The 139,170-nt window shown below is 54.4% G+C and overlaps 6 protein-coding genes across 11 annotated transcripts; 3 read left to right on the plus strand and 3 right to left on the minus strand.

The window, feature by feature from the left end:
- Positions 1 to 25,675: 25,675 nt before the first annotated feature.
- On the minus strand, positions 25,676 to 34,991 carry TSPAN17 (tetraspanin 17). The gene is made up of 8 exons (XM_079773358.1): positions 34,741 to 34,991; positions 31,400 to 31,450; positions 31,164 to 31,310; positions 30,179 to 30,349; positions 28,162 to 28,287; positions 27,363 to 27,410; positions 26,682 to 26,798; positions 25,676 to 26,581 (listed from the first exon to the last, which is right to left on the minus strand). The coding sequence occupies exons 1-8, from the start codon at positions 34,825 to 34,827 to the stop codon at positions 26,516 to 26,518; spliced, it is 813 nt and encodes a 270-aa protein (XP_079629484.1). The 5' UTR covers positions 34,828 to 34,991; the 3' UTR covers positions 25,676 to 26,515.
- A 1,570-nt stretch (positions 34,992 to 36,561) lies between these two features.
- EIF4E1B (eukaryotic translation initiation factor 4E family member 1B) lies at positions 36,562 to 39,395 on the minus strand (the record flags this gene model as incomplete). Its single annotated transcript, XM_079770265.1, has 6 exons — positions 36,562 to 36,676; positions 37,035 to 37,174; positions 37,319 to 37,432; positions 38,169 to 38,232; positions 38,908 to 39,003; positions 39,286 to 39,395. The coding sequence occupies 6 exons, from the start codon at positions 39,393 to 39,395 to the stop codon at positions 36,562 to 36,564; spliced, it is 639 nt and encodes a 212-aa protein (XP_079626391.1).
- A 9,031-nt stretch (positions 39,396 to 48,426) lies between these two features.
- On the plus strand, positions 48,427 to 57,610 carry SNCB (synuclein beta). The gene is made up of 6 exons (XM_079770222.1): positions 48,427 to 48,638; positions 49,274 to 49,403; positions 52,044 to 52,085; positions 52,302 to 52,420; positions 56,580 to 56,669; positions 57,053 to 57,610. The coding sequence occupies exons 2-6, from the start codon at positions 49,283 to 49,285 to the stop codon at positions 57,083 to 57,085; spliced, it is 405 nt and encodes a 134-aa protein (XP_079626348.1). The 5' UTR covers positions 48,427 to 48,638; positions 49,274 to 49,282; the 3' UTR covers positions 57,086 to 57,610.
- Positions 57,611 to 66,537: 8,927 nt separating this feature from the next.
- GPRIN1 (G protein regulated inducer of neurite outgrowth 1) lies at positions 66,538 to 79,472 on the plus strand. 2 transcript variants are annotated; one of them, XM_079771680.1, is made up of 2 exons: positions 66,538 to 66,606; positions 75,643 to 79,472. In XM_079771680.1, exon 2 carries the CDS (start codon positions 75,809 to 75,811, stop codon positions 78,563 to 78,565), a length of 2,757 nt encoding a protein of 918 aa, XP_079627806.1. In that variant the 5' UTR covers positions 66,538 to 66,606; positions 75,643 to 75,808; the 3' UTR covers positions 78,566 to 79,472. The 2 variants fall into 2 exon arrangements, with proteins under 2 accessions (XP_079627806.1, XP_079627805.1); XM_079771679.1 differs by lacking the exon at positions 66,538 to 66,606 and adding an exon at positions 66,900 to 67,041.
- A 65-nt stretch (positions 79,473 to 79,537) lies between these two features.
- Positions 79,538 to 112,447, minus strand: CDHR2 (cadherin related family member 2). The gene is made up of 32 exons (XM_079770209.1): positions 112,097 to 112,447; positions 106,502 to 106,568; positions 106,154 to 106,225; positions 102,026 to 102,165; positions 101,833 to 101,886; positions 100,251 to 100,340; positions 98,339 to 98,428; positions 97,608 to 97,733; positions 97,381 to 97,527; positions 97,222 to 97,297; positions 97,007 to 97,122; positions 96,654 to 96,887; positions 95,505 to 95,660; positions 95,260 to 95,421; positions 94,905 to 94,966; positions 94,181 to 94,424; positions 91,607 to 91,846; positions 89,261 to 89,330; positions 88,497 to 89,102; positions 87,610 to 87,681; positions 87,154 to 87,203; positions 85,305 to 85,456; positions 85,046 to 85,154; positions 84,868 to 84,956; positions 84,362 to 84,430; positions 84,181 to 84,258; positions 84,025 to 84,085; positions 83,822 to 83,946; positions 83,183 to 83,296; positions 83,021 to 83,101; positions 82,402 to 82,459; positions 79,538 to 79,779 (listed from the first exon to the last, which is right to left on the minus strand). Exons 2-32 carry the CDS (start codon positions 106,551 to 106,553, stop codon positions 79,642 to 79,644), a joined length of 3,933 nt encoding a protein of 1,310 aa, XP_079626335.1. The 5' UTR covers positions 106,554 to 106,568; positions 112,097 to 112,447; the 3' UTR covers positions 79,538 to 79,641.
- A 7,560-nt stretch (positions 112,448 to 120,007) lies between these two features.
- RNF44 (ring finger protein 44) lies at positions 120,008 to 135,164 on the plus strand. 5 transcript variants are annotated; one of them, XM_079770172.1, is made up of 11 exons: positions 120,008 to 120,207; positions 129,760 to 129,911; positions 130,118 to 130,298; positions 130,684 to 130,851; positions 131,226 to 131,399; positions 131,495 to 131,656; positions 131,735 to 131,871; positions 132,108 to 132,195; positions 132,283 to 132,404; positions 132,552 to 132,651; positions 132,787 to 135,164. In XM_079770172.1, the coding sequence occupies exons 2-11, from the start codon at positions 129,805 to 129,807 to the stop codon at positions 132,847 to 132,849; spliced, it is 1,302 nt and encodes a 433-aa protein (XP_079626298.1). In that variant the 5' UTR covers positions 120,008 to 120,207; positions 129,760 to 129,804; the 3' UTR covers positions 132,850 to 135,164. The 5 variants fall into 5 exon arrangements, with proteins under 5 accessions (XP_079626298.1, XP_079626296.1, XP_079626297.1 ...); XM_079770170.1 differs by lacking the exon at positions 120,008 to 120,207 and adding an exon at positions 124,292 to 124,545; XM_079770171.1 differs by lacking the exon at positions 120,008 to 120,207 and adding an exon at positions 125,208 to 125,338.
- Positions 135,165 to 139,170: the final 4,006 nt, after the last annotated feature.

Raw genomic sequence — 139,170 nt, forward strand, 5'->3', positions numbered from 1 at the left:
TGGAATTTCTACAGTGGTAGGAGTGTCCTTGTGATTCGTGGTGGCCTCTTAGATTACACCGGAGAGTTTATGCTAATGAAGTGACTTGGGGTGCGGGTTAGTTCTGCCAGAAAGAGCAGCCATGTGATCAGAGAGTTGGAGCTCTGACCTCTGGGAGGAGAGAGGCCCTGCGCATTGAAGTCAAGCCCATGGTCAGCCATTCGATCAATCCGATCCATCACGCCTGCACAAGGAAACCCGATGAAGCTCTGGACGCCAAAGCTCCAGGGAGTGTCCCTGGTTGGCAATACTCAATGTATTCTCACACATTCCCGTGCTGGGGGGGTCACGCGTCCTCACTCCATGGGCCCTCCACTCCCTTGTCCTTTGCGTCTCTCCCAGGGTCTGGTTCCCATTTGTATCCTTTTGTAATCCTAAGCACAGTACTTTCCTCAGTTCTATGAGTCATTCTAGCAAATTATGGAACCTCAGGGGGAGTGAGACCCCCCCTGACTTGGTAGCCAGCTGGTCAGACGTGAGGGTGGCCGTGGGACACCTGACCTGGCAGCTGGCGTCTGAAGAGAGGGCAGTCCTTGGAGGGCTGAAGCCTTCACTTGGGAAGTTTGACCTCGTTCCAGGCCGTTGGTGTCCCTGAAGGTTGCTAGTCGGCTGGCCTTGAGCTGGGGAGAGTATCCGGGCGTTTCTGCGGGCTCCTCACCAGGGTTCTCACAAGTGGAGAAGGAGGCAGGGACATAGCAGCACAAGAGCGGCTGGGCCCGGCATGGCTGGCTTTAAGGAGGGAGGGAGGGACTGCGAGGCTGGGGGGATGAGGGCAGCCTCCGGGAGCTGGAAAAGGCAAGGACAGGGTTCTCCTGCAGGGGTCTCCCAGTCAGTCCTGCTGGCCCCTTGGTTTTAGCCCAGGTTAGACTTCCAACCTCAAGAACTGTAAGGTGAGGAAAGTGGGTTGTTCCAAACCTCTAAAGTGTGCTCGTTGGTTCCAGCCACCGTGGGAAACTAATACAGGGGCATTACTTAGTGAGGGGGGCGGGGCGGCGAAGGTCTCTCTGAAAAGGTAATGATGACGGTGAAATGTCCTCCTCGTCGAAGCTGGTTTTGTTTGTAGGAACCTAAAGAACGTAAACCTCGCCTCATTTCGATGCACTGAATCACTTACTGGAGACTCAGCAGGGATGAACTCCAGGAATTTTCTCCTCACAGCATTTTTGTTTCACTTATTTTAAAAATACAACAAAATTATTTGTGCATGTGTGTGTATAGCTTATGAATGTTAACACGTGTAGATTTGTGCAGCCATCACAATCAGGACACGGGAGTGTTCTGTCACCCCCATGAAACTCCCGCGTGTTGTCCCGTGATAGTCACACACTTCCCACACCCCGAGCCCCTGACCACCACTGACCCGCTCTCTATCACTACAACGTTGGTTTGATGTTTTCTGTTTTTCTTGTTTTTATTTTGTTCTTTTTAGAGTTTTGTTCTTTTGAGAATGTCACATAAATGGAATCACCTTTTAAGACTGCTTCTTTCATTCAGTGCAATGCCTCTGAAATTCATTCAAGTTGTTGCATGCATCAATACAGCTGACCCTTGAACAACATGGGCTTGAACTGCATGGGTCCACTTATATGTGGGTGTTTTTTTGTTTTTCAATAAATTCCTGTATAGTTTTCAGTCTTAAGTTGGGTGTCTGCAGAGGTGGAGGGCAGTTCTGCACCATGTTATACAGAGGACTTGAGCATTCATGATGATCCCCTGCAGATATCGAAGAACAACTACATTATGCAGATTTTGGACTGCGTGGAGGGTTGGCACCCCTAACCCTCATGCTCTTCAGGAGTCAACTATAGTTTGTTCCTTTTTATTGCAAAATTGTATTCTATTGCCCTAACGGTTTGGCTCAGTGGATAGAGCATCAGCCTGCGGACTGAAGGGTCCCAGGTTCGATTCCAGTCAAGGGCATGTACCTTGGTTGCAGGCACATCCCCAGTAGGCCGATCTACCAATCAAGGCATAGTATGCTAATGATATGCTAAGGCCGCTCAACTGCTCGCTATGATGTACACTGACCACCAGGGGGCAGACGTTCTAACGGGTAGGTTAGCTTGCTGCTAGGGTCCAGCCTATCAGGGACTGAGCAAGACAGGCCGGACACACCCTGGAGTCCTGCCGCGGTCCCTCCCCTGCTGGCCAACCTCTCATAGAAACATCAATGATGAGAGAGAATCATTGATCCACTGCCTCCTGCAAGCCTCCAGTGGGGATCGAGCCCGCAACCCAGGCATATGCCCTTAGACTGGAATCGAACTTGGGACCCTTCAGTCCCCAGGCCGACGCTCTGTCCACTGAGCCAAACTGGTTATGGCTTCCCAGTTGTTTTTTTTAAAGTTGATTTTTAGAGAGAGAGTAAGAGAGAGCGAGAAGAAACATCGATGAGAGAGTGTAACATCGATCAGCTGCCTCCTGCATGCCCCCTACCAGGGATCGAGCCCACTACCCAGGTTTGTGCCCTGATGGGGAATCAAACCAGCAATCTTTTGGTGCATGGGACAATGCCCAACCAACGAAGCCACACTAGCCATCTGAGAATGTCTTTATTTTACCTTCATTCCTAAAGGATATTCCTCTTAAAAATTCTGAGTTGTCGCATTGGCCCGTGTTTCTAAGAGAGCATCAACCTGTGCATCGAAGGGTCTCGGGTTCGATTCCTGTTCAAGGGCACCTACAGGGTCAGGGTGCACAGAAGGCAACTAATCGATGTGTCTCATTCACATTGCTCTCTCTCTCTCTCTCTCTCTCTCTCTCTCTCTCTCTCTCTCTCTCTTCTCTCTCTCTCCCCCCATCCCTCCATTCCCCTCTCTCTAAAAATCAATGAAAAAAATATCCTCAGGTGAGGATTAAACAAACAAAAAAATCCTCAGTTGCGATTGGGAGTTCTTTTTCCCCCCAGCATTTAAAAATGTTGTTTCACTTCCTTCTGGCCTTTGTGGTTTCTGATGAGAAACCCACAGTCATTTGAATCATTGTTCCCCTATAAGTAATATGCTATTTTTCTCTGGTTGCCTTTAAGATTCTTTTCTTTGTCTTTAGTTTTCAGAAGTTTAATTATGATGTGTTGCCGGCCGGTGTGGCTCAGTGGTTGAGCGTCGATCTATGAAACAGGAGGTCACTATTTGAGTCCCAGTCGGGCAGGGCACATGCCCAGGTTGCAGGCTCAATCTCCTGTGTGGGACTTGCAGGAGGCAGCCAGTCAATGATTCTCTCTCATCATTGATATTTTGATCTCTCTCTCTCTCTGCCTCTCCCTTCCTCTTTGAAATCAATAAAAAATATATTTTTAAAAATTATGGTGTGTCTAGGCATAGATTTATTTGTATTTATCCTGTTTTGGATTTACTGAGCTTCTTAAATCTGTATGTTTCTGTTTTTCACCAAATTTGGAAAACTTTATCATTATTTCTTTAAATATGTTTTTCTAGACCCCACTCTTTTTCTTCTATTTCCACAACTCCAAGGCCTTTTGCAATTGTCCCACAATTCCCTGAGACTCCGTTCATTTATTTTTCCACTCTTTTTCTTCTGTTACTCAGATTAGATAACTTCTGTTTGTCTATCTTCAAATTCACTGCCTATTTCTTCTATCATCTCCATTCTGCTCTTGAGCCCATCCAGTGTTTATCATTTGTTATTCGTTTTTTACTTCTGAATTTTCATTTAGTTCTTCTTGATATCTTCTATTTCTGTGCTGAGACTTTCGATCTTTCTATTCATTTCAAGAGCGTTTGCCTTTTTTCTATTGAACCACTTTTATAATAACTGGTGTAAAATCTTCGCTATCTCAGCAAAGTCATCTCAGCATTGGCATCTGTTGACTGTCTTTTCCCAAGTGAGTTGAGATTTTTCTGGTTCTTTCTGACTAGTGCAATTTTGCTATTTTTCTTTCAGCAGGCAATTGACCCAGTTGGGTTCCCACCAACCTCCTGTAGGCTGTGGTTCAAATGTCAGTTCATTTTCAAAGTTTTTGAAGCGCTATTTGGATCTGTCCCATTAATGCACCAGCTCATGGCCAATCTGGGATTTGGACAATGGTCTTTTCCTTCTAGTTCTCAGGTTTCTGTACACTGTTCAGGGTCAAACCTTGTACAGTTTGGGGTGAGCTCAGGATTTCACAAACAACTTTAAGGGGTGCTTTCCCTCCTTCCCCTGTGATCATTCCTGGACTTTCCAGTCCCCTGAGGTTCCCTTTTCCAGTTCTCAGGCCAGAAAGCTGGAGGTGTATTTCCTTCTCCTCGCTGTGTTCCTCCTGTAAGTGCTTGTGTTGAGCCCCAGCAGCTGAGAGAGGGGCTTGCCCACCCTCGTGGACCATGGCTCCTCCCACCGGAGAGGAAGGTTCCCTCCTTCAGAATTGCAGGCTCCTGCCGCCCATGATGCTCCTGCTGCTGCTTCTACTGCTGCCAACACATGATTGCTTTGGGGCTGGGGTGCAAGAGAATGGAAAAGAGGGGAAAGAAAACAGAAGACAAACAGGAGACTTGAAGCAATGGGTGACCCTTTTCTTGGTCCTCAAGCCAGAATGAGAGGGCTTTTCCTGGAGCTCTCTGCATAGATGGCAACACCCACTTCAGAGTTTCAGGCTGCACTGAACTCAGCCCAGGGAATACTGGCGTGGGAAAAAATATTAAACTTACCACGGATCCGGTGTTACTTTTTCTTCCCCAAGACATTTTATTTACTTATTTTTAAAGTATATATATATATATATATACACACACACACACACACACACACACACTAATAAAAGAGAAAGATGCAAATTGACTATACCTTCACAACACCCACCAGCCAATCAGGAGTGTGTATGCAAATTAACCAAACAAAGATGGTGGGTTAATTTGCATACACGGGTGCTGAGTGGCCGGGGCGGGATGCTTGCAACGTCGCAGGTGTTCTGCACCACCCCAGCCACTCCGGGCCTCTGGGCAGCGTGGGAAGGTGGAAAGGCGGCTCCAGTCGGAGCGAAGGCAGTGCTGGCAGCCAGGGGAAGGAAGACCCATTCTTGCACAAATCTTCATGCATCGGGCTTCTAGTATATATATATTGATTTCAGAGAGAAAGGAAGAGAGAGAGAGAGAGGGAGGGAGAGAGAGAGGGAAACATCAATGATGAGAATCACTGATTGACTGCCTCCTGCACGCCCCCTACTGGGGGTCAAGCCTGTAACCCAGGCATGTGCCCTGACCTGGAATTGAACAGGACCTCCTGGTTCATAGGTCGACGCTCAACCCCTGAGCCACGCTGGCCAGACTAAAGTATATTTTTATTGATTTTAGAGATAGAGGAAAAGAGAGGGGAGAGAGGAAGGGAGGGAGAGAAACATCGATGTGACAGAGAAACATTGATTGATTGCCTCCCTTACGAATTCTGACCAGGGCCAGAAACCTGTGGGTCATGGAATTGGCAGGAGCTGACCAAGCACGCTGGTGCCATGTGGAGGGCTAGGCTGGGGCAGGGTGGCTGGGCTGCCAACAGGACAAGAAGGGCTGGGGCAGGGGAGACAGAGAACGGAGTGAGACCCGCGGTGGGGCAGGAGGTGATGGTGCTGCAGGCGACCTCTCACTCCTTCCATTGATTTCCTCCCTTCCTTCCTCTCTCCCTCCCTTCCTCCCTTCCTTCCTTCCTTTCTTCCTTCTCTCCTTCCTTCCTTTTTTCCTTCCTTCCTCTCTTCCTCTTTTTCCCTCTACTTAAGAAAAAACTGTAATGATACAGACAAAAGAACAACAAGATTGATTATGTCATTCTGGCCTTTGAGGGAAGAAGGGGAAAAATATCAAATGATTGGACAGGGCCCTTTTAAAGAACTGTTGCTTTAATTTATTTTCTTATATTTTGTCAATAACTGTTTCTCCCTCTTAAACAAGTGCTGCACTTTATAAATGGACTTTGCTTAGGCAAAGCAAACACAGTCACTTCATACTTTTCCTTCCTTCCTTAAAACACGGTGAGTGGCTACGATGGACGCCCAGGGCCTGACCCACACTCAGAAGGGTGACAGGTGGCCCCAGGTGGTGTGGAGGCAGGAAGGGGGTGGACACAGCAGCAGACCCGTGGCACAAATGGCCACTTCCCAGCCACACAGCCCGAGTCCCAGGCCTATGCATGTCCCCTACCTGGGGCACATTTTAGAAACAGATTGTCACCCCCGTCCCTCGAAGAGTCTGACTCAGTGGGTGTGGAGTGGGGGTCCCAGACTCTAGGTTTTTTAAGTTCAGGTGATTAGATAATAAATCCCAGCTCCTCCACATGGCCTTTGGGCCAGCCTGGGTGACCTCCCCGCCCAGGTGACCTTCCCACACTCACCCCCACCCCACCCCATGCATCCTGGACTCCTCGGGGCCGTAGCCTATGTCCCTCTGCGTCTTTGGCCTGCAATTCAGACTCATCTTTTCAAACAGCATTCAGCCTCATAACCCTGCCCCGGCGTCACCATCCCTTCACTCATTCATCCAGCTGCTCATTGCAAGGGCATTTGTTCAGCACCTTCAGGTGCCAGGCGCCGGGCTGGGCATTACAATGCGTAATGTACAGAGATGCAGAGAGAGGAAGAGTCCTTGCCTTCCAGTACCCCCCAGAACAGCCGAGGGGGGAGGACGGGGCTCGACTTTCTGGCCTCTGCTGTGCTGCACGTTAGCAGGGGTCCCCACCCCAGAGGCCCCAGGGTCACACAGGCCCCTCGGTGAGGGAAGAGGGAGGCAGGGCTCTGGCTAATGCCACCACAGGCCCCTTTCAAATGGGGCTGCAGCCACGCGTGCCTTGGCGAAGGCAGCTCAGTGTTGACGGCCAGTTAGGTTTTCAGAAGCTAGAAACCCAGGTGTTGATGTGAAATCTCTGGATGTTAAATGCAGCTCTGGTTTCCTTTATATCCGCTCGTCCTGGGAGCCTCAAAACCCCTCCAGCCTGGGGGCTGCCTGCAGCTCGATCTTGGCAACGCAAACCCTCTTGGAAGCTGGTGCAGAAGGGCCTGGGGTGGGCGTGGGTGCTACCATGTCCCCACCCTTCAAGGAGCCGCCTGGGTGGTGAGGCCTTCCCGGACAGCCTGAGCTGGCAACGGGCTCACCCCCGGGCCTCGGGCTCAGCTCAGCTGCCTCCCTGGGCACTGGACCCCCAGGACTGCCCACCCCCCCCCAGCCTGTCTCCTCCTGTCGCCCTAGGAGACCCCACCAAGGCCGGTCTCTTTTCTCCATTGCAGCGGTCCCCCAGGCAGCCTGCTTCACCCTGGCCGCTCTGTGGACTTAAATAATAAATTGCGGCCGAGAGAGGGAAATTAAGCGTTGCTGGGCCCGGAGGTGGGGGCTGGAGGCTGAGATGGGAAATCTGATGAGGAGTCAGCGAAGTGAAAAGGGGGGGCGGGCAGGCGGGCGGGCTGCAGAGGCGGCACCGGGTGGGTCCTCCCTGACCATCCCCGGAGCTTGGGCCTGGAGCCGAGCTGCAGTGCAGCCTCCATCTGTGGACACCAGGGATCTAGCTCGGCCTGCGCTTCTCAAAGCAAGAGGAAGCCGCTGCCCGGCCCTCACCCCCTCAGCACCCTCCCACCTTGGACCAGCCTTGCTCACACAGGCTGGGCACCCAGAGCCCCTCAGATTCGCTCCCCTGCCGGTTCATCCTGAGAAGTGGAGGTGCCATCAGCTTCTTCCTTTCACCACTTGCTCCCCCTGCTTCTCCTCTTCCCCCCATTCTCTGAGGACCCCACGGAGTCCAGGGCGGCCTAAGGCAGCGGTCAGCAAACCACGGCCACATGCGGCTCTTTGGCCCCTTGAGTGTGGCTCTTCCACAAAATACCACGTGCGGGCGCGCACGTACAGTGCGATTGAAACTTGGTGGCCCATGCGCAGAAGTCAGTTTTCGGCCTGGGCGAGTCTAATTTGAAGAAGTGGCGTTAGAACACTCAAGGGGCCAAAGAGCCGCATGTGGCTCACGAGCCGCGGTTTGCCGACCACTGGCCTAAGGCAACAAATCCGGGCAGTGTCTGGTCAAAGCAAAATGGGGAGACTCCCCCAAATCCCCCCCACCCCTCTCCCCGCTAGGGAGGGCCCTGGAGTGGGGTGGGAGAGAGGAATTTGGGGTCCCAGGCATCAGGACTGTGCCTCCCTCACCTTGGAGGTGAGACCTTTCGAGGTGAGGCCTGGGGAGCAGCGGGGCCCGCAGAGACCCCACCCAGCAGCCCCAGGAGCAGCTGTAAGAACCCCTTTCAGGGGGCAGGACAGAGAGACTGGGACCCACACCGCTTCCGCCCTCACAGTACAGCCTGCCGCCAGGAGACTGAGGACCGACAGACCAGGGGAAGCGCCACAATCTGAAACCAATGGGTTTGTTTATGTAACAAAAAAATTCAACAAACAAACAAGCAACCGTCTGTTGTTGGAGCCACCCAGTCCACGGTGTTCTGTGATGGCAGCCTGACTGACTGAGACGGACCCACTCCTTCCAGCTCTCCGCTCTGCTTTCCCCTGCGGTAAAGTCCTTCTCAGACAGACCCCTCTCCACAGAGCTGCCCAGCGGCTCACCGCTCCACACCCACTCTCACCGCCCGGGGAAAGCCCACGACGGAGCCAGAAGTAGCCTGTGGGCCCTGCCTGGGTCACCTACTCACCCCTGAAGCCAGAGGCCAGGGCCAGCCCCGCCCAGTCAGAAACGGAAGTTCCCAGTGAGGTGTGCCCACCCTCTGGGGGCGGACCTAAGGGCTCAGAGGGCTGAGGGACTGGCCCAGGGTCCCGAAGCTGCCAAGTCTGCTGAGTCCTCGCCCCAGCCCCGTGGTGTCTCTCCAAGGACGCCTCCCTCCGCCCCCACAGCCCCCTCCAGGCCTCCCCGCTGACTGTCTGGTCCGCCGGCTCCCTTACCCTCCTGCCTCCCTCCTCCTCATCGGCTCCTGTCGGTGTCTCACCAAACAGATCCCTCTGCTCACCTCTCGCTCGGCCCCTTCCCCCCAGCACCTGCTGCTGCCGATGGATGGGTCCTGGGGAGAGAGAGTGGGGACGGCACGTCCAGGTCCAGCCAGCATTCATCGGCAGGTCCCCCGGGGGGGGGGGGGCGGGCAGGGAGAGCCTGCCATGCTGCCTTCGTGACCCCAGGGCAGTCCCAGTCACTGTCCTGAATGAAGCCATGGGTTGTGGGTACGAATAGTCAGACACTACCCCAATGTGCCAAAACCACACTGTGTCTTCCTGCTGCCAGGACTCCCCTCTCTCCTCTCTCCCCTTTCCATTGAACGCCCTGGGGTGACACTGGTCAATAAAATTATACAGGTGTCAGGTGCACAATTCCTCCTCTTTATTTAAAATCCCCGTTTTTCCGCCAGCAGCAGAAAATGAGTCCTGGTTAGCTCAATTAGGGTCAACTCAGTTGGTTCAGGGTCCCCCTCCCCGACCTCCTTGTCCCTGGATTCTAGCGAGTATTAGTGGTGCCAGAACATGGTGGCAGGTGGGTCACAGGTCCTTGTCAACCCTGCGGGCACCCCCGAGACATACACGGGGCTGTCTGGCTCTTGGCTGCCATCTCCCTTCGGCGCTGGCAGCCAGCGAGGTGTCTGTGTCCCCATCTGGTCCTGCTGAGAAGGCCAAGACGGTGTGGTGGTGCTCTTCCCTCGTCACAACCGGGAGGCCCCTCGGGGCCACACTCCCCCCGGGGAACCTGGCTGCTCCCCCTGCTCTGGGGCTGGAGGCTCACCCCACTGTCTAGGGCCCTCGCTTCAAGCACTCTAACCCTTGTCTGCTGTCACAACACCTCATCAGAGCTCAGGGTACCTGGGAGCCTCTCTCAGCCAGGTATCCCCTCAATCAGATGCCCTACTCCCCCGAGGGATAATCCTCCCCAGCCCCAGCCTGGGACCTGCCTCCCCTCCCCCCCCCGCTCCAGTCCCCCCAACACCCAGCAGAGCCCAGCAGGCCCAGCTCACTGCTCTCACTCCCCATACGCCTCTTTCCCAGAAGTTTTAACCTCATCTCTCTGTGGTGAGGGCAAAACACCATGAGGCCGGGAGTGTCCCAGATTTGCTGTTTGTGAAGGGACCTGGGCCTTTGGAAGCTAAAAGGCTACGTTTTAACACCTTTACTTTCTCTCTGCGTCTCTGCCGGGCCTGCACCCCTCGGGCCCGGTCTGGTTGCTGGGGTGGTGGGAGTGTGACAGGCAGGAGGGCACTGCAGGCAGCACCAGCCCGCACTGAACGACCTCAGGATCCCCTGCCCCGGGCTGGCTGGGTGAAGCCACACCCAGGGAGACAAACCGTTCCGATGACCCCGGGCTGAGCCACACCTGGGTGCTGGGGGATGGCGGCAGAGGCAGGTCCCTCCCGCTGGGACAGTCCATCCAGGCATCCAAAAGCCTGGTAGCAGAGGCCCGATAAACGGCTCAGCCTGCCGCACAGAAGCCAAGAGGACTCGTGAATGGAGAGCACAGGCCAGTAGTTGGTGAGCGAGGCCCAGGGGCTGACGCCGGGGCTGGAGGAGCCGCTGCCGGGCCAAACCTCCCAGGTTCCTGTGTTTATGCCTTTGTAAAGTCCCAGCTGAAAATGCACACCCCTCCCCGCCAGAAGGTCACTGCTCACCTGCCCTCGGGAATCTGGCCTGCTGCCCAGGAAGAGGCCAGGGATCCTTGCAGCATGGCTTCTAATTGTGAAAAGCTGGAAGCCACCCAACTGCTCCTCAGGGACATGGGTGGCTAACACACGGGCTTGGGCTGGGAGGGAGACCCACGCAGATCTGCGCACACCGAGTGTGTGCACATTGAGTGCAGAAAGCAAGGAGCCGGATGATACTGTTTAAGAAAGAAAAGAGAAATCCACTAAAGAAGGCCCCTTTTTAAAAATATATTTTTTTATTGATTTCAGAAAGGAAGGGGAAGGGAGAGAGAGAGAGAAACATCAATGATGAGAGAGAATCATTGATTGGCTGCCTCTTGCACACCCCCTACTGGGGATGGAGCCCGCAACCCGGGCATGTGCCCTTGACCGGAATCGAACCCAGGACCCTTCAGTCCGCAGGCTGACACTCTATCCACTGAACCAAACCAGCTAGGGCTAAAGAATGCCTCTTTTGCCCTGGCTGAGTGGTTCCATTGGTTGGAGCATCGTCCTGTACACCAAAAGGTTTGGGTTCCATTCCTGGTCAGGGCACATACCTAGGCTGCAGGGTCAAGCCACAGTTGGGGTACGTAGGGAAAGCAACCAATCGATGTTTCTCTCTCTTCCTCTCTCTCTAAAATCAATAAAAATAAAAACACTATCCTTGGCTGAGGATTTTTTTTTAAAGAGTGCCTCTCTTAAGGTCTATTTATATATTTGTAAAATCAAGGAGAAAAAATGGTAATAGCAGTTACCTCTGGGGAAGGGGAAGAAGGGGTGGCGTTGGGGCTTGTGGTCACAGGGGGCGGCACCTGGAATGTTCTAATTTTTTCAAAAGGAGAACAGATCCTTGTGTGACGTGTAATTTATCATAACTGAAGAAAGGCGGAGAATTCCAACAGCTGGGCCACGTGCCCCCCAGCGCCAGCCTTGCTCCCCGCCCCCCGCCTGTCTCCCCGCCCCGAAGGCCTTCATTCAGCCCCTCTCTCCGCAGGCCCCAGAGCTGGAGCTGTTAGATCTTCCATTTAAAACTCCTCATCCAGGCCTCGCTGGGGAGTTCCTTATTCCCTCCGATGTGACTGTCTGTCACCAATAATAGTCTTTTTCGATTTCATTTCCTTCGGCGCCTGCCAGCCACTCTGAGCGCCTCCTTCCCATCCCTGCTGCACCCCCAGCCCCAAGTCAGGAGTAAAAAAAAAAAAAACACACATTTTTGCCTTTACTATGATGTATGTGATCCCATAAAATAGTGAAACAGATATGAAAGGTTGAGAGAAGGTAGATAAATGGCTCCTATTATTCTACCAATCAAATGAAATACCTCTCCACGTCCTCATTTGAATGATAATAAAACTCAGAGAGGCTGCTGGTTCGCTGTTGTCATCGCTGGCAGCCGCTTCCGCCCAGAGCCACAGGCCAAGGTAACCTTGGGGTGTCCTCCGCAGCTGGCAGGGGCCTGCAGCCCCCATCTCCTCACCTCTCCCCGCTCCCAAGGTTCCCTCTCCTCCCACCCCTTTCCTCCGGTTCCTGCCTGGCCACCCCCACCCCAGCTGACCCACCAGACAGTTCTGTGCCTGCCTACCAGCACCCAGCTCCCTGCAAGACCCTGGGAAAGAGGCAGTGTCCCCAAATCAAAGGCCAGCCCTCTCCCCTGAATGCCCCCCCTCTCTGCCACAGCCTCGCACCCCTCCTCAGCCGAAAGCCCCACCTCCTGTCTGGGCTGACCCCTACCTGGGCCTCCCCATGGCACTGGCCACATGCCTCAGCGACAGGGCTGCAACCCGTGTCTGGCGCGGTCTCTGGAACAGGGCACGCCCCTCTCCACTACCTGACCGTGAATCTCGGAAGGCAGGAGCCTCGGGGGAGGACTTGGCAGCAGCCTCGGAGCCGCAGCGCGTGCGGAGTCTCACTCGTTGAGCCTGCATGCACCGCACGCACCTGGAGCCCCGCCTGGGTTCCCGTGCTGCGTCAGCGAAAGGACAGGCGGGAAGCCCTTCCCAAGGGCAGCCACTCCTGGGTGCGGGGTGCAGGGGAGGCACCCCTCTTCTGAGCCTTCTGTGCTCACAGTTCGGTTTCCTGTCGATCTGCGGGGCCTTCTGTGAGTCCCTGACTGACAACAGGAAGCACCTATGGCCTTTTCCTTCCCTGCTTTTCCCCACTTTTTGAGGGCACAGCACCGAGGCCTCACCCCAGCATCACAGGCCGTCCCGGGGGCTGTCCATCGTGAGACCGTGTGCGGGAGAGGGCGGCGGGGGGCGGGGGGGGGGGGGCACTGACTCAGCTGGTGAAGCCAGGCGGGCTCCTCTCCGTGGTTCTGACTCTTCAGCAGAATTTTCCAACCTGACGACCACCCCCTGAAGAGACTTTGCGTTGAGGTCTCCCTGCTTACACCCCCAGTGCTGTCCTGATTTCTGCCCTTTCCTCCCAGTAAACGCCCCTTGCTTACGGCCGCCCAGGGCCGTTTCTGGCACAGGACTGACCACGGTCTGGACAATGCCCCTCGTTGGCCGCCAAGGCAGTGGGACTTGCTCTGTCATCTTGCCCAACGGTGACATCTCACTGTCTGACCCTCTCCCAACAGGGCAGGCCCATCGAGCTGGCTCCTCCACCCGTCTCCCCAGCACAGGGAGGCCACCTGCCCACAGGAGACAGTGAATGAAACGGGACGAAGGGTGCCCATCTCACAGACCAGGAAGGTGAGCCCCAGAGGGCGAGCAACAAGTCAGGACCCAAACCTGAGTCTTCTCTCCCTAAGCCTGAGTCTCTTCCTCTGCTCCGGCTGCTCCTAAACCCCAGGCTCTCCCTCTCCTGGTTTCCGCACGCCAAGGACAGTCCACAGGACGAGTCTCCTGAGAGACAGGCGAGCTGAGGCCCCCAGCCGCAGGCAGGGGAACAGTGAGCTTGGTGCAGGGTAACAGGCTGTGAGCAACAGAAAGCTCCGGGGTGCGCTGGAAGGCTGTCGGGCAGCCCCCCGAGTAACAGCAGGCGGAACGTCCAGGCAAGAGCTGCTCAGAGCCTGCTCCGGCCACTGCTCAGCCTTGTGTCAGGCCGCCCTCTACCTGGGCTCAAAGCCGTGGGACCAGAGATGGACCTGGGATCCGCCTTTCGCCAGAATCAGGCCTTGGTAGACAGTCCCCAGGCGGCTGCAGCTGGTGGAGGAGGAGGAGCCCGAAGAGAAAAACTTGTTACCTCCAGCACGGGGCGTGGATGCGGGCAGCGTAGCCCCACAAGCTGACAAGCCAGGCCCTGGCTCGGTCACTCCTGGCTCCAGCCCAGCTCAGCCTCCCTTGGGCCTGGTCCCATTGCTCAGGCCTGCAGCAGGGCTAGGCTCTCAGGCTTGGAGACCCCAGGGCTCCTCGGAGGGGACTGTAACCGCACTCCACGCAGCTGGGGAGCCCGAGGCCCGGGGAGACGGTGACAGCGCCCAGGTCCTTCCCACCCCGGCACTGGGCCGGGCCTGGCTGGGACCCGCCAGGGAAGAGGCAGCACACAGGGTGGGAGCCGGGAGCCGCGGGACCCCGGGCAGGCCACCACAGCCCTGCGCCCCATCTCCTGATGGAAAAGAACGCTGCTTCGCCTGGCAGTGGTGAGGATTTAACCTACATGTTGGCTCATATGAAAATACTTGGAAGGAAATAAAAACATATGTCCACATAAAGACTTGTATACGGAAGTTCATAGCAGCTTTCTTCACAGTCGCCAAACACTGGACACCACCCACTGGAACGAGGAAAGGCACGGGTGTGCCCACACGACGGACACGGCTCAGCAGTCAAAGGGACGGACACAGGATACACCCCCCGACGTGGGTGAATCTCAAAAGCGTGATGCCGCGTGGCAGAGCCGGCCTCAGGGGCTGCCTGTGCGGCTTCCACAGGGGCCTCGCGCTCACGCGGTGGCCGCTGCTCTGCAAAGTCCCTGCAGACGTGAAGCTGCGAGCAGTGAGCGCTGCTCCTGAGGAGGGCGGCGGGCGTCTGAGAGCCCCTGGTCACAGCGTCGTCATCAGCTGGTCAGCACGTCACTGTGCTGTGTGTGTGTTTCTCTTTAAAGACACGCTGTTTAATACGCACCGTTGGTTCATTAACATTGAACTCAGGGCCAGCAGCACTGCAAGTCGTGTCTGAACGAAGTTCATCTAACAGTCGTATGACCTCCCTGAGGCACAGCACGGCCTTCTCGCTCTAAGAAACACTAGAGGGCACTTCCACACCACACCTGAGGGCCAATCGAAACAGCAAAACCACAACAAAAAAACACAAAAAAAACTCCACAAAAGTGTGAAAGCCATGGCACTGACTGGACGGCAGAAAGGACACGTGTGCCGTGTGAGCGCTGGCCAGGAAGGCGGAGCGTGGCCTCGTTCCCCCTCCGCTGGAAGCGTGTGCATCAGGCATCTAAATGTCTCACCGCTCTGCCCATGTCCACCAATGACCACAAAGGCACCGTGAGGGTTGATTTGGGGGTTACAGTAAATTTTAGCAGGTAAGTAAGTTCACAGACGTGGGAAAAAATCTAACTCGCAGCGACAGGAAGCATCACAGGTGGGGGGTGGGGGCAGGGGTCGACGAGGAAGGACCCCAAGCTACCTTCTGGGTGAGGGAATGGTTCCCTATCTTGATTGCGGTGGGGGTTATGCAGGGGAATAAACTTGGAAGACTTATTGAAATATACACTTGAAATGGGAACAGTTTATTGTTTGTAAATTACACCTCAATGAACTTGACGTTACAAAAACAACTTAGCGTGATGTCTGATCGTCTGGCTTTCTCCTTGGGATCTTGGGCAGCCCCCTTGGGAGGGTCGTCAAGGACAAAGGAAGAGGCAAGCATGCCTACATGGGCTTCATTCGGAAGCTATTTTCTCCCCAGCCCCGGCCCCCTGAGACAGCATGTATGACCCGGATCTTCAGCTTCTCCCACCCAGACATACTCATTCCCACTGTGTCAGTCAGAACTCTTTTGGTTGTAGATAAAAGAAACCCAACTTGGACAAGATTAGACAAAAGGGGGGGGGGGGGAGGAGAGGGTTATTTGCTCCTGTCCTTGGAAAGAGCGGGAAAACTCTGCAGCAGACAGGACTAGATCAAGGGCTCAAGTGTGGTCACCAGGCTAAGGCGGGTCCCCCTCTCCTGACCCGATTTCTTCGTGTCACCTCCACTCTGGGACTGTGGGCAGGAAGGTCTCCCAGGAGAGGGAGCTTTTCTGTTTCAGCAGAGACTCAGCAGCAGCCATCCTTTGCCCAATTCTCCGCGGCCACGGGGATGGAACATGCTGACTGCTAAAGCCTGGGTCCTGTTTCCACTCCCCTTGAGGAACATGGACCAGGGATGGGCGGGATTTCTCCCTAAAAGGAAACCCAGGTGCCATTTCCAGAAGTTGGAGGAAGAGATGGGGGCCAGGCAGACACAGTTGCCTTGAGCCAGAGCTACTTTTCCTGGGCATGTCATAGACCCATCAAGAACCCGAACCTCGCAGGCGATAGATGGGAAGTGGAAATTAAACCCAATATTCTAGAACCCCATGGAAAGCAGCGGGATATTCTGACTCTAGGTGTCCCAAGAGGAAGAGTAGAAAGATTTCCTGGGGCCCAGGCCTCTGACTCCTGCAGCTCCCACAGGTTAGAAGACGCCGCCCAGACGCTTTCTGCTCCTGGTACAGAATCCAGCGGCCGTCTACTCCTCCTGCCCCTGGGATTCCACTGACCTAACACCTTATCCCTGTTTCTAGACCAACACCAATTATTTTGAAAACTGAGTCTTTCACCCTGACCGGTTTGACTCAGTGGATAGAGCGTAGGCCTGCAGACTGAAGGGTCCCAGGTTCAATTCCAGTCAAGGGCATGTACCTTGGTTGTGGGCACATCCCCAGTAGGGAGTGTGCAGGAGGCAGCTTCTTGATGTTTCTCTCCCATCAATGTTTCTGACTCTATCCCTCTCCCTTCCTCTCTGTAAAAAATCAATAAAATATATTTTTTAAAAAACTGAGTCTTTCCCTGGCATCCCAAGAGCTCGCTCATTCAGTTCTGGTCTTAGGGAAATGTTGTGCTTCGATCTTTTTGGCAGGACCATGATCATGAAATCTCTTGAGAGCAATGAATTTTCTCAGACTTTGGCTTTTAGAGGATCTGTTCTATTCCCCACCCCTTTCAAGAACTTGAGGACACACTGAATTGTCCTTCAATTTAATCAACGTTTGTGAGGCATCCGCTTAATTGGAAAAAGATAAAGGGATGGTCCCTGCCCCGTCTCTTTCTTTCTAACCTTTATCCTCCATGCTTACCATCTTGTGTTTTCACATTGGCTGGGCGCACGTATAATGCCAATGGCAGCACTGACCCTCAGCATCCTTGTCCTACTTCTGCTACTGTTTCAACATTCAGTGTAATGTTTGTTCTATGTTGTTATCAGGTTAAAGAAATTCCCTTTTGTTTCTCGTTGTTAAGAAATTGTTATTTTTTTTTTGTCATGTTAATCCTCACCCGAGGATATTTTCCATTGATTTTCTAGAGAGAGTAAAAGGAAGGGGGAGAGACAGAGAGAGAGAAACATCGATGTGAGAGAAACACATCTATTGGTTGCCTCCCACACACCCCAACCAGGGCCAGGGATCGAGCCCTTGACCGAATCGAACCTTCGTCCCTTCAGTCCGCGGGCCGACACTATCCACTGAGCCAAACCGGCTAGGGCAGAAATTGTGATTTTTTTTAAATCATAAGTTGTTGAAATTTATCAAATGCTCTTTCAAGGCCATATTTTACTGGGATCTGTAATCCAAAAGCTATACTACATTGAGCTAGAGTAAAGGGAATGCAGGAGCCTAGGAGGAGGGGGCAAGGAGGACCAGGGTCAGCGAGGGAATTAAGGAACATTTAAGTAGGTTCTTAAGCAACTGACCAGTATCAGTGAGGGGGTGGCAGTGTGCATTGGGGGACAAACTATGCAAGGATATGGGGGCAGGAACCTGCCCTCAGAGAACGGGGGTGGGTCTGATGCGGTTCTTACACGTGAGACCCTCTCTCCTGGCTTGCAAACACCTGCCCCCTGTGGGTCCAGGACACACCTCCGCCCTGCAGGAATGATAACTTGGGCATTTGACAGGAAGTCCACGCTTACAGCAAAAATCAAGAGAAGAGCTGAGATTACCTTCGAAAATTGCTTAAATTGTCCATAAAAACACACGTGGGTTTTATGTTTCAAACCCTGTACGCATTCTAGAGCGCGCCCCCTTGCCTACAGGCTGATCCAGCCCGCCTTCGGATTGAGCTTTATTACCCTGTGGCACTCACCCATAGATGTTAGCAGCTGGGAAGACCACCGGAGCTGTGTGTCACGTCCGTCACTGTGTCATGCCTGCAGCAGGGGCGAATGCCTTCTCCCAGGACGGCCAGGAAGTCCTCTGTGTCTCCTCTCAGTCAGGCGGAGGCTGGCTCAGACACCCCTGGGACACCCCCTCCCAAATCTGCAGGCACAGCGACCAGGGGTCTCCCCGCCTGGCTCCTCCGGCGTCCTCCAGCCCAGCTGATCCAGGCAGGACCTTACTCCTGTCTTTGTATATGGCCGACACCACCGCAGGAAAGGTGTCCTGTCCACTATGACCCCCCCCCTGACCTTGGCTTCTGGCCTAAACCATGACCCTTCTTGCTTTACTGCCACTGAGTTCTCAGTTCATCTCCTCCTTATGGGCCACCATCCAGCCACACAGGCCCCTTCCTTTGTCCTCAAACGCCCCAAGCTCATTCCCGCCTCAGGGCCTTTGCACTGCCTGTTCCCTTTTCCTGACATGCTTTTCTCTCTGGCTGTTCAGGTCTCAGCTCACATGGTGCCTCCTCAGAGCGGCCTCCCAGGTCCCCTCCTGAGCACCACCTCCATTCAGGCGCTCCCTAGCACATAACCCTGTTCGTTTGGTCCTGAGCATTTCTCCTCTTATTCCATCTTCAGTGTCTACTTTCCTAGTTGCTGACTAGCTCTCTGCACCCGGGGAAGACGGTCTTCACTGTCTTGGTTGCCTTAGAGCTGGCTACCCAGTGCCTGGCGCACAGAACGCACTGAAGTATTTGTTGACTGGCTCTCGGACGAAATCCTTGTTTCTGACCAGCCCTGGGGCTGCTTGATGCAGCTTTGGAATGTGTGCCTTGCTCCCCACATCGGACTAATTGGGGACACTGCCTGCCTTACTTGCCTGGGGGGCCCAACACTCCTGGGGTGCCATCCTTGAACACCTCCTAGACTGGCCCCTGCCACTGCCCCAGTGGGCAGCTGAATTCCAGAGCCCCTCTGCCCACCTGCATACCTGCCCTGCCCCAGGGCCCAGGGTGGGAGCCAATGGCAGCCGGGGGGGGGGGGGGGGGGGCGGGGCAGAGGCAACTGCCGACTCCCCGGCTGAACCATGGGCCTGCGAGGCGCATCACCGCCGCCCACCCACCTCTCTGCCCCGCGCAGGCCCCGGAGGAGCATCCCTTGGCGGCGGCACCTCCCGCCACATTCATCCCCATTAGCTGCTGTCCACAGTGGGCGAACGGGAGATCAATTACCAGTGCTGGCCACTGAACCGTGCTAATGAGGATGTACGCTTGCCTGGCTGGTGGCAGGAATGGGTGGGAGGGCAGGGGAGCCAGAGGGGCGAAGAGGTGTGATGGGGGCTACCTCTCCAAAGGCCTGAGGGGCAGGCCCCCTTCGGGGACCCTGGAAGATGCCGCCCTAGGGAGCAGAGACCCACCAGGAACACGGGTTTACCTCAAGCTGTGCTTGGAAGCAGAGGAAACAGCCTGATGGGCTCAGGGACTCAGGGAGCAGGGGTAACACCGAAGAGGAGCATCTTCAGGCCTAGACCCCACCCACCGCCTCCCAGCCCTTTGAGCCTTTGCTCTCCCCTCTGCCGAGAATGCTCTCCCTGGGTCTACCCCACACCCCAAGGGTCTGATGCCTTCACTCCACTCTCATCCAGACAGAAAATCCGCCCAGAGCCATGGCGCCCGGCCCCAGGGCACCTCACTCTGCGTGGTTCTGATTACACCAAGTGGCACTGATTTGTATGGAAAGATGCCCAAGCTCTCTCATAGGAGCAACGCAAAGGAAAACAGGGGGGGCGGTATCTCCTCTATCAGATTGGCAGGTGCACCTCAGTAAGTGGACTTGACCTCTTCAAAGGGCAACTTGGTAATGGCTATGGACATTTAAAATGCGCGTGCCCTTTAGCCCGGCCATCCACTCCAAGCATTTATCCTCCAAAGATAAAAGTACAAGGGTGCTCGCTGCCTGCAAACACCCTGCACATCCAGGGGCCACGAGCATCGATCAGGCCCCGCCACGCAGGCCGCATCCCAGGCCCCCTCGCCTGCCCAGTGAGGTAAGCGGAGCGCCCATCGCCCAGCTGTTCAGGGGCGTAGATCAGTGAACAAATAATGTGCTTAGAGGAGCACCCCGCACCTAGTAAGTATGAGTTCTTGCTGTTACTGCCGGTTTGCTCTAGTTGAAAAGAATTGGGTGCATCTATACATACTGATATGCAATTATCTCCCAGGAATGCCGGCCGGTGAGAAATGCAGACAGAAGAGCGTGCAGGGGCCGGGCGGAGTGTGGCCTGGGCTCTGGCTCGCTGTTTCTGGAGGAGCGCTGCTGGGGACGCACAGGCATCTCCGGGAGGGGCGGCCGGACAGCACCGCCTGGGGAGACAGGGCCGAGAGGGGGTTTGTACATACCTTCCATGCAGTTTGCAGTTTGTAACCACATGCCTGCACCACCTATTCACACAAACCCATCACTTGTACAGACTGATGATTCACCTGCCAGCGCCTCCCACTGACCGTCAACCCCCTGAGGACAGGAACCCCGCCGGAGCCGCTGCTAAACTCCCCGTGCCCAGCGCGGCCTGGCACACGGATGTACAGGCAAATGTTGGCTGATGGGATCCCACGTGGCCCCCCTGCCAGGACCCCTCTCTCCAGTCACAATTCCCAGGAGACTCCCACAGAGTGGGGGTGGGGCGTGTGGGGCAGCCTGGAGAAGGTCTGGCCGGGGCAGGAGGCAGGCCTAGAGAGCTATTTCCCAGACATGATCATCCGCACAAGCAGGACCCAGGTGTTCAGGTGCATCCAGGCCTCCGGGCGTCTAAGGAGCCTTCAGTCAAGGGCTAGACCCTCGGGCCACAGCGGACGCCCCTCTCTATGCAGGTGCTCACGTCCCCATCTGCCTATGGGGCTGCACGGGACCAGGAGGCATCACCGTGGCAACAGCCTTGGCAGTGCCAGGGGCTAATTGTGTGGATTTTACACCTCTGATGGGCTGAGTTCCAGGCCTCTGGTGGGCAGGGGCCTCAAACTGATGCCAGGGCTGAGGAGCAAAGTGAGGAGCAGACCCAGGAAGGGACCTGCAGGGGCCCCCTCTGCCATTAGCCCCAACTTGAGGCCAGCCCCCGCCCTCCTCCCCACCCCCCGTAGCCCTCCTCCTTCTGCACAGCAAAGCAATGGCTGCTCCCCCGGAACCCCAGGAGAGAGGGCTGGGCGCTGCCTCTAACCAGAGCCTGGGGTGGAAAGAGCCCACAGCAGGAACGACTTGACTGTCCACCACCCACAGGTGAGGTGGAGAAGCAGAGAAACGCCCGCAGTCACCTACTGAGCGGCTTCAGCCCAGACGTGACGAGGGGGCAGAAACGCAAGTCTCGGCGAGATGGGGAGTCACCTGCCACTCGGAACACACACAGAACGGCACTGAGCGTCCGTCTTCGGTGGGCACATGACATGCATACAAAAATGGAGAAGATCCAAAAGCTATGGTGACACCCGGGAGGGCAGGGAAGGGGAACAGATGGGGTGGTAAGGGGGCCTGCGTCTCTCCCATTTTTAATATGGGTTGGGTTCCTATTTTACCCGTGCCCTCAACATAATTTTAAAAGCCCCATTTACTACTGAGGCCTGCCCCGCCCCCACATCACCGGCCATGCTCGCTCTGCTATCTCCATGGCGCTCACACTCTCTCCCGGGTGAGTGACTCATCACAAGATTCACTGGTGTTGGGGGCGGGGGGTGGGGGGGCCATGGGGGGATAAGGACACATATGTAATACCTTAATCAATAAAGAAAAAAATATCTTATAAGTGATAAAGTTCACCAGCTAAAAGCATTTGTAGGTCTTTGCCATTAGAAGAAGCTTACTAAACTCTAAAAAAAAAAAAAAAGATTCACTGGTGGTGTCTCCCTTCCTAGGTTGGGGGCCAGCAACCCCAGACCGAGAGGTGAATCCCGCCCACTGCCTGTTTTTATGTAGCTCAAGGGCTAAGGATGGTTTTCTGTTTGGTTTTGGTTTTGGTTTTTATTTTTGTTTTTTTGTTGTGGTGGTTAATCCTCACCCAAGGATATTTTTTCCATTGATCTTTAGAGAGAGTGGAAGGGAGGGAGTGGGAGAGAGAGAAACATCAACGTCAGAGAGACACACGATCTCCGGCCAGGGCCAGGGATTGAACCTGTGACCCTTGGGTGCCCTGGCCAACGCTCTAACCACTGAGCACGCTGGTCAGGGCGATTTGGGGTTTTTAACCGTTGAAAAATCAAGAGGTATAATATTTTGTGACACTTGAACATTATATGGCATTCTAATATTAGTGCCCCGAGAATTTTATTGGAACACTGCCACGCCCATTTGTCTTGAGAGCGGCTTTCTGCCGTAAAGGCAGAGCTGAGGGGCCCGGACGCCTAAAATATTTCCTCTTTGTCCTTTGCAGACAAAGGCTGCTGACCCCAGTCTGGACTGTGAGCACCATGGGATGGGTCTTCTTTTATTCTCCTTTGGACCCCAAGTGCCTACAGCAGTGTCTGGCACACAGTAGGTGCTCCGTAAGCCTGGCTGAAGGGGTGAAGGGAGTGTCGGTGGTGGAGCATGTTGCTTCAGCCTCCTAGGGAAAGGGAGCCCCCGCTCCGTCTGGCAGACACCACCACCGGTGGGAGCCCGAAGGAGGGCCCACGTCTTCCCGAGCCCTGGGCGAGGCGGGGGACGTGGGGGCAGCGCTGTTTGTCCCTGGGGTGGACAATGCAGAGGGTGGCAAGGCCTGGATTTGGCAATAGGGTGGACACCAGGTCTCTGAAAAGGCGGTATGGCCTTAGTCACAGAGGCTCCCTCAGTGACCTCTGCACGCGCAGCCCTGCCTGCCCTGGGGTCCCGCAGCTGCGTGGGCTGAGCTTTTGCGCCCTCTGGTGGCTCCCCTAAGGCATGCGCTGCGGGAGCCTCGCCGGCTTTCCTCTGGGAGGGACCCTGGCCTGGCCTCCTAGGCCATCAACAGATCCAAGGCTCGCCCGCCCGAGCTCGCTGTTCCTTCTGGCTCCCCTCTGGCCCTCCCTCTGAGGCAGCCCGTGTCACGGATGCCTTCCCACCCAGCTGGACGCCCCTCCTCTGGTCCGGCCAGGCAGGCCCCGGGTTCCTGGGCACCCCCAGGCTGCCAGACGATGGCCACCTGTCTCCTCCAGTGTGCACCCCTCCCTGACAGAGGGTGGGAAAGTCACCTTGGTCCCCAGGGCCCAGGGGCCTGCCTAGCGGGAAGGGCAGGGGCCAGCCTCACACACTCCCTTGTTTTCCACGCATCTGGAAAGTCCCGTCTGAGTTAGCACTCCTCCGTGCGCGAGGAGACCTGCTCGGAGTTCTGCTGTGGGGGCGGGAATTTGTCTCTAACCAGCGTGCTACGCCACCTAGCAGTGATCATGTGCTCGTCACCACGTACACATTGCACCACTAGCAGCTGCTCGCCTGCCTCTGCCAAGCCACTGTGAGCCGGGGAAGGCAAGGGCAAGTGCGACCTGCCTCAGGGACCTCAGCCTCCCGCTGGCGCCTACCTGAGTGGATGGGTGGTCGAGTGAATGAGTAGGTGGGTGGGTGTCCGATGGCAGAATTGAGCTTTGGAGAACTCTGGGTCCCCAGCCAGGGTCATGCTCACTCCTACCAGTCATTCTTATTCCATCTCACCAGTCCTGTTTCCACAAATAGCCTGTTTCCACCATCTCCCTCTGTCTGTGCCCTCTGCCCCCCACCCACCCTCACCTCTCCAGCACCCCAGGCTTTCTCGTGCTGAGCCCGCTCCGGCTTCAGGGCCTCTAGGGCAGCTGGTACTGAAACCTGGAACACTGTTCTTCTGGAGCTTCTCAGAGATGGCACCCTCTCCTCCAGCCACCCCTTCAAAGGGGACCCTTCTCCAGACACCCCAGCTGTCACTGTCTACCCCATCCCTCTTACTTTTTCATGCATATATTTTTAAATATATTTTTTATTGATTTCTGAGAGGGAGAGATAGAAACATCAATGAGAATCATTGATCGGCTGCCTCCTGCACGCCCCCTACTGGGCATTGAGCCCGCAACCTGGGCATGTGCCCTTGACAGAGTCGAACCCGGACCCTTTAGTCTGCAGGCTGGTGCTCCATCCACTGAGCCAAACCAGCCAGGGCCATGCATATATTATTGACACGAATGCTCCCTTGCCTACTTGTTCCTGGGTCTCCCCCACAAGAACACAGCACAGGGCCAGGACCCTGGTCTTCTCTCCCTCCATCCCCAGCGCTTAGTGGGTGTTCGACTCACGCTGGGGGAATGACACCTACTGCCCGTTATCGGTGGGCACTGCGTGTGCAGGCTTCATCCTGCGATGTCAGATAGGCAGTCCGGGTCCGGGGCAAAACTCCAGTGAGAAGGGTCAGCGCCGAGTGCCTCTTCCAGCTGTGTGCTGGGCAGCTCCCTCCCCTCTCTGAGCTGGCGTTTCATCAGGAAGACCATCTCCACCTCACACAGGGGTTGTGAGGTTTGGGAGGGGAATGAGAGTGCAAGCGTTTGAAATTAGAAGACACAAGGCAAATGCACAAGACTGTGAGCTGAATTTATTGTAGCGCCTGTCAGGGACCCCAGGGCACGATGCCGGGGGCATGCCCCACCCCTGCTCACTTGGCAGCGACTCCCACCACCCCTGAATGGCAGGGCACAGGGGCCAAAGCTGGTCCCACACCTTCTGTTTGGCTCACAGGTTAATTTTTTTTCTCATTAGTTGCCAAGAACTTAAAAACCAAAATATTTTTCATAAAAATCCAGACTTCTGGCTTCTCCAGATTACTAACACTAGACCTGCTTTCTCACTTTACAGCAATTAGCTGCAACTTCATGACAGCCACCGACTTGAGATGGGGATCTGCTTTGCCATAGGCCCCACCACACCCTATTGTCTCTCAGGCCAGTTGCCATTATCACCTTGATTGTACAAATACAGATGTGGGCAGAAGTAGGTTTACAGTTGTTCTTATGGAAAATAACACAATTAATAAATAATATAAAAATAAGCTTTCGCACTCACAGCTGTAAACCTACTTTTGCCCACCCCTGTATGTATTTCTCTTGTCACAAAGCGATGTTTCTCTGTGTCCCGTCTTCAGTAACAATGGGAAAGTCAAGCTAAGGCCTCACTACCCAAAGGCCTAACGTCATTCTCCTATGATATGACCTACCCGGCCCTCAGCCAGCCGAGTCTGACGTCTGGGAACTAGCCACAAAGAGCAGGCAGCCCAGGGCGGGTATGGCAGTCACTCCACACACACCCCTTCAGAGGTGATAAGAGGCAGAACTGAGAACAGCCAGACTTTCCCAGTTTGCTCCTTTTGAGGTTTTCCAGGTCCCTGAACCCCCAGAGCACTAGTAAGCAGGGTGGACTCCCCAGGCACTTGACTGTACTGGGTGAGGTTGCCGGAGGAAAGCCAGATGCAGAGAATGCTGTACTGGTGCGCCCTCTGGTGGTCATAAGGCAGCTCTACAGGCCACCAGGAAGATTTTGAACTTGATTCCAGACAGTGTGCCCAGGAGTCCCCGATCTGGGCTCCCCACCCCCAGCTCTGGGCTTCCAGCTACTTCCTGCCCAACACCTTCCTGATCTCCATCCACCCCTCAACAGCCTTCCTGGGCCCACTGGCACCCATTTCAGTCCCCAGCAGGGTCAGCCCCCCTTCCCTGGCCTCTTCAAGGCAGAGGCCGGCCTCCATGCTTCACATCCCTGCACTTCCCTCCAGGCTTGGCCACAGCAGTGTTGGCAGGGAATAGCCCTACAGAGGTGGGGAAGGCAGCTCCCAGCCTACAGGGTCCGCAGGGCAGAGCCGAGTGAGCAGAACGGGTCAGGCAGGGCTTCAGAGAATGGGGCGTGTTGCCCCAGGAGACGCTGCCACTAAAGAGCTGTTGCAGCCAGATGGCCTTGTTCCTGAGAAGCCCGGGGTCTGTGAAACATACTTTTATGTGAAACATACCAAGTTTTAAAGTTCAGCTCAAGTGTATACACGACCCACGCCGAAGAAAACAGGGCAGGGTGGGTCTGGGCCAGGGCTCTGCAGCGGACAGAACCAGATTGGGGGGTGGAGGGGGGGTGGTAAGCCAGTGGTTTTCAAGGTTTTGTTTATTTAAGTAGTTTGCAGCCATCATCATGTTTGATCCTGAGAGGCAAGCAAGGGAGAGAAGATTCTTGGACTCACTTTAGAGTCTGAGACGTTGAGGCTGAAGTGGGATCCCGGACGGGTCAAGGTCACAGCCAACAGAGAAGAGAGCTTGAGCTGCGTGGGGCCGTAGCTCAGGCAACAGCAGGCCCCGGCGCCCGCCCCACGCCACCATGCAGAGAGGTGTGTCCCAGCCGGCGCCCTTCCTCGTCCCCCGGGGAGCCTGCCGTGCAACAACACAGAGGCAGCAGCTCCCCGTGCACACCCTCACTGACACACCCCCTCCATGCACACAAGTCCAGCACAGGCAGAGTCATGCGGCTTCTCTGGGGGCACACAGCACGCCCACACACGAGCCCCAGGTGGAGCTCAGGTCCAAGCAGAAGTGCCTCCTGCCGCTGGGCCCATCACAGCACGGCAGCAGGTCCCTGGGTAGGCCAGGCGGGTAGCCGTGGCCAGCGTGGCAGCCTCACCAGTTGGCCTTCACTGCCTGGATGTCACTCACGAGGTTCTGTGCCAGGCAGATGCCAAAGATCTGTTCAGAGGGAGAGTGGGTGAGGGACAGGCCGTCGGCAGGGCGGGACGGGGGGGGGGGGGGGGGGGCCTGGGGTAAAGGAGTGGGGGCATGCCTGTACCTGCAGGAGGGCGATGCCCACGAAGACCCCGGCCACGATGATCAGGTTGTCCTGCAGCCACTTCTCAAACTGGCCCACACAGCCTTTCGTGTGGATGGAGCCCTGCTGCTCCAGCTCCTGGGGGCACACAGGTGTGGGCTCAGTCCCCGCCCCCACGGGCCTCATCTCACCATCCCGCCCCCGCCCCGGGCCTCAGGCCTCCGCGCCTGCTGCCTGGAGCTCTGCCCCAGGCCTTGGCGTGGCTGGCTCCTCTCATCATCCGGGTCTCAGCACAGACACCCACTCTTCTGACTGCCCAGCCCCACTCCAATCACCTTATTTTATTTTCTCCCAAGCTCTCAGCTGAAATTGTCACATTACTGTTCACATTTCTGTATCAGTGAGCTTCCTGTCTCTCCCTCCCCTCAGCGGGAGCTCCATGAGAGCCGGACTCCATCTGTCTCAGGAGCATGCGTCCCGTGTCCAGGGCAAAACTCGGCGCCAGTGGGCGCTCAGATTGGAATGAGCCAATGCGCCTGTGCCCGTGCCCACAGGTCTACTGCCCCCATGTTTGGCAGCACCAAGGCCTGGGTGGTTCTTAGGACTCAGCTCCCCTCCCCACAGATCCCTGAGGCCCTTCAGAGGAGCTTATGGGTGCCCCTTCCCATCCCGGTGCCCCAGCCCGGGCCCAGCCCGTCTCACCAGTTTGAGCCGGACATCGTAGCCACACTGGGTGTTGAGAACATCTTCCTGAGGAGAAACAGGCCAATGAGCCACCTGTGAGGGGGCCCCCCAGGGCCCATGGCACCCAGCACTGCAATGGTTCTTGCTTCCAGGGGAAGCAGATGGATGTGGATTCGGCCGCATCCAGAGGCTCGCTGAGGCCCGTGCGCCTCTGCCCGACGCCAGGACGCACAGCTGCACCTGCCAGCCTGGGCTCTCTCCTGCTTAGGCATCCTGCCTGCTTGTGTTTTACAAGAATGGGGAGAATCCTGGCCCTCAGTGTCCCAGGTGAACAGAGATGTCCCTGTGAGAAGTTTCTGCTCTGAAGACAGCCTTAAAGGGATCAGAACCCCCATGCCTGCCACCCCAGTATGGTGGCCCAGGGGTATGGTGGCTGGTGCAGCCTGGGGGGGGCCTATCACACCCATGACTGAGGGAGTAACCCAGCCCCAGTCCCCAGACAACCTGGGCTGCATTTAACTGGGAGCACAGGGTGCCTGGAGCTGGGTGGGGCAGGCCGTGCCCAGGGGCCTGCAACTGCCATCTCACTAGAATCAGAGACAGGTTTTGCTGAAGCGGCACAGCCCACTCCAGCAGGCCTCAGTGCTGCCCACGGACACAAGCTCCCGGCCTGGTAGGGGGAGCCCACATGAAATGACCTCCTCCCCACACCCACAGCGCCCAGGGCGGGGCCGAGCTAGCCCTGAGTGGGTTTTCCCCAGGCTGGGCCTGCACTCGGCAATGCCCGCCGCCCCACCCCTCATCAGGGCCCACTCACCGCAGGGTCCCTAACGCAGCAGGAGAAGGGCACACCGCAGCGCTCCCGGCTCGGGTTCAAGTCAGTGCAGTTGAAATAGATATTGAGGTTCCAGTCGTTGGGCCCTCGGGCTCCACAGCAAGACCACTAGAGGGGGAACAGAGGGGGAAAGACCCAGGTAAGCCAGATCCACCCTGTTTGGGGGCAGACCCAGGCGGTAGAGACAGGGCGAGGCTGGGAAGGAGTGTAGAGGCAGCCAGGCAGGTGGGCACCTCCCCGCCGCCCTCCCCGCAGACAGGCCAGGGCCCAGGGTCATCAGAGCAGCTCTGGGCTCCTGCTCACGTTGGTGGGAGCAGGGAATAGTGGGAGCCTGTCCCCCTAATCCAAGAGAGGCTTAAAAAGGAAGGGAGCATGGCTGGAGTGACTCCATTGGTTGAGCGTCGTGTTTTACACCGAAAGGTTGCCGGTTCATTTCCTGTTCAGGGCACATACCTGCGTTTCGGTTCAATCCCCAGTCAGGGCACATACGGAAAGCAACCAATAGATGTTTCTCTCTCTCTCTCTCTCTCTCTCTCTCTCTCTCTCTCTCTCTCTCTCTCTCTCCTCTCTCTCTTCCTCCATGTCCTCAGATGAGTGAGGATTTAAAAAAACAAAACAGGAAGGGATGGGGCAAGGATGTTGGCCCAAGAACTGAGACTTCCTGCAGGACACCCCAAGAATGGGTGCTGGGCCAAGCCCTGTGGGGAGAGGCTCCACTAAATATGTCTATGCCAGGTCCCCCCATACTCGCCCAGAGATTTTCCTTCTACAAGGGCAGGAGGGCAATCCTGCCACACCCATAACCCTCCTGCTGCACTTCATAAGTGCTGCCGCCAGCACCATATCCCCTCTCCCCTACCCAGAACATCGTGGGCTGCCTCCCTAGGTGAGTCAATGGCAAGTGTGGGCACAGCCTGCCTCCGCCTGCCTCCTCTCCTTCTGCCTAGCACCTGCTGCTCCTGCTGGGGAACACTCACCGCTCTCGCCACATCCCTGATCCCTCTCTTCCTCCAAGGTCTCCCCCCAGAGGTCTTCCCCTCTCCACCCTTCCCCCAATTTATAATTTTATACACACACACACACACACACACATTTGTTTGTTTGCTTTGCTTATTCATCCTCCATCTCTCCACCCAGACTGTCATCCCCAAGGACAGGTCCCCACTTTTTTCACCCCAGATCCCCAGCTCCCAGCCCAGGGCCTGGCACACATCATGTCCAGGGCATGATAATTCCATGCTGAATGAACAAACAGACCACATCCTAACCGCCTGGCTACTGTGTGCCTCGCCCTGGGTTGAGAGCGCCTCAAAGCAGACACCAGCTCTGGTTCATCTCTGCGTCCCAGAGCAGACTATGTGGACAGCACCGAACGAGTATGACTGTGAAAGTGGGTGTGGCTGGGTATCACTGTGAGTGGGCGAGAACTTGTAGGTGTGAGGTGTCTAGGATTTCGTGAACTGTTCACTCACTACTTTTTCACAGGGGTAGGTGTGCAAGCTCGAGGGCAGGGCTTCTGTGTAGAGTCTCAAACTCTAATATGTTCAGAGGCCAAAGAAGTAATATAAATGAGAGAAGAGGACCGACAGGCATAATGAAGTACAGGGTGTCGGGGACAGTGGCAAATAGAGAGCCCCTGTATCAGCAAAGGGGTGGCAACAATGTAGCCCCAGCCGATACTGTGGGCCCAGGGTTTCCTAGAAGGGGAATCTATATTTTTATTCCTGCTTTAAGCGTGGTATAAGCCTAGCCTTTGGAGCCTCTGGCCTCTATTCTCCAACCCTGTTTCCCTGCAGGACCAGGCACATGGGGACGCACAAGGGATCACCAAGGGCTGGCTTCCTCTCAGAAAGGAGAACTAACTCCTGGATCTCTGCCTGGAGCCTGCCTGGCCTGGGGGGCGAGGGGATGGTCCCAGCACACAGGGAACTTGCTCCCACTCATCTGTCCAGCAGGTGCCTCCTGCCGGTGGCGGGCCAGTGCTGGACGCTGGACTCACGTATTCCTGAGCAAAGTCAATGAGGTTCTGGAGGTCAATGTCGTCCCGATAGGCCTTGACGTTGTTGTTGATGAAGAGGTTGAGCTGGTCTCGTATCCAGTCCTTGAAGACGAAGACCAGGATCCCTGTCGCGAGCTCCAGGAAGAAGATGAGGCCAAGGAACACTGAAAACTGGGGGTGGGCACATACAGACGGTGGGGGTCGGAGACGCAGGGCGTGGTGGGTGCCACCGGATCCAAGACAGCCCAGAGTCCCCACCTTCTATCATGCTCGTGTTGTTTTATGATGTGAAGACAGTGCTGGCCTTACCTACCAATCCAATCCGCTTCCTCCCGTAATCACCTGTTTTGTTTTTTGTTTTGTTTTGTTTTGTTTTGTTTTTGGGAAACCACCCTTCACACAAACCTTCAGTTTCTGTGGCTCGACTGCAGAAACTGTGGCTCACTTTTCCAGATAGAGGACTGCGCAATTGCCAACAGCTCACCAATCAGAGCGCTATCTCCCCGAGGCCACAGGGATTGGTCCAGACACAGCCAATCAGAATCAAGGAGATGCAATTAAAGGACTTGACAGAATGGTTGAGAAGAGCCTCCGCCTCCAGTAGGAGTTCCTAGGAGGGCAGTGAGGGCAGCGAGAAGCCAGTACCCACAAATCCTGGGCATCCTTCAACCCCAGGGGGAGTGGAGCTAACCGAGAGGGACAGAGCCAAGAAACAGAGGCCAGGCCAAGTGACACTGTGGTGGTCCCTGGACCCCAATGTGCCAGCAGCCAGCACACCCCCGGGGCTTCTCTTAGTGAGCCAATAAATACCACTAGTTTTCAGTCATTTACAACAGAAAGGATCCTATATATAGATAGATAATACGAATCTGATATTTATTGTTATAACATAATAAAACTACCCATTATTAAGCACAAAAATATGTGTAAGAAGTGGGTGGGAGAAAGTTGGGGTCCCCAGTGGATCTAGGTGTGGGGCACTCACAAACTTGAGCAGGAAGGTGTTCTCCCGGAGGGCCCCAATGCAGCCAGCAAAACCCAGCACCGACATGATGCCTCCAACCACTACGAACAGCCACACGGGGTCAAGGCCTCCCAGATCGGTCAGCGCCGAGATGTTGGAGAGAACGCCCTGTGTCGGGGGAGCAGAGACAAGTTGGGATACTGATCCTCCCATCATTTTGACCTGCAGCCGCCCCACGCCCTACCCCGCCTCCTCACCTTCTCACCCCAGGCCCAGAGGCCAATGGCCAGGAACAGGGCTCCCAGCACCTGCAAGAGCAGAAGCAAAGAGCTGAGAGCTGGGCACCAGCATCCTGCTCCCCCAAACAGAGCCTCTTCCCCCAGCACTCAGGGTCTCCAAGGGGTGAGAAAGGAAGAGGGCACAGGGCTCTAAGTGGGACCCAGGGTCCTTTACATCTTCCCAAGAACACATCTCAGTGCTTCTTCCACACAGCACACAGCCTGGAAGATTAAACACGCCCAGCCTTAGAAAGGACAGCAGGGCCCCTTCCTGGAACTCAGAACGGGAACAGGGGGCGATCAGCAGCAGTGCCTGAGCCTCTGCTCCTGCCCCAGCCCATGCTGGGCTTCAGGGCTCCTGGCCTCTGCCCCTCCCAAGTCCAGCCCTCTGGCTGCCTTGCAACTCTGTGACCACCAGCCCACCACCTTTGCACCATTTCAACTTCTGTCTGCCAGAGGCCACTTTCTGCCAGGTTCTATTCTCAGAGCTCAAAGCCAAAGCCCCTGCATGACCAGGAATCTGATGCAGAGCAGGACCCAGCTGAGGGGCCCCAGCCCAGGCCAGCGGCTGTATCCTGGAAAACAGGTGGCCACAGCTCTGCCTGGGCCTTCTAAACGCCACCAGCCATCCTGCCTCAATTCCTTACTGGGAAGAGACCTGGATGTCAGGGCCGCTGCCTGACCCTGAGCAGATACCCGACCATCCATCACCTCCTGCCCAAGCCCAGGGCCATGAGCCCACCCTGACCCCCACTCCACCACCCCCACTCCTGCTTTCTCTTCAGGCTCCTTCCCCCAACACCTAGCTGGTCAACTCCACCTTTAATGCCTTCCCCTCTCTGACCCCAGGTTCCTCCCACTGCTGTACTCTTTCTTTAGAAATGTCTCTCCTTCCCTCCCCGACACTGGATCTGGGATGTGAAACCAAACATCACTTCTCCTGCCTCATCCCCCCTGACCCACCCACAGCCTGTAGACAGGCTACCACCACTACTTTCTCCTTCCTGAACCCCTCAGTGTTAACTCCATGCCATTCTTCCACCTGCCCCTTCTCAACCTCCCTCCCAGCACCTCTGCTTCACCCACCCTCTGCACATGGCCATGCCCACCCCTCATCAGTTCCAACCTTAGCCTTCTTCTTCTTCCTCTTCACGCTCATTTCTCACCCCTTCATGACACTGCCATCTCTAGGATTGCGACCCAAGCCTCTCCCTAGCTCCGGACACGTACTGCAAGTATTTCCATGTCCCAGGCTCTGTTCCAGGTGCTGGGAACACCTCACTGAATAGGACAGCTCTCGGCCCTCGTGGAGTTTAGACTCCAGTGGGGAAACCCACAGTGAGTGAACAAGGTAATTTCCGTTAAGCAGACCCTTTAAAGGAAATCCAACAGGACGACGAGGTGGGGAGTGATTGGGGGTGGTGGGGGCGAGCTTTAGTTAGGGAAAGTGGTGACATTTTCGCTGAGGTTTGAATGATAAAAGGTACAGAGAGGAGAAAAGAATCCCAGGGGGAGGGGCTGGCAAAGGACCTGAGGTTGGGTCAGCTGGGTTGTGCAAGGGACAAGCTGAAGGAAGCAGGGCCAGACTGCAGAGGGGCTGAAGGCCATGGGAAGGAACCTGGACTGCTTTCTGTGAGAAACCACTGGAGGATTATGAGCAGGGTAACACCAGGATTTGCTTTCCATTAAAACAAAACAAAAAATCTCTGGACCTGTTTCAGAGGCACGTCCCTTAGGCCTCCATGACCCAAACCTGAAATCTTCCCTTTACCCCTCCCCCAAGTGACCTGGTCCTGTGGATCCAGCCTTATCACTTCCCCTGGAGTCGTTCCCCCACCACCACGGCCACCCCAACTTTACCCCAGCCCTCTCCCTAGTCTCCCCTCCTCCAACTCCTGTCCCTCACTCACCCTCCCCAAGGCAGCCAGACAGATCTGCCTCAAACAAACCATCACCGCCCATCACCAGCATTGAAGCCCTCACAGCTCCACACTGCCCTCAACATAAAACTCAAACTCTGCCCCAAGCCCAGGACCCTGAACAAGCCTGGGTTTCTCTTGTCTGTCCCCCCCCCCGCCCCCCCCCCCCGCCCCCTTGGCATTTGAGGGCTCCCTCTGCTCAAAGCTCTGCCTCACCTCCAGCCACTGCCCACTAGGCTGTCACCTGGACTCTGCACTTACTGGCTGTGTGTCTCTGGGTTCAATGACTTAACCTCTCTGTGCCTGTTACCTTGTATGTAAAATGTAGATGGTAATAAGAACACAGTAAGCTATAATTCATTTGACATGCCTAACCCTGGGGGCAGGCTTCATTATCACCCCTCCCAGGCAGGGAAGCAGAGGCCCAGAGAGAAGGGACTTGCCCACAGTCTCACAGCTCGGCCTCCAGGGAGGTCTGCACATATCCCACACCCCGCGAGAGCTGACACTGCTGGAGCTAAGGACACCCACACGCGGGTGACTGCATGGATGCATGTGGGCAGAGGGCTGTGCCACTGAGTCCTGCTGCACAAAACTGAGTGGCCTGGCATTCTGACCAAGGCAGCAGAAGCTGACTGCAGAGGCGGCAAGCGGCCTTGGGGAGACGAGATGGGGAGAAGGGAAGATGACTTGGCAGGGCCCAGGGGCACAGATGTCACCCTGGGAGGGGCACCAGCAGCTCCCCTCTCAGGGCAGGGGCAGCCCCACCCTGGAGCCTCGGTTTGGTCAGCTCTGGAATGTAGACTTCTGTTCCCCAGGGCCGGCTCCCAGCCACTCAATAGGAAGATCCTCCCAGGACTCTGACTATTGGCCCCTCCTCGGAAAACCTCCCAGTAAGGGGCAGGGGTGGAGGCTCTGACCCAGCCCACTCTGCCAGAGCTGAAGGCGAGGTACCAGGCCAGGTGCTGGGGAGGGGGGGGGGGGGGGGGCGGGAGGGCACAAAGCGGGCAAGGGGGCAGGAAAAGAGACCCTGCCCTTCCCTGCTCGGCAGACGCTTCCCTAAATCAGAGCTGGGGCTCAGCGTGCACCCCACACCCCAGGGTATGGAAGTGAGCTGGGCAGGAGGGAGGGCCACTCGGACCACGCTGTCCCTGGGGTCTTCAAGAAAACACTGCCCCTTCTCCGCCAGCCTTGAAGACCCCCGGTCCCCACACCGCTGGGACCCGCCCCCTGCAATCTGGGCTTCCCCGCAGTTCCCTCCGGGGCTCTCGGGGGTGGGCGGGCAGCTGGGAGTGGGGAGACCGTCCTAAGCCCTGCGGCAGGGAGTGGTCTCCCCTCAGTAGAAGATGGAACCTCCTCCCGTCACCCCAGCGCAGGGCCCGACGCCCACCCCGCGCTCACCCAGAAGACAATGTTGAAGCCAAACAGGAAGTATTTCCCGCAGCAGCCGACCCCGGGTTCCTGGAAGTGCTGGTGCTTGCCGGGCATGGTGAGCGCCGCCGCCGGCCCGCCCACCGGAGCCGGGGACGGGCCCAGCCCTCCGCGGGCAGCCCAGGCTGGAGCCGCCCGGGGCCTAGCCCGGCGGTTGTGGCTTCATGGCCAAGGCCACCCCGAGCGCCCGTCGGGCCCCGCCCGCCCCGCAGGGACCGCCCCCGGCGCCGGGACCGCCCTGCTGGGAGTGCGCTGGGTACCCTCCGCCCCGCCGCCCTGCCTGGCTCCGCCCCCAGTCTGGCTCCGCCCCCTGCCTGGCTCCGCCCCGCCTCAGCCAGGCCCCGCCTCCAGACACTCCCCCCCCCCCCTACCCCTCTCCCCTCTCCCCCGGGCTGGGCTGCTCACGCCCTCAGCCGCCGAGGGCGCCCCGGCGTCCTTCAGTCCCTCCTGAGATGTTCGATGATGGCAGCACAAACCGCGGGGTCACCCCCACCCCGCAGGGCCAGTACCCGCGCCCCCCAACCCCCGGCCTTGCTGTGGGAGCTCATCTTGGAGAGAAGTCACTATGCGCTGGTGAGCAGATGGCGAAGGAGATTCGACTGGGCGTTTTAGTACCGGGAGTCCAACCTCACCGGAAATTTAGCCCTGCCTCCACCGGCTCGCGCGCGGCTAGACCACGCCCAGGTCCTGTGAGTGGGGAGTCGGCTGGTCACTGCCCCTTTAGTTTTTCTGGGGGCATACACCCCACCCCCTGGCTCAACCCCTTCTGGTGCTTGGAACCCCAGTCTTATCCCTCTTCCCCATCCCAGCGTGGGCCTAATGGGGCTCCTTGGTTCGTCTCCCACGAGCGCCTTCCAGGGAGGACTGGAGCAGATCGAGGTTTTGGAGGGACTGAATCATCATGTTGGAGCCCTCCTTTAAAAAATCATTCCAATTTTGCTCAAAAGGGAGTATTTATTTAGAACAGGAACAGAAAGGAGCTTGAGCTCCATCAAGTTTATCCACCTCGAGTAGCAGAACCGTAGTGAGGTCTGACCGCCAAGCCTCCTCCTCTCCTGGGCGGGGCCTCGCCCACCCACCTTCACTTAAGCTCCGCCCCGAGCTAGGGAAGGCCCAAACCGCCCTGGCCACAGGAAAGGGGGAGAAACACCCAGGGCTGTCTCCCTCCTCAGCTCCCTCTGAGAGATGATGGGGTTCTGCCTCTAAGCCTCCAGCCTGTGGAGTGAGGGCACAGGCCTACTCCAAAGAAGGAAGGGGGTCCAGGGTGGGCTCCAAGCCTACAAATCTGATGAGAGAAAATCCACCAAGGTTTCCCAGCACAGCGATCCCCGGCGGGAGAGGCCCGTGAATGCCAGCTCTCAGAGTGGCAGTAGGCTTGAGCTTCTCCCCTAGAACAGAAGGGTTTGGCCCTGAGGCCTAGCTAGCCCCCTTTCTAGGTAGGCACAGAGTCAGTATTGGGTCACAGACTGTTCCTGTCCTCTTTCCACCTTCGGTTGGGCCCTCCTTCCCCCGTAACTCACCCCACCCCACCCCACCTCTGGGCGACACAAGGAAACCCAGGGATTCCTCCTTTCCACTGCCCTGGGTCCTCAGCCTGCCCTCCACCACCACCACCACCCACAGAGCAGCCCCTCGGCCTGGGTCCCAACTCATGCTAAAGCATGTTCATATTAACTCCCCAACAGGTGAGAACCAGCCCTCCGCCTTCGCCCCCAGTCCTGCCGGGACACATATACACGCAGGAGTGAGAGGCTCAGGGGTGGCTGAATGGAGAGAGGGACCTAGGCCCTCTCACACCACAAACTTGTTCTTGGCCAGGATGTTACTCTTAGTAGCTGTGTCTGCATGGGCTTGGTACCCAATGATGGTCTTCGTCGAGAGTCCCAAGCGCTCTTTGTAGACCCGCCTGGGATGGGAATGGGGGGTAAGTGGGAGAGGAAATGAGACAGGCAGCCAGCAGCAGTCCTGGAGATAAGCTGGTCCTCTGCCCAGAGCTCCCACCCTGGTTCCAGCCACAGACACTCCAATTTTGGGTGTTTTAGTCATATGGAAACCCAAAATAAGACTAATGCAAAGGAAGAGTTCTGCTAGAAATAGTTTGACATCTAGCTTCCCAAACCCTTAACACATTTGGGTAAGGCAGAAGGAGTAAAAGGCAGGGAGAGTTCCAGAGGTCTCCCTTGTAGGCCAAGCCCCCCCCCCACCCCCATGTCACTTTCTCCCCTAGAAGAGGCCCAGCCCCCACCCCATGCCAGCACCCTCACCCAATGTAGAGCACGCCCATCTGGTTCTCTGCCTCCCGTGTCCACACTGCGATCTTGTCCCCCTTGGCTCGGATGTTGATGACCGCCCCACACACCTCCTGGCTGTACTCTTCAAAGCTCTCCCCAATGAGGCACAGCAGCTGGGGCCAAAAGGGGAGGTGATGAGACCCCCAGCTGTGGCACAGGGACTGCACCCGCCATCCCTGAGACCACTGCCACCACAGGTACCATACCAGCCCTGCCCCCTCCTTTGGGGGACCCTCCCTACCAGCCCCTCCACTCACTGTCTCCAACCACAGGCGGTCCAGCTCAGTGTGGCGCTGCTGTTTGGCAAGGCTGACCAGCCAGCGGCCACCCCGCTTATTCCTGGCGTCTTCCCACATGGGCTCGATGCCATCCTGGGAGGCCAGATGGCAAATCAACTGCCTCCCTTTGTTCAAAGGGAAGTGGGGGCCCAGCCACCTCCCCCGGTCCTGCCCCTGCCCCGCAGGAGGTCTCCACAGGCTAGGTTCTGTCATGCCTCCATCCCCTCTGTTCAGGCAAGTGCCACCACCAGCCATTCAACCCCCAGAGCCTCCTCTGAGCTCCCCCAGGCTCGAGGGCCCTAACGTGCGTCATCTTTTATAGCCTTGCACGTGTGTGTGTGCCTGTCTCCTTTACTGAACAGAGCTCCTGAAGACAGGAGTTCAAATGGGGGTAATTCACAAAGCCTCTGGGGCAACCCCAGTGTGGGCCATGCCAGACATCCCAAGCTCAGCTGGGCACAAAGTCACCTGGGAAATCTTGAAACAGTGATGCCAGGGTCCCACCACATACACCTGCTGGGTCGGCAGCTCCAGGGATTAGCCTGGACCTTGATGATCAGTGCCCATGACCAATTCTGATGCCTATTCCTAGTTAAAGAACCAGGCCAGAAACCTGGGCTCCTTCTTTGTATCCCCACTTTCCAGACTCTTTAATGGTCCTTCAAGGCGCAGCGCAGGTCTGACACTTTGTCCAAGCTCCTCTACAGCATTTCCTCCTCCTGGCTCTGAGGGAGGCTCTCCTCAGACTCCACCCCCACACCCCCTGTGCGGGAGTAGTACTGGGGAGAATCAGCCCCCCTGTGCCTGGGGGCAGGGAAGCAGAGCTTACCTTGAACAGGGCATAGTCACAGCCTGAAGAGAGCTTACTGGCCAGCTGGATGTGACTGTAAATCCTAGAGAGAGTCCCCGACCCCAGGCTGAAAGTCCAGGCTTCTTAAAGGCCTGGTTCCAACTGACCTCAGCCCCTCAACTTCTTACCAGACCCCACACTGCTTCCCACCAACCTTCCAGCCTCCAAGCCTTTGCTCACACTGGCGCTCCGGCCTGGAATTCCATCCTTCCTTACCCTAACCTTCCAACCCCACGTCCTCCCTGGAGCCTCCCCTGACCACCCACGCCCAGTGCCGGGTTTGTTGCTGGTGCCCCTCCGGCTAGAGCCCAGGCCTTCTCCCCCCACCCCTAGGCTTATAACAGCTCCTTCCCAGTCCCCTCACTTGGTTCTCCATAGACACTCTGAAGCAGCCGAATCCTCACTTTGTGGTTGAGACAAGCTCAGAGAGGGGAGGGAACTTGCCCAGGGTCACAAATCATGAAGCAGCAGAGTCAGGGTCAGCTCCTTGCTTTCTCCTACTTTGCAGGCTTTCTCCCTAAGCCCCAAGAAGGTTTCCCCAGGCCTGTGCCCCTGAAGAATCCACTAAGCCCAGCCCTCACTAACGCTGCCCGGCCCCAGGGAGGACTGGGAGAGCTGTGTGGAAAGCAGCCCCCCAGAGGGCTGGGGGCTGGGAAGGATCCTGAGCTCAGCGTCCCCGGGCCCCAGCCTCCTCCATAAAGGGCAGACAGACACTCACGCCCAGAAGTCCTCCACTGTGTCAAACCTGGTGACCAGTTGCAGGTTATCCTGCCAGGCCCGGCTGCGGTCGTTCTTGAAGAACCACAGGGCCCACCTGGAAGCAGAGAGCACCTGGGCTGGCAGGGAAGTCTCACCCTTTCAAGGACAAACTGGGGGACAATGTTTGGGGTACAGACCCTCCAAGGTGACTGGAGTCAGTTACCCTGGTGGGGCAGAGGGCCGAGGAGAAGTGGAGGCGCTTAACCCAGAATCCCAGTGGGGTTAAGGCTGGAAGGAACCCGGGGCCCAAGTCTTAGGCCAGCTCTGGCCTTGCCCTTGAGGAGCCGGGGCTGAGAGAGGAAGGGGTTGTCCACGGCAGAGCAGGAGCCTGCCCTACCTGTTCTGCAGAAGGTGCAGCTCCTGCTTGGCCTCCACTGGGCCCGCACTGCGGGCCTTCCCCCTCAGGGACAGCAGAGTTGAGGGAGAGTTTGGAGCCTCCTCTCTCATGGATGCTGCTGCTGCCTCTCCTTCCTCTTGCTTTTTTCCCTCCTTCTCCCACGTTAGGATTTCACCCTCAGCCTCTCTGACCTGACAGAGAAAGGAGTCAGGGTGGGCTGTGAATTCCGGCCCTGGCTGCCCAGGCTGCAGGAGGGGCAGGCAGGTGGGCTTACAAGGCTGCTGGTAGCCATGCTGAAGCAGTTTGGGCTCCTGGACAGAACATCCAAGAGGGACCCCCAGCTGCCAGCTTTTAACCCATCAGCGCCCCGCCCCTGAGTGCTCAGGGCAGGGGAAGGGGTGGAGCCAGCATGGGGCTGCTCAGAGGAAGGAGGGCTTACACTGTTCCTTCCATCAACAGCCTGTAGCAAGCACTTTCTGCCTGCAGGCTGGGGGCTGCGGGACAGGTGTGACCAGGCAGGCTCAACCCCACCCACATCATGTGGCTGAGACAGGAAGGTAAGGGTCAATATCAGGGGGCTGCCCTTAGTCACACCGAATCCCACCGAGGGTGGGGTTTGAATTTAAAGCAGACTGTCCCAGAGATGGCAGAAGCAGTGACTGACAGCCGGGGCGAGGCCAGGTCAGAGACCTGATACATGCATTGAGGCATCCCCTTGTTTCTGCTGCCATTCACCTCCTCGAGTGGCCACCAATGCCATCTGACGCAAACATTCATCTGGTCTCAGGAAGCATCTGAGTTTGTTAAATATAATCATTGAGAAACCGGGAGATTGTATTAAAAGTCCACATTTTTGGTTTCTCTTGAAAATGTGGAAAGAAAAGAAAAAAAAGAAAAGAAAAATAAATAAATAATAAAAAACAGAAAATGTGGGAAGGTCTGGCAACACTAGGGCCTCCACCTCACAGGTCCACCATCTGCTGCAGCTGAGGCTGCCCTTTGGCGGAACAAACGAGGTTGCATATGGCCCCACCAGCCCACCACTCTCCTGGCCTATTCCAGTATCGCCCACCTGGGCATGGATGGCAAGGGGTAGTGCCACACAATCGGGGTTCAAGTCCTCCCTACCCTGACCTCAGCCAAGTTACTGAACCTCATTGAGTCCATTTCCCCATCTGTAACATGGGAAGGTTAATGATACACAACTCAGAAGCTTATTGTATTAAATGATATAAAACACAAAAGGCCCATAGAAGAAGGCCTGGCTCAGAGGTCAATAGAAATCACCTGAGAACTACCCTGTTGGGAGTCGGGGGCGGGGGGAACTAGAAAGGGAAAGGGAATTGGAGGGGGGGCGGAGCTCTGGCTCTGAATACCCTTTCCCAGCCTTCTCAACAGCACCCTTTTCTGCAGGAGCTGATGCCTCCTCAAGTTTCTTAAGGTTTCTCTCCCTCCCCCTGCCCACTTTTAGGGGCCCAGATCTCTAAGGGGACCAGTCCCTTCCCTTCCCCCACACCGAGGGAAGCCCATAACCACCTGGAGGCTGACAGGCTATATGTATTCATCCCCCATCCCCTAATGTATGTGACAGGCATGGGGTTATGTGCTAGGACAATGATGGGCAACCTTTTGAGCTTGGTGTGTCAAACTTCGCAAAAAAACTGAGCATAACTCGGGTAGTGTGTCACTTTGAGGAAAAAACTAACTCCAAGACTCTAGTCGCAAATGTTTCATCCTCAGGAGCAGCAAATGTTTCATCCTCGGCATGCGGCCGCGTGTCATCAGAAATGGCTACGCGTGTCAGTACTGACACACGTGTCATAGGTTCGCCAACACTGTGCTAGGAGTGCAAAAACTGGGTGGCCCCTGTTCTCTGATCTGCCAGGGAGCCAGACATCAGGTGATCACCTTTGTAATCACAGATGCAGACCTCTGAAGGAAAGGAATTGCAGGTGGAGAAAATAAAGTCCACCACCTGACCTGGGGCTTTAGAGCAGTTCTCAAGTGCGTGGGCCAGAATCACCTGCAGGGCTTGTTAAACAGACCACATTTCGAGAACCACTAGCTCAGAGGTAGCTCACTGGAGAGGTGATGTTTGAGCCGAGAGCTAAAGTATGAGTGAGCGTTAACTAGGTAGTGGAGGAGGGTATCTCAGGGGTGGAGCAGCATGCAAAAGGCTCTGGGGCAAAGGGAACATGGGTACTGGAAGATGAGAAGAAAGAACAGTGTGGTGAAGCCCAAAGGAGGAAGGGATGGTAAGTCTTGATCCCAGGAAAGTGGAGAGCATCGCTGAGTGCTTAAGTTGGGACAGATGGGCTGGGCAGGTATCAAAGGGGCTTTCCAACAAGTTCTCTGTAGAAACACAAAAACACTCTCAGCAGCAAGAGTCAGGGGAGATTTATGAGGATGCTAACATAGTTTTCCAGGTGGCAGGGAAGATGGAGAGAACATGGATTTCAGAGGTATTTAGAAGGCTGACTCAGAGGCGTTTAGTGATGGACAGGCTCTGGACAGGTGAGGCATGGTGTCCCAGCTACCTGTTGCTGCACAATAAACCACCCAAACTTGGTGGCTTAAAACCATAATCATTTCTTTCACTCACAGATCTGCAGTTTGGGTAGCCCTCAGTAGGGACCGTTCATCTCTATTCCAAAGCATTATCAGTTGGAGTGGCTTACAGGCTGGGGCTGGAATCACCTGCTCACTCCCAGTGGGGCAGTTGATGCTGGCTGTCCACTGGAACCTCAGCTGAGGGTGTCTGTTAGGACAGCTCTAGTGGCCTCTCCATGTGGCTGCTTCCCTTCCTCACATTGGCCAGGTTCCCAGAGTGAGAGTCCCAAGAGATGGGAAGCAGAAGCTACTAGTTTCTTAAAGCCTGGGCCCCAAAATTGGCACAGCCTCATGTCCATGGTATTTGGGTCCCAGGGCCCACATTCAAGGATAATGGCATAATCCTTAGGAGGAGTATGACATAATCCACTGGGAGGAGTGTCAAAGAATTTTGAACAGAGGAAGCACTGGAAGAAGGCCAGGAAACCTGTTTTTTCCCTCTATCAATTTGGTAAAGTATACCCTTATAAGAAATATTGAAGAATTGCCGAAGCCGGTTTGGCTCAGTGGATAGAGCGTCGGGCTGCGGACTGAAGGGTCCCAGGTTCGATTCCGGTCAAGGGCATGTACATTGGTTGCGGGCACATCCCCGGTGGGGGGTGTGCAGGAGGCAGCTGGTCGATGTGTCTCTCTCATCAATGTTTCCGGCTCTCTATCCCTCTTCCTTTCTCTCTGTGAAAAATCAATAAAATATATTTTTTAAAAAAATATTGAAGAATTTATATTTTTCTCCCTACCTAATCCCTCCAGAAGTTGGCAGCTCTTAATGAATATTATTATTTTCTTAGCAATATGTTTGTTTGCATGAATCCAATAAGAATCTGGTCTCTTTATAATAGGACACGTAAAGCCAGTTTCCAATTGTAATTTTATCAACCAAGACTTTGATTGGAATGTCATGATGGGAGAGAGACATGCCTAGATTCTGGATGTCACCAGAAAGCTTTAAGGAATTAAGATTGACTTTGAAGCTGGTAAAATCCCCTTGGAGAAATGGCTAAAGACTAAAGCTCAATCTGGAGATTCCTTATGAGACTCTACCAAAGCAGATTTTAAAAAGGCTATATGATCAATTATTATTCTTGTTGTGTTTATGCAAATAATCAGGCCAAATTGAAACTGGTCTTAATGCACTAAATAGTCTTGAGTTGACTATCTTTGATTTTTAAAAAAAAAAAGGAGGGTGATTTTAGTGGGGGTGGGAGTGGGAGGTACTGTGTTTTAATAGAATCTATTGAAGCCAGGGGAAGGGGATATTAAATTCTAGTTAAAGTTTTGGATATTAGACTCTAGTTAAAGTTTTACTTTTCACCTACAAATCCTGAATTTTTCTAGTTTTCTTAAATATTTGGCTGAAACTCTCCAAACTAATGTTTCATTTTTCTCCCATCCTTTGACTTGGGATTATTGAGAATTACTGATGCAGGGTGAACCGTACAAAATTTACTTGAGCACCTGGTGGTGTTCAAACTGCAGATAAGGAGGATCTCTCAGACTGTAACAGTTTGCTTTCATTCCAGCAATAGAAACTTTGAGCCTTACATCTAAAAATCTTCTCGACAGACAGCCTTACAAGCTGAGAAACTAGTTTATAATTTACTCTGATCATTAACCTTTGTTTCTTCTCTTCTGTTTTCATGGGCATACCCCTATGGAATACCTGAGTGCTTGTTTACACAATATAGGTCTCACTTTGGGAGGCCATCTGCATCACTGCCTCCTAAAATGAGATTTAGCAATTGAACTGAACTGACTTTTTTTCCCCAGAACTAAATAATTGAGTCAATGAAGTATGAAGCAACCTACCAACTTCACTTTATATAAACCTTTATTATTTAAAAGGGTGGGTCTGCAGGAACCAGAGTTCTGCCACCTTGAAACTGCTTTCCCTATCCTGCCCAAGAGGCTCAGAGGAAAAAAATAAACTTACGCCAGGAAAAAGATCTTAAGGTGTTTCCTTTATCTAATTTAAATAAAAAATAGTGAACAAACGGGCTTCAGGCAGGTGCCACACCTTCATCTAGGGAAGCCTGTCCACCAACACTGTAAAGTCGGTCCCTCCCTCGATCACCTGGTTCTTACCTCTCCTCAGACCTTAAATAACTATAATTCTCCTCATTTTCAGGCCATGCTTTTTCACTGTCAAATTTGTCACCTCTAGGATATAATTCCATATCAAGATGATAATGCTTCATGGATTCAGCCTATGCCTACTTCAGAAGAATCAGCTAATAGCCTCTCTGTTCCAGTCTCGGATCCCATTCCCTTGTCCCCCTTAGATCATGCATGGAGATACTTCCATACCATCTATAGGCAGGTACCACAGCCCTTGTCAGCAGGAAGCAGTTACTGAAGACAGATCATCCTCCCTCATCACCCCTAAAAAATTTCAGGGATGGCCTAACCGGTTTGGCTCAGTGGATAGAGCATCGGCCTGCAGACTGAAAGGTCCCAGGTTCGATTCCGGTCAAGGGCATGTACCTTGGTTGCGGCACATCCCCAGTTGGAGGTGTGCAAGAGGCAGCTGATCGATGTTCCTAACTCTCTTTCCCTCTCCCTTCCTCTCTGTAAAAAATCAATAAAATATATATATATATTTTTTTTTTTTTTTAATTCAGGGATGGAAGTCTCTGAGACAGGCCAGTAAGCCAGGACCCTGGAATAGGGAAACTGAGATAGATAGTTAAATGGTTGAGCAGTTTACAGCCATTTAGTAAATGGAAAAATCCTATCTTCTGTAACCAAGGACACTTAAGGGTAAATGGTTACACTTCTCCTCCCCAACCAGAGGATAAATAGCTTAAATCACCCTATTCAGGGAAATAGAAAGCAGAAATCCAGTGGTGTACTAGGCTAGTTTGGACCAGCTTGTGAGAACAAATATTAAAGTTTCAGAAATTTTATTTGCCATTTATAAAAGCCATGCCCTGGCTTTGTTGGTTGAGCATCATCCTGCGCATCAAAAGGTTGTAGGATTCCCAGTCAAGGGCACATTGGTGGGGGGTGTGCAGGAGGCAGCCAATCTTCGCTCTCACATTGATGTTTCTCTCTGTTCCTCTCCCTCTCTATCTAAAAACAATAAACTATTCTTTAAAATCCATTATTAAAAATTAAATAATATAAACTTTTAATTATATAAATTATGTTAAAAACAAATATAATAAGCATATAAAACAAATATAATAGCATAATAAAAACAAATTTCTAATTATTTTACTATTATCTGTGCTCTTAAGATCATTTTTAAATCTATTTTATCTGATGGTGAAAATACAGTATATCAATTCTCTGTTCAGTGACAACACATTGAAAGCTTGAAATTAATCATGGTGGGAGAATTTACACCATGGGTATCAGCAAACTACAGTTCAAGGTACGCCCCTTTTTGGATAGCCGTGTGTTAAAATTTCCTTGTACACCATGGCCCAGATCTATACCTGAAGCCAGCCTGAAGTGAATGCCTGAGCTCCGGGCTCAGGTAGCCTGTTGTCTGCTGGACACCTCCTCTAGTTTGTCTACCAGGCACCGCCCATTTGGTATGCCCCCAAACAAGCTCATCACTCCCCCCAATACTGCTCCACCCCCTCAATGTCTGTTTCATTTTTCAGCAGCATTAATCACCCTTATGCCCAAGCCAGAAGCTGGGAATCTTCCTAGACTGGTCCCTCTCCCTCTTCCCCAGAACCTGATAAGTTACCTCCTGAATGATACCCAAATTACACACACACACACACACACACACACACACACACACACACACACACACTGGCTTTGTCATCCTTCCTGTGGGTTCTGCCTCATCCTCCTCCCTGATCTTGCTGCTTCTAGCCATGTCCCCCTCCAACCCACCCTAATTTGGCTCTATAAAATGCAAATCTCCTGTAGGTCTCTCTTGTGCTTAAAATCCTGCAGTGACTCCCAGTTCCAGAAGCACAGACACCTTTCATCTGGTCTTCTTCCTCTCTTCCTCCTCTCCTCTCTCCTGCTGGGTCCTTCCTCATCACATACTTAGACATTCAAGGGTTTTTAGTCGTGAGTCACAGAAATCACTTCCTGGCTAATTTAAGCAGATACGTTTACTAACCAATACAGCTCAGAAACTCTCTGGGAAGGCCAGAGAACTCTCCCTGGAGACCACACAGCCTGGAATGCTGCCCCGACCCACACTGCCAAGCAGGCCCGGCAAGACTCCCTGATGCGCAGGCTGGGCACCGACAGTGCAGCTTGGGCTGTCACGCTGGGTGCTCCCAGGAGCAGTGTCACTGCTGCAGGTCGTCCCTGGCAGGAGCTGCCACCACCAACACCACCCATCCTCGTCCTCACACACCAGACTCCCTCCTTCCCTGCTGCTCTGGCAATAGCTTCAGATTCAGAGTCGGGGGTGGGGTGTCTGGGGCTGAGGTCACATGCAGGTCCTGGCTGCAAGGAAGGCTGGGAAAGCATTGGGAGTGCCTAAAGGAGGAGGTGGGCTCTGCCTCATAAAGTGGGGGTTCCCCAAACAGAGGAAGGGGGCGATTTTAATGCTGAGAGGCCAATGATAATGATAGGTATCCCCTGTGCTAGCTCTTAAAATTATACAAGTAAAATACTATTCAAGGTAAAATGATCAAAGGTGATGAAACATAAAAGCTTCTCTCTCTCTCTGAGTCCTCTCAGGGAGAGAAGGGACAGCTACTGTCAGTGGTTTTATTAAAAGTCCTTGCAGCCTGGCCAGCATGGCTCAGTGGTTGAACATCGACCTATGAACCAGGAGGTCACTGTTTGATTCCTGGTCTGGGCACAGGCTCGATCCCCAGTGTGGGGTGTGCAGGAGGCAGCTGATCCATGATTCTCATCATTGATGTTACTATCTCCCTCTCCCTCCCTCTCTGAAATCAATAAAAACATATTTTTTAAAAGTCCTTGCAGATGTGTTCTTTGTATATTCAGATATAAGTACGTCTGTATATATTTGTATATAAGGTATCTTTGTAATGAATATAGTATATATATATATAATTTTCTATGTATCAAAATTGGCTTGTCCCACACCTTACAGTTTGGCGCCTGTGTCAGTTCACACGGGCCTGGCTAATCCTCTCTAGGTAACATAGCATTTCACCAAGTGGATATAACCACAATTAACTAGCCAGTCCTCTACAGATACACATATAGGTTCTTTTCCGTTTTTTTGCTACAAGAAACCATGCTGCAGTGACTCTCCTTGCACAAATGTCTTTGTGTGCTTGTGCAAGTAGAGATCCAAGGGACACATTCCTGGAAGGGGCAACTGTTGGCTCAGAAGGAGCACGCATTTCTGTCTTTGGTAAACGTTGCCAAATTGCCTTCCAAAAACCAGGCGCCAACTTGCAGCTCTACCAGCAGTCTATGAACACGCCCCCCCCCCCCCAACACACTGGCTGCTAGCTGCCCCCTCATCACCTGTCACTTACATACCCTGTGTTTCTAGCCATAGTGCCTCTGCCCAGGCTGCATGCACTGACTAACAGACTCTTCCTCCCTTGTCCGTCAGATGAAATCTTACCTCACCGCTGAGGCCCAGCCTAGATGTCACCTCCTCTGTCTGTGCAGCTTTCCATGACGGCCCTAAGCTGTCAGAGTCCCTTGCTCTGGGATCCCAGCTTCTTGGGCATAATTCTGTCATGGCACTGAAGACGCGTGTGCAGGCTGGAATTGTATAACCATTTTGACAATCCCCACCATAACCACACATCCAGTCCATCTCCTCTCCCTTCCTCCTGGCTCCCCAGCTGCACTGCCTTTTATCTCTTCTGAAGTGTAGTCCTGCCTCAGGACCTTTGCACCTGCAGTCCCCTCTCTATGGATCCTGCCTTCACCCATCTTGGCCTTGGTGCCTTTGTGCATCCATTCACCTCCTCACAGAGGTCTTCCCTGGCCACCCTGTCTCAAGTATCCCTCCTCTAGTCACTCCGCTACATCACCATTTTATTACCTTCATCACACTTCTCACAAGCTGAAATAACGTTGGCTTAAATTGTCTGTCCTGTGCCCCATCTCTACACACACACACACACACACACACACACACACACACACACACACACCGTTATAAGCTCCTGAGTGCAGGGACCTTGCTTTCCTTTCCTACTGTCTCCAGCCTGGCGCCTGCCTAAACGCTCAGTAAACGTCCTCTGAATAAACCATCTGTATTTTGCAGAAGAGGAAACATTCAGAAAGGAGAGCTGAGTAGCCCAGGGCCCCACAGTTAATTTTTAAAAGCACAGCCGAGGTTCAGAGCCATCTGAGCTCCCAATGGGTTCTGCTTCTTCCCTGCTCCTAGCACGCTGCATTGTCTCCCCAGGAGACTGGGCTCTCGGGGACCGGGCGCGAGTCTGACGCCCCGAGGTCCCCCACAGCACGTCCCAGGTCTTGCCTGGGAGGCCAGCGGGCTCTGTGGAGATGTCACCCTCCCCGCCCCCTTGTCAGTCAGGCCGAGGGGGCGGCGCGCTGAGCTCAGAGCTGCCGCAGCGCCGGAGCGGGAGCCGGAGCCAGAGCGCGAGCGACTGGGGCTCTCGGCGCGAGCGGTGGCAGGCGGCGCACCCAAGGCCCGAGCACTGCCGCGCCCGGCTCAGGTCCTGTGCTCCGCCTGCTGCAGACCGACCTAAGCGCCTCGCCACGGCCCGATCCCCCCACTGGCCCCGAGCCCACCCCAGCCCGGCCTGCCCGAGCCCCTGCGTCTTCCCGCCGCAGCCGCCCCATTCCCAGCTCGGCCCCGCATCCAGGTGAGGCGGCCGCGCTCTGGGAGCGGAGACCCGGCAAGGACTGGGATGGAGAGGGGAGTAGGTGGGACGGGGAAGGGATTGGGAATGCAGAGGGGCTGGGTGAAATGGGGAAGAGAGCGGGGAAGGCGCCGGGAAACGGAGAAGGGGCGCCGGTCCCCGTGCACCCCGGAGCATGTGTGCCTGCTGCTCAGTGTCTGCAAGTGCCTGGGTGGCCGTGTAGACGTGCGTCCGCGCCCGTGTGCCCGTGCGTGTCGGAGTGTCCGTGCGCGTTAGAACGCCTGGGTGTCCTGTATGTGCACACGAGCGTGTCCAGGGAGTAGTTCTGTGTGCATGCACGGCCGTGTGGCATGTGTGTGTGCAGTTAGGCGCAGAGCCCGGCACTCCGGTTCCGCGGGGCTGCAGCTTGCGGGTTCCCGGGTAACCGAGGCGGGGGCCCCTCCCGCGTCCCGGGGTTTCAAGGACGCTGGGACTGCCCTGTGGCCTCGCGCGGGGGACTGGGGACGGCGGGAGGGGGTTCCGAGCCGGAAGCGCGCCCGGGTCTCAGGAGGGCGGGGAGCCCCCCACCGCGTCCCTCGGGCAGCGCTGGGGTGAGGGTGCAGGGCCAGCGCCCCGTGCCGTGTGTTCGCCCACCCTAGGCCGCCAGGATGGACGTGTTCATGAAGGGCCTGTCCATGGCCAAGGAGGGCGTCGTGGCCGCCGCGGAGAAAACCAAGCAGGGGGTCACGGAGGCGGCGGAGAAGACCAAGGAGGGCGTCCTCTACGTCGGTGGGCGAGGGGCGAGGCCGAGGGGCGGGGCTGCGGGCTGCGGGGGGCCGGGGGTCAGAGGGCCTGGGCACTTCCAGGGGGTGCGGGTCTGGGCAGGAGAGTATGAGTCAGCAGATGGAGCGGGGTCCGCAGGGTCACTGGGGACACAGCTGACGGGAGGAGGGAGGGGAGTCAGGGTCGGTGAGGGTGGGATCCAGCTGAAAGGCCGGAGATGGGGGAGTGATCAAAGCAGGTAGTCTTCCTTTTCTTCTTCCTCTTCGCACTAATAGTTAACTGGTTTTGAGCCCTTTCTCTCTGCCCAGGGCTGTGTGAAATGCCATGGCGCCTATTGCCTCATTTAATTCTCCCTGCCCATTGCACAGACCAGGGCTGGCCTCCCCAGAGGTTTCACTGTCTTGCTCAAGGTCACACAAGCTGATAAAATCGGAAGCTGGAGTTTAAGCCGAGCTTTCTGGACGGCAAGGCCCCACCCCTCCCCTGCTGCCCTCCCTCCTGTATTTTTGGGACTCCCTCCAGCCCTCCTCCCCACACACTGCCACCTGAGTTGCTCTCCCTGCCTCCCAGTGCCTGTAGTTCCACCACGGCCACCTCTCCTCCGGGTCCCCCGCCTTGCAGTTGCCAGCTGGCATCAGGACAAAGGCCAAGGGGTTAAATCTCTCTCCCTAAATGCGAAAGAAGAGGGCGCCTGCAGCATCATTTGTATAAAGGGAGGCAGGGCCCAGAAACGGGCATTCACTGAATCCAATCTGTGATCCAGGCCTTCCTTGTGTGCAGTGGGTAGAATTGTCTCCTGTGCAGGCTGAAGAGGGCTGCTTTAGGCTTTGTGGTCATTTGGAAAATACTTATTGACTACCTACTATGTGCTAGCCATTTCATGGCTCCTGGAGATGTAACAGTGGACAAGAGAGTCAAAGGCGCCTTCTCTCCTGATGGTGACACCGTAGTGGGGTTTGACAAGGGGCTGGGGCGGGGGCCACTTTGGTAGGGTGGTCAGAGAGGGGGGCATTGGAGCTGAGTCCTGAGAATAAGGAGCCGGAAGGGGGTTGGCGGAGGCTAGAGAGCAAAGGGCATGATTGGAGGGCAAGAGCTGGCTCATGAGGGGCCCTTGTAGACCCGGGCAAAGCATTATACTTGTCATGAGAGATTGGAAGGTAGGGACTGGCATGGTCTGATTTCAGTTTGGAACGGTCCCAGAGACCTCTGGGGACAGAACAAATCCTAGGGATGTCCCCTGGAAGGGAGTGTAGCCACCAAGCAAGGGTGGCCAGGGCAGAGGTGATGGAGTCGGGGAGAAGGCTTGAGCCCACACCTACTGGAACCCATTCTGTCCCCCCTTCTGCCTCGTCCCCCTGCACAGGAGCCACCAATGGCTCCCAGTTCCTAGGCTGTTAAGCCTCAGCTCCCTGTAGCCTGACATGGTCCTGCCTCCGTCTATGCTCCCAGCTTTGTTTCTCGCCATCCCCATCCCCGTCTCTGCAGGCACACAGACCACCTCGATGTGCTTCCCGCAGGCCCCAAACGCACACCTCCCTGTGCCCTGCCTGCATGGCTCCCTGTGCTTAGAGTACCCTCTCCAGTCTCCCTTCTGCATATCCACCTGCTCCCCCTCTGGCAAGGCCCAGGCAATGCCCTCTCCCCATCACATACCCCCCTGGAGGCTGGAGGTCCTCTCCCCACTGCTTGAGGTCCTGAGCACCAAATCTGCTCTCCTCTCCCCCCATCCGACAGTGAGTGATTGGCCTGGGGCCTGGCACAGAGCAGGTGCCAAAAAATGTTTCCGGGAGGAAGAAATGGGTGCACATGCAGCTGTCCCCTGTCCCTGGGTATTGCTGGCTTTAGGTGTGAGAATCCTGTCTTCCCACACTTGCCCCCCCACCTCCTCCCAGGGGTGTCAGCCCGCCCACACACTCATTTCTGGGTCTATCAGCTGTTGTCTGTGTTGCCAAATCCTCAGGATAGGAGACTCCTCTCTCCCTGGAGGGCTCCCCTCACCTCAGATCAGACCCCTTTGCCTTTCCTAGCAGCCCCACATTTTGCTGTGACCAAGTTGCCGCCCTCCTGGGAAGACCCAGCCATGCCATAGGTGTCAGTCACAATCTGCACATCACCCATAGATCCATCAGGCACCTAAGACATTCCACTCCGGCCAGAAGGAGGAATGTGTGCCCTTGTTAGGGGTAGAGAGTCTTTAGGAGAAATGGAGTGGGTGGAGGCCATATGGCAGTATCCATAGGTAGGATGTGGGCAGTCATGCACCAGGGGCACCTTTCCAAATACATAGCCTGTTTGCCCCCAGCCCCACCCTCACCTGCTCCACCCGGGCAGAGAATTAAATGAACTGGTGCTTTGTGCAGTGCTGGTGCTCAAACAGCAGCCCCCCGAAGGGTGCAGGTATCACATCAGGTAGGGGTGGTGAGGAACAGACAGCGGGGAGAATGAAGTCCTAAGGAAGTAGGTGTGGGGGGCTCAGTGCAGTGATGAGGGGTGACTTGTAGGGTTTTGAAGCCCAAGGAGGCAGTGATGGGGCCAGGATGCCCGCTGCCAACTAGGTCCCTCTGCCCATTGTGTAACCACTGTGCTTGCCAGAGTCTCTGACCCTCAGCTCAGAGCCCTTAAATGTGCCCCTTTGTCTTCCTGCAGGAAACAAGACCAGAGAAGGGGTGGTACAAGGAGTCACCTCAGGTACCAGCCCGGCCCGGCACAGCCCCTTCCCCTCCCCCAGCCTGAGAGCTGCCTGATCCCAGAGGGTGGGGATATGGGTGGTAGAAAAGGGCACCCCTAAGGTTGAGGGGGTGCTCCACGGGAAAGGCAGGTCCCGGGTCACTACAGGGGAGGGGGCACCTATGTCTCCTTCACCTTGGCCCCCAAACCCCTTCCCTAACCCTCTCCCTGCTCTAGTGGCTGAGAAAACCAAGGAGCAGGCGTCACATCTGGGAGGAGCTATGTTCTCTGGGGCTGGGAACATCGCGGCAGCCACAGGCCTGATGAAGAAGGAGGAATTCCCCACTGATCTGAAGGTGAGCAGTCCTTCCACCACACACATGAATGACTACAAATGTACACACGTACCCATAAACCTGCCCCCAGGCTCCCTGCCACCCAGCCAGCACCTTATCTCCCCTGTTAGAGAGTCTAGGGGTTTATAGATGTGGTGCTCCCTGTGACCATGACTCAGATCTGGCTGTGCACATGTATCCTGCTTGCAAGGGTGACCTGGACCACTTCTGGCCACATCTGCAAGTGTCATTGATTGTTCATTCATTACTTTTTTAAAAAAAATACAGTATATTTTATTGAATTTTTTACAGAGAGGAAGGGAGAGGGATAGAGAGTTAGAAACATCCATCAGCTGCCCCCTGCACACTCCTTACTGGGTAGGTGCCTGAAACCAAGGTACATACCCTTGACCGGAATTGAACCTGGGACCCTTGAGTCCGCAGGCCAACACGCTATCCACTGAGCCAAACTGGTTAGGGCCATTCATTACTTTTCATTCAACAAGTATTTATGCCAGAGAGGAATTGTTCTGGGGATTACTGCAATGAACAGTTACCTGCATTCATGGAGCTGACACTGCAGTGAGAGAAGACAGAAAAAAGCCAACCAATAAGCAAGGTTATTTCAGACAGAGATAAATGCTATGAAGACAACAGGGTGTTAGGATAGATAGTCAAGGGATGCGGGGGCTGCTTTAGCTAAGAGGGCTTTCCTGAGGAGGGGACATTTGAACTGACACCCACGGGATGAGGCAGGCCAAGTGGGGAATGTATGTCAGGCGGTAGGAGCAGTTCATGCGAAGGCCCTGAGACAGGCACGAGCAGGTGAGGTCCGGGGGGAGCGGGAAGGGGGAGTTGTGTGTCACACGTTTGTGCAGGCATGTCCCCCCAGGGTAGTGGTGGTGCCTACCCGTGTGTGCATAAGACAGGTGCCTGTGTTAGGACACTCTGCAGAATAAGCGTTGTGAGCTCTGGAACCTCAGAGCTGGATCTAAATCCCAACTCTACAACTTCCTGATTGTGTGACCATGGGCAGGTCTCATCATGTCTCTGAGCCTGAATCTTTGACTGTAAGATGGGAGAGGAACACGATAGGGCTCTTATATAGATTAGATATAATGTAGGTCAGAGGTCCTCAACACGTAAGCATGCCTGAGAATCACCAGAAGGCCAAGTTAAAATACCGACTGTTGGCCCCAACCCTAGAATTTCTGACTCAGTAGGCCTGAGGCGGGGCCTGGTGATTTGCATTTCTAACAAGAACCCAGGTGACACTGATGCTGCAGGTTCAGAGAGCCCATCGTGAGAAGCACTGCTGAAGAGACGGGCTTGCCCACAGTGAGTGCTCAGTAAGACACAGTGGCCCCACGACCATGTGAGCGGCCCATGTCGGCCCCCAGGGGCTCTGTGAGCACAGGTGTGCATGGACGTGCACTCTGTCTTGCACCCTGGGCCCGTAGGTTTGCACAGACATTCATCCCCCTGTGGGATGCTGCGAGTCTGCCCGCCTACAAGTGCAGACTCTGCCTCTGTGGGGTGGGGGCTCCTTCCTCCGCATCTGGTCTGGGAAGTCGGTGTGCATTCCACGTGAGTGTACCCACAGGCCGTGGGAGATCCCGCCCCACTCTGCACTGCAGACATTCTGCACAGTTGGTTCCGTCCCCAGCAGACGTCTGGGACTTGACTCAGAAGTTCTGCTTCAAGTCCTGCCCATGCATTTCTTATTATTACATTCCCAGGGATTGCTCCCATTCGTTGACCTATTATATGGGCAGGCACTGCTCTAGAAGTGTTATAGATGCAGCAACTGAGGCTCAAAAGAAGTGAAGTGACTTGCCCAAGACCCCATGCCTGCCTGCCTGCCTGCCTGAGAAGGTGGGTGGGAGGACAAGCTCAGGGCCATATCATTGGAGTCACTTGATGCCAACTGATGCTAGGTCCTCTGCTGGGGGCTGGGGTGCAAGAGAGAGGCAAGTCTGGGCTGTTTGTGAGGGGCATCTGCACAGAACCGTCTTTCTCTGGCCGCCTACCTCCCACCAGCACCTCAAGCCTCCTCACTCAAGGAAGCTCAAGATCATAGATTTACAATCCGAACCACAGCCCTCTGGGGCCACCCAGCATGGGGAAACCTGTGCGAGCCCAGCGTGCGTGTTCCTGAGTGTCTCTCCATCCCAGCCTGCTCACATACAGTATCATGGAAGCCTCCTGTACTCCTACAAAGCAGAGACACCATCTCGTTTCACACCCGAGGCTGCTGAGATCGGCGGTGAAGTGACATCCCTGATGCCAGACAGCTAGTGCGTGGCCAGGCTGGGAAACACCCTCATGTTAGCAGCACCCAGATCAAGACTCAGAACACCAGCCCTTCAGGAGGCCCACCTTCTACCCACTTCCAGTCCTTACCACCAGGGCCAAGACGAGGGTGAGATGAGGGAGGTGTCTGGGGCACATAATTTAAGGGGTGCACTCATTCTGGGGTCTCATTTCCATGGTGCTGAGAATGGGTGCCTTCTCAACACTTGCACCCTCAGCGCCTTACTCTCTCCCACCTTCAGCCTGGCCCTGCCTCCCTGTCCATGCTCCCTGCCTTCTAGCATCACAAGTTAGCTGGGTGTTTTTTAACTTCTTATAAATGTTATCCTAAAGTAGACGCTCTTCTGTACCTGGCTTCTTCCACTCAGCAGGAAACTGTGCTATGTACTATTGGTCTCCATGTTTATTGTGCAGAATCCATGTATGATGAAACCACAAGGCACACGTCCTTCTTCTCTTATTGGACTTCTGAATTGTTTCCAAGCAATGTGCTTGAGCTGGAATTTTTAAAAATTGATTTCAGAGACAGGAAGAGAGAGAGAGAGAGAGAGAGAGAGAGAGAGAGAGAGAGAGAGAGAGAGAGAGAAACATTGATGTGAGAGAGAAATACCAGTCGGTTGCCTCCTGAATGTGCTGATCAGGGATCAAACCCGAAACTTGGTTATGTGCCCTGACTGGGAATCGAACCCTCCACCGTCTGGTGTACAGGACAACACTCCACCCAACTGAGCTACTCCGGCCAGGACTCAAGTTGGAATTTTTAACACCATGTTTCTTTCCTGGATTCTGATTATAGCTGGGTGACTAAACTAACATTTCTCCACCTCCTGGGCCTTGGTATATCCATCTGGACACTGAAGGGAATGAGTCAGGTCAAGAGCTGTAAACTCGTTTGCCCATGGGGCTCACCTAGACAGGTAATCAGAAGGAGCTGAAGCTGCTTGGATGGAGTTGGTGCAACTACAGTGCACAGTCGTCTGTCTCAATGTGAGCCCTTCAGGATCCCAAGAGTCTTACCTCCACCCGGGAGGGAGGGACAGTGGTACTTGTGGAAGTGGGGAGGTGGTATGCCCTCTTCCCTACAGGTTCCCCAGGGGTCCAGGTGTGTGCCAGCCCATGTGGCCTTGTGCAGCCGTACGTTGGACCCCAGGTTATTGTGTGTGCAGCCAACTCCATCCCATGTTTGTGCACATACTGTGCTCACCTGCAAGTGGCTGGCCATGTGTCTGGCAGCCCCTCATTTGCATGCCTACTGGTCTGCACTAGGCTGGGGAGCAGGTGCAGGGGGAAGGGACTAGAGTCTTAGCTCACACATCCAAGCAACACCACTGAGCCGTTGCTTCCAGCTTATCTTAAAATAGCAACAGCTGAAGAAACCAGGCCACACAGGGCCGCGGGGGAGGGAGGGATGGAAGGTGGCAGGGGAATGGCTCAGAGCCCCTACCCAGCCCATCTGTGAGCCTCCATCTCTCTCCAGCCAGAGGAGCCTCCAGGGTTATCTCTGGGGTCCCAATGCCCCACACAGAGCCTGACGCAAGGGAGTAGGGATAAAGAGGTGACTGTATATGCTGTCTATCTTCCCATCCCATTCAGTAAAAGTGATGGAAGTGCAGGAGTCTGCCAGGTGCTGGGGAGAAGGATATGGTGAGCCCTGCTCCACTCCCCACCCCCAGCTTCAAGCAGGATTTGGAGAGATTTCACTTCTCATGCATTCATCCCACTTCCATATAAGCAATTTAATTAGAAATTCTGGTTGCACTGCCAACAAAGCCTCCCCCTCCCCTAATCAGCCAAGAGCTTCCCAGGGTAGGAATTTGGGGGGCAGCCCTGGCTGCCCTCACAGGCCCTGTCCCTTCTCTGCCTGCAGCCTGAGGAAGTGGCCCAGGAAGCTGCTGAGGAGCCACTGATAGAGCCCCTGATGGAGCCAGAAGGAGAGAGCTATGAGGACTCGCCCCAGGTGAGGGGTAGCAGGGCTGGTGGGGCTTTGGGCACCCCAGAGGATAGCTGCCGTCCCCAGCTGGGGTGGAGGTCCCTGGCAGGGTAGGGTTGGGCCAGAGAGCTTCAGGTCCCCATTTTCTGGAACCCAGGTCCCCAGAGGTGTCAGCATGGAGGGAGGACGGTTGGGGTGTACCACTGGGCCCCAGGGAACCCTGCCCAGGACTGAACAGGCTGTTTCCAACTCCCAAGTTCCTTGTCTGGGGTGGGAGTGGGGGAGGGAGGGGGGGAGATGCACTGTTCCTCCTTAACAGGGAGAGGTCTCAGGCCCAGAGCCTGGCCACTTGGTTTCCAACCCCTTCCTCTTTTGCTCTTCTCCACTTCACCCCCATCCTTCTGATGCAGGAGGAGTATCAGGAGTATGAGCCAGAGGCCTAAGGGGCCAGGAGGGCCCCCCACCAGCAGCACAATTCCTTCCTGGTCCCTGCCTCACCTCCCAGAGCCAGGGCTGTCCTTCAACCCCTTCCCCCCAAATACGAGATCTTCCTACACGCCAAGGCGCCCCCTGGGAGCCTGTGTTAGTATCTGTCCGTCTGTCTGTCCTACCCGCCGGCATCCAACCCTGGGGCCTGGACAGGGCCTGGCCTGCAGACGACAACGGGACAATGGGAGCCTTGCCGCCCCACCTGTGTTGCCCTGCCCGCCCCATCCCGTCCAGCGTCTGCGCGGATGTAGCATGTTCTATGTGTTTTTAAACCAAGATCCGAAAGCGACGGCGCCCTACCCTACCCCAACAGAGGCTCTCCGAGGGACCCCTCCAGAACCCCCCACTCCACTCCCACATCGACCCCAAAACCTTTTTTTTTTTTAAATCAAAACCAGGAGTCAGGCTGTGCCATACCCCTCCCCCAGCCGGTCCGGTCCAAGCGCGGGCGTTGTGTGTCGTGATTGTGGCATGGAGAGTCCCCCAACCCCTGTGTGAGCGTGTTCTGGGCGGGCGGCCCAGCCGCCCCCTACGTGTCCATGAATAAAGTCAATCTGTCTGTAGCCGGCGCCACACGGGCAGGGCTGGGGCGCCAGATGGGGGTGGCCGACGGACTTCCAAGTCTCAACCTGCCCCACTCCCTTCTTTGGGGCCCAGCAACCTCGGCCCAGGTGTGAGACTGACAGCCTCGGACCTCAGCTTCTCAATCTCCCACCCTCCGGTGGAATGATCTGGGGAGAGGGGTTCTCCCGGCTGGGACCAGCCGTGGGCTGGGAGGCGGGGAGGCAGCCTCTGGAGCCACCTGCTGGGCGGTAAAGCGCCTGCTGCCGGTTAAGGGAGGAGGGGGGCCCCGCGCCGCCGCAGCGCAGGGTGGACGGGTTCACACCTCGCTTCACTCGCAGCGCGGGCGCGCGGACACGCGTGCGCGCCAGCCGGAGTGTGCGCTCCCTGGCAGGCGCTCCCGTGCGGACACGTGCGCGCTCACAGTTGCACGCGCGCCGCGAAGTCCTCGGAAACCTGCAGCGCGGGCACTGAAAGAGGATGTTCTGCGCAGACAGGCCTCTCTCCTCCCCAGAGCGTTTACGCGCGCACACACACACCTGCGCGCGCGCACACACTTGCGCACACCTGCCCAAAGCAGACAGACCCATCCAAGGGGACGGGAGATGGGCAGCCGTCTCAGGAGTCACAGCTCGGGCTTCACCCCTCCCGGAAAGGCGCCCGGAGGTTTGCGGCCTGGGCTGAGGTGGGCGAGGGTCTGCAGAAATCTGGAAGCCGGCCAGCCCACTCGAACAGACCGTTATCGACCTTAGAGGGACCCCAACACCGCCTGGGGAAGGGAAGACGGGCGGAGACATCACGTTGCTGCGCAGAGGCCCCGCCTCCGTCAAGACGAAGGAGCCGCTCTCATTGGCTCAGAAGCTCCCGCGCCGAGGCCCCGCCCCCATCGATGCGCCGCTCTCTTTGCCACGGAGCTCCTTTATTTCATCCGCACTGAAGCCGGGTCCCAGCCCAGGCGGAACCCCCGCTTTTCCTTGCCGCTGGACCCCCAACCTCGCCTGCGTAAGAGCTCACCCCCTTCTCTGCCTGTTCGGACATCCTTTCGGACTCCAGCCCCTGGGTTGGAAGGAGCTTGACCAATTCAGTCAACGCTGCCTCTTTCCCGAGGGGGTGGGGGCTGGGATGGTGCCAAGCTCGGAACTCCTTGAGCATTGCGGGAGATCCGCCCACTGGGGTCACCTTGGCCTGTAGTGTACTGAGCCTTTACTTCCGGAAGTCGGAGGCGGCTGGCAGATGTGTGTGTAGTGAGAACAAACCGGTGGGCTTGGCTTCTCTGACTCCATGTGCAGGCGCCAGGATCTCCAGATCCCTTTTGACTGAATTAGGACACTATTTACAACCCGCAGGACGCGGGGATTGCAAATTCCTGGCCCTCCGTTTGAATTTGGCATCTAGAGATGCTTCATTTGCTAGCACAAGGTTTAATTTTTTTATGTGATTTCAGTTGGCAACAGCCCTTTTCTCTCCCTATTCACTCATTTTCATGAGCTGACTGCTAAAGAATTTGAGTTTGCCACCTCCTCTCCAGATACCAGCACCGGATCCCCAGTTTTAGATGCCAGAACAAGGTTCGCCATCTGGCTTGGGGTGGGGGTGGGTTATTCTTCCTTCTCCGTTGCCAAGCCACGCACCTGGTTTTCTGAGCCTGGTTTCTACTCAGAGACCGCGGTTGTCTTCTGCCAGGGTCACTTTTAAATTGTGTTCCAGGCACAGGCACAGAAGCATCAGCGGAAGATGCCAGCCCTGTGTCAGATGGCAGCCCTGACTGTGGATGCCCATGTAAGAACACACAACTCCTGGGTCCCTCCCTGGTGACAGGGATGGAGCTATTCACCAAGTTCCCAGTATGTCTCAGGCATCTGACATCTGTCTCCATTAATTTCACTTGAAATTGTGCTCAGCAATTCCTTGTTATTAGACCCAGTTTACAGATGAGAGAATGGAGGCCAGAGAGGCGGTTACCTGCCCTGGGAAACATTGGTAGGAAGTGACAAAGGCCACAAGCCTGATCCCAAAGCCCAGTTTTCCCGAAGGGACTTGCTCTTGGGGGAGGTAAACACACAAAACCATCAATAAAGGAAACCATGGGGACAGCAGAGTGGAGATAAGAGATGCTTGTGCAATTTCATGCAGACTGCAAGTGAGGTTGTGTATGTGTGTGTGGGGGGGGAGGGGGTTGAGCTGTGTGTGCACACTTACATACATGATGGGAGTGTATCAGTTGATGTGTGTACATGGATATTGCCCACATGTGTTGTGTGTGTGTAGTCATCCAACAGTAAGTGTTGCACACATCCTCTGTTCTTAGAAGTGAGGGACTGCAGGAACAGCCCTGCAGGTCGCTGCCCCGACAGAACTCCTGTCCCATGGAGCAACAAATGCATGGATCAAGTTAATTTTGAGTTTTATGAAGAACATAAAGCAGAGTGATGTGCCTGGGAGGGACTGGTGAGCAACATTAAATTGGTGGTCAGCTCAGGCCTCCGAGGAGGTGAGGGTGGGGCCGAAACCTGTGTGAGAAGGAGCTGGCCTGGAAGATCCGGAGACAGCCTCGCAGCAGAGGAGAAGCCCACCTCTCTGTGTCTGCGAGGACATGGGTGTGTGGTCGGTTTGGCTGAGCCCGGCTGGGCCTGCTGATATCTGCGGGTCCAGCCCCACCGCGCCTGATCCACACCTTCCCTTCTTTGCCTGTGCTCCTTCCTCCACAGCTGCCCTCAACTCAGCCTGGTGGAATCCTTCCCTCCTCTGAGCTTCCCCTAGTCCTCCAACAAGAAATGGTTAATCCTCGTCACCCCCATCCTGCACAGTGTGCGCACAGTGACCTCTCCCCACCTGTGTCAGCACTCTGTGGGCCTTTGCTGGCTGGCTAACCTGAAAACTGCCCTCTCCCCCTGATGAAGGGCTGGGGGCTGTCCCTGTGTCCCCACCGTTCCCAGTTTCCCTCCCAGCTTCCCACTCCCACCCCACCCCCCCCGGAACTTTATTTTTGTTGTCTCCCTTCCCTATTTATAGCTCTCTCCCCTCCAGAACCATCCCTGCATCCATCCTGTTGCCTAGAAACTGGCTCTGGGCTGAGGGTGGGGGAAGGCCAGGCCGGCCAAGGCCGGGGGAAGGAAGAACTGTCACCCACTCCCCCTCCCAGCATTGCTCCCAGGCTCCCACAAGCCCACACCAGCCTCCGCCCAGCACCCACACGTGTTTCTGAAAAGATAAAACAAAATGTGGAAAACAGCAGCCTTTGTGATTCGCGAAGCCCTTCATACTTCTAAAGGGCAATATACACGCCAGTCACTGATGCCTCTCAATAGCCTACCCTGTGGGAGGCCTGGACCCATTTTTTCAAATGAGGAAACTGAGGCTCCAGGAAGTAAAGGTCTCATAGCTCATTTCTTCTCCGGAGAAATTCTATGGCTTCCTTGGGATATTGGCCTGAAAGACTGAAAAGAAGTTTTAAGAGCACAAATAATCCCAGAATCCATTATTTTCAAAAGGGTAAAGAGAACAATGTCAAGATGTATCACACACCAAGCCACCAACCCTGCCATACACCCACCATACACTCTGCTGTGCCCCACACCATGGTCCCAACATGTCCCTGCAACGCCCCAACCATGCCACCCTACGTGCCCCCACCGGGCCCAACTGCAGCTCGACTCCTGGTCCTGATGTTCACCTTCCACAGATGGGACCAGGGAGCCTGAGCTTGCTTCCTGGCTCTGTGACCTCACCAGCTTCGTGACCTTGGACAGTTCACGTAACCTCTCTGAGCCTCGGCTTCCTCAGCCTGAAAGAATGCTGATTCCCACCCCAGAGGACTAGTAGGAGACACTGATGAGAAAGTGCTTGGAAAACCATAGAGTGCTGTAACGTGTGAGTGACTAACTCAAATAGTTACTATTGCTACGGTTACTATTAGGGCCAAGAGGTAGAGCAGGGGAGCCAAAATGGGCCCGGGCTTACCTGTGTCCAGGCAGAGGACTCCTTTCCCTGGAAGAAAGAGGGTCCTGGGTGGGGACTGCCTGAGAGCACCTAGAGACCACTGAGGAGTGGGGGAGGGCACAGAGGCCCTCATGCCTGACTCCCCCGGCTCTCAGGCATCCCCATCCCCTACTGCCCCACTCCCTGTCTCCCACCCAGAAGGCCCACTTGTATCTTTGAAATTGGCTCTCTGGGCAGAATGGGGGAGAGGGCTGCCAAGGAGCAGCTGGGCCATGATTCAGCCTGAGTCACCCATCCAAGTGCTGGGGCCACCCCCAGCTGGGCCAGGGCCTGCAGCTGCTGGGGGTGGGGATGTGGAGAGGAAGGGAGGAGGCCTGTGTGGGCAGCAGGCTGTGCTCACATGTGCTCAGGCCAGGGGCTTTCATGACCGTCATAGCAGCTGTGAGGGGCTGGTGCATATGAAGAGGTCAGAGTGGGAAGAGCGACTCCACGGACACCAGTTATCTGGGCTGACTGAGGAGGCAGGGTTTTCGTGTGTGTGTGTGTGCACACACACGCGCCTGCACATGCATGGGGTGTTGCAAATAGTCTACTGAGTAAATGAAGAAGAGCTAATAGTATGAACTGAAGTTTGGCTCCCAGCTTTATCACTTTCCAGCTATGTGACCCTGGTAAGTCACTTAACCTGTCTAAACTTCTGTTTCCTCGCTTATGAAATGGAAATAACAATATTATCACTCTCAGATGATTTTTCTTAAGAAGTAAATGTAATGAGATGATGACTGTAAAACAATTAAGCAGGCAGTAAGTGGTACATCACCATCATTATCATCATCTACTGTGTTATACATTGCCTGCATAGGACAGGTACATATCTGAGTGTCTGTGTTCAGTGGTGTGTCTGAACAAGCCTCAGGGGATAGGAAGTCTGGGTGAATATTTCTTGAAGGAGCCAGTGAATGTGTGCTGTGTGTACAATTCTGAAACAAACACAAGCACTTTCCAGAAAGTTGGGTTCACTGTCTGCCATATGATCCCATCTCCACCCTCACATACACACAGACACACAGACACACACACACACACACACACACACACACAACCACCACCACCACCACCACCACCACACCTTCCATAGAGGCTGTGATTTGCTGAAATTGGCCTAGACCTGGACCAGTGTTCAAGCAACCAGGTCAGGAAGTGTGAATGCTGTTGCATTGGAACTCTCAGACCTTCTCAAAAGCCTTTGGCCTAAAGCAAAGCTGGGATGGGGGTAACTGCTAGACCCCAAGGGTGGGTGTGCCTGGATATGAAAGGGGGACTGTGTTTGATAAAGTGGATATGAACATCAATAAGCATGAGATGTGTGTGTGTGTGTGTGTGTGTGTGTGTGTGTGTGTGTGTGTGTGTGTTTGTGCGCGCGCATGCGCGTGTGCAGGGGTGGCACTGGGGGTGGCTGCTGTCTCTGCTCTGGTACAGTCTGCTTGTCTCCATGGAGCCTGTTGCCACACATGCTTGCTTTTCAGAAAGTCACCGGGATTGTTTTTTCCACCCCCAGCCTGGGCGCCAGCCAAGGAGCTGCAGGCACTTGTTTATCTTTTGGTGCGTACGAGTGTGTATGGCTTCCCAGCGGCAGACCATCCGAGATACACACACACATGCACACACACTCTCTCACACGGGCATGGGGGACCATGTTGGTTGTCACAGAATGAGCCTGAACCCCAGGATGAGCCAAAACCTGGGCCCAGGCCAACTCGCTCTACATGGGAACAAAGATGACCCCTCAGCAGCCTCAGGGGACACACCACAGGGTTAGCAACCCCCAAAGCTCCAGGAAAGTGTGAGAGCCAGTTGCCCTGGCCTTGGTGCTGTACTCAAACCCCATTCCCCAGAACTAGTCACTGCACAGCAAGTGGCCATGCCTGGGTCACTGCCCCCCTAAAGCTGGCAGTGGGGTAAGTCCCACCCCACCACTTGGACTGGAGTGGTTCGCCAAGGAAAATAGAGGTGCTATGGTCAGAAAAGGGGCACAGTGTTGGGCTCACCATTACCCTGGTGTCCCCCATGAGTGCTATACTATGCTTGGTGCTTGGTGTGGGATTTTTATTTGTTGTTTGGGGTTTATTTTTCCTCTCCCTACATTCTCCTTAGAGCTCTGAGAGCTCTTACACATGATGAAGTTGAGGCTCAGAAGACCTTAATCAAGGCCACACAGCTACTAACTGAAAAGACCTTAGTGTGTGGTTTTGTTGTCTGGAAACTTTCCATTTTAAATGTTTTTATCAACAAGTCCCCATGGAACAAGAGTGTTTGGAGTGTGGCAAAGGGCACAGATGGAAAGAGGCCCTGACTGTGCCCATGTAGCCGACAAGGCCAGAGCTCTGACCACATCCTCTCAGACGACCTTACCGTTCCTGTGCCCGCCAGCAAGACTCCCAGCAGCCAGGACCTGCATCTTTGTCAAAGAGCTGCCCTCTGGCTGGGGAACCCACTATGCCCCATGCACTGCGAGCCAGAAGCACCTGGGAATTAGCACTCAGCCCCAGTGTCTACGAGGCACTCGGATATAAATATACCAGCTCCCTCACCCTTGGCCAGGGGAATTCTGAGATGTGCCTTTATCCCATTTCCCAAGACTTCCTGTGGGATTAAGCTTCACTCTCCCACTGTGGTAGCTGGCTTAATAACTGCCCCTTATTGGATACCTTCCTCTCCTGGGTCACTTTCCCACTCCCCTGCTGGTGTCCCTGCACCTCCCAAACAAGCCACATTCTCTCGCTCTTCAATTCAGGTCTGTAAGCTGCCCCAACGCACTGGACCCCACCTTTCCTTTCCACCCTAAGCATTTGGGCCCAGCCATCATGCTCTCCCTTCCTGGCATCTCCCCTTTCTGTCTCTACTGCCCCCCTCCCATCACAGTTTAATGCCTCCAATCTCCTCCTAGCCCCATGTAGAAACCGTGATATCTCCTTTCTCCCTCCAAGCCCAAACTTGTTGAAAGAGTCATATCCTTGTCGCTCCGGTGCTTTACTCCTATTTACTCATTAACCACCACCACCACCCGCCGTCTGGCTTCCACCCCCACTACTCCACTGACTATGCTTTCATCAAATTTCCATTACCTTCTTTTCAAGTCCAGAGGACATCTCTCAGGCCATATCCTATCTTCCTGATGCAGTTAGCCCTGCCCTTCTGGAACATTCTCTCTCCTTGGCTTCAGAGACATCATACTCTCCTGGGTTTCTTCTGGTTTCTCAGACAACTCTCTCTCTCTCTCTCTCTCTCTCTCTCTCTCTCTCTCTCTCTCTCCCCAGCCTCTTTTCCCAGCTTGTCCTTTAATGGTGGGGCTCCTCAGGGTGGATCTGGGGTCTTCACTCACCCCCTTTGGTCTACATGCTCCCCTCATGCACCAACACGTCCTCACGTCCTCATGACTTTCATCGCCAGCTTCCTGGTCTGTCTGCCCTGGCCACCCCGGGGCTCCGTTTTGGACTCGTATGTGAAAGCACCGCCGTCCCACAAGCCCCTACTTTCCCCAGGGCTCATCAGGTATCTGTCCTCCATCCACTTGGCTCCCCAAGGCAGAACCTTAGAGAGGCAGCAGAATCCCCTGTCTTCTCACACCCACATCCAGCCCATGATCAAAGCTTCTCTCCATCCCAGCATCATCTCTCACCTAAACAACCACCAAGGCCTCCTCACTCACGCCCTGGTCTGGTTTAGATTCGCCCCGCCCCGGGGGGGGGGGGGGGGGCTTAGATCATAGGTTGGTCCTGCCACTTTTCACGTCTTATGAACCTCCCCCAGCCTCCATGTCTTCATCTGTATCACTGGGCCAATAATGTTTACCTGGAAGGACTGTAGGGGGAATAAAATGAAATGACGAATGTAGAATAGGGCTTGTAAACTGTGAAGCAAAGTGCCCTTGTGGGCAGCGAATGAGCAGTTTTCAGGGCCTGAACGTAGGAAAGCTGGCCCGGTAGGGGAGTTGTCCGTGGTGCTGAAAATTGGTCGGGCATTCTGCGGTTTTCTGCTTCCCTGGGGTGCTGGCTCAAGACACTGGCCCGATAGATTTTCTTCATTTGCCATCTAGATTTTTTTTTTTTTTAAGATCACGGTGACTTAAGGTTCACCAGGTAAGTGACAGGAATAAAAAATAAGGGTTAAGTGTGAGGTTAATTAGCTGTGGAGCAGAAACAAGTGATTTATCAGTATCTCAACATTCTTATCTGAAAAATGGGGACATAATACATTAATATTAACACTCTTCTAAGTGATTGGAAATTGAAATTAGATGAAACCTGTCAACAAAACTTAGCACGGTGTCTGCCCCTAAATAAGCGTTACATTAACATTAGCTGTTGCCATTTTTAGTAGGTGGTTTCACAGTACAGGTGAGAGGGTTTTATCCCCTCTCGGCAATTACAGAATTATTTTTCCTCCTCTGGAAAGTCAAAGTGGAGGGGACTATTTCTCTGCTGAGAAATGTCGAGGCGGGGTGGGCTGCAAGTCCTGATGCACTAGGCAATTCATATTTTACTGGGAGCCCCTGAACATCTGCTTCAGGCCCCTTCATCCTTCCAAGGCCACTGTGAAGTGATTAATATTAGTCCCATTTTATAGATCGGGAAATTGAGGCTCAGAGAGGTGAAGTGGTTTGCTCAAGGGTACCTAGGGGGAGAAGAAGTGGACTCGCACGGACTAGAGGGTGGGCGGTCACCCGGCTGGGAGGCGGGTGGCGGGGAATCCAAGGCGCTTCCCCTCAACCCCCTCCCCCACCACTGGTGTCCGCTCCACTCGCGCGGGCGTGGGCAGCGGCGAGACAAAAGGAAGGGGGCGGGGAGGGAAAGGCCGGAAGTGCGGCCAAGGCGGAGGCGGGAAATTTCCCCGCTTGGAGAGCCTGGAGATCTCACCGACCTGGGTCCCCATCCATGGCGTGGCTTCCCCTCTCCGAACCCCAGTTTCCCTCTCGGTGAGACGTGGAGAGGGTGTCTTGGGGCTGGATTGAGTGAGATTGGAGACCGCGCGCCCCGCCCTCCAAAGGCGCGCGGCTACAGGGCAGCCCCTCCGCCACGGAGTCTCCCAGTCTGCGAAATGGGAACCCAATCGATAGGGCGGGGAACCCAGGAGCCCAGGGGCCATGGTGAGGGGCGTCCCTCCCTCCCTCCTTCTACCCGGCTTCCCTGCCGGCACCGCCCCTCCCGGTGCTGAGCCCGGAGTCGGCCAGCGCGCATGCCCGGGGCGGGGCGGGGCGCGGGGCGGGAGCGCGGATCTGGCGCGGGGGACAGCGGTGCCGAGTCCGAGGGTCCGCCCGCCAGCCCGGCCTAAGGCAGCCGAGGCCGCTCGGGCGGCGGCCGCGGGAGCTGGAGCGCAGCGCGCGGAGGAGACCGAGCGGCGGCACAGCGGGGTAAGCGCCGCGCCCGCACCTGCTGCCCCTCCGGGCGGGCAGCGCAGAACCCCTTCTTCTCTCCTGCCGAACCCGGGGCCGCGGTCCGGGGTCTTCGAAACCCCTGGATGCTGGGCTTCGGCCCCGTGTGCGGCGTGTGTCCGGCCTGAGCCCGGGTCCGTGTGCGCGCGCGTCCGGGGGCGGCAGGTGCCCATTCCTAGGCTCCGGGCCGAGGCGGGGCGGGGTGGGGGCGGGTCCCGCTGTCCGGGCCGAGTCCCCGAGGGGCCCCGCCGGCCAGTCCGCATGTGTATGGAACCCTGGCCCCGCGCCTGGACTCGCAGCCCGCAGCCCCTTTGTTCCGCATGGCCGTGTGTGTGTGGGGGGGGGGGCGGGGGGCGCGCATCCCGCTATCGCGGGGAGGGGTCCGCCTGCGTTGATTCATTTCTCTCCTAGAGCAAGCTCAGTGCTCGAGTGGCTCTGCTGTTCGTGAGACACTGAGCACACTCGCTGTTGCACACTTAGTGTGGCACACACTCTGGGGTCCCATCACCCACTGTCACACAACGCATGAGGCCATAGGTCCACACACGTACACTGTGGGCCTTGGTCATTCCATCAGACTCATAAACTTGGCCACCTGTGCACCCACCCCGTACACCCAGTGGGAGCCTTGCGTACACACCCAGGCATAGCTACGCACTCACACCAGCCATCGCTATCACAGCATTCTCCATTCAACAATACTCCCTGATCCTGACACACTCAAAGCCACCCTGCTCTGGCCTGCGTGTGCCTGTTCACACCTGCTCATCATGGTGTCCCTCATGTATCCCCAGACACTGGAGTAGGCCGTCACACTTGTGTGCACTTTCCCTGTCACACACTTTCTGTCTCTTAGTTTAACATCCACCTTCCCCCACATTCAGCCCCAGTGTGCACACTCTTGCCCTCTTGGGGATGGGTGGATGGGTGGATGATCTGGGGGCCATTTCTGGAGGAAGGTTTGGCCGTCACCCTTGTTAAGCTCTTTCTTACCTCCAGCCCTGGCAGGGAGCTTCGCTGCCGTGAGGGTACTAGGAGACGAGGGTATGAGAGGGTGAGAGGCAGCAGACCAGGATTGTCAGACAGACACGGGCCACACTCATGCCTGTCAAAGCCCACAAGCCTTTATAGGTCCCGTTACTATGGGAGGAAGTGTTCACTGGTGGCTGGCAGCCCTGGGAAGAAATCCTAGAGGGGGAGGAATGGGCTGGCCAGGTCTCTGAGCCAGAATGGGCATTTATAGGGGCTGCTCTGCCCAGGAGCAGGGCACACCTCCAGGCCAGCTCTCCCATGAGACTCTGAGGCCATGTAGCCACACATGTGCACACCCACAGGGTCCAAGTGGCCCCCATGTGACACAAACAAACAGGCTATTTTATGCATATGCAGGTTGCTCATGTGTACACCAAGCTCTTCTTGAGCAGAATGCAAGAGCCAAATCCCGGCTCCCAGGCTGGCCTAGGCTGGTGCATTCTACACTCCCTCTGCACACCGGGTGAGCTGGCCCACACACCTAAGGGGTCATCTGCTCATTGGGTTTGTGGTTCCTGTAGGTGGGGTGTGCATGGGGGACACTCTTTTTTTTTGGGGGGGGGACACTCTTGCTTCCTCTCCTGAATGTTCCCTGGTACTTTGCCTGTTAGGACCAGGGGATGGGAAGACCCTTGGCCTAATCCCAAAAAGCAGAAAGGGGTTTTAAGAATCAAGGGTCAGTGTCCAAGATCTTAGCTGATACCAGTAGGAAGAACCCAGGTTTTGGGTTCAGAAACAATAGGCTTTGAACCACAGTCCCCCCACCCCATCTGTGTGCCTTTGGTGTCAAGTCTTTTCTCCCTCTGACCTGTGTCCTCATCTGTGAAATGGGGTAATAGTGCTCCCCTCATGAGATTATTGTAGAGTCCACATGCTAAAGGGAGCCTGAGAGTGCTGGGCCCAGGGCTGAGCACACAGTGGGAGAGTGATGGAACTGGGTTCTAGAGGGAGGGTGGGGGTGGTGAGAAGGTGGCGCCCCAGGCTTGAACTGCCTCTTGCAGAAGTGGCTGGCTGATCTCAAAGCTTTTTCATAAGCCAGGAAGGGCCCAGCAGAACTGTGAGCAGCAGAGCCTCTGGGAATGGTATCTTGGCTGATCTTCAACCTGGGCTGGGCCAGCTCTTCTAAATATAGCCTGCATCCCCTCCCCCATTTCACAGATTGGGAAAGACCCATCCAAAGTCATGGAGCAAGTCCATGCTCAGGCTTGACCCCACACCTTTCTGACCGGAGCCAGGCTCTCTGTCCCGGCCCCAAAACCGATCCCAAGTCGAAGAACCTTGAGCTGGGAACTGAGACGCTGGCCTCTTCCAGGTGGGCCTTTCAGAAGGGGCCTGTTACCAGCTGGGCCCTGCCTGCCTCTCAGGACCTCAGTTTCGTCCTCTGGGAAGTAAGAACACAACACCTGCATGGCACCCGGGGTCTGCACATAAACACGGAGCCTTGTGTGTGAGGTCACTCCCCACCTTTCTATCTAGCCAGGGGTCAAAACTCAGGTGGCTACAGGCTAGATGGATAACATACATGAGAGGCTGGCTGTGAGAAAAATGAAGGTACAAATTCAGTGACCCATGGCAACCAACATCAGCCTTAGTGTGCAGGAACCATAGGCAGGGCTGGTGATTGTGGCTAATTAGAGAGTGCACCTCCATCTAACGAGGCAGTCACTGCTTGGCTCCTGCTGACTGTTGCCATGCAGAAAGCAAGCTCAGATTGCCAATTTTTAGTTTTCCAAGAGGATCTAGAAATATGGTTTTCACATGAAATCATCTAACTTTTAGAAGTTAATTCCTTTTTTAAAAAAAATATTTTTTAGCACTCTGGGTCAAACAAGCGTAGCTGAGGACTGGGTTTGCCAGTTTGTGCCTCTGCTGCAGGCCCTCCCTCCCCTGCCCCCTCCTGGGAGCACAGCTGGGCGCTGACAGGCTGAGTAGATAAAAACAGGCCTTCCACAGACACAGCCGGCCCCAAAGTGCAGAGCTGCGCACACCTCTCATCTTCGTTAATTCTCACAACAGCCCCGTGGGAGCAGGGCGTGGGTTTGCCAGGGTCCCCAGCGAGAAGAAGGGACTTACCTAAGGTCACAGAGCTGGTGAATGGGGAGCAGTCCTGTCTTTCTGCTAGGCCACACCCAGGGGAGGGAGCTTGTTGGAGGGACTAGTGTGAGGGGACCCAGGGCTGGGCTACCCAGGGTGAAATAAGGGGTGGTGAGGACTCAGAGCACCTCTCCTACAGCCTTGTTAACTCCTTCCAGCTCCATCCCAAGCCCCCCCTACACCTGCCAGGCAGCTACTGAATTCCCATTTTCCAGAAGAGGAAACTGAGGTTCTGAGAGGAGGCATGGCAGGCAGACCCAGCCCTCAGGACCTCAGTTTCCTCCTCTGGAAAGTAAGAACACAGCACAGAACTCGGGCCCTCTCTCTTGGCCATCTACCCAGTCGATCTGGCTTATCACATCCTTTTCTATAGCCCAAAGGACCAGATAGATCAGAGGTGATCAAGCAAGTGACCTAGGGGTCAACACTGGCCCACAAAAGTGAGTTCTCTGGCCTGTATAGTATTTTTTACATTAACCAACATTTAAAAATCCAAGTTGGTGACTTTGCTCAAAAAATGAGAGCTGGCCATGCAAGAGCCACCTTTACTTCCCTGCTTAAGACACTCCAGGGGTTCCCAGTACCCTTAGGATAAGCCCTCGCTTCTCCCCCATGGCCTGCATGCTGGGCTCCCACCTGCCTCCCCTCTCTCCCCCTTCCAATTCCACTCCAGCCATTCAGGCCTTTTCATGGCTGCCTCAGCTGTTACCTGCTCAGAGGAGCCTTCCTCAAGCATGTGTTAAACCAGCTGCCCACTCCTTTGTCTTCACAGCATCTATTATTTTTGAAATTACATGATTTATTTGCTTACTTGTGGATTGCTTGTCCCCCAATCTTTCCACACCTGGAGGGCAGGGACCATGCATTTCTTATTCACTGCTGTATCCCTAGTACCAAGAACAACGCATATGTGAATTTATAAATGAATTCCTGCCCTGGCCAGTGGTGTTGATTGGAGCATTTGGAGCATCGTCCTGTGCACTAGAAGGCCACAGGTTCAATTCTCTCTTTTTTTTAATTTAATATATTTTATTGATTTTTTTACAGAGAGGAAGGGCGAGGAATAGAGAGCCAGAAACATCGATGAGAGAGAAACACCGATCAGCTGCCTCCTGCACACCCCCCACTGGGGATGGCCCGCAACCAAGGTACATGCCCTTGACCGGAATCGAACCTGGGACCTTTCAGTCCGCAGGCCGACGCTCTATCCCCTGAGCATAACCAGTTAGGGCCAATTCTCAGTCAGGGACATACCTAGGTTGTGGCTTCACTCCCCAGTCAGAACGTGTAGGGGAGGCAACTTATTGATGTATCTCTCTCACATCAATGTTTCTCTTCTCTTCTTTCTCTTTTCTTCTCCTCTCCTCTCTTTTCTCTTCCTCCTTCTTCTTCCCCCCGCTCTCTAAAAAAATAAGAATAAATGAATTCCTAATCAGCCAATAGAACTTAGTGCTAGAAGGGGTCATTGCTCTCTCATTTACCACAGTCCCCACCACTCCCGCTTGAATCAGGAGTCTTGAATCATGTCACTTACTCTGCTGTTTTTCTTATGGGAGAAAAACACTTCCCTGTGCCCATTTCATCATCTAGAGCCAAAAAATGAAGATGGACACAGTCCATACCACGCAAATCTGACGCCTGCTTGACCCTTGTGGGCCAGTGACCTTCCAACTCATTCTTTTTTCATGCTGCTAAAAAACAGATCCAAAGACTTCCAGCCAGACCTCTCTGGTGCTTCAAACCTATCTCATAGCCCTGGCCAGTGTTTCTCAGTAGTTAGTGTAGACCCGTGCATTGAAGGGTTGCAAGTTCAGTTCCCGATCTTGTGCTGGAGGCAATCAATGAATGTGTCTCTCTTACATTGATGTTTCTCTCTCTCTCTCTCTCTCTCTCTCTCTCTCTCTCTCTCTCTCTCTCTCCCCCCCCCCTCCCTTCATCTTTCCCTCCCTCCCCCCTTCCCTTCCACTCTCTCTCAAAAAAAATCAATGGAAAAAATATCCTGGGGTGAGGATTAACAACAACAACAACAAAATCCTGTCTCACAGCTGCTCCTGTACGTTCCCCTATAAGTCCCACAGGCACCCAGGTCACCTTCCCAAGACCCAGTGCCCACCATTATCTGTAAGACTACCCCTCTCCCTGTGTCCCCATTTTGGTGATGACCCCACCACCACTTTAAGTCCCATAAGCCCAAAGCCTGCGGACCCAGTGGTGCACAGTAGGAACTATGTCCCCATCCAGGGACCTCAGTCTAGGCAGAGACCCAGAGGTGTAAGTGCAGAGTGTCATGAGTCTGGTTAGGGGAAAACTGGAGGCTGTGAGAACCCTGAGGGAGCTGGTGGACAAAGAAGGCTCCCAGGGGAGGAGGAGGCATTTAAACTGAGACCTGAAGGTTGAATGAGAGCCAGGCAGGAGGGTAGAGGCCACGATGGGAGAGATGTGAACCACAGAGGAACCCAGAGAGGTGGTACGCATATATATGTGTGAGTGAATATGGGTGTATGTGCATGTGTGCATGAATGTGGGGGGTTGAGTGAAATGGATGTGTGTGCTAGTGAAAATGGGTGTGTGCATGCGTGTGCGTGCATGTATATGCTTTGGGGGAGGAAGTGCCTAATGAATGATACAGCCCAGCAGGTCAGTAAGTCTGCAGGGGCTAGAAAGCACATTATGGAGCTGGATTTGACCCTAAAGGTAGTAGAGAGTCATTAAAGATTTCTGTCTTTACTGTTTTATTATTTTTTAAGTCATAACTCACCCAGCCAGCGTGGCTCAATGGTTGAGCGTCAATCTATGAACCAGGAGGTCACGGTTTGATCCCTGGTCAGGGCACGTGCCCAGGTTGCGGGCTCCATCCCCAGTGTGGGGCATGCAGGAGGCAGCCTATCCATGGTTCTCTGTCATCATTGATGTTTCTCTCTCTCTCTCTCTCTTCATCGCTGAAATAAAAATAAAAAAGTCATAACTCACATTCAAACTTTATAGAGGGGCAGACAAAAAAATCTCTTCCATTTCCAAGCCCCTGGTCTCACTTCCCAGAGGCAATCACTACTAAAAATTACATGAGTTTCCTTCTAGAAACATTCTTTTCATAACTGAACCATAAATGTGAGTCTGTCCTTTACCTGGGCTACATGCATGGGATCCCACTGGCCATGCTGTCCCCTGCCTTTTTCCCCTTATTTTATTCTGGGCATCTTTCCTCTTCACTCCGCACATTCTGACAGCGAGGAGGGGTCCCTGTGGTTGTCCTGCACTTTCTGAACACACTTCTTGGTTTTCTTCTCATCACCAGCCATGTCCTCCTGCACCTCTGTACACCATCGGTCTGTCTTCAAGGCCGTCCCTGGAGGTGGGCGTGCTGGCCCAGATGCTATGTGCACTGAAATTGATAAATGTCCTTCCAAAAAGATTACAGCCAATTTACCTCCCCAGCAAGAGCCAGGGGAAGTAAATTGCATGGAATCGCGTGGTTGGACCAAAATCTTAAAAGATCACTCAGTCATTCATTCAATAAATATTTATTGGGAGCTACTAGCTTACTACTTGCTAGTCATTTTCTTGACTCTGAGGATACATCGGTACACACAACAACCCTCCTCCCCCCACACACACACACACCTGATGTCATAGAGCTGACATTCTAATGGTAAAGCCAAGTCATAAGCAATTAACCAATGTAATATGTCAGATGGTGACAGGTTCTGTGAAGAAGATCTGAGCAAGGCAAGGGAGATGCAGAGCTCCAGCCAGTGTCGGGGAGGAGGCTGTTTTATACAGGGAGCAGACCATGCAGAGATCGGGCAGAAAAGCATCCCAGGCAGAGAGGACAGCCAGTGCAAAGGTCCTGGGGCAGGGGGTGTTCGAGGATCAGCCAGGCAGCCAGTATAGCCAAAGCAGCATAATTGAGGGAGAGGTACTGGGGCCAGAAAAATGCAGAATTTCATGGGTCATTCATTATAAGAAAGTTACTTTAACTTCGCATAAGATTGAGGAGACACTTGCATGGTTCTGAGCACAGGAGGGGCATGATCTGCCTTGAGTCCTATTACGATCCCTCTGGCTGCTGTGTTGAGAATGAGCTGTTTGGGATGAAGAAAAAAGCAGGGATGGTCCAGGTGGGAGATAGTGCGGGTTAAGCTCAGGGTGGTGGCCAGATTCTGGGTACACTTTGAAGGCAGATCCATTATGTTTTGCTGATGGATGGGATGTGGGCTGTGACAGAAAGTGAAGGGTGACTCTGGGGATTTGGGCCTGAGAAGTATCAAGGTGGCTTTGGAGACGAGGCAGGAAGAGCGGGTTTCAGGCTCGCTTTGGCTGCTGAGCGTGTCATGGAACAGAGCAGCTCGCAGACCCAGCCGCCTGCCAGATCCTCTCCCTGGCTGTCCCCCAGGTACCACACACTTGGCTTGTCCAAAACGCAACTCCTCCTTTCCCCACATCTCCTGCCCAGCACCATTGCCTGGCAACCCACCCACCCCCAGCCAGAATCCCGCGGTCCACCCCCACCAGCACCCCCTACAGCCAGCTGGTTCCTGTCAGTTTTCCCCCAGAGCTCTCAGTCCTGCCGACTCCCATTGCCCAGGATCTTTCCTGAACCTCTCACCTAGACCATTGCAGCTGCTCAGGGTCCGCTGCAGAGAGGGGCTGGGGGAATGAATGAAGCACTGGATAAATGAGATTGAATGAATGAATGACCAGCCTCCTCGTAAGCCTTGGCCAGCCCCTCTCCTCCAGCCCAGCCTCCACACCATTCCAGAGCAATCTTTGAAAACACACATGTTGGACTAGATCCCTTCTTAGACTATCAACTATTCACAGCTCCCCAGGGCCTACACAGACATAACTGGTAGCCTGCAGACATATTTTATTTAGCCCCCAGAGTGTCGCCGTTTGTTTGTTTTTTATCTTGAATTAATTAGGACATTTTACATTAAAGTGCCGGATTTCCCACTTCTCGCTGGTACTACCAGGATGCATTTCTCCAGAACAATACTTGGCTGGTGAAGTAGTGGTTCTCCCCTTAGACAGGGCATACACTCTCCGGTTTGCGACCGTCTTCACCACTCCCTATTGTTTCATACTCAGCTTGCTTCCCTCACTTAAATTACTACCTAGCCCCAGAGTTTGCGACCCGTGGGCTAGAGGACAAAAGCATAGTTTCTAGGCAGCATGGGGTGGGCTGACAAGGAAGGGTGATGGTAACGGAAGTGGATGTTAGACTGTGGCCAAACTGTGAAGGGCCTTGAATGCCATGTTAGGAAATCAGGGTCGACGGGGGCAGTGAAGCAGGGCAGTGATGTGGATGGGTTCGTGCTTTTAGCCCAGACCGGGGCAGAGAATCTGGTGAGGAGGCCTGGCTGCTAGGAGGAGGGTGAGAGAGAGGAGGCCCAGATGGAGGCTCTTCGCCTCTGGGTCTCCCCTGAGCCTGAGTCTACTCTCTCTGTGTTTCAGAACCGGACAGCAGCCTGGGGCTGAAGCATGGTCATGAGGGCAGGTGGACAGTGCTGAAGAACCAGCCTGGCTCCAGTGGCTTCGAAAGGACCCCAGCCCTCGAGGACCCCAGCCCACAGCCCTCTGCTGCCCACAGGATGGGAGCCTGGGGGCTGGGAGCCCGGCCATGAGGGATTACTGCTCCTCCCCACCAAAGGCCAGCCCTGAACCCCCCAGGCACACCCCTGCCCCAAGCCCAGGCATGGACTCTAGACACAGCAACCCCAGTGCAACTGGGGAAGGGGCCTCCTGCTCTGAGGATCCTGGCAGGAGTTTGGCCTGCCCATCCCTGACCTGCATCCCTCCCCAAGAGGCAGCCACCAAAGAGACAGTGGGAGCACATGCAGCCTCGATCTCAGGAACACCAGAAGTCACCTTCTCTGGGAAGCCGGAGCATGTGTCCTCGGCGCACACTGACCCCTCATCCTTGGAGAGCAGAAAGCCTATGTTCTTGGAGAAGTTGGACTCCAAGCCTTCAAAACAGGCAGATCCCACTTGCATAGAGAAGGAAGATGCCGGGTCCTTGAGAAAGGCAGATCCCATGTCCATAGGAAAGACAGAGCCTGCCGTCTTGGGAAAGGGGGATCCTGTGGCTTCTGGAAGGATGGATCCTGGGACCCCAAGAGAAGGGGATCCTGTATCCTCGGCCAAAGTGGGCCCTGCGTGCCCAAGACAGGAGGAGCCCAGGTGTTCAGGACAGAACTTTCTTGTGTCCTCAGAAGAGGCAGGTTCTGCATCTGTAGGCAAGGCACATCTTGTGTCCTTGGGGAGGAGAGATCCTGGGCCCACAGGGAAGGCGGATCCCGGGTCCTTGGAATACGCCCCTTCTGCGTCTGCAGGAAAGACAGATCCTGGGTCCTTGGCAATGCTGACTCCAAGGTCACCGGTCAAAATGGAGCCTATGTCCCATGGAACAGTGGCTCCGGGGTCGGCGGGAAGGGGTCGACGCTTGGAGATGACAGATCCTGTATCCATGGGAAATGCAGAAACTGTGTCCTCTACAAAAGAGGACCGTCAGATCCCGGGAATGATGGAGCCTGCCTCCTCAGGAAAGGGCGATCCCATGTCTGTGAGAAAGACAGCAACCGGGTCTGCTGGGCAGGCGGATGCTGGGTCGTTGAGCAAGGTGGGTCCAGTTTCTTTGGGGAAGGTGGATCCTGTGTCCTCGGAAAAGCCAGAGCCCTTGTCTCCTGGGCAGGCTGAACTGACATCTGTGGGAAAGACAGAAACTGTATCCTCAGAAAAGGAGGACTCGGTGTCTTCCAGAAAAGTGGACCCCCTTATTTCTGCGGGAAATATAAAAACATCCTCTTCTGGGAAAGTGAATCCTGAATCTTTAGGGAAGATAGACCCTGTGCCCTCGGTTCCAGGGGATCCCAAGTGCTTGGGAACAGCGGGACCCTCGTCTTCTGTAAAAACTGGGGCAGTGACTGAGGGGAAAGCAGCGCCCCTGTCCTCAGAGAAAGCAGGTCCCGCGGCCTCTGGAAAGGTGGGTCCCACCATCTCAGGGAAGGCGGACCCCGCCTTGGGCAGGGTGGACCCCGTGAGCAGGGGGAAAGCAGGAACCGTGCCCCCCGGAGAAGTGGACTCCGTGTCTGCAGCGCCCACAACTCCAGGGAAAACAGTCCTGGCACCCTCGGGAAAAGCCGATGCTGTCCCAGAGGGAAAGGTGGGTGCTCTGCCTCCAGAGAAGGGGAGTCCTGTGAACTCCACGAAGGTGGGCCCCGGGGCCTTGGGGAACGCTGACACAAAGCCCCCTGAGCAGGAGGGTCCCACGTCATCAGGAAAAGCGGAGGCTGCGTCTCTGCAGAAGGAGAAGCCACTGGCCTTGGAGAGGGAGGATCCTGAATCCTCAGGAAAAGCAGGCCCTGTCGCCTCTGGGAAGGTGGAGCCTCTGGCCCTGGGGAAGGCCGACTCTGCGCCACCCCCGGGAAAAGCAGAGCCCCCGTCCTTGGGGAATGTGCCCCCGCTGACTCTGGAGCAGGCGGAGGCCCCCTCCGGACCCAGGAAATCAGATGGTAAAGCCTGCGGCTCAGCCACTTCTCCTCCCTCGGTTGCGGTTGCCGGGAGCGGCGGGGGCCCCGTGCAGCCAGTGCCAGCGGTCAGCACGGAGGCCGGCAGCCTGGGCCGGAAAGACCCCATGGCCGCTGGGGCCCGGGGCAGCCCTGGCCCGGAGGCCGCTGCCCCCCCGCCAGGGCCGCGGACTCGTGACAACTTCACTAAGGCGCCGTCGTGGGATGCCGGTGCCCCGCCGCCGCGCGAGGACGCGGGCACGCAGGCGGGCGCGCAAGCCTGCGTGTCGGTAGCTGTGAGCCCCATGTCTCCGCTGGACGGCGCGAGCGGCCCAGCCTTCAGCTTCCAGGCGGCGCCGCGCGCGCCCAGCCCTGCGCCCAGGCCGCCCTCGCGTCGGGACGCGGGGCTGCAGGTGTCGCTGGGGGCTGCCGAGATGCGCTCTGTAGCCACTGGACCTATGACGCCGCAGGCCGCCGTACCGTCCGCCGCGCCGCCCGCCTTCCCCGAGGTGCGGGTGCGGCCTGGCTCGGCGCTGGCTGCCGCCTTGGCGCCCCCGGAGGCGGCCGAGCCCGTGCGCGACGTGAGCTGGGACGAAAAGGGCATGACGTGGGAGGTGTACGGCGCCTCCATGGAGGTGGAGGTGCTGGGCATGGCCATCCAGAAACATCTGGAGCGACAGATCGAGGAGCACGGCCGCCAAGGGGCACCCGCACTGCCCCCGGCCACCCGCCTGGGCCCTGGCCGCGCAGGTTCGGTGCGTGCTGCGCCCCCCGAGGGTGCCGCCAAGCGCCCGCCAGGCCTCTTCCGCGCGCTGTTGCAGAGCGTGCGCCGGCCTAGGTGCTGCTCACGAGCCGGACCCACGGCCGAGTGATCAGCTCCCCTTTTGTACGCCCCGGTTTCCAACCTTCTCAGGCTCCCTTCTTGACCCCAGATCCCTGGAAGGGATCCCCTGGACACGCCACAGGCCTCCAAGGTCTGGGCAGCCTCTAGGGCCTTCTCGTCCTCTTTTTTCAGCCCCCGCCCCTCCCACACAAATGAACCCTCTCTACCCAGCTCCCTCCTGGTCATGAGTCTACGAGCCCAGCCCTGACTCCCTCCTGTCCCCTCACAGCTCTCCGCTCCACTCCCTCCCGGTCACACTGGGCGAACTCGGGGACCTGCTCAGTACCCCAGCCCTGAGGGCTGGTGGGCTGCCAGTGTCAGCCAGGTCCCCAGAATGGGAGAGACTGTGTGCATAAGCTCCAAGTGTGCAAGGATGGGTGTGCGAGGCCCCAGAGTGTGCAAGGCTCTGAATGTGAGGCCCTGGGCGTGTGTGAAATCGTGTCCTCCCCACGGGCTTTCCCCATGGCCCAGGCATCTCTTGCATGCTGGTAGTCGTCCCCAATTCCTGTCTCCCCCTCACCTGGCCCAACTCCCAGCCCTATGTCCACCCTCACAGGACACTCTACAATCCCCAGAGCGGGGAGGCAGCTGCAGGAGTGCCCTGGCCCTGCAGTGGAAAGGAGTCTCAGAAAGGTCAGAGGGTCTCAGACCGGTCTGGGTTACAGGTCTTGGGCCACAGGCAGACTGAGTGGCCGCTGGTCTTGGGTATTGGGGCAGAACGGAGAGCTCAGTCTACAACCACAGTTGTCCTTTAAAGGCTTCCCTCTCCAGCCTCTTGTACCCCCTGTGCTGTGAGCCCCACAAGTCTCTGAAGACCCCTCAGAACACCTAGTCCCACCCCTTCAGCCGTGGTTTTTGGCTACAAACTGTCACAGTATACATTGGTAATAAAATGTTCCCCCAACTCTCATCAGGTGTGATTGGCTACAAGCAGAAGGGAGCAGAGCAACACAATACAAGTGTATTATTATATGCAGGGACAGTAGGTATCGTTGGGGGGGAACAGTATCTCTTCCGAGGTAGACCAGGAGAGTGGGCCCATGCAGGGCCCTGTGGCAGGCCCCATCACAGGTCTGTGGTATCCAGGCCGGCATTGGTGAAGGACAACCCCTGCTGCTGTCCACCTGTGCCCGCCGTCCTTCCGGATAGCACCACGCTCAGGGGCTCGGCGTCCGGCTCCATCGGACTCTGTGGGGGCTCCTTCTGTAGGGGGAGAGAGGAGAGGTGTGAAGGGCAGGGACAAGATGGGGTGATGTCTCCAGGCCCTAAGGAAGTGGGTAGGCCTTCTAGCCCACACAAACTGATGGCTCCTTGGCCGGGGTCCCACCCTGCTCCTCTTGGGGCCTCCGTTCTCTGGCTGTGTTCCCGAGGTGGCCATGCCACTGGAGGTACAGATGGACCCAAGGGAAGGGCTGGACCTCACTTGATGGGCGAACTACTCTGGCCTTTGCCCCATCCACAGACACAGCAGCACTGTGGTGTTCTGCCCAGTCCTGAATAATGCCAGGCCCTGGATCCTGTGCCAAGGAGCCAGTCCAGCAAAGTTCCTGCCACCTGCACCCCACGGCAGGCACCGTGCTGGCAGGCTGCGTTAATGGCGCTGTCTGTCCATTACCTGAAGTACCCACAGGAATCCCGTGAGAGAGGAATTGTGTGCCCCACTTTACAGATGTGGAAACTGAAGCTGAGAGGGCTCTCATGGCCAGGCAGGGGCAACGCAGGGTTTGGGCCGCTGGCCTTGCTGGCTCTAAAGTTTGTCCACAGCACAACACTGCCTCTGGTGCCATCTGACATCTCCTTCTGCAGCCAGGGTCCCGCTCTGTTCATTGTGGTGCACACCCACACATCTCCCTGCCTTCCCCCCGCCCCCTTGTGACATGCTGCGCACACACAGCCAGACAGACACACTTCAGAACTGAACCCTTCAGTAGACCAGGCAGCCCCCAGGCTCCGCTACTGCCCAGCACAGCACCACAGGCAGAGCCCAGCACCGTCCCTGGGGGAGCACAAGGGCCTTTTCAGGCTGGGGCTGTTCCCTGTAAACAGTGGAACCTCTGAGCGGCCCCGGGTCAGGCTAAACATTCTCCGTGTGCTCCCTAGAGCCCTCGCCACTAACCCGCCTCGGGAGCTGTTGGCACGGTGCAGCCCAGGAAGAGGCTGCTCGCCTTGGAGACAAGACCTGGGTTCTAGTCTGTACTTGACTTGCAAGCGTTCTGGCCTTGGGCCAGGCAGCACCCCTCCCTGGCCCTAGTTGTTTTAAACGGTAGGATTGGATGATCCCTCGGGTTTCTGATCCCTCCCACACAAACACAGAGGTCTTGAGTGAGTCAGGGCACCAGGGATCTGAGGAAAAAGGCCCCCCACTGTGTCCCCACTCAGCCAAGGGAGAAGAGGGGCAGCCAGTTCCTGAGAAGGCCCCAGGGCCGCCGGGCCTGCCTACTGCTACAGGAGAGGGGGTGGGACCTCGGCAGCTTCTGGAAATATGATGACCCCCTGCCATCCCAGGACCGTCTTGGCTCTCTCCGGGCTTTGAAGGCTCTCCGTGGCCTGGCCCCCTCCCTCTCCAGACTCTTCAGAGCTCTCCACCTTTCCCAGCCCACAGGTCCAGCCCCACTGCTGGGGCCCCGACTGCATTTCCCTCTGGGGAGCAGCTTTGGCCTCCGCCTGTCTGGCCACCAGCTCTGGCAGGCAAGACTATTTCCTTCTGCCTCCGCTACCCCTCAACATGTCCGTTGGAGTTTTCCAACCCATCTTCAACCAGAGATGAGCTGTTTACCCAGAGACCTCTACCACTGCCTGCTGGCCTGGATTGCCATCTATGACTCCCATCCTTGGGGTCCTGTTTGGAGGCCTCCATGTTACAGCCAGATCTCTGTGCAGCAGTCTGGTATTTTAATGCCCAGGAGAGGCTTTGGTTGGCCAAGTCCTTCCATGTAAGGCATTCTCCAGGGAAATTAAGGACTGAAGGAATGGTGGGGGGCCCCAGAGAGCAGGACATAGCTGAGGGTGGGACCCAGAGGGCCGTGGATACCTAACCATCCCCCACACACCGAACCTCAGACTATTAAAGTTCAGTGGGCCTTAGAGCTGCTTCTCCAGAGGTGGCTTTCAAAATGGGAAGGAGAGATGGTAGTTCCTTCCGGTTCTGGTGCCCACCCCTGCAGGGAGAGGACCCATCATGCACCCCTTTCCTGCTTCTCAATCCTGCCTGCACATGAGAACCCCAGGGCTTTCACAACACGTTCATGCCAGGCCCACCTCAGCCCTCGGATCAGAGTCCCTGGGCTGTGGCCCAGTATTTCTAAAGAGCTCCCCATGTGATTCTAAGCAGCAGCCAGGCTGTGTGAACTCTTGAGCCAATAGAACCAGCTAACTTATTGAACAAATGATGGTACTATTGTTCATTTGAGCCTACCTTCTCTCCTTTGCTAGGTTATATTCACCTCCTCCCCCCCCCCCGCCCCCCGCCAGCTCTTCTATAAGGGATATAAAGGCAGGGAATCAGATATTTTAGCACTTACTTTGCTCCAGGTGGTTTTTATACCCACTCTTATTTCATCCTCACAACAGCCCTACATGGTTGGTGTTCTGATCCCCATTTTCAGGTGAGAAAACAAAACCAGAGGGAGAAGTCACCCACCCAGGGTCACAGTAAACAGTAGAAGAGCAAGGCTTGGACCCCATTCCAAAGCCATAAGGTGTCTCAGGGCCGGGAGCAGAAATGCTAAGTCAGAAGCAGATCCTTCTGCTCTGTCCTGAACCCCACCCCGTCAGAGAAGGACCCCAGGTCAGAATCCCCAGGCAACAACTAAGCCCCCATCTTGCCTTGATTTCCTGTTTGTTCTTTTCCAGGTCCACAGAGTTGTCATCCAGGGAGTTGAGGCTATAGGGAGACGATGGAATTCAGATAGTTGGCAGGCCCACTCCTCCCTGTCTGTGGTCAAAACCACCATTGCCTCTACCTTCTTCTCTACCACACCATCATCATCACCACCACCATCACAGCCACCATCACCATCACACCATCAGCACACCATCACCACCACCATCACTCCCACCATCACCATCACACCATCACCACACCATCACCATCACCATACCATCACCATCATCACCACCATCACACCCACCATCACCATCACACAATCACCACACCATCACAGCCACCATCACAGCCACCACACCATCACCATCATCACCACCATCACTACCACCACCTCCACCACTATCACCACCACCATCATCACTACAGCCACCACCACCACCACCACCACCATCACAATCATTACTACCACCTCTATCACCACCACCATGTCATCGCTACTATCTCCACCATCATTACCACCAGCTCCATCACCAACTCCACCACCACCCATCATCACCACCACCACCTGCACCATCACTACCACCACCAACCAGCCTGGTTATAAGTGACACTGCTCACCTGAGATGGTCCAGGTCGCTGGAGGAAGATTGGGACTCAAAGCCCAGGTCCTTGGTGGGGAGGTTCAGCATGGGATTGGCCCTGGAGAAAAGGCCTAGTCAAGCGGCTGTGTGCCTCGGCCGCCCCATGGGGCCTCTTACCCACCCTTTGAGTCCCACTCACCGATCAGCAGTGTACATGTTCGTCCCAGGGATGGCAGAGGTTGAGGGCATCACCCCTGCTGCTGTTTTCCGGGCCTCCTTGGCAGCCTTTATGGCCCGAAGCTTCCGGCGGTAGCTGTGGGAACCAGGAAAGGGGTCGCTACTTTCCCTGCACACCCACCGTGTGTCCAGTGAGGCCCTGGGAGTGTGGCTTCACAACAACCCTGGCAAGGAAGAGCATTCCCTCCATTTTCAGGGACAAGTAACTGTCAAGGAAGGAAAAGGACTTGCCAAAGGCCACACATTGACTAGTGTCAAGGCCTAGACTCAAACCCAGATGTGACTGCTGACTGCAAATGATTGGAAAAGGAAAAAGAAACAGCATGTATTAAATGCATTTTAGGTGCCAGACATCTTGCTGGGTGTGAGATGCACATTGCTTCCTTGAGGGCTTTGCGGAATCTAGTCTCATGCCCATTATGCAGATGAGGAAACTGAGGCTTGAGGAGGGGAGATGACCCAAGATGTCACAACAGGTCAATGGGGATGGAATACAGATATACCTGACACCTAAACCCAAGCTCTATTTACCCTCTCTCCCTTATGGCTTGGGGGTGGGGGCGGAGGCGGGGCTGGAGACACAGGATGATGAGAACGGTACCTCTTTCGGACACACATGAGGGCCATGGTCATGATCACAATGACCAGCAGCAAAGCCACTCCCAATCCTATGATGACGCTACTGAGCATCTTCGACACATCTGACGTCGGACTACCCTGGGAGCCCTGGAGAAAGAGTGTGAGGGAGGCTCTGGGGTCCACAGACATACCCCACCCCCCTGCTTTCTTCCTGCGGTCACTCACCAGCACCACCAGCCCCAGCTGCAGCAGCTGTATCAGTGCATCCTGGTCTTCCCGGATCATCCTGTCCACAGAGCCCCGCTCAGCCCGAGGGACATTGGCATCCCCCAGGCTTCCTGGTCACCCTCCTGCCCCACCCCCATGGGCAGTCCCACTCACACACTCAGCTCATCAAGTGTCAGGGCCGACCCATTCGAGAAGACAAAGTAGGCATCGAGGTAGGAACGGCCTCGGTCCCTGGAATGGGCAGGGGTGAAGCGTGAACAGCAGCCTAGAACCACCCAGCAGCCCCTCCCGCTGCTTCTCTTCCTCACCAACCACTGGGCCTGCGGCCACTCACCGAGCTGTGGACTCTATGTCCTTAATGTCCACAATGTAGACAGTAGTCCTGGTCGCCTGGGCCAGAGCACTGCAAAGGGGCAGGTGTCACAGAGGCCTGGGGTAGGGGCCTTAAGCCAGGCCTGTGGCCAGGGCTCTGCCAGTGAAGCTAGGGATTGTGTGAATTAGGAAGGGGCACTTCCACCGGACAGCTCCATTGGCTAAGAAGGTAGCACCTCTGTGCCAATAGAGAAGGAAGCTCTCCCTCTGGGACTGGGTTAACAGCTTAGCAAGCAGAGGGCACAGCCTTAGCAACTATACACGACAGCCCTGTTGAGGTTTTTCCCTGCCCAGCCAACCATAGGCGTCTGGGGACTTGCAGAAAGGAGGTGCAGGCACAGGGTCAAAGACAGGGACAAGATAGGAGTCTGAGACAGGGCTGAGAGACATTCCATCCAGGTCTTATCAGGGACCAGGCTCACAGGCCATGTTCTTCCCCACACCCCCTTCCAGGCTCCCCAGACCTACTCCTTAATCTTGTTCGTGTTGGCGCCCACCTCCTCCTTGCTCGTGGAGAACTGCAACCTCACACGGTAACTCTGATCCACAGTGAAGAGCTATGGAGGGGGGCATGGGAGAAGATGAGGTACACGGGAGCCAGGGCTGGCAGAGGACACCAGGGCTGGAGGCAGGGCCCAAAGCTCACATTCAGGGTGATGTTGGCTTCCAAGGCAGGACCCACTGAAGGTTTGTCCCGGGCCTGGACTGTCACTTGGTAGGTGCCTTGGAGAGTGGCATCAAGGCTAGTCACCAGCCTATGGAAGGTAAGAGGGAACAACTCAGCCTTGGAACTCAAGCTGCAGTCCTCTGGAACCCACTTGTACCCTTCCAAGGACGGGGAACTCACCGCCTTGAGGTCCCCTTTGGGCTCCCCCCACCCCCATCCAGGGGCTGCCCGTAGTTACGCAATGTGGCCAATGAACACATCAGCCTCCTGAGAGGTGGAGACGCTGAAGAAGCCCTGGAAAGGGATCACGGCCCCGTCCTTAGTGATGAAATCCACTTGGAGGATGGAGAACATGATGGCCCCGTTGCTCCCTGAGTCATTGTCTCTGGCCTGGGAGCAAGAGTGGACAACATCTGTGGGCCAGGCCAGGGACCCCTCACCCCCAGCAGGAATCAGAGGCTAGGGTGGCCTGGAAGGCTGGTCTGCGTAATCTCTATCAGCCTTCCACAGGCCACCCCAACTGAGCAAATGCTTTAAACAAATTCAAGTTCTGGCCAGTCCCTGCCTCTGGCCCTCCAACCCAACAGGTTACCAGCCAAAAGTCCCTTTTATGCAGAAATCCCACCCTGCCCCACCCACCCATTTCCAACACACACACTCAGATTTCCTGAGCACCTACTGTGTGCCAGGCTCCTTCCCTTGGAGCCCTCATTTCAGTGCTTACTGATGAGAGTACAAATTCCCCGAATGAACTATAAAATGACTGGGAGAGAGGGCACAAACATTTTTATTCATTCTAATGCTTTTCAGAGAAAAATACAGCCAACACACAGAAGTATGAGTCCACTGTGTCACTGTTCGGAATGAGGCCAAAGCTGGTGTTTAAATTTTTTTAAAAAAAGTCAATTTAAAGAAAATTGCTCAAGCCATGGCCAGACACATGACATTGGAAGACAAGTGGCTGAAGACTGAAAAACTGACTTTGAAAGAAACTGAGGCTCCAAGAGAGACCTTGTCCTACCAAAAACTCAGCTCTAATGCGGCAGGCCAGGCCATTCATCTCCTGCACCCACACCCTTTCCACAGCACAGAGAGCGGCACCCACACACCACCGCCTCTGGGTTAGAGGTCACGGCCAGGAACTGCCCGCTTCTTGTCTAGAGGGAAGCTGAGTTCCAGAAAGGCGCGGCAACTGCCCAGGTCAGCAAGAGGCCAGGCTGTGTGTGGGGACCTCACCACTCGGCACAGCCACCACCCTCTAATAAATACACCCGCATCCGACACCATAAAGCAAGCGTCCTCAAACTACGGCCCGCGGGCCACATGCGGGTGTTTTCGCCGTTTTGTTTCTTTTCTTCAAAATAAGATATGTGCAGTGTGCATAGGAATTTGTTCATAGTTTTTTTAAAACTATAGTCCGGCCCTCCAACAGTCTGAGGGACAGTGAACTGGCCCCCTGTTTAAAAAGTTTGAGGTCGAAACCGGTTTGGCTCAGTGGATAGAGCGTCGGCCTGCGGACTGAAAGGTCCCAGGTTCGATTCCGGTCAAGGGCATGTACCTTGGTTGCGGGCACATCCCCAGTAGGGGTTGTGCAAGAGGCAGCTGATCGATGTTCCTCTATCATCGATGTTTCTAGCTCTCTATCCCTCTCTCTTCCTCTCTGTAAAAAATCAATAAAATATATTTAAAAAAAAAAAAAAGAAAAAGTTTGAGGACCTCTGCCATAAAGAATTGAGTCTTTTTATGATGTTGCTCTGGAAATGACTTAACTACAAGGAAGTTGTTTAATGTACAGTTGATTTTTCTCCAATACTCAAGAATCCTGGTGTAGTGAGACAAATCTAGCCTGCAAGTGGTTTTTACGGTCATGAAATTTTTATGAATACTAAATTTAACAATGAATGAAGTTTAATTATATCAATTAGGCAGGTGTTCATTTCCATCCTGGCGTTTTCTTTTCATATGTTGAAGTCAATAAATTTCCTTTCCAGTATTAAAACATTTGGGGGGCAGCTCAAAGGCCTGAAGGCCCTGGCCCCGTGTCTCCTGGGCTAAAGTGACTGCCAAAGGCAGAGCCAAGGACTTACCCGGACAGACGCCACCTGCTGGTTGGGTATCACAACTTCTGGGACGATCACTGCAAGTGTGGACAGGAAGGGGTCAGTGGGGTCAGAGCCATTCCCACCTGGCCTAGAGCTGACCACTAGCTTAGCTCATCCCCCTCCAAACCTGCCCTCAACCTCTCTACCATCAGAGACTCCCATGACAACTACCCCTGAGCCATTAGTGAGCAGGTCATCCATCTCCCATTGTGCAAATAGGGAAACTCAGACCCAGAGAAGGAGGGCCTGGTCCCGGGTCAGATAGGAGTGGGGCAGAGCTGGGGTAAACACTCAGGTCTCCCCTCCTGTTGGAACCCTGGGGGAGAGGCAGGATTGGAGGCCTTCCTCCCTTTCTGAGGGCCCACCTGGGGCCTAAGGAGGGTCTATGGAAGTTGCCCAAAGGCAGTCCTGGCAGTGGGCAGGGAGCGGGCTGCTGCTTACCGAAAGTCTGATTCTCCGGCAGAAAATAGGGTGCATTGTCATTTATGTCCTCGATGGTGATGGGGAGGCTTCCTAGGAAACAAGGTTGGCTGGCTCTGGTCTCTAGGAAAAGGCCTCACCCAAAAAGCCTGGGCCTCAGCCATGCTCCCAGCAGCCTCTCTCCCACGCATCACCCAGTCCCCTCTCCTGCTCCTGACCTGGGATGCCCAGTCGATCTCCTCTGGCCTTTATGGGAGGGAGTACCCTTCCCAGACCTCAGAGAGGGTAAGCAACTTATCTAAGGTTACACAGCCAGAGCAGTGGACCAGGATTGAGCCCAACCCAGGTATATGTCACCCAACCGCAACATTATACTGTCACTTACCGGCTGTGTAAACTGGGTTATTGAGGCACTCTGTGCCTCAGTTTCCTCATTTATAAAATTATAGAGGGATCACCTGGCTCATGGGTTGTGTGGGAGTGAAATGAAGAAATGCTTACCAGGTGACCGGCATAGCCCTTGGCTGAAGTAAGGACTGGGTATATGCCAGCGATTAATATGGTTATTTTGCTACTTAGGTAAAAGGTGGGACACAAGTACACGTCTGACTCTGCGGTGTGCTCTGCCCTCACCCCACCTCACAAAATGATAGCGTTCAGTGCTCTCTATGTGCCAGGCACGGTTTGCATGCATGTTCTCCATGGATCTGCACAGCCAACCTGCTACCCGACTCCACCTGACAGACGGGGAAATGAGGCTTGGGAAGGCGCCCCGGTTTTCCTGGTGACACAGCCGGTAGGAGCTGGAGCCAGGATTTGAACCCAGACCTCGCAGGTTCCAGCCCAGGGCTCTTTCCCACGGCCCCTACGCAGCAGCCTGCCGAGCCCAACGTGCCAGACCACCTCACCATTGTCACTGTAGGGCTGGAAGCGGGGGTCCGTTGTGAGGTCATAGGCCCGCACGACCAGCGTGACCAGGTCACAGGTCTCGTAGTCGATGGCCTCGCTCTGATTGATGAGCACAGAGCCGTTGGCCAGCACAGAGAACCAGCCACGGCACAGGCTGCCCACGTCCACCCCGGCCTTGGTACAGATGACGTTCACAAGCTGCACCTCCAGCTGGGCATCGGTATCCACATCCTCGGCGACCACCTCAGCCACCTGGCCGTGCTGCGAGCCGTTCTCAGCCACACGGATGCCCCGGAGCGAGGCTGAGCTCAGGGTAGGCGGCTCATCGTTCACGTCCTCCACAAGCACGAGGATTCCTGCCGTGGCCTCCGCCCCCTGCGGGTCCGGGTTCTCGGCACTCACTGTCAGGTTGTAGGCGGCCAGGGTCTCGTAGTCCAGGCTCACGTCTGGGGGCAGCCAGAGGCGGCCCTCAGCCCGCCCAGACCCCAGCACTGAGCCTCGGAGGACGAAGTTGTTGGCACCGCTCCCTGACAGGCTGAAGCTGATGCGGTTGTTGGCTTCCGTCTGGTCTGCATCCCAGGCCAGCACCACGCCCACCAGCACTCCTGTGGACGAGAAGCAGAATTCCCGGGGACCCCTGGCCTGGTCACCGGAGGCGTCCCCTGCTCTCACCTCCCTCGGGCGCTTCAGGCCCAGCCTGGGCGGGGTCATATGCCACACTGGGTCTAGCCCCCGTGCCCAGCCTGGCCCCGAGAGGACTTACCTGGGTCCCTCTCCTTCACCCGGAAGGTGTAGTTGGACTGGTTGAAGATGGGCAAATTATCATTGATGTCCTGCAGACAAGGGCAGTTTCTGAGTCCTGGACCTCAGGAGCCCCCAGGGCTCAGCCTCCCCCAGAGCAGAGACTCTGCGGTCTCCCAGGCAGCACTGCCCACTTCACAGATGGAAACAGCCTTTAGACCAGGGGTCCTCAAACTTTTTAAACAGGGGGCCAGTTCACTGTCCCTCAGACCGTTGGAGGGCCGGACTATAGTTTTAAAAAAACTATGAACAAATTCCTATGCACACTGCACATATCTTATTTTGAAGTAAAAAAACAAAACAGCAAAAACACCCGCATGTGGCCCGCGGGCCGTAGTTTGAGGAGGCCTGCTTTAGACTCTAAAGTTTAGAGGGTGGAACTAGCCCAGCTCTCACACCTGGGGCTCTGAGGCCTGTGGCGGGACCTCTGAAGTTAGTTATACACTTTCAGGGAGCCCCGCCTCCTCTCTGCTTCTCTGCCCACAGCTCAGAGCTGCCTTAGACCCTGTCTTCTGGAAGGGTGCTTCCCAGTCCCCATGTGTGTCCCTGTCTGGCCCAGCTTGACTACCATTTCTCAGATGTATTGTGTTGGCACCAATACCACTCACTGTGTTTCCACAAAGGCCCTGCAGCCCGAGCTTCCCCTCATCCCCTTTCCTCCTGTCTCTCCTGCCCTCAGCCAACCCCACGACACTCGACACGCATCTGTGCTCAGGCACCTGCCAGGGCTGAGACCTGGTCCTGCCTCATTTGCTTACCGTTTTCTGTTCTTGCCTTCCCTCTCCAGCCCTGGCCACCCCACACACAGCGCTACCACTGTTGTCAGAGCAAACAGCCAACACCGCCTGCCACGTTTGCCCCTGACACTGGGGTGCTGGGGTGCCCTTGCTGTTTCCAGCCCGCCCCCAGGCAGCCCACAGACACCCGCCTTTGCTTTCAGCTTTTTCTAAATAACAGTAGAAAGGACATCTTTAAAAACAAAGCCCAGCCCCCCTAACTCGATGTATTTTCTTTTTTTAAATATGTTTTTGTTGATTTTTAGAGGAGGAAGGAAGAGGGATAGAAACATCGACGAGATTGGCCACACCCCCACCCCCACACCTACACCATGGGATCCAGCGCGCAACCTGGGCATGCATCCCGACCAGGAACTGAACCAGTGACCTCCTGGTTCCTGGGTTGATACTCAACAGCTGAGCCACACCGGCAGGGCTAGATGCCTTTTCTGATGGTGATTTCCCATGAATGGCATGACTGGCTCCATGCACACGGCCAGCTGCCTTCTCCAGGCCCTCCTAACTCTAACTCGAAGGAGTGGCTAAGAGCACAGCTGTGAGTCAAATCCGCTCCACCTCTGCCTCACGCGTGACTTTGACCTCTCCGGGCCTCAGGGTCTCCTCCATCTGCACATGGGGTCAGTAGCAGGCCCTGCGCGCAGGCCACGGGGAGGACTAGCTCACGGCTGTGAAAGGACCCACGCACTCGCTGAATACAGTGCTGCTTTCTCCCCTTTGTGGCCCACTTCCATCCCAAAGACAGCTGACACGTCCTAATTCAGCTTCTGCTTCTCCATTTTCCCTGCGGTGTCACTCGGATCCTTGTGGGAAAGGGGCACTTCCCAACCTGAGGGACACAGGGCTGCCCTGCCAGATGGCGCAGGCTGCGCCCTCACACCGCGGGGCTCCACCCACCCACCATGGGCGTGGTGGAGGTGCGCGTTTGTTACAATGCTTTTCCCGGGGAAGGTGACTTGTGGGCTGGTACCTACGTAGTACTAGACAGACTGGCTTCAAAACCCCATTCTGAGGCCCTGACCAAGCTACTCACTCTCTCTGTGCCTCAGTTTCTTGATCAATAAAATGGTGATAACCATGGCTACCTTGCAGGGCCAGGAGTGCAGTAGACACTATACATGCTGATTTCCGCCCCTTATCTTTGCCCTTGAATGGTGGTGGGAGATAGGAGGGATCAGGTGGATTTGTGAATGAAAGTTAGAGCCAGTATTCACTGAGTGCCTTCTATGGGTCAGGCACTTTCCATTTGTTAACTCACTTTATGTTATTTCCATCCCCATTTTACAGATGAGGAACTTCAGGACACAGAGAGGTTGAGTAATTGCCTAAAGCCACACCACCAGGCAGCCAGGATTCTAACCCATCAGCCTGGCTGCAGAACTCTCTGACCCACCGTGCCGCAAAGGGCAGAATGTAACTCGAGCTGGGCGGAGGTGGGGAGCTGGCCATCTGTTTGGAAGCCCCCCAATATAGGGCCCATCCTGACCCCTGACCCTGGCTGAGCCAGGCCTTACCTCCACAGTGATGGTGACATTGACCTCAGTGCTAAGGACAGGCACGCCACAGTCAGCCACACGCACAGTCAGCACAATTCGGCCCTCCAGGGCGGGGTCGATGGCCTCTCTGTCCAGGGGCCCCAGGTTTCTCAGAAGCCCCGTGTCAGGGTCCACCGAGAAGTTGTGGCTGTAGGGACTGGGTAGCAGGCTGAAGTACAGGCGACTGTTGTTGGTGCCTGGCTGGTCCTCATCGTGAGCCTGTACAGATTAAGCAGGGCTGGGTGTCAGCCCTCAGGTGCTACCACGCCCCTCAGTCACACCTCTGCAGCCCAGCCTCCCCGCCAGCACTGGCCCATGAGGACAGTCATTGGGTCTGAAGCCCGTGGGATGCTGGCCAATCTCCCAGCCTCGGTTTCCCATCTAAGAGGGTCAGATCAAGAGCTTGCAAGAGCTTCTGAGACGGTCATTCATTCCACAAGTGTCTACTGTGTACCTACAGTATGTCGGCTCTGTTCTAGGCACAAGCAATGGAGCCAGGATCACAACAGTTCCCTTATGGAGCTGATGTTCTAGTGGGGAGGGAGTCATGGGGGAAGTACATTATAGACATTCAAAATTTAAACAAGCGTGGGGTAAGAGTGACGTCAACAAGGTTCTGATTTTCTCATGATGACTGTGTATACCTGTCCTGCCAGGGTCCTAACACATGCAGGTTCTTCCCTGCCACTGAGCCTTTGCACATGCTGTCCCCTCACCCTGAATGCCTTTACACCTTCTCTGCCTGAATCCAGGCCAGGTTGGTGCCTCCCCTGGGCCTCCATGATCCTGGTGTTACCTTCGACATAGCAGAAGTGACACCCTGGGGCTTCTGTCCAGTGCCCTCCTCTAACTGAGAGTCATCTGGGGGCATGGTTATGATGCATTCACCTCAGAAAGCCTGGGGTCCAGCAAAGGGCCTGGTGCATAGCAATAGATGCTCAACACATGTGGTTTTGAATACAGAGCTGGCCTACACTGCCTTGGAACCAATTCTTTTCCTTTCCTCCCTTCCTAGCCTCCATCTTCAGCTCTTTCATTTTAGTTCTGTTGGAATCTTGTTTATTCAACGCCTCCTGTGTAGGTAGCCAGAGATGGTTTTTCCAAAAGCCTGGCCCCATCTGTTCATCCCTCAGCACTGTGAACTCAGGCCAGCTTCTCTACCAAGTGCTTCCCGGGGCTCACACTGGGCACCATGGTTACAGCAGCAGATCTGACATGCTCCTGACCAAGATGCTCTAAGACCAGGGTGAGAAGCATCGAGGAGCAGAGAAGAAAGGCCTAGGATGTTGACCTCCAGCCCAGCACTGCTTTTACTGGTTATGCAACTCCAGAAAAAGTCACTTAACCGCCTTGAGCCTCAGTTTGCTTCTGTGAAATGGGGACCATTTGAGCATCTGCTTCACAAGTCAGTCAAAAGATCAGGGATGGGAACGTGCTCTGGAAACCACTCAGCCCTGGAAAGATGGGAGGGCTCCATGGCCACGTGTGTGTTATCCTGATGACCTGGCTACCCGCTTCTCAAAGACCCCCTTTCAGATGACTCAGGGGAGAAGCTTCCCTTAGGTGTTTCTCTAGAGATAATAGTGCATTTTTATCTCATAAATTCAGTCAGCCCAGTCATTGATCACATTTCCCATATATATATCTATTTATATATCTATAGACATATATCTATAGACATATATATATATATATATATATGTAAAATAATATGCTAATTAGACCGGAAGAAGCTGGGGCTGCGAGGGAAGCCCGTCCCAGGTCCCAGGTGCCTGCTGGGGGCCAGAGAGAACCCAGGTCCCGGGTGCCAGAGGGAAGCCAGTGCTGGCAGCTGGGGGAAGGAAGGCCTACTCGTGCACAAATTAAGAGCATCGGGCCTCTAGTATATATATAATTGATTTCAGAGAGAAAGGGACATTGAGAGAAAGAGATAGAAACATCAATAATGAGAGAGAATCATTGATCAGCTGCCTCCTGCACACCCCACACTGGGGATCGAGCCCACAACCTGGGCATGTGCCCTGACCAGGAATCAAACTGTGACCTCCTGGTTCGTAGGTCGACATTCATTTCCTTTTTTTTCTTTGGCCATTAGGAAGCTCAGAACTGAATTTTCAGGCCACTCCTAGCAATTGTGTGGCTCTGGGTTCTAGATCTACCTTAGTGCCCTTTAATAATACCATCCTATTTTCTCTCTCACTTTATTTCATTCATACTTTTATCTTATTTTTTAACCTAAGCCACCTCAAATCCTTTTTGGAATAAGGCAGGGGCCTGAATTAAAAAGAGCAATGTGTTTTTGAGGACTTGGTCTGTGCTAGGCTTTGTGCCGAGTACTTTCCATACATTATCTCATTATTCCCCAGTGACCTTGGGAATAAGTAGGATGATTGCCCTCATACTCTAAAGACGAAACAGAGGCCCAGAGAGGCTGCGTGACTTCCTCTTAGCCACACAGCAAAGCCTAGATGCCTGCCCAGGGCCAGCAGGACTACAGAGCCAGGCTTGGTGCCCTTCCCCCTGTCCCCCCTCCAGGTCCAGGCTGGCTTGTACCTGGATGGTTATGGAGACATTGCCCTTCTCCTCCTGGACAAAGATGTTGTAGGAGCCGGTGACCACTGGCTTGTTGTCATTGATGTCCAGCAGGTGGATCTGCAGCGTGGTGGAGGATGACAGGTTCCCGCCATCGGTGGCCTGCAGCGTGAGGTAGTACACCGCCTGCTTCTCCCGGTCCAGCAGCTTGCTGTTTTTCACTGTCACCGTCCCTGAGTCTGGATCCACCTCAAAGATATCTGCCCTGTGCCAGGTGGCCAGATTGAGCAAATAAAAAGATAGGGCGCCCACTTAAGTTTGAAGTTCAAGTAAGCAGTGAAAAATATTTTATCACATTTGCAACATCATGGAACATTTGCAACCTATTTATACTAAAAAGTTATTCGTTGTTTATCTGAAATTGCAATGCAACTGAATGTCTTGTTTTGGGGTTTGTTTGTTTGTTTAATTAATCCTCACCCGAGGATATTTTTCCATTGATTTTTTTAGAGAAAGTGGAGAGGGAGAGACAGAGAGACATCAATGTGAGGAAGACACATCAATTGGTTGCCTTCTGCACAGGGATGGAGCCTGCAACTGAGGTACGTGCCCCTGACTGGAATCGAACCCGGGACCCTTTAGTCCGTAGGGCGATACTCTATCCACTGAGCCAACCCGGCTAGGGAGGGTGTCTTATGTTTGATCTGGCTACCCTGAACACCCCATGCCCACCCGGAGACCTTACCCATTCCCTGAAAGCAGGCTGTAGGTGATGCGGCCCCCCTCACCCGTGTCTGGGTCAAAGGCCTGTAAGACAGAGGGACAGACAATGGCACACTGCTCACAGGTGATGGCCCTCACTGCCAACTCCACACTTGATGGAGACCAGGCTTCCTGCTTCCTGACACAAAGGGAGCAGCCCTGACACAGATTCACACTAGACACCCCCACACAACACACCCCCATACGTACTCACACATGCATGCATGCTTGCTGAGACCCAAAGGCATCAAATGATATGGAGACTTGGGCAGGGCCACAGTCCCCGGTCCGCCCTCCATGTCCCCCAGCCTGGCCCAGCCCTGTCCCCCATCACTCACATGAATACTGTCGGTTACCACAGAGCCCACCGGACTGTGCTCAAAGATACTGAGGTTGTAGTGGCTCTCAGGGAATGTGGGCCTATGGTCATTAATGTCTCTAAGGTGGATGGTCACCAAGGCGACGGAGGAGTTCCTGCTGACGGAGTCAATGGCCACAACCTGAGGAGAGGGAAGGAGGCAGCAGCCTTGGGACCAGAGTGTCCCATGGCCTGAGCTTCCCAGTGCCCCAGATTGCCCCTCACCTGCACCAGCATCACCGTCTGCTTCTCGTAGTCCACCAGTGACGGGTCCCTCACCAGCACCTGCACGTCGGCTGAGCCCGCTGCCTTCTCAGGGGAGACACTGAAGGCTGTGGCATCGGGGCCCCCCAGGGACAGCAGGAAGGTGCCGTTGCTACCCTGTAGAGGTGGGCTGTATAGTAAGGACCCCACCCGCTGCAACACACACACCTTTCCACAAGTCTCTGGCGTTAGGTTCCTGACTTAGGAAACCCTGCCCCCTGAGGTCCCAAGAGAGGGAGGCTCTCAAAAAACTGAGGCATGAGGGCCCTGGAAGACTGGGCTGGTCACTAGTCCCTGGAAATGTAGGCCCATCAGAAGACTTCTCTAGGCTCTGTGGGCCCAGATCTGAGCTGTAGAGATGGAGCCCAGACACACACACACCATTCCCATGAAGCATTGCAACGAGCCTTCCCTACCAGCCACCATCACCACCCTCCCCCACTCATACCAACACCAATACCCAGCATCACCCCATTACTTACACCCCCTCCACTCCACTAAACACCAACCACCAACTCAACACACCCAACCAATTACCACCTCCCAATTCACCCTCCACTCCACATCTTGTACCAACTCTCTTGTACTAACTCAATGTCACCAAATACAACCAAACACTATCCATAGCATTCATCGTTCAGTACCAACCAAGTCACCCACCACTCAGTATCATCCTCCATTTAAGTATACCCTGCATCTTAATACTCACTCAGACCACCCTGTGCTCAACATCCCCACATCCCCCAATATCCAGTACTATCCCAACACCTCTCAGCTTCAACCCCCATCACCACCCTCTCCTCCACTCCACCAAAAGCTGTATTTCACTCAATATTACCCAGCATCCAGTACCAATCTCCATTCAACTACCTTTCTGGTCACCAATACCCTGAGCACAAGACTACCCACAATATCCCTCAACCTTTCCAAATATCACCCAACAACTCTGATCTTCACCATCACTCATGATTGGCACCACCGTCACCTATCACTCATCCCCCACACCATGCATCATGGTACCTCACTTTACAGGTTACTCTGCACCTCCCTCACCCAGCCATCTCCCACCATTCCCCCTGCCCATGCCATCCTTCATCGGGGTGCACATGCCTTGTCTGGGTCGTAAACCACCATGGTGAGGTCATCGATGGGGATGCGGGTGGCGGAGTGCTCGTCCACAGAGCCAATGAAGTTGACTTGGGCTTCTTCGGGGGTGAAGGTGCAGGTCGGGAGACTGCAGTTGAAAAACTCAGGCTTGTGGTCATTGACATCTGTCACCCTCAGCGTGACCCATATGCTCACCTTGGCCTTCTGCCCATAGATGTTGAGGTGCACCTCTGTGGCCTGAGAGCAGAGCAGAGGCCAGAGATCAAAGGTCAGAGGACCAGTGCTTAGAGAGAGCTGAGATAAAAGGTCAAAGCTTAGAGGGGGGATGGGAAGGGTGTGATGGACCCCTTACTCACCGTGACCTGTACCTGCACCTCCTCATCCTCCTCCAACAGCTGCTCACGGTCCAGGGAACCGCTGACCCTGATCACCCCATCTGGCCCGATGTCAAACCAGCCAGGCCTTGTGGAATCTGGCAAGAGGCAGCAGGAGCAGCTGCTTTCAGTGGCTTTGATGAGCCTCTACCCCTTCTCTGACCCCATCCCCAGCCTGGGGCCACCCTTGTTCTCACTGGAGATGACGTAGGTCACCCGGTCATTGATGCCTTTGTCTCTGTCCACAGCCTCCACCTTCAGCACTGAGGTTCCCTGCAAGGAGGCATGGTCAGTGGCCCAGACCCTTTCTCCATCTCTCATCTCCACCTAGACCCCACCCCAGGTCCCCGGCACACCTGGGGTGCGTCCTCAGCCACGGAGGCCGAGTAAAACTCCCTGACAAACTGGGGGTCCAGGTCCGGCTGGTCGATCACAGAGATGGACAGGAAGACAGGTGAGGAACACTGGATGATGAAGTTGTTGTGGTATATGCCGCCTGAGTCCTGCGGGGAGACGGGCCTCCATGAGCAGGGGCAGCAGTCCCAGTGCCCCGGCCCCCAGCTGTGCCTGCACCCCCACTCACACAGGCCATCAGCTTCAGCTGGTAGAAGGCACTCTTGTTGTTGTAGCTGAGGCTGCCGTTGAGAATGATGGAGCCGTTGGACAGGATTCTGAAGAGGTCCCTGCTGTCCTCAGTGCTCGGGATGACCTGAGGCAGAGCACAGTCAGGCCACACTCCCTGATGGCCCTGTCCCTGACACCTGCTCTGAGAGACTGCGGTTGAATCCCAAATCTGCCGTTGACCAGCCCTGCAACCCTCACCAGGTCACTTAACCTCTCTGAGCCTCAGTTTCTGAGCCTCGGTTTCCTCTGGCAAGTGGGCTCAGATATATGCGTCTGTGGGTTGAAAGGAGGGTCAAGCAAGCTAAGGTATGTGCCAGGCAGGTAGTGGGCGCTCATAGACAGGAGCTACAGCTAGCAAATCTGTCTTCATGAGAACCGGGGTCACACTCCTATGGTCTGTGTGATCTTGGACAAGAACCTGTACCTCTCTGAGCCTTGATTTCTTCTACCAGATGGTGTGACACGGACTCAGTGTCCAGGGCAAGAGGGTGGGAAGAAGGGTTCTGTCTACAGCAGGTACCCTACTTATGCTTCTGGGCCAACTGAGGTTCAGAGGGACCACCAGAGGCTTGAGGACTGGAGCTGGACCACTGCACAGCCACCGTCCTCACCCAGCCCTCAAGGTCCCTGCCGGCTGTGTGGGAGACGCTGCCCCTGGTGGTCATGAGGGGTGGCGGGGCCCACACTCACCTCCTCTATGAAGTATTGCACAACACCCGCAGACCCTGTGTCTTTGTCCGTGGCCAGCACTGAGAACACCAGAGAGCCAACTGGCAGGGTCTGTAACAAGGGACTCATCACCTATGAGCTCCAATCCATCCCCTTCATGCCTGAGTGCGTCACACCCCCGCCCTGACCTTCAGTGTCCCCAACTGTCCCACTGAGATGATGACACACCTTCCAGGGCCTGAAACCCAACATTCCACAAATGTTCCCTTTTCCTTCCCAACTCATGGGCCTCTGGAGGCAGCTAGAGGAGCAGGGAACAAGTCCCCCTCCACTCCTCTCCCCATGCAGCCTTCCCACCACTTGAGCTGGCCTCTGATTTGCAGTGATGACTCCAGAACCCAGGATGTGTCACTCCCCTGATAGACATTCCTGTGGGCTCTCTGTAGCCTACAGCTGTGGTATGTTCCAGGCAGCACCCTGCAGAGCCAGAAGGTTCTCCTAGGAGGACTTTGCTGCCTGAAACCTGGCCCTGCAATTCTTGTCCACACCCTCACTATTTCTACATGGTGACCAGATTCTTGAAAATCAGACTACATCGTTCTTGTGCTAAAAACACAAGAGTTCCCCATTCTACTCAGAATATAAGGTAAAAAAAAAAAAAGAAGAAGAAGAATATAAGGTCCATGCTGCCTCCATAGCCCTCCATGGTCGGAGCACTGTCCACTTCTCTGACCTCACCTCCCCCTCACTCTCCACCTTCCATCCACACTGGCTTCCTGGCTATACCTAGAACACTCCACGCTCATCCCCACCTCAGAGCCCTTGCATCTACTGTTCCCCTGCCTGGAACATCCTTTTTTCTGGAGCATTTTATAGCCAGCTTCTTCTTGCCTTGTAGGTCTCTGCTCAGGTGTCACTTATTCAGAGAAGCCTTTGTGAGTGCTCAACCTAAAACAGCGCCCCCCCCCCCAGTCATCTTCTCTCATTTTGTCCTGTTTTATGAGCTCCATGAGGCTTCACACCATCTGAAATCCTGCTTATTTAATGTTTTCTTGATTAGTGTCTGTGCTCTTGACTAGAATGTGAGCTACTAAGGGTGGGCAACCAGGGCTTCTTGTTCACCAGATATCCTCAGCACCTAGGACAGTGCCTGGGACTAGCAGGTGCTCCATCAGAGCCTGTCTGGACCTCACCAGCCTCATGTCTGGTGTTGCATGGAGACCTAACCTCATGGATCTTCAAAGCCACATGGTAATGGTGCTGTTTGCTGCCCAGGGACCCCTGGGGAATCTCTCCCCACCTATACAGTTCAAGGGAGGCTGCCTCCCCTTACTAGAGGGGAAAGCCTATGATGCAGATCTAGCCAATCAGAGCATTCCGTACCCACATGACCCAAAATGGGCCAATGAGAGGCAGCCCTGGGGTTTTGGTTGGGATCACTAAGAAAGAGACAGTCTGTGTTGAAGTTGCAAAGCCGGTGGGATGCGGGCCTGGAGTGGCTGGGGACGCTTTTATCACCCCAAGGGAGATTGGCCCCCTGCCCCAAGATGGAGGCAACAGAGAAGCAGAGCTGAGAGGTGGAGAGAAATCTCTTCTTGATGGCATAGTTTGAATAACCTGGATCCAGGCATGCCTGAATCTAGGTATACCTCTACATTTTTCAGATACACAAAAAAGTCAACTCCTTTATTCCTTTTTATAATTGAAGAAGTTCCAATCCAGTCTGATTGACTGCCAAATGTTGCTGTACCCATTGTTCATGGGGTTGCATCCCCTGGATTTCGTTCCTGCAACCACCCCTTCCAGCAGGTGCTCTTCCCAATCCGGATCCCTGTTGGCTGTCTCTGGTCCTTCCCACTCGGAGAAGAGCTTCTAGGATACCTGTCCCCCACCCCCCACCCCCCAACACGCACACCATTAAGACAGACGTTACCTCGCTGATGTCTGTGGAGAAACTGGTGTTCTGGAAAACAGGTGCGTTGTCATTTCTATCCTCCACGATCACCTGAAAGTCCTTCCGCACCTGTGGGGAGAAAGCCCAGGTAAGCCTGGAAAACGGGGGCTCCTGAGAAAGCAAAGTGAGGGAGGAGCATCTGGGCAAGAGAGCAAGTTGACATAGTTTCTCAGGTAGACAATTGGGCAATGTTTGGGGTAACCTTTTATTTGATACAATTTCAAATGCCAGAAAACTTGCAAGTATAGTACAAAGAACTCCCCGTACCCTACATCCAGGCTCGCCCGCTGTTTGGTTTCTTTCTCCACGTTTACGGAACCATTTGAATATAGACTGCAGCCATCATTAGGTCACTTTTTAAACATCTAAAATGTGCCCGTCCTATTACAAGAATGTTCATTTTAGCTTTGTTTGCCATCGTGTAAGGCTGTGGGCAACCTGAATGTCCATCAGAACAGACCAGCTAACGCACCATGTGTGGTCCCCAGGCTGGCATAGAGACAGTAAAGAGACAAGGCCTGGAGCACAGACATGGAATGAACTCCAAAGCTGATAGTTGAGTGGACAGGGCAGTTCAAGACAATATGGACAGTAGGATCCCACACGGGTTTCAGAAAATGCACAAAAAACTACAACCTTTTGCCCAGCTGCAGTGGCTCAGTGGTTGAGTGTCGACCTATGAACTGGGAGGACACAGTTCGATTCCGGGTCAGGGCACATGCCTGGGTTGTGGGCTTGATCCCCACTGGGGGCTGTGCAGGAGGCAGCCGATCAATGATTCTCTCTCATCATTAGTGTTTCTCTCTCTCTCTCTCTCCTTCTCCCTGCCTCTCTGAAATTAATAAAAATATATTTTTTTTAAAAACTACAACCTTTCTAAAAAATAAAAATAAAATAAAAATAAAATAAAAACTACAACCTTTCTTCTGTGGATGAACATATGTACATGAACACTTAGGGGGAATATGAAAGAGCACAGTGGCGGTAGACACTTCAGGTGGGGGTGGGGGTGGGCTGGGAGAGTTGCCTGAGGGGACCTGACCTTTATCTGCAGTTTTTGAAATGTTTACAAAGAGAATGTGGTCATAAATACCTAAGTCACTGAAATTGTTTTTTTTAAATGGGGAATATGTTTTAAAAACAAAACCCTCAACTTTCCAAGACACAGGACACGGTGATACTCAGAAATATGAGCATTGACACCACCACATTTAGCCAAAGAAATTGAAAGTGATTATCTCAGAGGAGTTGGGTAGGGAGATATTTGGCATTTGATTTTTATTAATATGCACATTAATTAGTAATAGAATTAGTTCTATTTGTAATATAAGCAATGTTTTATATAATTAAAATAAATTAATAATAAATATTAAGATCTTTGTAAAATTGTATAACAAAAAGTGGACAAGTATCATTTTGATAAAAATAAACATTTGCTTCGTTTTTGTTAACTGGGGCTCTCTCTGCTGATTTGAGACAGGAGGCACAGTCAGGAGTGTGCCCCAGCCCCTGCTCGCTGAGCCCTGGACCTCCCGCCCCTCCGCACCCCACGCCGACTCACTGGGCTGTTGTGACCGTCGCTCACGGAGATGGTAACTGTGAACCAGAAGAGTGTCTGCAGCGGGAAGAGAGAAGGGGCCCAAGGTAAGCCCGACTCGGGGTGAGAGCACAGCCAGGGCGCCACCCCCGGGACACTGGCTCCCGGGGCCTCCTTGTCTCCCTGCCCCCTCACGGGCCTTCCAGACCGCCTTTACCTCGTAGTCCAGAGGGCTGGCCAGCTTCACCTCCCCAGTGGATGGGGTGACAGTGAAGAAGAAGGAGTTGGGGCCACTAATCCCATAGGTGAGAGGGTCCCCGTCCAGGTCCTTGGCTGCCAACCAGAAGGCCTCAGCACCTGGCGACGGGGCAGGGAATGTCCAGGGTACACAGCCACCCCTTTCACGACGGGCCTGGCCATGCTGCCCAAGAGGCTGGGCTGGGGGGCCTGACTTCTCTGTGCCCAGAAACCTGGGCCCTCCCCAGCCCTCAGGGCTCCAGGTTTGGTGGTTGTGACTCAGCCCCAGTCAGAGGTCTTTTTTAAATATGTTTGTATTGATTTCAGAGAGAGGGAGAGAGGGATAGAAACATGGATGAAAGAGTAACACGAATCAGCTGCCTCCTGCATGCCCCTGCTAAGCCCGAAACCTCAGCATGTGCCCTGACCGGGGATCAACCCAGGCGACTTCCTGGTGTATGGGATGAAGCTCAACCAACTGAGCCACCTGAGCCGGGCTCAGAGGCGTTTTGGTCACAACATCCTGTTCTCCTTTGGGGGAATGACCCCAACTGCTCTGCACTCAGTAGAGTGGGCTGATACCCAGGCATCTCCTTCCCCTGGCCCGGCCCCAGGACCCGCCCTCCTGGGATTCCTTGAGGGAAGACCAAAGACGGTTGGAGGTAAGGTATGGAGCTGCAGCAGCTGGATGCATCCTGGGGTGGGGTGGGGGGCTACTGAAGACCCTCTGGAGGTGCCTGGGCCCCTTCTAAGTTTTCCCTTCACCCTGAGAGCTTGGCCAGAATCTGCCAGAACACTCTGCTCAAGTGGGGGGCTGCTGCTGGCCTCCCAGGAATCCTGGCTCTTTCACTGCACCCCCAAAGAGCACACCCCTGGGCTGAACAGGGGCTGGGAGTATTGGGGGGCTTAAAAATCCCAAGGTCATCTTCTCTCCAGCCTGAAAGAAACATTTTACAGATTCATCAAACCCACACCTGCTCCCCGAGCCTCACCTCCTCTATCACAGCCAACCTTCGCTCAACCCACCCCTTCCCCCAGAAGCTCTGCCCTCCTCAGCCACGCCTCTGCCGCTGTTAAGACAGTTGTTCATTAGCAAGGGCTTTTTCCCTTTCCTCAAAGTGTATTTCCCTAGAGCTGCCACCCATGGGCCCAGTCTGCATGAGATTTGTCTTCATACCAATACATTCATAAAGTATAATTTTAATATATTTTTCTGGAGAAAGGGGCCCACAGAGGCAAAAATGCCACAAGAGTCGCATGCAGCTGTGGGGCCCAGCGCCCTGAGGGTCTCAGAGAACCAGCCCACCTCCTCTTGTGCACGGCAGCCTTCAGGGACAGGCCTGGCAGCGCCCAAGTCTGCTTTTCTTTTATCGAACAGTCTCAGCTCCTTCAACAAATCCTTGGGAAACTTGGTCACAGTCCCTCCTTATCAAGCTCCCTCTCTGGGAAAACCAGCGGGCCATGTTCTGCTAAAAAGATGTTGATACCGCCCTAGCCGGTTTGGCTCAGTGGATAGAGTGTCAGCCTGCTGACTGAAGGCTCCTGGGTTCGATTCCGGTCAAGGGCACATGCCTGGGTTGTGAGCTCCATCCCCAGCATGGGGCATGCAGGAGACAACCAGTCAATGATTCTCTCTCATCATTGATGTTTCTATCTCTCTCTCTCTCTCTCCCTTTCTCTCAGAAATCAATAAAAATATATGTTTTTTTTAAAAAAAAGAAATGTCAAAATGCAAGCAGACGCGGCCCTTATACCTAAGGAGGGTGGTGGGTGGGTGTAAATCCTTATCTGTATACATTTGTCCATGGGCTTAGAAAATTGTATCAGGGAGGAAATGCTTTTTTAAATGTCTGCCTGGAAAAAAAAAATTAAGTATAAGAAATAAATCAATAAGAGCTACAAAAATAAAATACATAGAGTATGTCTTTGTATATTAAGAATTATATACGTTTGTCACTAAACTCAAGTTGATATTTAAAACACCATAATTCTAGATTTTTTAAAAAGTCTGCCTGTCGCCCTAACGGGTTTGGCTCAGTGGATAGAGCGTCGGCCTGCAGACTGAAGGGTCCCAGGTTTGATTCCGGTCAAGGGCATGTACCTTGGTTGCGGGCACATCCCCAGTAGGGGGTGTGCAAAAGGCAGCTGATCAATATTTCTCTCTCATCAATGTTTCTAATTCTCTATCCCTCTCCCTTCCTCTCTGTAAAAAATCAATAAAATATATATATTTTTTTAAAAGTCTGCCTGACAACACTAAACTGTTGCACTGTGTTAGTGTAAGGAATCCAGGTCTTATGTAGGGAGGAAGGACAGCGAGTGACTAGGAGGGGCGGAAGAGGGGGCTGGGGTGCTGGCAACGTCCTGAGTCCTGATCCCCGAATGGTAATCTGTGAATCCAGTGTGCTTTTCGGAATATATATTACACAGGTATCCCTCACTTTGCCACTTCGGGTTTTTTTTTTTTTGTTGGTTTTTTTAAAATATATTTTATTGATTTTTTACAGAGAGGAAGAGAGAGGGATAGAGAGTTAGAAACATCGATCAGCTGCCTCCTGCACACCCCCTACTGGGGATGTGCCCGCAACCAAGGTACATGCCCTTGACCGGAATCGAACCTGGGACCCTTGAGTCCGCAGGCCGACGCTCTATCCACTGAGCCAAACCGGTTTCGGCAGGTCACTTCGGTTTTACGAAAGAAATCCGAGGAGAGTTTCCACTTTCGTTGGAAAGGGTGAAAAGCGGAAATAGCGTTCAGCGTTTGTTTTACTGCAACCTTTACAGAGGCAGCGCGCACGCCACAGGCCAAGGAGAGGGGCCGCGCCCCCCCCAGCTCCTTCCCTGCATCCGGCCCCAGAGCTCCGAACCGTGTCTGTGAGCATCTGTGCTCTATCTCGGTTTATTTTGTGCATTATTAGCAAGACGTGTCCTAAGGTGTCAGAGAGCCTAAGAGAGTTCGTGAGGGTGTTATGCTTAGTATAAAACTGGACGTAATTAAGTGTTTTGATCGTGATGATGAAATAAAAAATATTGTATGCGCATTGAATTTTTGGTCTGGGAATGCTCAAAAACAGTTCCGTATAAACTAATGATAATTGCTTCTTCACTTAATGCTATTTTGGCTGAGGAAAGGTTTCATAGGAACACTACTTTTGGATAGTGAGAGAAAGGCTATACTTCAAAATAAAAAGCCTCAATAACAGATTATTTACAATCTGATTGGAAATGCTTTCACACTGCAAGAGAGCTATAGACTTCATCTCAGGAAAGAGGAAATTGCTCTTTGGTTTAGAGTAGCCATGTGGTTATAAAAGAGCAAAAACCCACCCAGCCGGTGTAGCTCAGTGGTTGAGCATAGACCTATGAACCAGGAGGTCACGGTTCGATTCCTGGCACATGCCTGGGTTGCGGGCTCCATCCCCAGTGTGGGGAGTGCAGGAGGCAGCCAGTCGATCGATGGTTCTCTTTCATCATTGATGTTCCTCTCTCTCTCTCTCTTTTTCTCTCCCTTCCTCTCTGAAATCAATAAAAATATTTTTTTAAAAAGAAAGAAAGAAAATAGAGCAAAAGACCCTCATTTAGTCTGGCTGAAAAGGAGGGAAGTGTGTTGCTCTGAACAATAAAGTAACTAGCTTCCCCGGAGGCTGCAGAGGGAGAGTATACAGGCATCTGGGGGCTGGGGAGGGGAGGAGGCAGGCAGGGGTCAGGGAACCTGACCCAGAGTGGACATTCCCTTGATGACAGTGAGTGCTGGCTTCCTGCCGAGTGCTATCATCTCCTCCCTTCTCCCCAAACCTCCAGGAAAGGCTGGAGTTGGCCAGGGAGAAGGAGGGAGATTGGCCACTGGGGAAACCAGAAAGATGAAAAGAGGTGGAAACAGGAGGACCATTCTTGTGTGAGTCCGGATTATTGGATGCTATGTGAGGGCTCTTGACCCAAATGCTGAAGAGGCCAAAACAGACTTCTGGAACCAACTCTCTTCAGGTGCCCCTTTGCCTGAGACAGGTCCTGGAGCCGCAGGATGAGGAGCACGCCCCCATGGGAGCCCCTGGGATCCTCTTGGGGGTAAAGACTTGGCCCAGGCCGGACACAGGAGACGGTTACTCACCCACAGGCAGGTCCTCAGGCAGCGTCACTGACGTCATGTTGGGCAGGAACATGGGAGCCACGTTGGCTGTCACTGTAGGGACATGGAGCACTGGAATATCTGAGCCCCCCTACAAAGCCTGAACCCCTATCTGGCCCCGTGGGAGCCCACACCATTCCCACCCGCCAATCTTCAGTCCAGTCCACCCGCCTGAGTCTGGATTCCTCCCCAGACTTCCCCAGGGCAGCCGACCAGAGGGCTGCTCATAGAAGCTGGGTGTTTACTGATGAGGGATCCCCTCCTTGCTGGAGGGCTCTGCTGAGGGTCCCCAGGTTAGTGCTGTTCTGGTAGGGGAGGGGAGGCACCCACCAGACCCGACAAGGGCAGGAAGCAGTAGGCAGGACAGCCATGGCCACGCCATCACGTCTGGAGGGACCTAGAGGAAGAGGCATCGTGGAAGGGGCACCTGAACCCAGGCCTTCCTCCTTAAGCAGACCCCCATCGGTGTGGCTCTGACCCAGGTGCACCCACCATCACCATTCAGCGGTTCTCCCCCAGGTCACATCACTCTCCGCCCGTTTTCCAGGTGTTCCAGGGCAAGGGGGAGTCAGAGAGAACCAAAGGGGTGAGCAGGGTAGCTGAGCCTGGTCCAGAGCCCCAGCCTGAGATTGACCTTGAACTTGACCTCAGAGTTCAGAGCCCACTGTGTAGCAGGCACTGATCTAAGCACGTTAGAAGCATAATCTCACTATTCCTACAATTATGAGGTGGCTGCTAAGAAACCAAGGCTGAGAGAATAGGGGCTTGCCTGAAGCCCCACAGAGAATCAATGACAAGACCATGCTCTGAACACAGGTCCTTTGGACACAGAATTCATTCCCTCAACCACTGCACCATTCTCCCTGTTTGAAGTGCTCGAGCTCGCTGGTCGTTGCCTGCCCTTCTCTGTCCTGTTTCTTCATCTGTAAGATGGGAAGGATGACTCTAATAGGTAATGGGGGAGGGAGAATGGAGTGAGGGGGGACACAGCTACATACACACTCAAGCACAGCACGTCCTGAGGGAGGAGGGCCTGCTCAGTGCCTGACACACAGTAGGTGCTCAGCAAATGCAAATCCCTTCCTTCTGCATCCTGCAGGGTCATCTTCACTTTATCCCCGCTACCGCCAGTACGGTCCCCATGGAAACTGCTCCGGTCTCTCTTCTGTGCCTATCACCACGCTGGTGCTCTGAGACTGACTCCTGAGCTCAGGAACAGGGTGGGCTGTGTGTGGATGAAGCCAAGGACTGTATTTCTGCAGTGAGCCTCTAACCAGTGCCCCTTGGGGAGTGGCTGTAAAAACTGCTGGCCTGCCCACCCTGCGTGGCTCAGTGGTTGAGAATCTACCTATGAACCAGGAGGTCAGGGTTCAATTCCAGGTCAGGGCACATGCCCGGGTTTCAGGCTTGATCCTCGGTTGGGGGGCTTGCAAGAGACACAGCTGATCAATGATTCTCTCTCATCACTGATATTTCTATCTCTCTCTCCTTTCCTCTCTAAAATCAATAAAAATATATATATTTTTTTTTTTTTAAAAAAACTGCTAGCTTGCCAAGGTCCCCAGAGAGAATAGCTGCAGACAGCCCACATGCTAGACAGTCGGCTACACCCAGCCAGGTTGGAAAATGCTGGACCCAGCTTCTCAGGAGGAATCAGTAAGTCCTCTGTCCTCAGAATCACGTCTGCCGAGCCACAGTCCTCAGGGAGACAGAGGCCATGCTGTGGTCGCTGCTGGTGTAAGGGAGTCGGGGTCAAGTATAGTGACTGAGGCTGACCTCGAGCTCTCCTGGAGGCCAGGCTGGGGACACGGACAGCAGTTCAGTTTGGGGTGGGGATGGAAGTGGTGCTGGTGGGGTGATGAGGTCAGGAGGACACCTGGGAAAGTGTGTGATGACAAGGGCAGAGAGGCCGATGGAGCTGGTGGTGCTGGTCGTGGGGTGGAGAGGACGGTGCTGGCGGGCTGACGGTGGAGATGCGATGGAGCTGGGCACTGGTGATGGTGGTAGGTGCGGCATCCACCGTGCAAGCCAGATCCAGGGCACTTTAACACTGGCTGGATGCAGCCTGTCCTGGCATCCCCTTGTGGGGTGGTCTTGGACCTCACCTCCCACCCCGTGTGTCCTCTTTCGTCCCCTCACTTGCAGGTGAGTCAGCAGCCCCAGGACAATTAGTTACAAAGTGCAGCCGCAGGTATGCAAGGTGTGCTTCTCACCACGACAAAGGTCACCGCAGTGCAGTCGGGAAGACAGGAGACTCCTGCCCTGGGACCCAGCCCCGAGGGCCACACGCTGCGGATGGCACTTTGTCCCATACCATTTAGTCCTCCGCGTATCGTGACCCCGGAGGGGAAGGGACATGGCCCAGTCAGTAACAGGATCAGAACCCAAAGCAGGAAGTCTGAGCTGCTCTTTCGAAGTTTCTGGTTTTCTCTTCCTCCTCGACCAGACCTCCCCACAGGCCTGCAGAGACCCTCGGATGAGGTCAGGGAGAGCAGCCTCAGTTAACAAAGCCCCCAAGCCAGCTGGGGCCCAGGCTGGGACGCCAGCCCTCTGACTCCCAGTCCAGTGTTCTTTCTTGCTCTTCCTTCCTGCACTGCCCAGGTCGGCCCTGGGTTTCACACAGCATCCCCTTTCGGAGAGAGACTTTTATAAACACACGCTCATTTGACCATAATGAGGCCAAAGTTCTACGGCTCAGAGCGTCACCCTCTGGATTTAGTCATCTGAGAAAACTGCAGAGTCTGTGTGAGCTGGGGAAGGCACAGAATGAACCTGCCCCACCAGTGAGTGTCCCCACCCCCCTGGGCACAACCACCCCCAGGCTCAGACCTCCACCCCGGCTCCCACCAGCTGCCGGACCGATTCCTGCCTTTTGTCCTGGCAGGCTAGGTCCTCACAGGTCCTGGGTCTCTCCTCCCACACAAGCCATTCTGGCCCGTGGCACTGAATGCTCCTGTGCTCGGTCCACGCCCTACGTTGTCCTTCCTCCAGGCATTTGCACATGTGTCCCTCTGCCCGGGTCACCTGCCCTGCCTTCCGGTATGCCCAGTCTTCCCATCCTCTAAGGGCAGGGCAGGCGTGGTGCCAAGTTCAGGCATCGGCGACTCTCCTCGGGCCCCTAAGAGCCTGGTACACCAGCAGGGGCAGTGGACAGACCAGGTGCAGATGGACAAGGAGTTAATGATGTGGACGAAAAAGGGACCACACACGAAACCTGACAAGCTCAGGAGAGGCCTGCATGGGCCTTATTCACTCAGAGACTAAAGTACCCACGTAGGACGGTCTGAAATTAAAGCTTCCTAACTAAAAGCGAGTCATGGAGGGCAGTCATGTCCTAGGTGGGTACCTTCCCTGACAAAGGTCAATCTTTACCTTAACTGAGCCTGTCTATTGTCTTTTTGCAACTACAATAATATAATCTTTGGAATGTCCGAGAACTCCCCTTTCCCAGCCCCCTCAGGGCACAGTCACCCACCAGAGCACAAGACCACAGGACCCTCATCGTTATCTAGCTCTTCCGCGGACCATCTCATGCCATCTCCATGCGCGTAAATGTTCATTTTAACCATCTCATGCCATCTCCGTGTGCGTAAATGTTCATTGTAACCATCTCATGCCATCTCCATGTGCGTACATGTTCATTGTAACCATCTCATGCCATCTCCGTGTGCGTAAATGTTCATTGTAACCATCTCATGCCATCTCCATGTGCGTAAATGTTCATTTTAACCATCTCATGCCATCTCCATGTGCGTAAATGTTCATTTTAACCATCTCATGCCATCTCCGTGTGTGTAAATGTTCATTGTTAACCATCTCATGCCATCTCTATGTGCGTAAATGTTCATTGTAACCATCTCATGCCATCTCCGTGTGCGTAAATGTTCGTTGTTAACCATCCTGTGCCCACCAATGTAAAATAAGTATATGTCTCTCCATTTTACTCTTTCCCCAATCTCAGCGGTTTCCCGCGTTGCTTTTCCCCACCTCCCTAATCTATCACAGCAGATTTCATGTACTGGTAACCCCCTTATGTCTTCCCCTTCTATCCTGATGTATAAAATAAGTGGTAAAACTGCCATTTTCTCAAGCATTTTCTCAATCTGTTAAGATTTTGCTTCCTGGCAATTGTAGTCAGTTTGGCGCAAATAAACTCATAAAAATTCTCTACAGGTTTGGACGTTTCTTATGTTGACAGTGGAGCTGCCCTTGACAATGCCCAGGCCAGTGCATTCCCAGGCCTCGCTGTGCTGGGCAGCCCCAGGCACGGGCACGAGGCATGGTCTCACTTCAGCCCCCAGTCACTGCATAGCCACACCCAGCGGCTCTTGTATCCTCCTCTGCCTCTCAGTTTGCCTTCTGGAACATGGGACTATCTACATTCTAGAAATCACAGCTTCCCCCCGCCACCCCCTTTCCCTACTCTCAAAAAGTGGGTGGAGAAGGACCAGAAAGGACACGGAGGTGAATTAGGGTGGCTCCTGGATCCCACCCCGTAAGACGTGCAGGCCCCTTGGCCGGACACACCCACTTCTGCTCCTCAGCCTCCGTGGGAGGAGGCATCGCAACAGCTCTCAACAGCCACGGCTCCGAGACTTCCTAGAATGTGGAGGCCCAGGGAAAGGGGACCACGGGCCTCCCAGGCCCTCAGGAAGGTCAGAGCGGGAGGCGGCCCTCCTCACTCGCAGGGCGGCAGCAGCAGGCCCAGCCTTCACCGCCACTGACAGCTCTAGCTCACAACACACTTCACTTCCACTTCCTCGTTACTTCCCACAGTTGTTCCCTAGCTCTGGGGATGGCCCTTCCAAGGTCCAAGTGTGGAAACGGAGGCCCAGCAAAGCTCAGAGAGTGATGCCCAGAGAAAGGGCAGAGGGTTAGGGCAGGGGCCCCCTCCAGTGCCCATCCCTCAGGCTGCTTCACGGGCAGACAGCCATGGAGTCAAAGGGTCCAGGGTTCCGATTCCAGGGTTTCGCTTACTGCACCGCCCCAGGCGAGCCCTTACCCTATTTCCCTGGGCCTGTTTCCCTGCTAAGAAGTGACAGGAGGATACGAACCACAGAGTCCACACATTGGTCACACCTGTTTCCATCTGTCAGCTCCCAATGTGCCTTGAGCCCCTGCTTTGTGCCTGGTGCCCAACCCAACAGACCCTGCCTCAGGGCAGAGGCCCAGGCCTGGCCCGGCTCTTAGCGGAGTCTCCACCTGGTACACCAGGGCGAAGACATGTGTCAGGGCCTGGGAATGAGGCAGCGCTGGGGCCCAGCCAGCCCGCAGTCCTAGCCAGACACTTCCTCCTGCTGGCGGAGGCGGCACTGGAGCCAGTCACTGACCACGGGCCCGACTCTACTTCAGGGCTCTCCGCCTTCCTCCCACATTATCACCACCCCATTCTACAGATGAGGAAACTGAGGCCCCGAAGAGTTCCGGAGCCCACCCACAGTCACAGTCAGGATGGAGCTAGGATTTGAACCCAAAAAGACCATCAGAGCCCAGCTCTTCCTCCTCAAGCTCCGGGGCCCCAGACCCAGCCACTGTGACCTCGCCCCCTGGGGCTTCCTGTGTAAGGAGCCCAGGCAGCTTAACTCATTTTCCGGGGGGACCTGCCTCCCTCCCATCCTGAAAAGAATCCTCAGTGGGTCCAAATGACCCAAGGCCTTGTTGGGGAAGGACGGACGGGAGCCCTCGGAGCCCTGGGGGGAGGTACTGTGAGCCCCACCCTGCAGAGGAAACTGAGGCCTGGCGGCCAGACTGGGACTCACTCCAGAGTTGCCCAACGCAGCGCCCATGCTCTCTCCTCGCACCCAGCGCTCCCACCCAGCTGTGATGGGACCTCCAAAGATCGCCTTGGTCCCAACGACCCCACTGGGTCCCTACGCCTGGCAGGAGACCCCATGCCCTGCTTCAGCGAAGCTACGTGGTCCCTACCTGTGCCCCAGAAGGGGCGGCGGAAGCGGCGGGCAGACTCCGGCAGGCACAGGTGGGCACCTTCTGGGGCTTTCAGTGTGCAGCTCACAGACTTTGGCACCGTCTCCGCCTCCCCTGAGCAATCATTAACCCTGCCAGAGACCGCACCTCCTGGGATGGGAAGGCTCCTGGGAGGACAGGCCCCAGTGCTCCGTGGATGAGATCCAGGCCACAGGAGAGAGGGCCTGGCGGAGCCCGAGTCCAGAGCACCTGGGAGCCAGGCCCAGCCCTGGGGCAGGCAGGAGTAAGACATCCAGGGCAACATCCATGAACTTGGTCCCCTCCCCAACACAAGAGGCCTCAGGGACAGACCTGTGGAGAAGGTAGAGAAGATGAGGTCAGGAGAGGGAACTAGTAAAATAGTGTAATAATCAAACGTGAGGTTTCCACAGAGGGGTGAGGCCAGCCCTGAGCTTGGGTATTGTTGCCGAGGCCCTCAGAGGGTCTGACTGTCCCTGGGGCCTGCATCTTCCTCTCCCTGTAGCATGATATCAGATATCCATATCTGCAGCTTGGAGGGAAGAATATTACTTACATCACAGGATTCTTATGAGGATAAAACCAGATAATGGAGACACCATTCCAGGTGTCGGGCCTGGCATGTGGCAGGGAACCCACCAGGACACTGAATCTGTAGCCTTTGCAGATTCTTGCCATAATCCTGAGCGACCCTCTCCCCGTGGGCAGGAGCCACGCCTGCCTCACACTCAGTAGAGACATATCAGGTAGTTACTATGTGCCAGGCACTGAATTCAACAGGGATCTCCGATCGCTGTGGTCCACAGAGAAGGCTGGAGAAGGTAGCAAGGAGATGCTGTATCAGCTACTGCAGCCTTAAAACAAAGTTGGTGTCTCTTCGGACTTTAAGATTGTTCCTATGCATCTTATCTTATTTTAGTTTAATCAAATAAACAACCTTTGTTCCCCAACCTCCCAAATTTAAAACAGATTATCAAATCATACAGGCATGTACATCTATGTTCACAGCAGAATTGCTCACAACAGCTAAAATGTGGAAGCAACCCAAGTGTCCATCAACAGATAATGAATTAACAAAATGTGGTATAGCCGAAACCGATTTGGCTCAATGGATAGAGCGTCGGTCTGCGGACTGGAAGGTCCCAGGTTCGATTCCGGTCAAGGGCATGTACATTGGTTGTGGGCACATCCCCCGGTGGGGGGTGTGCAGGAGGCAGCTAGCTGGTCGATGTCTCTCTCTCATCGATGTTTCTGGCTCTCTATCCCTCTCCCTTCCTCTCTGTGAAAAATCAATAAAATATATTTTTTAAAAAATGTGGTATATACAAAAAATAGAATATTATTCAACCTTAAGAAGGCAGGGAATTCTGACACATACTGCAGCATGGCTAAACCTGAGGGCATTACGCTAACTGAAATAAGCCAGTCACAAAAAAAGGACTGTGTGGATCTCCTTCTCTGAGGCATCTAGAATGGTCAGATTTATAGACAGAAATGGTGGTTGCCAGGAGCGGAGGGGAGGCAATGGGGAGTTATTGGTTCGTGGGCACAGCTTTAGTTTTGCAAGATGAGGTGAGTTCTGAAGATGGATGGTGGTGATGGTTGCAAAACAGTGTGAAAGTACTTAATATCGCCTACCTGTACACTTGAAGTGGGTAAGATAGTAAATTTTATGTTGTGTATATTTTACACAATAAAAACAAATTTTATAAAATTCTACAAGCTTGCCCAGCTGGCGTGGCTCCGTGGTTGAGCATCCACCTGTGAACCTGGTCAGGGCACATTCCCAGGTTGCGGGCTCAATCCCCAGCGTGGGGTGTGCAGGAGGCGGCTGATCAATGATTCTCTCTCATCATTGAAGTTTCTATCTCTCTCCCTCTCCCTTCCACTCTGAAATCAATAAAAATTTTAAAAATAAAAATAAAAATGCTACAAGATTCAAAACGTGAAGAAACCTAGATGAAAGCAAAACAAGTGAAAAAAATGAGGAGAACCTAGGCCTGAATAGAATTCTCAAAATATTTAAATATTTGCCCCTAAGTTTTGGGTAATTGTCAGAGGTGGGCCATGAATCGAATTCCAAGCTTTCCAACAGGCAGAGTAAAAGAGAAATGGGATCCATTAAGTCCATCCATTAAAAAAAAAAAAGATGAGAGCGAAAACACACCAGGATCTGGGAGCTACGGTGCAATTCTGAGCTCTGATGCTTGAGAGGTGTCTTCTATGCCTCCAAGGAGAGGAGGACGGCACTAGATATGACTATTACAAGGCAGTTGTTCAGAAATCAGGCTCAGGGATCAGGGCCTGCATTCAGTGGTGGTGGGACAAGTTCCAGAACCTCTGTAAGCCTCAGTTTCCACAATCTGTAAATTGTGGGTAATGTATGAAACCTACCTCAGAAGTTGGTGGTGAGGATGAAATGAAGTCACACATTTAAAATCCCAGACACAGTGCCCAACCCAGAGTAAAGTCCAGGAAATTATTAGTGTTTGGAGTGGGTGGATGGCTGGTGGCCTAACTGGTAGCAGGACAGGCAGGTGACTCCACTCCAGGCTCCGGGTCTGCCCCAGAGCAAGGGAGTCAGCCTGTCACTCTGTCCACTCCCTGCTCTCCTCTCCTCCCCCAGTGCTGACTGCTGGGGCCAACAGCTCTGAGTCATTGCTCTGGCCCCCAGAGGGTGTGTCCCAGCCTGCACAGACCTTTGGACAGCATCTGGATGAGCCACCCCCCAATCTAAAGGGGCATCTGTCTGCCTTCCAGATCGCATCTAAGAAGCTCAGGCCCAGGCCCAGGATCACTGCAGGAAGTGGCAAGTGGCCAGCCAGAAAGTGGGGCTAAGAGGCCAGGATGTGGATTTACATAACCTAGGTCCTAATTCTCTCCCCATTACTTACCAACTAGTGGCCTTGGACAAGGCAGCTCATCTCCGTGAGTCTCAATGTTTTCATCTGTAGAATGGGAATAACAGTAGAACCCAGCTCAATTAGTAAAGGTTAATCAAGTAGTCAGGCAAGTAATAGAGGGCCATGCGTGAGGAGGTGATTCAGATGCATATCCGCCTTGCTTTGTAACCACTGTCTTAGGTGTGTGGCTTTTTAAATTTGGAACAAAAATCTTACTTCCTGTCTTTGCTATGTGCACCTGCTATGTGTTCAGAAATGGATGGAGTTGAAATCAAGTCCTCACTTGTCCCTAGCTGCATCACATTGACCAAGCCATTCCTCTCTGAGCCCCACTTCATCAGCAATACGGAGACACCACACACACACACACACACACACACACACACACACACTCACACACACACACACACAGAGTGTACAGCTTCAGAGCTACCTGGAGGGCCCACACTGAGGGTTGCTTTTTGCTGCGAATGTGTCCAGCCCCTCCTCACCTTCCCAGTCATCCCTCCATGTTGCACATGGCTTTGCAGAGTACAAAATCCCTTCACTGCTCTGTTCTAGTCAAGGGACCAGCCCAAGAACAGCCCCTTGGTGTCAGAGGCTCATAGCCTCCCACCCTAGAAAGAACTTGGGGATCCAAGAGATCAACCCCTTCCCACCACCCAGACCCCTGAGCCCCTTTCCAGTGCACACGTTCTCTCCAAAGCACCCGCTTCCCAGCGGCTGTTCCGCCACAGCTTGCACACGTCCAGTGATGGGCAGCTCCCCTCCCCTCATGGCCACCACTCCATGGCCCCAAGTGGGCGTGTTGTGTTGAGTTGAGAGCTCCTTGGCCGCTTCCACTGGGCTTGGATTCTGGGAGCACTAGCCCCCACTCCCTCTCTCTGCTCTAGGACAGCCATCCCCCCACCAGAGCCTTCTCTCGGGCTCTCACATCACTCCCACCACCATCACAGGCAGGCGTTGCAGCCAGGCAGACCTGGGTTCACAGTCCAGCTCTGCCCCTTCCTGGCTGTGGGCAAGCCACTCTCCATCTCTGAGCCTGTTTCCTCAGGAGGAAAATATGGGGAAGTAACATAAGCATGTGGCTGTTTCCCTTCAGCACAATTAGTTGAGCTCCGAGATGAAACTTGCCCTCTTGAGCCCCCTGCCACCTCTGTGTCCATTCAACAAACGGCACGTTCACTTTGTGCCAGGCACTGTGCTGGGCACTGGGCACTGGTGGGACGGGGGTGGTGTGCACATCCCTGACACAGGGAGACTGTGTGTGAGAGGAGAGTAGCCAGGCCAAGAGGAGGGAAAAGGGAGACCGGGCAGAGGGAACAGTGTGTCCAAAACCCCGTTCTGGAAAGAGCTGGCCCTTGGGAGAAGGGAAAGACCGAGGCGGCTGGAACTCAGAAGTCATTTGTCCAGAGGATCAGGCTTCAAAAACTACTGTACATTCATACAATGGTATACTGCTCAGTAATTTTTTTAAAGACACCCCGATGGCCCTGGCCAGTGTTTCCCAGTGGTTAGAGGAGGCTCAGGCACTCAAGGGTCTTGGGTTCAATTCCCAGTCAAGGGCATGTACTTGGGTTGTAGGTTCGATCCTGCGTGCAGTAGGCAACTAATTGATGTGTCTCTCACATTGATGTTTCTCTCTCTCTCCCTTCCTCCCTTTTACTCTCTCTAAAAATCAATGGAAAAATATCCTCAGGTGAGGATTAACAGCAGCAAAAAAAAAAAGACACCCCTATGTTCATTGCAGCATTATTCACGGTAGGCAAGACATGGAAATAACTTAAGTGTCCGTCGGCAGATGAATGGATAAAGAAGATGTGATATATAGTGGGGTATTATTCAGCCATAAAAAATAAGGAAATCCTGTCATTTGTGACAACATGGATGGACCTGGTGAGCATCATACTAACTGAAATGAGCCAGACAGAGAAAGACAAATGTTTCATGATCTCACTTACACGTAGAGTCTTTTAAAAAGTTGAATACATAGAAACAGATTGTGAAATGGTGGTTGCCAGGGGCTGGAGTTTGGAGGAAATGGGGAAATGTTGGTCCAAGGGTACAAACTTTCAGTTGTAAGATGAATAAGTTCCAGGAGTCTAATGTACAGCAACGTTACTAATTTAACAATATCGTTATATTTGAAAGTTGCTATGAGAGTAGACCCTCAATGTTCTCACCACCACAACAACAAATGGTAATTACGTAGGTGAAGGATGTGTTCACTGATCTTATTATAGTATACATTTTGCATATATACATGTATCAAATCATTATATTGTACAGCTTAAACTTACACAATGTTACATATCAATTATATATCAATAAGTCTTGGGAGAAGACACACTGCTAATACAACAGGTTGGATTTCAAAACCACGATACCATGCAGAAGAAGGCAGCATTTACACAGCCAGCCATTCCACTGACACGAAGTTCTAAACACATAAAACTAATGTACAGTGACAGGAACCAGATCAAGGACTTGGAGAGGGCAAGAAGGAACTTACTAGAGTGAAGAAAATGTTCTGGATCTTGATCAGAGTTTTAGTTATATGGAGATATACATTTATGAAAAATCCAGTAAGCTATATACATAAGGTTTGTGCATTTTACTGTATAAAGTATACCCTAAATTAGGCCTTAATGTAGTTCTATTTTTTTTTTTAAGAAAAATGCATGTTTGTTGAAGGATGAGCCAGAGTGAGGTATCTTCTGCATCTACAAATGGGCATTACAGCAGAACCCATTCAAGGGTTTGTTATAAAGATTAATCAAGTAATACAGACAAGCACTTAGCACAGGGCAAGTGATAGAAAGGCATGCATACAAAGTAGCAATTCATATATACATCAGGCTTCCTTCCTAGCCACTGAATAGAAATTCCGGGCCTTGACACTTTCTAGCAAGATCCCTCACCTGACTATGCGACAGTTTTCAAATCTATTAAAACAGGGATAATAATAATATTCCCACACTGGGTTGTTAGATGTTAGGAATACCTATGTTAATTCATGTTAAGCACTTTGGCTTGTGATAAAAGCTCAACAAATGAAAGCTTTAAAAAAAATAAGTTGGGCCGTAGCTAGTTTTGCTCAGTGGATAGAGTGTCGGCCTGCGGACTGAAAGGTCCCAAGTTTGATTCTGGTCAAGGGTCAAGAGCACATGCCTGGGTTGAGGGCTGGATCCCCAGTAGGGGGCATGCAGGAGGCAGCCAATCAAAGATTCTCTCTCATCATTGATGTTTCTATTTCTCTCTCTTCCACTCTGAAATCAATAAATATATATATATATATTTAAAACTCTTCAAAAAAAAATAAATAAGTAAATAAGTTGGCCGGGCTCTCTCTGTGAAGCACTCGGGTACCTTTCCTCACCCTCTCCCCATAGGCGCATTTTCCTCAGCTCTCTCTTTCTCCTAAACTCCAAGGGCCCTTCTTTTGCCTTTGTAACTTGTTTCCTAGGCCCATTTCTTCTATGGCTCACTTATTCTAACTCTGTGACTTTCTAAATAAACTTTCTTATATAAAAATAATTATAATAAACTAGAGGCCCAGTGCACAGATTCATGCACTGGTGGGATCACTCTGCCTCTCACCATCTGGGACCCCTCGGGGGATGTCAGATAGCCAGTTTCAGCCAGATCCCCACAGGCCTGATCCAGACAGGAGGGAGCCCGATCCTGAGCTTTGAGTGTCTGTCTCCTGGTGGTCAGTGCGTGCCATAGCGACCAGTCAACCGGTCGTTTGGTCACTTAGGCTTTTCTATATATAGACTAGAGGCCCGATGCACGAAGATTCGTGCAAGAATGGGCCTTCCTTCCCCTGGCTGCAGGCACCACCTTCGCTCTGGCAGGAGCCGCCTTTCCGCCTTCCCACACTGCCCAGAGGCCTGGAGCAGCTGGGGTGTTGCGGAATGCCTGCATTGTCTTTGTTGGGTTAATTTGCATATTCACTCCTGATTGGCTGGTGAGCATTGCGAAGGTACAGTCAATTTGCACCTTACTCTTTTATTAGTGTAGATAAGTCCTGCAGTTGTGGCTCAGTGGTTAAGCATCTACCTATGAACCACAAGGTCCCGGTTGGATTCCCAGTCAGGGTACATGCTGGGTTTGCAGACTCGATCCCCAGTGGGGGGTGTGCAGGAGGCAGCCAATTGATGATTCTTTTTCATCATTGGTGTTTCTATCTCTCTGTTCCTCTCCCTTCTTCTCTGAAATAAATAAAAATATATTTTAAATAATAATAATAAATTTAAAAAGTGAAAAATAAGCTAGCCTCAAAGGAGCAGGCCTAATCAGCAGAGGGGCCAAGTCCTGGGCTGAGAAAAGGGGCGGTCATGGGACACCCTCTGGGAGGGGAGGTGTTCAGGGACTACAACTCACGGCATGACAGGGCCAGAGTGGGGCACGCTGGAAGTTGTAGTTCTTGCGGGGCATCCATGATGCCCACAGGGCGGGGGGGCGGGGGGGCTCAGGAAGGCGGGCCTGAGCAGGTGTCCAACCATCCTCTGATCCAGGCATCTAGTGATGGCATACGCTTCCTCTTGTCACTGGAGTCTCCCAGCTTCCTCAAGTTGGTATTATTGCTCCCATTTAGCATATGAGGAAACTGAGGCTAAAAAAAATGGCCCAAACGGGAGAACCAAGATCTGCTGACTCCAGAGTGCTCTTTGTACATGGATCGCTACCTCCCGTCCGAGGCTGGGGGAGAGGGACAAACTCTCCGAGAAGCAAAGGCTCTTTGAGCGGCCACGGCGTCGTACTAACTTTACAGACGAAGAGACGGCGTCACGTCAGTCACTAGTCCAAGGTTGCGGACAGTAGCGGACGGCTGGAATGCCAGGCTCCGGTCCCTTCGCTTTTGCCGGCCCTTACCGCCCGGCACTGAGTGGGCGTGGCCTACTCCCGCCCCGCCCCCTTCCACCTCCCGCTCCCGCGCGCTTGGTGTAAACCAGGTAGTTCCATAGGCGCGCGGGAGTGGGGGTGAAAGCTGCGCAGCCGGCGTGGGCCCCGCGCGTGCGCGCGCGCGCGCCCAATGGTGAAGCCCGCGGATAGTTCCACTGCGCGGGGCCAAAGGGGGGGGCCGCGGCAGGCGGCGCTCGTGCCGCAGCTGGACCGGGACCCCGGGCTGCAGCTGGAGCGACGCGCCGGCCGCCCGGTGGGGGTGGAGCCCCGCCTTGGCCCCAGGTAACGCCCAGCCTGGACCCTGAGCCTCAGCCGCAGGGACAGCGAGGACGGAGCGATAGGGGGCGGCAACGGGCTGGCAGAGTAGTGCAAGGACTTCCAGCGAGGCCTCTGCCTGCATCCGCATTGCCAAAGCTCCCTGTCCCGGGACCCTAAGCCAGAGCCGCTCCTCTCAGCGACCCGACCGCTAGGTTCAAGGGTGCCCCTGGGAACTACAAGTCCCAGCGTGCCCTGCACCCTGCGCATGCCCCGATTGTAACCCCCGGCTGGTCCTAACCTTCATCTAGGGCCCAGGAGTCTGGGATAGAGAGCTGCAATCCTTGGCCTCGTCGCGTCCCTTCCCTTTTACTAGCGCTCCTTGTGCCAGCCCCTGGGGAGCCAGAGCGTCCTGGGACCTGCCCTGGAGTGGCTGCGAGTCTGGGGAACAGATCATTGCACCCCAGTGCCGTCGTTACTGCTTTCATGATGTCGGGGGGGGGGGGGGGGTCCAGAGAGGGTCTTTGTCCAAGGTCACACAGCTTCCGTTGCCCGAGGGCCACTAAGCCCAAGTCGAGCTGATGCTGGAGGTTGGGAAGGCAGTGTGGGCAGGAGGGGGGTGGCAGAAATTTGGTTGGACTCAATCTCCCTGGATCTGCTATGCGCCGCAGTCCTGTAGTCTCCGGTTTTCATCTCTAGTTGATGTGTGATGGCACCTGCTCCCTCCTCTGCAGACCCTGGGGTTTCCAGTGGTGAGAGCTTCAGGGAAGAGGAAGTCAGAAAGGAGAGCCCCTGCCAGCATCATACCCACAAAGCTCCCACACCCAAGCGCAGACCCAGACCTAGAAAGTCAGGCAGGTACCCTCAGAGATTCACACAGTGAGAGAGAGCCGCTATTGGCTCTCTAAGGTATGTACTCTCACCCCATTTTACACCTCGTCAAACTGAGCCTCGTAGAGGTGGTGACTTCCTCAAGGTCATAGAGCTAATAGGCAAAGCTTAGGGTCCAAGCCCACACAGGCTGGCTTCAGAGGTTCTGGGTTTAATGCCTCCTCAGTATCCTAGGAAATGAACAACATTGTTGGCACAACGAAGTGCTCAGTAAATGTCCTCTGTCGCTAGTGTTATTGATGTCCTGATTTTACAAGTGAGAGACTGTGAGGCAGAAAGAGGCCAAATAAATGACCCACGGTTTCAAAGGTGGGGCAAGAGTGCTGCAGACTCGAGCCCCAAACCTGGCGACACTTTTACAGAAACCCCACCCTCCCCCCACCTGCACAAAGGTGCTTCTTTTTTAGGTGAGTCAAAGTTTGGGTTCAGATGTGAGGGTGGTGTATTCAGACCTGTCCTGAACTGGCTCTACCAGACTGTGCTGTGTGTCCCTGGATGGTTCCTTAATCTCTCTGTTCTGCCTAGAAGACTACTAGGCCCTGCCTCTTTGGAGGGTTTGAGGGGCCTTAGGAGAAAGGAGTGGGGTACTTCCTGACCCTGAGGGAGGTGTGTGTGTGTAGGGGGGGGGGGGGGTGGCAGCCAGCTATCCAGGCTCTTGGATAGGCCAATGGAGCAGTGCATGGCCCCAGCAGGAACAGATGACCCTGCCTTCTTCCTGCCCAAGTAGAATCCTTCCCATCTCCTGCAGAGGAGGCTTGGGGGTGGAAGCTGGAATGTAGCATCCAGGGTTTTGCACTTGGAGCTATCAGGATTTGAATCCTCTGCCACTTACCCTGTGATCTGGAGCCACCCACTAGTCTCTGATCTTCCAAGGTCTCTCCTCCTGCCCCAGGACATCTGTGCTTTTATTAAACAGCCCTTGGGAACCCGGTGTTGGCATTTGAGTGGCATGAAGCATACTTAAAGTGAGATTAGAATGTGGTCCCAGATTTACCCCTTGATAGTTGTATGATGGTAGGTGAGTCATATCCCTTCTCCCCCGAGTTTCCTCATCTATAAAATGGAGTGAATGCTGGTGCCTAGCTCTTAGGTCATTGGAAAAACCAGTGAGCCAATGGCCAGAACTGGACTTGCCCAGACCATGCAGGAGACCCTTGAACCCAAATTTCTCCACAGAACCTCATGGCAGATGCCTGGGCAAGGGTGAGCCACCCCCACCTATAGTTTCAGGAACCCACTGGGCCATACTTCCGGGATCTGTAGCAAGGGGAGTTATTTCCTAAGCCACCTTCTTCATCTGTATGACGAAAGTAGCAGAACTGGCCTGCAAGTATATGGTGTGGGCGGATGAGAATGAGGGATTCAAAAGGTGTGTGGCCACATCCCCACCATGGGGTTCCAAAGCATAAGATTTGTCAGTGAGCCTGAGAGGGAATTTCATAGGAGAATCCAGATTTCTGGCTTCTCTGGAAAATCTGGTAAAACTGAACCTCTTTCCCACTAGCTCCAGAGTGATTCTGCATATACTCAGGAAAGTTTTTCAAGTTACAGGGGGACATGTTACTGGCCTATGAACCTGGGGAAAACACAGGGTGAAAGTCAAACCCAGAGCCCCTTCCTTGGACCTTCACAACCCAGTGTGGGCGAGGGTAGGGGGAGTCCCCAGGAGATAGCTTTCTGCTATCCTGACACAACGTGATGACAGTTGTGCTGTGTATTGAGGGAGTCAGAGCATACTGTTAACTGTCATGGAGAGAGTTTGGCTTTTTAGGTACCATCTGTAGTAATGCATCATGAACTTGATCTCCTGTGCCTAGAGACCTGCAGACAGTACCATCTTCATTCATTGTGTTGCTGGCTGCACATCCACAATGCTAAACAACACCGATAAACATGTCTGTTCCCCAAACTTCTGGATTTTTCCATTGGATACCTTTCCTAAAGGGGGGTTTCTGACTCTAAGGGATCAGAAGGTTTTATGGCTTTAAAAGTCTAAAAACATATTCTTTAACAGTAATTTTCTTTAGACTTTTCTGTCGGTTATACTGTATAGGGTTTTTTTAAAAGAGCAAATGTAGCCCTGGCCAGTGTCACTCAGTTGGTTGGGTAACATCCCATGCACTGAAAGGTTGCATGGGACAAGTTGCTGGCTCCATCCCCAGTAGGGGGTGTGCAGAAGGTAGCTGATTGATGCTTTGCTCTCACATCAGTGTTTCTCTCCCTCTCCCTAACTCTCTCAAAAAATCAATTTTTAAAAAATCTTTAAAAAAATAAAAAAGCACATGTACAAAAGCATAAGTAAGTCTATCTTCCTGACCCAGTGGTCTCTTCCAGTTCTCCCTGAGGACAATTGTCAATTTCCTATATATCCTTCCAGAAATATTCTGCAGATATTGTATATATCTAATTTTAAAATATAAATATTATTATACTCTGTTCAGCATCTTGCTTTCAACTTTTATTTTTGAATTTAGGATTATGAAGTATACCAAAGAAGCATAGGGAATTGCACCACCTCCAACTCTGCCCCCACCCCACAGCCCACCACACATTATGATTTTGCTCTGGCATCTATCTCTTAGGGCTTTCTTGGAGGTAGCCCTATGTCAGTGGAGCACCATACGGGGGAATCAGTTATTGATTATATACATACACCATTCTTTTTTTGTTTTGTTGTTTTTATCTCTTTTTTCTTCTTTTTTTCATACACCATTATTGGGCCTGTTCCCAGCTCTTGGATATTAAGGGTATTACTGATTTTTTTCCCCTTAAATAATCAATATGGAGGTAATATTCCACTTTGTATGTCTGCCTGGGGAAGGCATCCAAACAAAGGGAAAAGCTTGGCTTTGGCTTAGTTTCAAATACCTGCTCAGCCACACTTCCCTGGCTGTGTGACCTGGGGTCAGTACACCCCACTTTACCCATCTGTAAAATGGGCAGGTTGTAGTAATCCCTCTGTCTCATAGCTAGCTTCTGGGAGTACAGTCGAAAACTAAAGACTTAGTGGGGCTTAGTTTCCCAATGCCCCTAGGCAAGAAGCAACTGGAGCGCCCACGACTGCCGCTGGAGCTTCAAATTGTTACCCGCCCCTTTCCCTGACCATGCTGGGGGCGGGGCGGTTAAAATGTCTCTGTGACGTCAGCGTGCGCGGACCAATCACCCTGCAGGTCAGGCGCTAACTTATTTACATGGGTTGCCGGCTATTGGTCCGTTAGGCAAATACAGGCAGTCCCAGCTTTTTAAAGCCGCCGTGTAGTTTTAAAAGATGCAGGGGAGCCAGACCATGATGTCATCGCAGCGCAGTAGCTCTTGGGGTGACGTCATATCTGGGGAGGTTGCTGGCCCAGGACTGTAGGGCTTTCCTAACCACTTGGACTGGCCTAAGAGGACGCCTCAGCCTGGTCGAAGATCGGCCCCATTACAATTCAGTGACCCAGATGTCGCCCTGTCTCCGAGGAGGGAATCATGACAGTAAGTCTGGGCCGCGGTTCTGTCGGCGGGACCCATTTTTCCAACAGGGAAACAGCCTCAGAAGCGCGACTGGCTCGCGAGTTTGCATAGCAAGTTCGAATTACAGCTGATTGGTCTTGCCCATCTCGGAGTCTCTGCTCTTTAGCCAGGCGGCCCCGCCCCTTGCCTGCGATGGCTGCGGTCACTTTAAGTGCGGAGGGGAGAGCGAGAAGAGTATTTTTTTTCTTTTAATCTATCAAGATGGCGGCCATTAATCACGTGTCTAGTCGCGGCGAGTGATTGCCTCTCGGGGCCCTGGCGGGGCGGAGCTCGCAGCGTGGGGCGGGGCTGCCGCGGGCAGCTGCCTGCTACTGTTTGCCCGAACCTCCCGGCGCGCCCCCGCGAGGCCCCCTCCCGCCCCGCGCGCGACCCCGCCGCTTCGAATGTTGTGAATCAAATGTTGGGTTTGTTACATTCCGCTGGCGCCGCGGACAGTTCTTAAAGGGCCAGCCACGGGCAGCTGCGCAAACCTGTCCGCGTCCTGCGCCGCCTCTCACTGCCGGAGGGCCTGGGCCGAGAGAGGCTGAGCGCGCGTGGGCCTCGCGAGGCAGACGCCAGCGGACGGACAACAAAGAGAGAGGGCCCCGGAAGGAGCCGGACTGCTCCCGGACCTGGGGGTGGGGAGGGAAGCACATTGTTCCGCAGGGCGGGGGCTCTTAAAGGGTCCGGGCAGACCCCCATCACCGCCCCCTTGCCCAGCTTGGCCGCCCCAGATCGGGAACAAAGGAATCAACGTGTGTCCAGGAGGCTGAAGGTGAGTCGGGGCCAGAGCCCCCAACTCCCGATTTCCGCACCCCTGGAAACTGCTGCCCCCTCCCTTGGGACGGGGGGCTGTGAGATAGCTGGCTCCGCAGGGGTTAATCACGGGCGGTCCGGAGGGGGGCGGCGAGACCTCTAAGATCAGAGACACCCCCCTCCCAGAGAGCCCCAATGCCTGGACGAGTCTCCCTGCTCCCGAGTCTGAGCGCTGCGGTTGGAGAGGAAGGAGCCGCCCCCTCCCCCTGCTGCCGCCGCCACTTCCTTTGTTGTTGCTTTTGTCTCACGCGGAGCACATGGTCCGGGATCCTCGACTCTTAAAGTCACAGCGCTCTTGCTCAGACGCCGCAGTCTGGCCTCCCGCCCCCCTTGTCCCTCGGAGCGCGGCACAAAGGAGTGAGACGCGGGCGAGGGAGTCTCCTCTCCTGTCCACACCTTGACATCCCATCCCTGGGAGGGGTAGCCGAGGAAGCTTCCCATCGCCCCGCAGCCGGTTCCTGGTCCGCGTGGAGGAGGGGCCTGCCCCTCAGGGACTCTGGCTTCCTACCCCACTAATGTGACCACCTAGATTCTTGCATCTTGTGGCCTCTGGTTTCGTTTGGGCACTCTGGGAAGGAGAGATTTCCATCCCCGTTTCACAGTTGTGGCAACTGAGGCTTACAGAAGCGAAGAGGTTTCCTTGAGCAAGGTCACCCTAGGAGTCCGGGCTGGCCCAGCAAGGACTGGCTCCTGGTTCCAAGTCTGGCTATCCTGGCCTGCCTGTTTTGGGGGTGAGGGAGAGAAGGGAGGGGGCTCCTCATCTCGCTTAGGTAACTCATGTTTTCAGGCTGACTTTGCTTAATCTGCAAAACAGCAGCTGGGCCCCAGTGACAGGACATAGAAGGGACTCCCTAGACCCAGATGGGGCATGGGAAGTAGGGGGTGGGCATGGATGCAAGGTGTGGTACCTGGTTCCAGGCAAGATTGCGTGTAGGGATGGGACCCTCAAGCTCCATTTACACAGATCTCATTGAGAGGACAGCGCAGAGGAGTGTGGAAAGGCAGAGCACTTTGGGGTGGCCACCCTTGCTGTTGACCTTGAGCAAGTTGCTAGCTCTCAATCTAAGCCTCTCTCGCTTCTCTTTCTCTTCACAATAGGGCAAGTCACAGGCCCCTTCAAGAAGCTTTCCTGATCTTTAGGGCCTGGAATAAAGCGCTGGGATTAGGCGGTTTTTAGGGTTACTGATGCTACTGAGTCAGGGATTGGAGGAATCTGGGCCCAGGGGCTCAGCCATGACCAAATTTGTCCCTTTCTGACTTTGGAGCTTAGAGCAAGTTACTTCCTTTCTTTGGGTCTCAGTTTCTTCTATTATGAAGTGGGTGTGTCCCCTCTTTGCTGCCTCTGTTCCTAGAAGGACTTTGGGAATCAGGGGCCCCTCGATTGTCAGCAGGGGTATTCCCTAGGGAGGCATGTTTCCCAGCTACCACCTGCAGGGCTTGAAGTGGCCCCTGATTTCTGCTTGGAGGGTGGAGTGGAGGTCAGCCTCTCTTATTTTCTAACTAGAGGCCCGGTGCATGGATTCGTGCACTGGTGGGGTCCCTCAGCCTGGCCTGCGCCCTCTCGCAATCCGGGACCCCTGGAGGACGTGGGACTGCCAATCCGCGCAGGCAGTCTGACATCCCCTGAGGGATGTAGTAGTGTGCAGTAGTGCGCAAAGCGGTAGGCGGCGGGGGAGGAGTCCTGAGCTGGGGCCGGGTGCCTCGCTGCTCCTACTCATCCCACGGCTCAGTAAGCTCACTGAGCAGCGCTCCCACTGTGGGAGCGCACTGACCACCAGGGGGTAGCTCCTGAGTTTAGCATCTGCCCCCTGGTGGTCAGTGCATGTCATAGCGACCAGTGGTAATGGTCGCTTAGGCCGATAGAGATAGATAGATAGATAGATAGATAGATAGATAGATAGATAGATAGATAGATAGATAGATAATTGTTCACACCTAAGCTTTACAAACCACTCTTACCAGGGCCTATGAGCAGCACTTGCCAGTCCACTGGAGGTGGTCATTAGGCTGTTCCCACTTTACAGATGAAGAAGCTGAGGTTCAGAGAGGGGAAGTGATATGCTCAAGACCCTGGCTAGAAGTCAGGGTGTCATGTGTCCACAGTTAGAGCCCCTTCTGTCTGCTGTTCTGGGATCTCGGCTCCTTGCTACTTCCCTTTCCTGAGAAGTGGGTGTCTGAGGGGCTGGCCACAGAACAGATTCGCATGGGCCTGGGCCTCTGTGGGGTCCACACCCCTGAGCCTTGACGCTGCCCAGACTTCAGCAAGACAGCCTCCCACAAGAGTAACCGTTGAGGCCATTGCCAGGGCCGTGTCCCAGGGCACTTACAACTCCCGCTGACTGGCCTTGGACCTCACCTCTCTGAGCTTCACTGTCCCTACTTCTGAGGGTTGCAGTAAGGACTGACCAAAATGACACATGGGGAGTATTGTAGTTACTGTTGATATTCTTTATCAGGGGGACTGGGTTCCCAGAATCTCTGAAGTCAGTCAGAGCAGAGGTTCCCAAACCTAACTGTGCTGTAGAAACTGCTGGAGAATTTGGTAAAAAATCTAGGTGCCCTTGTTCCCCAACCCTGTAACGACTCTGACCCAGGAGGTCCCGGGGCCTGTTGTTTACGTTATTTGGAGGTTTCCCCTGAAGCCCTCTTGGCCTTTGCTGGCTAGGCTGGATTGTCAGCAGGAATCGGAGAGGCGGTGTATTTATACGCATGTGTGAGGATGTGGACTTGACCCACACCAGGGATCACAAACCCAGTCACCTGTGGTGGGCAGGTGGGGAGTGTTCCTGGGGTGACTCATGCTCCAAGTAAGGGCGGGGCCAAGCATAAATGAAGGACCAGTGGAGCCAGATTTTCTGGCCCCCGACCATCCAAAGGCCAGAATCATATGTAGCCTCCCAATTTTGAATTATTGGCACTAACTTCACGACCCCAGACTGGCCTTGGCCCGGTGTGGTCGAGTCCCCAGTGGGCATTATTACCACACGAGGCCGGCCAGCAGCAGGAGGCGTGAATGCCAGCCTCTTCCTGGCTGTGGCCTTGGCGGGACGCTGTCCTGTCAGCTGGAGAAGGGCCTTTCTTGCGTGTTCATTTTGAGAGTCAGGGCTGCAAAGACCTCACAAAAGAAATGTTTTTGCCACTGTTGGCAGGAAGGAACAGGTGCTGAGGGGACAGGACACTGCTTCCTGGCAGTGTCAGCAGGGAGGTGTCAAGGATTCGGAGGGAGTTTTGTCAGATGGAAAAGGGGCGATGGGGCCTTCCTGTGGCAGGAACAGCAAAGGCCTTCAGCTTTGGGGGCCTGACAGGTTTCAAAGCTTTGCCTACCAGGGCCTCCTCCCAACCTCTGGAGTTAATGAGTGGTCCCCCTAACTTGCCCCACCTGGACCCCTAGTTCCCAGGGAAGGAGCAGACCTGCCACACCCCATTCCTGCACAACTTCCTCCCTTAGGTCCTGGCTTCCTCTTTTCTTCTCTCAGCAAGCCCCACCTCCCACTCGGAGGCTGTGTGAGGCCCCCAGAGCTGCATGCCAGACCTACCTGACCCACCAAGGTGGCTGGCCTCTTTCAACACCTCCGGGGATGCCCTTGGGCTGGACCCCTCCCGTAGGTGGCAGGGTGCAGTGAGGGGCTGTAGTCAGCCCACCTCCCCTTTGACACTTGGGCAAGTCCCTTCCTCTCTCTCAGCCTCAGTTTTCTCTTCTGTAAAATGGAGCAAATAACACCTTCTTTGAAGAAGTCACACATGGGTAGGCACTGGGAATGTGTTATGGAAAGAAACAGAGGGACAGCCAGGTCTGTGCCTAGGTAGAAACCCCAGGGAGAGAAGGAAGGGAGGTGGCCCGGTAGGACCGTGTCACCTGGGGGCAGATTAGGAGCCCCCGAGGGCAGGATCTGGGTCAGAACCGCTTACCTGGCAATAGTGGAAGGAAAACTGGGCCCCACGCCTGGTTGGAATCCCCCCTGGGCCAACTAGATGGAAGGGAGGAAGCTGGAGCCCCCCAGGAACCTTGCCTGCCTGGAGACCAGCGCTATAGACCCCCACACTGAGGGAGCCCTACACTAAGGAGCCTTACGGAGCTTGCTGGCCAGCCCTCTGAAACTACTGCAGCCCTGCGGGAGCCCAGTCTCGTTTTGCAGAGCAGATTGAGGCCTGGGATCCTTGCAAGCCAAGCCTGACCCCATCTCTCAGCTCTGAGCCCCAGTGCCAGGAAGAGGGCTAGACCCACCCAGAGTCCATGTGCATGGGGAGCACAGGGGTGGGGGTGGTCATTGGTGGCCCCAGAATCGGACAACAGAGGTTTGATTTTGTCTCCCGGGCCCTTAATGAAACAAGTGGCTGGATTTCTCTATGCTTCAGTTTCTTTGTCTTTCTGACTCCTAGGGTTGTGAGCCCGGGCCCAGCCTCTCCACCCCTCTGCCACCCCTGATGCGACCATGGGCTCTGGCAGTGACTAGGTGGCCACCCTCCACCCCTGTGGGTCAGCGGCGATTGTCTGCAGGACCCAGCAGCACCCCGGCCCAGCTCCGGGGAAGGTAGGAAGGAACCTCCCAGTCCTGCAGTCCCTGGAGCTCCTGGTGCTGGGGCTGTCAGCTTGGGCCGGGGCACGGGGCCAGGGGTGGCGGGGCACGGGCCCTGAGCTTTCTTCCTTCCCCCGTGGGTAGTGACCTTGGCTCCTCTCCATGCTCTGTGAATGAGTGTCCCCCCTCAGTCCTACCCGGGCCTCCTCTCTGTGGTGCAGCCCTGGCCGTGAGGGCCGCCTGCCTGCCCAGGATGAGCGCTTACCCTCCCAGCAGCCTCCGCCCCGACCATCACACCTCCTTGTAGAGGAGCGTCGAGCCTCGGCTCCTGCCGGCGGGAGCCCCCGAATGCTGCACCCAGCCTCCCAGCAGAGCCCGTTCATGGTTGATCTCCACGAGCAGGTAGGCAGAACACCCCCTAGCCAACCCCCGGCCTCTGGCAAGCCCATCTGTGAAACAGGAGACAGAGCCCTGATTTCCCCTTGCTTGACTCCTTGCATGTCTAGGGAGCCATTATTAGCCCTGCTTCATAGGTTGTAAATTGAGGCCCAGAGAAGGGAGGGCCTGTCCGGGACCACACAGTGGGTGAGTGGTAGAGCTGGAAGCACCTCCCCGGCTCCCAGAGGCTCTCTGCCCTTTGGACTTGGGGCAGGGGGCAGCCAGGTCTGTACTAGGTGGGCCCCAGCTAGAGAAGAGAGGGAGTGGCCCGGCAGGACTGTCTCACCTGGGGCAGCATCTTATGGCCAGGCTTCCTCCCTTCAATTCCCGGGTTTCTCTCCATCCACAGGTGCACCAGGGACCTGTCCCTCTGTCCTACACAGTCACCACAGTGACGACCCAAGGCTTCCCCTTGCCTTCAGGCCAGCACATCCCTGGCTGCAGTGCCCAACAGCTCCCAGCATGCTCCGTGATGTTCAGTGGGCAGCACTACCCACTTTGCTGCCTCCCGCCCCCGGTGAGTGAGGGCCTCCACCTCCCATCCCCGTCCCCCATCCCCACCAAAAGGCCCGTGGCGGAACCACCAAGCTTATGACCCCCATGCAGGCTGTCAGAGCGCCTCCCTGGCTCCAGACCACAACCCTGTACCCCAGTGCCTGCGAGTGGGAGCCCCCAGATGCTCTACCTAGCTTCTCAACAGAGCCCGTTTGGGGTAGTAACTGTGGGCCTTAAGAGTGCAGTGTCCTGCCGGGTGGCCTAGGCCAGGAACGGGCAGTCGGTCCAGAGGGCTTCAGTGGGGCCTGTTGCTGTATGGGATGGCCCTGGCCCTCACCACAAGCGTAGGTCCGGCCCAGAAGAACATTTCCCAGCTCCCGCCCCCTCTCTCGGCAGTTGATCCAGGCGTGCACCATGCAGCAGCTCCCTGTGCCCTATCAGGCCTACCCCCACCTCATCTCCAGTGACCACTACATCCTGCACCCCCCACCGCCAGCCCCACACCCCCAGCCTGCTCACATGGCACCTCTGGGGCAGTTTATATCGCTGCAGACCCAGCACCCGCGTATGGTGAGTCTGGGCGATGGGGCCGATGCTAGAGGAGGTGGCACGGGGCAGGGGTTTCCCTGTCACTGACTGCAGCTGACCCACCCTGCCTCTTCTAGCCCCTGCAGCGGCTGGACAACGACGTGGACCTTCGGGGGGATCAGTACCCCCTGGGGAGCTTCACCTACTCCACCTCTGCCCCCGGCCCGGCCCTCTCCCCATCCGTGCCCCTGCACTACCTGCCCCACGACCCACGGCACCAAGAGCTGTCCTTCGGTGTGGTGAGTGGCGCCCCCCTACCCCCAGGCTCTGGGGTGATGGGAGCCAGGTACACTGGCTGACCTGTCACCCTCCCACAGCCCTACTCCCACATGATGCCACGGAGAGTGAGCACCCAGAGATACCGCCTGCAACAGCCGCTGCCCCCACCACCACCACCACCACCCCCACCCCCACCCCCGCCGCCGTACTATCCCAGCTTCCTGCCCTACTTCCTGTAAGTACCCGCACGTCTGCCCCAGAGCCACAGTGCTCTATTCTCCTGGGGCCTCCTGTGGTTAGACAAACACAGCTGTGGGGTCCTGGGGCCTCTCAGGTTATCTGCACCCCCAGCAGACCACACACAAACACACACACCAGCTGGGCTTTCCTCTCCTACAACATCCTGGGGCAAACACGGGGCCCCAGTGCCTACTGACCTTGACCCTGGACCCCTGCACCTGTCTCCCCTAGCTCAATGCTGCCAATGTCGCCCACAGCAGTGGGGCCCACCATCAGCCTGGATCTCGATGTGGATGACGTGGAGCTGGAGAACTATGAGGTCCCGTGGAACCCGGTCCTGGGAGGTGGGGGCTTGGGGACCTCCAGCCCAGGCCGCTGCTGACCCCACCCTCCTGCCCGTATGCAGGCCCTCCTGAGCCTGGCGGAGCGGCTGGGAGATGCCAAGCCTCGAGGCCTCACCAAAGCGGACATCGAGCAGCTTCCAGCCTACCGCTTCAACCCAGACAGCCATCAGTCGGAGCAGACGCTGTGAGTGCTGTGCCCCAGCTCCTGCCCTCTGAGCACAGATGGGTTGCCAGGGAACCCTTTCCTGGGGGGGTGGGGGGGGCTCGTGCTCTGCCATGAGCCTGCCCTCAGCCACCCGCATGGAAGCGACATTTTGTGCCCTCCTCCCAGGTGTGTGGTCTGCTTCAGCGACTTCGAGGCGCGGCAGCTGCTTCGAGTTCTCCCCTGCAACCATGAGTTCCACACCAAGTGTGTGGACAAGTGGCTGAAGGTAATGCAGCCCGGGTGTTCCTCGTGTGGTGAGGGAGGAGGGTGGGCTTCCTCCCCACCACGCAGCAGAACAGGCCTGGATGGGATGGGGACAGGTGAGAGTGGGGTCTGAAGTGCCAGCTGTTCCTCCCCTCAGGCCAACCGGACGTGTCCCATTTGCCGGGCCGACGCTTCCGAGGTGCCCAGGGAAGTTGAGTGAGGCCCACAACTGCCCATGAGAACCCTGCCCGAAGCTCTGGAAACTCAGGGGGGGAGGGGAGGATTCAGGGAGGATGGGGAGTAGGGCCCGGGCCTGTCCCACTGTTCCCACCTGTATATCCAGAGCTGGTGCCAGGGTCAGGCCCAAGAGAAGCCCCTGCAATAAGCCCCTGCATTTGCCAAGCTCCAAAGACTCCATCCCCAGTCTGCCTGCCAGTCCGCCCACCACGGAGCCGCCTGAGTGCCCCTAATTCGGTCTCCCTCCCGTTGGCCCCCAGTTCCATCTGCTTTCTTGACAGCACTGGGACCCCGGGGTCTTTCCCCCATTGTGGCTGGTGGAGATCCTTGGCCCCCGATGGGCAAAGGGGTCACAGTCCTGGGACACTTGGTCTCTTGCACTGAAATAGCATGCTCTCTTCCCAGGTGGCACTGACAGGCGTGGATAGACAGTGGCATACGGCCATTTCCTGAAACCCAGGCCTCGGTTTGACCCCAGTCAGACTCAGGCAGCCAGCCCTACGCAGCCTGCTGTAAGGGGTGGGTCTGGCTCCCCAGAGGACCCTCACCCCAGGCACAACATTCCAGCCACACCCCCAGGCTAGAGGGCCTCAGAGCCAGCAGCCTCCTGTGCAGGGGGGACAGGCCCTGAGCCTGGGCAGCACATATCCTGGCGGCCACTGCTCCCTGGCAAAGATGGGGTCCAGACCCATGCCCCATTTCCCCTCTCTGTCATTTTGCATGAACGTGAAGCGTAGCAGTCTTTCTTCATTCATTTGGCCCAAAATCGCGTGTAGGATTTTGGGATGTGGATTTTTAAACAATTCGTTTTCTTTTGGCTAAATGGGGGGTATTAGGGACCAACCAGGACTGAGTGCCCAGGGGGCAGGGAATGTCCAGTGGTGCCGCCTGGTCCACATGCATGTGCGCGGCTGGGGCTGGGCCCGGCGGCCGGCGGTCACAAGCGGAGTTAGGGGTCTGTGCTCAGCTGATAACTGCCATGCACTGTACTGCACACGTCCCCAGAGCCTACTGCTTTTCAGGGCATTTCTCCCTCTCCAGCCAGGGCCTGACTCCCACCCGCCTGGGCAAGCCTCTTCCAAGGAAGTCCCAGGAGGACAGGGACCAGGGAGGGCGTGGGCCTCCCCTCCAGGGGCCCCCTCCCATCCTGAGCCCCGCCCTCCAAGGTCTGGAGGAGGCCCCCTGTAGGGTCTGGCTGAGCCTCCCTCCCTCTCCTTCCTGGGCCCTTCCCTGTCCTACCCCAGCTGAGGTTGCTGCCCAGAACGAACTGCGTGTGGGGCCGGCACATCCTAGCAGGCAGCCCCTGGCGCCTGCTGCCTCAGGGATGCTCCAACCACCCTCGTTCTCCGGCAGCGGCCCTGGCTCCCGCCTCCCCCGGCCCGCCATGGGGCCCCATCAGCCTGGCCCCACCCCCATGGAGAACCCAAAGTCTTACTGTATATAACTCCAGGTGATGTTTCTATATTTATAGCAGCGTCGAAACCCCACGTATTTTACACAGAGAACCATCCTCTCCGACCCCTCCCTTCCCCACTCCAAAAAAGGTTTTCCAAACCCTCCGGTTCCTGGGGCAGGCAGAACAGGCTCTCGGATTGGAGAGGCTGCAGCAATGGTTCCAACGAGCAGCTGTTGAGGGGGGTGGGAGGAGAAACAACGTTTTAAAAAATCATTTAAAAGAAGATTTATAAAACAATTATTTAGGATGTTCGTGATTTGCTGACCTTGCTCTAGATGCCATGTTACCAATGATTTCCTGTGGTGGGGGCTTGTTAATGTTTACTCTTATTTACCAACTTCTGGCCTAGGCATGACAGTGGGCAGCATCCCCCAGCCTGGCTGGGCCCAGCACCTGTGTTCTGTGTTAGAAGGGTTTTATATATATATATGTAACTACAACATACATACATATATATATATACACACATAAATATATGTAATTTGGGGGGCCTGTTCCTTGCACATTTTACAGTTACCTCATTTTCCCCATGTATGTATTTGAGAAAATGCTAATATATAGAGAAAAAAATGGTTCTTAAAGCTTAAATGTGTGGTTTTTTCCATTCCATTGGATTCACATTGGTTTGTAGCATTTAACATAACTAGTATGTTGTATTATATATATGTGTATACTGATTGAAATTTTTAACAGATTTGTACTTTTTTTAAAATGAAAGTTGCTAGTTCTGCTTGACCAAGTAGTGCAATCATTATTTTTTTTAATATTGTTGCTGATTTCAGAGGGATATTCACTAATAAATGTATGACGTATATCAAGTATTGCCCAAGCTGCCTTTGGCTGCCTGTGTTCTTTTGTTGGGAAGTGGGGGCGGGTGTCAGTCTGCGAGTGGGGTCGGGGGGGGGGAGGCTGGGCAGAGAAGATGGTTCTTCTTGAGGGTGCCTTCTGATGAGCCTGCCCAGCTGGCTCAGTGGTAACTTAGGAACACGCAGATGAGGCAGGAGTCCGTTAACAAGTGGCAGGATTCCGTCTAACTGGTGTGAGGAAAGCATCCCTTTTGGTCTCCTGTCACTTAAATTCTGGAGGTCGGTTCTTCAAGCATGACAGGGTCAAGGCTCCCTTCATCTTAAACTTTGTTTCAAAGAAGTTCTTTCTGTGTGGTGGTGGTTCTTGGTAGCTCTAGCTCAGTTTTCTGTAGTTTAGCATAATCTCCATGGGAAAACCATTTATCCTGGGAATTCTAACCATTTCTGGGATGGAGGCTAGTTGTCAGGGAGCTACAATGGCATCATATGCCTGGCCTGCACTCCACACCCACCCACCCTAACCCGACCCCACTCCATGGACTGGAGCCCCTCATCCCCAGGCTCATTGGGGACAAGGGCCCGAGAGCCCAGGGGATGGGTGGGGATGATGCACTCCTCTTACCCGTATGGACTGGTGCTGCAGGAAGTAGCACGGTCTGGAGCAGGAGCAGTGGGCTGGGACCTTGTGTCCGATGCCATTCTCTGTGGCCTTGGTCAGGGCACTTCCCTTTCAGCCTTTGGGGACAGAGTCAGTTGAGCGATATCCTAAGTGTGTTTCAGAGGAAGTCCTGTGAAAGCATGATGGAGTTTGTACAAAAAAAGGGGGTGGGGCTCTGATCAATTAAGTTTGGGGACTCCAAGGGTAACAGAGGCCTGAATGGCAGGGCTTCCCTGAGCCTTGGCTGTGCAGGCATGTGTTGTAAATCTCGGAGTGGATACATAACTATGGGCAGCATTGCCATTTGGCCACATGCAGGGCTCAAGTTGCATTCTCTGGAGCACACTGGGACATGGTGGACTAGACCAGTGGTAGCAACTGAGTTCCCTAGGCCCTGGACAGAAAATTGTCAGGTGAGGAAGTCCCAGCTTTTTTCAGTACTTCAAGAAATTCTGAAAATACTGGGAAAGAAAAATCGCATGTTCATATCAACTGATGCAAAATAAAATTGCCTAAATTCATTCATGATAAAAATTCAGCAACCAAAAAATAAACTCAACAAGCTATGCTGGCCGGTGTGGCTCAGAGGTTGAGTGTTGACCTATGAACTGGGAGGTCACAGTTCCATTTCTGGTCAGGGCACATATCTGGGTTGCAGACTCAATTCTCAGTAGGGGGCATACAGGAGGCAGTCAATCAATGATTCTCTGTCATCATTGATGTTTCAATCTCTCTCCCTCTCCCTTCCTCTCTGAAATCAGTAAAAATATATTTAAAAAAGAAAATGGGAGAATCAGGATAGCCTTGTCTCTCCACTCCTGCATTCTCCAAGTCAGCAACTCACTTTTGAAAAGCTGTAATGGAGGCCTCTCTTTAGTCTCCTCTTCCTCCATCCCAAAGGTGGGCATCCTGACAACCCCCTACCCACAACTGCCCTCGACCCACCCTTTCTGAGGCCTGGTGTTCAATTCTAGGACCTACCCCCTCTTCCAACACATCAGGGGTGTGAGTTTTTTTGTTGTTGTTTTTTAATCCTCACCCAAAAATATTTTTCCATTATTTTTAGAGAGAGTGGAAGTGGGGAGGGGAGGAGACAGAGAAAGAGAAACACATCAATTGGTTGCCTCCCACATGCACCCCGACGAGCCAGGAATCAAGCCTGCAACCAAGGTATGTGCCCCTGACCGGAATCAAACCTGGGACCCGTCAGTCTGCAGGCCAAACCAGCTAGGGCAATACAGTTTTCCCCTTAAATTAGCTAGAGTGGGTTTCCTGTTTGTTGCTTGCCAACTAAAGCCCTCTGATAAAAGCACCAAGGAAAGAGCTACGTGAGAACATCAGGTGTGTGCAAGTTCTAGGTGTCCTAATTGGTATACCTTACCAATAGTGATTGTATCGACTACTCGCTGGCACCTGGGTTATAAGGAAGCCAGAGTCTTATATGTAATTCTGGAAGACTAGAATCATGCTGTCTAGGTAGGTACTTGTCTCTCTGGCCACCAGAGGAGTTTGAAAAACTGACAGCACATCCCTTTAAACCAGTGGTCGCCAACCGGTGGTCTGCGGACCACTGGTGGTCCGTGAGGTCCGAAAGGTTGGCGACCACTGCTTTAAACTATTGATTTGAATATCAGTCGTCTCAGTCTTGCTTTAAGTGGGAAAGTACATGATGTGTCTGTGGAACAATCAAGAGGTCTGTGTGATTGAGTGTACCCATGTGGAAGAACAGAGAAAAATGAAGCTATGAAGTTCCCAAGGGCCCCAGAGCTGAGGCCCCGGGCTTCTCGGCTGGGGAGCTGGACAAAGGAGGCACTGAGAACTCTGAATGCCCTCTGTTTTCAGAAAGAAATTGGCAGCCATGAGGCTGGTGACAAGCGGCTGACAAGTGAGGTGCCCACTCCCTCCATGTTTCTGGTCTCAATTTCACCTGGGCCCTCAATTTGCCCAGAAAACCTAAGGCCTCCTACAGTCTCTCCCGCTCTCTGAAACAGCCATTTTAGATTTTCCTCAGTCTTCTTAGGCCTCTGACCCCATTACCTTTTCGGAACCTGACAGAGAAGAGGCCATCATCATATGGGGACGCCCTCAACTTCTGCCTTCAAACCTACAAATGCACCGGCTTCTGCTCCCGTCCTTCCTCCTGAGGCCTGCACCTCCCACCCCAGGGACATCTTTCTCTGTGTATCTTCAACCTCTTTCTCTAAAATGGCATTGCTTTTAGCATTTAAACATAATGATGTTTCTCCTACCTTAAAACAAATGAGGACCTGACTCCTGACTCCTGGTGTCCTCTGCCCCTTACCTTTCACCGGCAGACTTTGTGAGAGCTGCCTGTATTCACTCTTTCCACTTCCCCTCCCACTTACTACTTGTGCCTTCTGACACGGTACTCCACTGAAACAGCACCTATCAAGGTCACCAGTGACGGTATTTGTTCCTAAATCCAGTGGTTTGAAACCTGGGCATCATCCAGTTTCTTTCTTCTTCCCCGTGCATATCTAGTCAGCCTCCCATTCCTGGTCATTGTGCCTTATAAATAGTGCTCATGTCCACCCCTAGCTTCTCTCCATCCCAGGTGACTCCTCATCCAACACTCCATCCATCAGGTCACCTTAGTCTTGCCCCCTCCCATCCAGTCTCTCCACAGGAACAGAATCAGCTTTCAGAAATCCAAATCTGATGGGTCTCCCTTGCTGAAAGCTCCCCAATGGTCCTCGGGAGGAAATGTCAATTTCTTAACCTAGTTCACATAATCTGACCCTCAACCTGTGGGAAAAGAAATGGGGGACACTTACTCTGTGTCAGGCACCAGCTGGGGAACTACATTCAGAAAGGTCTTGGAAGAGGCCAAGGACAGTGGTAATTAGGTCACAGGTGACCATGAGAGATGGTCAGTGGAAAAGAAATTAACAAGAAAGCGGAAGCTGGTTGTGCAAACGACTTTGTCAGGGAAGGAGACAGGGCGGTGACCTGTGGGAATAGCAAGGTTAAGGTTGTGTAAGGGAGAGATGCCAAACACGTTTAGATGGAAGATAAAGCGATCCAAGCAATTGAAAAGGGGACAATAGTTGTTGAAGATTTTGGTGACACATAGGAGACTGAGCCTTGTTGGCAGGTGTATAATTTTTCTATGCTACAATTTGGAGACAAAACAAGTATTTAAAAAAGAAAAAATTTCCATCCTGTCCCATGTGGCTCAGTGGGTTGAACATCGTGCTGTGCAACAAATGATCACTGGTTCGATTCCTCCTCAGGGCACATGCCCAGGTTGCGGGTTTGATCCCTGATCGGGTGCGTGCAGGAGGCAGCTGATCAATGTTTCTCTCTCAAAATAAATAAATAATAAATAAATAAATAAATAAAGCAAGCCCTGGCTGGTTTGGC

This window comes from Cnephaeus nilssonii (assembly GCF_951640355.1).
Source record: "Cnephaeus nilssonii genome assembly, chromosome: 5".
Classification (NCBI taxonomy): domain Eukaryota; kingdom Metazoa; phylum Chordata; class Mammalia; order Chiroptera; family Vespertilionidae; genus Cnephaeus; species Cnephaeus nilssonii.

Coding starts and splice junctions, on each gene's coding strand:
- RNF44 (XM_079770170.1), top strand. Junction 130,852..131,225: donor TTTGCTGCCTCCCGCCCCCG/GTGAGTGAGGGC, acceptor CTCTCTCGGCAG/TTGATCCAGGCGTGCACCAT. Junction 132,405..132,551: donor CATCAGTCGGAGCAGACGCT/GTGAGTGCTGTG, acceptor CCCTCCTCCCAG/GTGTGTGGTCTGCTTCAGCG.
- SNCB (XM_079770222.1), top strand. CDS start 49,283: ATGGACGTGTTCATGAAGGGCCTGTCCATGGCCAAGGAGGGCGTCGTG. Junction 49,404..52,043: donor GGAGGGCGTCCTCTACGTCG/GTGGGCGAGGGG, acceptor GTCTTCCTGCAG/GAAACAAGACCAGAGAAGGG. Junction 52,086..52,301: donor GGTACAAGGAGTCACCTCAG/GTACCAGCCCGG, acceptor TCCCTGCTCTAG/TGGCTGAGAAAACCAAGGAG.
- CDHR2 (XM_079770209.1), bottom strand. CDS start 106,553: ATGGCGTGGCCATGGCTGTCCTGCCTACTGCTTCCTGCCCTTGTCGGG. Junction 97,298..97,380: donor TGGCTGAGGACGCACCCCAG/GTGTGCCGGGGA, acceptor GCCTCCTTGCAG/GGAACCTCAGTGCTGAAGGT. Junction 85,457..87,153: donor AGCAGGTGGCGTCTGTCCGG/GTAAGTCCTTGG, acceptor TCTTGCTCCCAG/GCCAGAGACAATGACTCAGG.
- TSPAN17 (XM_079773358.1), bottom strand. CDS start 34,827: ATGCCCGGCAAGCACCAGCACTTCCAGGAACCCGGGGTCGGCTGCTGC. Junction 27,411..28,161: donor GCTGCGTTAGGGACCCTGCG/GTGAGTGGGCCC, acceptor GTTTCTCCTCAG/GAAGATGTTCTCAACACCCA. Junction 26,799..27,362: donor ACGATGTCCGGCTCAAACTG/GTGAGACGGGCT, acceptor GTGTGCCCCCAG/GAGCTGGAGCAGCAGGGCTC.
- GPRIN1 (XM_079771680.1), top strand. CDS start 75,809: ATGAGGGATTACTGCTCCTCCCCACCAAAGGCCAGCCCTGAACCCCCC.